We start from the raw sequence: 121,896 nt of genomic DNA, 5'->3' as shown, positions 1-121,896 counted from the left end.
TGACTGGCTCCCATGAGGGACAGGCCCCTGGCAGGCTCCCCTTTCTCCTCCTCCACTCACCACCCATCTCCAATCCCTACCTTTGCTGCTCTTCCCATTTGCCCCATTTGCGTTATTGGTTTTTCCTCTGGGAGGCCTCACAGAAATGCTCTAAGCTCCTAGGAGCCTGCTGAGGGAGCGGTGGTGAGCCTCAGTCCTGGGGCTGCTGACCAGGGCCAAGCTCGGCAGGGCAGGGATGAGGGCAGCCTGAGCAATAGGAGGAAATGAGAGGTGGATGGTGTCCCTGGATTCACTGGGCTGGGAGCTGGTGTGAAGATGGGACCCGCAGGCTCGGGGAGAGGGGAGGGCTCTGTGCAGCTGTCCCCTGGTCTAGGCCTAAGGAAAGGCCTGTGAGATGCGCTCAGTCCCCTGGCATGACAGCTCCGGCGGGTTGTCAGCACAATGGGGACTGTCTCCCTGAGCTCCTGTGGGCCCAGTTACCACCAAGCACCCCAGGTGATACCCCTGCTGATGGGAGAGGTTAGGGGGAAAGGAAGACCTGAGGTCTGCCCTGAGGCAAGTGGAAAGTGTCAGGTTACCCTCTCCCTCCTCCCCACACCTACCCTTCCCCTGCCCTGAGGCACCCCTCACTGTAGCTGTCCCTCCCCCCAGAGCTGGGGAGGGGGCTGGAGAACATCAGGCTCACCCAGCCTCAAAGAAGAGGGGTAAACACAGAACCCAGAGCCTGGGAGCTGGGGCACCTCTCTGCATCCCAGCTTGACCCTTTCTTTACCAGAGGAGAGCGGCTCTGGAGAGGGCTGAGCAGGGAAAGACCAGGCAGGGGTCCCAAGGCCCCGGGGGTCCGCAGCAGAGGCTGGGCGGGGGGCAGGGGGTTAACCCAGTGTCCTCTGGGGGAGGGCTTTGTCTGAACCATCCACATTTCTCTGCCATGCTCAGAGAAGTGTCTGCGGGTATGTGTGTGATTTTGCAGAATCAGCCATCTGGACTGGCACCTAAAGACCAGGGAGCTCTCGGGAAGTCCTTGGTTAGGACTGAGCAGGCTAGAACTTGAGCCTGTCTCCTGGCTCTCTGTTCCTCTCTCAACTGCTTAATTAGCACCTGCTTTTGAATACTGAGCCTGGGGGGCACAGGGTGGTGGTGCCCAGGGAGTTGTCAACCAACTAAGGAAAAGCAGCCAGATGCAGCCTCCCTGGCGGCAGGGCGTGGTGGTCGTGAACTCACAGGCTTGGAAGCTCAGAGGAGGAACAGGCCACATGCAAGGGGAAACCAGGCAGGTTGAAGTCAACTCCAGCTCCGAGCATCTCTTCAAGGGGTGTGTTCGGAGGCGGAGAAGGAGGGTGACTGCCACCTGATTTTCACCTGCCTCCGCAGAGCCATGCCGCCCATTCACAGGCAATTTTCAAGTTAAAGTGTTGTCACAGGGCTGTCACAGTTTTGATCTTCCTTTTCTGTTCATCCACCCACATTTTCTAGTTGGGTTGGAAAGGGGAGTGAGGGGGATAGAGCCTGGTTTGGATTCAGAGATTTTTGGAATTGTTAGACGGGATTTGTAAAAATTATCTAGTTTTCTCTTAGGAAAATTCAGGCCCAGAGCCCAGTGTCACGACCATTCTGTCAGTTGTAGAATTTTCGGAGGCCGGCCCAGCTTCTACAGTTATCCCCAGACTATCTCTTGGGGCTTCAGCTGGACTCTGTTTTGTGCCTTGGCCACAGATGCACAGTAATGTCCCCTCCCTCCTCCCAGCTACCAGCTACCTCTTCCCTGAGCTCTGGGCAGGAGTCAGCACCAGGCTCAAACCCTGGGCTCGCCACCAACTTCGACTGCGGGCCAGTGCTTCCCTGACCTGCTTTTAGATAAAGTGGAATAAGTGTGAAAGTGTTTCGGGAGGTTTTGTTACATCAATGTCCGGGAAGATTATCGGTACAATAGCAGATTCATTCTTGATTCAGAAAACACAAGAGGGCAAGCAGTATGGCTGCAGAGCCCTTCCTATCAGAGGGTGGAAAGGAGGCTGGAAGAGAAGAGGCAGAGGGGAAGGGGCTGCTTACCTGGCTGCTATATGCTGACGACGTTGCCCAGCCACTGCCAGAAAAAGAAACGCGGTGAGTGTGGATGTAAACCAGGCCCTGGGAAGCCTCTGATGTCTCTGGGGGCTGGAAGGTGGGTGTGGGAGCCAGCGGGAGACTTAGACAGGGGCACTGATATGGTCATTTGCTCCCTTCAGCCCATCTGGTCCCACATGTTTGTTAAAATCTCGAATCCAAAGGAGTGGGGACATAGCAAAGAAGTGAACAGAGAAGGATTTAGTCAATGTGTGGGCTGACAGCATCGGGATTCAAAATGAGCTCAGGGCGCTGGACGGAGAAAACGGAGCAAGGATCCGTGTCAAGTCCTGCACTGAGTGACAAGTAAACGTGCCGAGAGAGGACCCCAGTGCATGTCGTGCAGTTCACAGCAGCACAGACATTCCGTGGCCAGCTCGGCCCTGGCTAACTTGTGGAAAATGCCAGAGAAATAAGCGCATCCATGAGCTCCCCTGCTTAAACCCAAATCCCCCGTGTGGGAATCTGCTACAAGGTAGTCTTCACGACAGCTGGACAGCGTGAACAAGTGGCTGTAAGGCGATCAAGACTGGGAGGGTCTAGTCCTGGCCAGTGTGGCTCAGAGGTTAGAGCACTGGCCCATGCACCGAAGGGTCACGGGTTTGATTCCCAGTCAAGGGCATGTCCCTGGGTTGCAGGTTTGAGCCAGGGTGAGTGCAGGAGGCAGTAGTAAATCTGTCTTTTTCACATTGATGTCTCTCTCTCTCTGTCTTCCGTTCTCTCTAAAAATCAAATCAGTGGGAAAAAAATATCCTCGGGTGAGGATTAACAACAACAAAGACTGGGAGGGTCTAGTTGGTCTGGAAACTGAAAGTGGTTGGAGGAAGTGAGGTCAGGACGACGCAGGGAGTGTTGTGGCAGTGGGTGGTGAGCAGAGCAGAGAGGGAACCAGCTTGCCCTGAGCCTTGCTGCTTGAAGGGCACAGCTAAGCTTGGTCGGACAACCTACAGGCTGGCAGCTCTGCTGGGAGTTCATGTTCGAGGCCTCCAGCCTACAACAATTTAATGGCTGGTCTTCAGTGTACTCCAAGGGCACTCAGGTGCTCACTGGCCTAGAAGGGGCCTGGGCACCTTTGTGGGCCCTAAGGAGCCTCCCCTGAATTAAGAGGGCACAAGGCCAGATAAGGATGGCTCATCTTTCTTGGCCAGAATGGTCAGTTTTAGAATCCTGGAAACCCAAAGCAGGTGTGGGGGGTAAATCAGGTAACTGGGAGGAGGGAATAAGAAAGTATAAAACAAATAGTCATCACCTGAATCAAGTCTATGGGTATAGGTGGGAGGCAGTTACCTGGTGCACTGTATCAACATAATGCGCCCCAGGCGTGAAACTCCTCCGCCAGAGCCAGATGACAGCGCAGACAGCACTGCTGTCGGCGGGCAGTGGGCATAGCACGTGGTTTATCGGGTCAGCCTGTAGACCTGGTAGGCAGAAGGCTGGAATATAGGACAGAGAAGGTCAACTTTACAAAATGTTCTACCCAATGAAGTGAGTATAGTCCTCACCCACCTCCTCTTTCTACTTCCACGGCCACTCCAACTGCCCTGATCCTGTTAGTGGGGGATATTTTCCTTATCTTCCAAAATTCAATCTAGTGCATCCTGCTAACTCTTCTTTTCAAACATCTTTGGAATCTGTTCCATCCACTCTACCCCCCAAAAGCCATGGCTTATCCAGGTGGGTGAGAGGCTTATCCACCTGGATAAGCTCCAAACTGACCTCTCTGCATTGGTCTCTTTCTCTCTCTCTCTTTTTAGTATGTTTTTATTGATTTGAGAGAGAGAGAGAGAGAGAAACATTAATCAGTTGCCTCCATACTGGGGACCGAACCTGCAACCTGGGCATGTGCCCTGACCGGGAATCTAACCAGAGACCTTTTGGTGCATGGGACAGCATTCAACCAACTGAGCCACACTGGCCAGGGCTGCATGGGTCTCTTTCTACCACAATCCATTTAGTCCATGTAATCATGTGAATATTCACAATGCACACCTCTAAGTATGTCCGTCCCTGCTCCAGAACAGTTAGTGGGCCCTAAATGTGTGTCAGAGTAAGCCCCACTGATTGGTATGGCGTTCGGGGCCACAGCGTTGCTCCCCAGCCTTGTCTCTGCCCACCCACTTCCCTCCTCGATCCCCTGACTCAGCCGAACTGAAGGCTACAATCCTCTTATCCCAATGCCCGCCTTTCCCTTGCTGGGAGGCCTCAGCCTGGAATGCTGTTCCTCTGAAACCGCACCACTCGAAACACTTCCCAGTCTACACTGACCCCCTGAAGAACCACCTCCTCCAGGAGGCCTTCCTGAACCTTCTGCTGAAAGCCTCTTCTCCCTCTTCTGAGTTCCTTTAGCACTCAGTGCCTGTCTATGCACTGGAACTTGTCACCTACTTCTGGTAACATCTCTTCTGCTAAGGTAGGACTTACCTCCTGGATAATGTGCTGGTTTTCACCAGTGTGTGTTCCATCTCCCTACCTAGACCATAAGTTCCTAACCTCGACCACAGACCCAGAGAGCGGAGTGGGAATAGTACCTCCTTCATCCCAGGGCTAAGCGTAGTGAGCACGAGATAAGGCGTGCTGACTAGATATATAAGAAAGATCATGGCATGAAGTTTGGAGACCTGGGTTTTAGTTCTTTGCTGGTATGAATGGGCCATATGACTTTGGGTATGGTGCATAAGTTTCCTTTCCTGTAAAATGATGAAGCAGATGGCTGGATGCAAATGTCCCTTCCAACTCTGGTCTATATGACTAGGGACTGACCCAGCCCGAAGCCTAGCTAAGGAAGGAGTAAGGAAGGCGATGGACCAGCCCTTGGAGGAGAGAGGAAGAGGGAGATGGGGAGCTAATAGCTCTGGAGGAAGGAAGGACGTGCTGGGCTAATGGGATAATTGGATAATCCTCAGAGCTAGGGGCTGCCAGGCTGGGCCAGCTGTTAGAAGCAGACACAAATAGCACAAGCAAAACAAGGGCGCTGCTGCAGGAAGCAGCTTGCTGAGAGATATGGGGGAGGGGTGGCAGTGGCCGAGGGTGAGGAAAGGGGCTGGAAGGGAAACTGGAGCCCTCCTCCCCCATGCTGTGGGGGTGTTGAAACAGGTCCTTAGGGACCTGTAACAAAGATTCCTTTTAAGGGCCTTGGACCCATTTCTGTATTAGAGGGGACATTCTTAGAGACCCTGGCGTTGAGGTGTCCTACCAAGACGACCCTTAGGGACCATGAAGCCATCATCCCTGCCCATTGAGGGTTATCTGCAGATGGACCATCTGTATGAAATACCTGCAAAAATATTGCTGGACAGTTATAAAACAATAATTTTGGATGGAGGTTTCAGCATTCCCCTCATTTCAGGCCAATAAATGGATCTGTCAGTGGGGCTGGGCATAGAACATAAACCAATGTGGGGGTGGGGGCTCTGGTTTAGGAGTCAGAGGCCTGGCTTCCAGTCCCAGCCCTGCTGAGTCACATAATTCATGATATCATCTCTCTGGACCTGTTAGCCCATTCATAAATGGAGAGGTGATATGAAATACCCTCCCTGCAGGGCTGTTGTAGGGATAAAATGAGATCATGCAGGGGAAAGTGATTTGAAATGTGTAAGTGCTCTGCAAAGTACTTTAGTCCCAACTCTGTTTCTAACTCTCTGTGATTTTAGAAAGGCTACTTACTGTCTCTGAATTTCAGTTTTCTCCACTTTAAGGTGATAAGACCAAACTAGATGCTCTTTACTTTCCCTTCTAATTTTAATGATTCTAATTCTTATAAAAACAGTATATTTATATTTGTATACACTATAAGGAAAATATGAGAAATAAAAATTTGAGGCTAATGTTCATGAATATACATATAAAATACTCAATATTAGCAAACGATATTCAGCAATGTATAAAAATAACATAAATCAGGACCCATTAGGTTCATCCCAGGAATGCAAGGATGGCTTAACATTACATAATCAATCAATGTTATTCATATTTAGAGAATATTACAGGAACATCTCAATAGATATGGGAAATGATTTTGATTAAAAAATCCAGCCCAGCCAGTGTGGCTCAGTGGATTGAGCATCGTCCCGTGGACTGGGAGGTCCTGGTTCAATTCCTGGTCAGGGCACATGCCCAGGTCACAGGCTTGATCCCTGGTGGGGAGCATGTAGGAGGCAGCCAATTGATGTATCTCTCTCACATCGATGTTTCTATCTCTCTCTCCCTTTCTCTCTAAAACAATCAATAAAAACATATTAAACATAAATAAATTGCCCAGCCAATGTGGCTCAGTGGTTGAGCATTGACCCATGCACCAAGAGGTTACCAGTTTGATTCCCAGTCAGGGCACATGCCCAGGTTGTGGGCCCAATCCCCAGTGAGGGGCATGCAGGAGGCAGCCACTTGATGTTCTCTCTCATTGATGTTTCTATCTCTCTCTCTCTCCCTCTCCCTTCCTCTCTCTCTAAAATCAATAAAGAAAAAAAAATTTTTTTTTATCCTTACTTGAGGACATTTTTTATTTTTTTTGTTCTGATAGAGTGGGAGGGAGAGAGAGGGAGGGAGGGAGGGAGGAAGAGAGAGAGAGAGAGAGAGAGAGAGAGAGAGAGAGAGAGAGAAACATCAACACGAAAGGAACACATGAAGTGGCTGCCACCCGCACAACCCAACCAGAGCCAGGGACAAACTGCAACCGAGATATGTGCCCCTAGCAGAAACTGAACCTAGGTCTCTCTGGACTTCAGGCCAACACTCTAACCTCTGAGCAAAACTGGCCAGGGCAAAAAAAAATTTTTTTTAATAAATAAATCAACATTCACAGTGTGGTAAAGGCAAGGTGGGCAGGAGCAGGGAGGAGGGTATCAATGGAGAAAAAAGGAGGGACATCTTTAATACTTTAAACAGTAAAGATACATTTTTTTTTATTTTACCTTTGTTGTTGAATGTATTACAGATATTCCTCATTTTTCCCACATTGACTCTCTCCTCCCCACTCCCGCCCCCTTCCTGCCTTTTCCCACACTGTTGTCTGTGTCCATTGGTTATGCATATAAGTTCTTTGGTTTATTTCTTCCCACTCCCCAACCCTCTTCCCTTTGAGGTGTGTCAGTCTAGCAACCAATTTGTACTTCTTAATATCTTCAACTTTTTCACCCATTCCCCCAACCCCCTTCCCATCTGGCAACCAACAAAATGTTCCCTGTATCTATGAGAATGTTTCTGTTCATTTTGTTTGTAGATTCAATTGTTGATAGATATGTATTCATTGCCATTTGTTTGTTCATATATTTTATCTTTTTCTTCAAAAAGACCCCTCAACATTTCATATAATAACAGTTTGGTAGTGATGAACTCCTTTAACTTTTTCTTGTCTGGGAAAGTCTTTATACGGCCATCGATTCTAAATGACAGCTTTGCAGGATAGAGTAATCTTGGTGGTAGGTTCTTGCTTTTCATCACTCTGAATATTTCTTGCCACTCCCTTCTGGCCTGCAAAGTTTCTTTTGATAAATCAGCTGACAGTCTTATGGGAACTCCCTTGTAGGTAACTAACTGCTTTTATCTTGCTGCTTTTAAGATTCTCTCTTTGTCTTGAATCTTTTGCATTTTGATGATGATGTGTCTTGGTGTGGGCCTCTCGGGGTTCATCTTGTTTGGGACTCTCTGTGCTTCCTGGACTTCTATGTCTGTTTCCTTCACCAAGTCAGGGACGTTTTCGGCCATTATTGTTTCAAATAGGTTTTCGATTTCTTGTTCTCTCTCTTCTCCTTCTGGCACCCCCAAGATGCAAATGTTGGCACGCTTGAAGTAGTCCCAGAGGCTCCTTACACTCTCCTCATATTTTTGGATTCTTTTTTCTTTTTGCTGTTCTGATTGGGTGTTTTTTGCTTCCTTATATTCCAAATCGATGGTTTGCTTCTTGGGTTTACCTACTCTACTATTGAATCTGTGTAAATTATTCTTTACTTCAGTTAGTGCCTCCTTAATTTCTGACTGTGCATCCTTCATTTCTGACTGGTCCTTTTTTATGCTCTTGAGGTCCTCACTAAGTTCACTGAGGTTCTCACAAACTGCTTATGAGCATCCTTATAAGCAGTGTTTTAAATTCAGCATCTGTTAGGTTGCTTACCTCCATTTCACTTAGTTCTTTTCCTGGGGTTTTGTTCTGTTCTTTCATTTGGGACCTGTTTCTTTGTCTCCTCATTTTGGCTGCCTCCCTGTGTTTGTTTCTATGTATTACTTAACAAGAGGTATGGGGCTAGCTGAGACCAGATGCTGCTTTATTTGAAAGACTTTAGGAAAACCTGAAGCAGGATCCAAGACAGGCCGATCTTATGGTTAAGCAACTGGCAGCAGCTTGGGTGGGCCTGAAAGTTGCGTGAGGCAGGGCCTCAAGGAATCACCAGGGTGGGGCTACCAGTGTGAGCCAGGTTGCTGGAGTCCCAAACATGGTGGCTATTTGCCACCCCAGGGAAGGGCTCACCAAAGGAACAAAGGCCTCTGACAGCATATTTGTCCCAGAGAAAGCCCCCTCTCCAACCCTCGCTCCAATGCCAAACAACTCAGTTCTTCCCTGTATGTCTCTGGCACCCCTCGAGCTGCCCCCCCCCCCAAGCTTAGAGAGAGTTAGTGAGTCCAATAAGTCCGTGCGCAGGCCCTTTAAAAGGAGCTGCCTAGGGCTCCAGCCACCTCAGCCTCAGTTCCCGCTGGTTTTTCCAGCCAGAAGTTATGGGGACTTCTCTTCCAGGCACTAGAACCCTGAGTGGGGTGCCTGGTGTGGGACGAGGACCCCTCAGTCCTCAGGGAGGACCTTCCCAGCCGAGGTGTCCTCCTGATTTTTATCCGCCACACGGGGATGTGAAATCGGCCCATCTGCCTCTGCCCTCCTACCAGTCTCCATGCGGCTTCTTTAATTCCGTAGTTGTAGGACTTCCATTCAGCTTGATTTCAAGCAGTTTTGAATGATGGTGGTTCTGCAGTTTAGTTGTAACTTTGATGTGGTTGTGGGAGGACACGATACCGCGTTTACCTATGTGGCCATCTTGACCGGAAGTCTGTGTAAAGATAAATTTTTTAAAATTAATATCCATTCATAGTAAAAACTCATAGCAAACTAGAAATATAAAGGTATTTTCTTAACTCAACAAAGAGTATTTTTCTCCTTTTTTTTTTTATCCTCACCCGAGGACATTTTTCCATTTTTTGTACAGATAGAGTGGGAGGGAGAGAGAGGAAGGGAGAGAGAGAGAGAAACATCGACGTGAAGGGACACATCGAGTGGCTGCCACCCGCACGACCAACCAGGGCCGGGGACAAACTGCAACCGAAGTACGTGCCCTTAGCGGGAACCGGACCCGGGTCTCTCCGGACCGCAGGCCGACGCTCTAACCGCTGAGCCAAACTGGCCAGGGCAACAAAGAGTATTTTTCAAAAACCTGTAGCAAACACATTCAATGGTGAAATATTAGAAGCCTTCTATTTCTAGTAAAGACCAAACCCAATATTCTATTCAATATGGTCATAGATATCAAAATAAAACATGAAAAAGAAAAAATACAAGACTGTGAAAGAAATAAAGTGGCATTATTTGCAGTTGAATCGACTATATAGAAAAATAAAAAAATATTTTTTTTGAGCCCTAGCTGGGTGGCTGAGTTAGTTGGAGTATCGTCCTGTACACCAAAAGGTTATGAGTTTGATTCCCAGTCAGGGCACATACCTAGGTTGCAGGTTCAATCCCCAGCAACACATCAATCATTCCCCCTACTTCCTCACTTTAAAATCAATAAATGTAATCTCGGTGAGGATTAAAAAAAACTTTTTTTTCTCTGAAGTATTATTGGGACTAATAAGATTTCATTAAGACTGTTAAATATAAGGTCAATATAAAAAAATCAATAGCATTTTTATATACCAGCAAAAACTATTATAAGAAGTGATTTTTTAAAATATAATTTATAGTAGCAGAAAAACACACAAAAAAATAGCAGGTATCTAGGAATAAATCTAGCAAGTACATACAAAGAAGACTCAAACCGATAAAGAGATGTGCCATGTTCATGGATGGGAAAGAGTCAAAATGATAAAATCGGCAATTATCTCCAAATCAATTTGGAGATCGAGTGCAAGTCCCTTAAAAATATCAATAGGGTCCTGATTGGTTTGGCTCAGGGTTAGAGTGTTGGACTGTGGACCAAAAGGTCGTGGGTTCAATCCCCAGCCCCAGTTGGGGTTGTGTGGGAGGCAACCACTTGATGTGTCTCTCTCACATCAATGTTTCTCTCTCTCTCCCCCCTCCCTTTCTTCCACTCTATCTAAAATTTTTAAAAAATTAAAAAATAAAAATCCCAATAGGGTTTTTCATGAAATTTGACTATTTTGATCCAAAAATTCATGTAAAAAGAACAAGAGTCAAGAAGAGCCACAGTAATTTTCTTCCTTTTGAAAAAGGTGAACATTTTCCCTAACAGATATCTAAAATATAAAGTCCAAATCATTACAATAGTGTGGAACAGGCAAACCAACCAAGTAAGTGGGATATAAAGTTAGAAGCAAACTTGTTGGTGTGTGAAAATGCATTCTGTGGTAGAAGCCAAATTACAAACCTTAGGGAAAAAATGGAGTGTTCATTAAATGGTTTCAACACCATGGAGTTTCTATATAAAAAAGCAAAATTGAAAACAAATAAAGGTGGAATAACACTTTAATACTTTTAAAAGCAAATATAAAAAATACATGATCTCTGGGCAAAGATGGATTTCTTACAACACAAAAAAGCTAAAGCTATAAAAGAATTGCTGCTAAATGGACTAAAAAATTTAAAACTTTTTTTCAATAAAACAATATAAAGTACAAAGAAAAACCACAGACTAGAAGAAGGCATCTGCAATGCATATAATCAATAAAGGAATAGTGTTCATAATGTATAACTCCCATAAAAATGAACAACCTATTAGATAAATGGGTGAAGTTTTGATACATTTAGAAGAAAGCTAAATAATCAATGAACATGTGAAAATAAGTTCCATTCCGGTATACACTGTTGGTGGGAATGTAAATTGCTCCAACCACTATGGACAACAAATGGAAGTTTCTCAAAATATTAAAAATAGATCTACCATGCAACCCAGCAATTCTACTTCTGGGTATAAATTCAACGGATAAGAAAGCAGGATTTAAACTACATATATGTACTCCCATGTTTATCGCAGTATTATTCACAATAGCCAAGACATGGAAACAACCAAAATGCCCATCAGCAGATAAATGGATGAAAAAGATACAACCCTGGCTGATGGCTCCATGGTCAGAGTATCAGCTCTCACACCTAAGGGTTACAGGTTCGATCCCTGGCCCTGGGGCACGTGCAGGAGGCAACCAGTGGATGTCTTTCTCTCATATTGATGTTTTTCTCTCTCTCCTCTTTCTCTCACATTGATGTTTCTCTCTCTTCTACTTTCTCTCTCTCTCTCTCTCTCAAAAAGAAAAAACAAAACAATGGACAAGAAACTATAAATGTATAAAAATAAATAAGAAATCATTAACTTTTCATTATTCTCAGGATGCAGAAATTCCTCCTCTCTATCTAAAAGGATTATGGGAAGACCAATTTGTAAAGACATTTCAGATGGAGGAGTCAGGGTGTTGGCCTTACACCAGAAACAGGATTCAGGAAGCTCTGCTCCTGCCTCCTCTTGTGGAGTCTCTGTGCCACTGAATTCTCTGGCACAGGAGGACTAGCAAGCAGTCTGGGGGTCCTTGGAGTCAGGACTGGTCAGTTCTGACAAAATATTGAAGTTAGCCAAGTTGGTCTTCAAAATCTCTTCCTGCCCTTTCTCCTGGTCTGGCCTTCATTACATCTTTCCTAGGTTACTGAGGGAGGGGTATGACCTCCTCTTCCACCAACCACTGTTAGGTGTCCCACTATTCAGGACCTACAAGGACCCCGAAGTTGAGAACTATGCCTGGCCCATTTTGGCAGAGAGTTCATACGCAACGAATGCTGAATTAGGTCAAAGGGACTGGTCTTCCTCCTTAACCACAGCTTTGCGCTGAACTGGGCCTCCTGCTCACAAAAAAAATGTCTGCCAAGTCCCTTCCCACTGATTGCCGGGGCCCCCACCTTTGCCCTCCCCTCCCGGGCTCTGTGCATTTTCCAAAAGTCCCAAGGAGTGTGATGGTAAAGCCAGGGACGACCACACAGGGCAGTAGAGGGAGGAGCGGATGTGCCCAGCCTCCCCTCCCTGCCCTGACTCCTCTGTGACAGCCTGGCACAGGCGGGCAGGTGGCCTGGGCCCCCATGGACAGGGCTGGCACCACAAAGCCTTTAACATTGAGCAGTTATGCTACCTTTCTTTTCTCATTGTTAAAAGGGAAAAATATTTCCCATTTTCCTGCCTCACAGTGCTGTAAGAATTAAATGTGAATTAATTAACAAAGAATTAAAAGAGTAAATGTGAAAATGAGCAAGAAGAGAAGTGAGACAGGCAAGGCATAACTGGAGCCAGCTGGTGTACCAGGCTCTCCCGCCTGTGATCCTTGGGCCACTGCCAGCTTGGACTGAGGTCTGGCTGCCTGGGGCCATCTCTGGTGGCCCTCTTGCCTAGAACAGAGACATAAAGACTAACATGGGAAACCCTGCCCTCGTGAGTGACCTTTTATCTACACAGGATTGTTTCTCTGCCAAATAGACCAAAAGGAAGGAAAGCCAGCAAGATACTAGTTCTTTTCTTAGCTCCTAAATGGCTGACAGTTCAGGAAACCAAAATTCTGAATGGGACCAAAGGGGATTTCAATTCACCCTGCCTGTCTACAGGCATGCTCAGTCTTACACAATGACTGTTCCACAGGGGGTACTTTTACAGGTTCGGGGGAGTCTCTGGTCCAAAAACCTCTTCCAAACGTATTTGCTCATGCTCGGAAATGCATCACGAGAGCTTTATTATTTCTTTGGCACAAGCCAAATGTAGGCTTTTGTTTTCTGCACAATGGTACAAATCACACATATAAAATCGTATCAGTCACCACGGGGTTAAGAGCATAAACGGGTCCTTTCCTCAGAGCGGGCTGGGTGGAGAGCAGGGGACACTGGAGGCTGCAGTCCTGGGGCTAGATACTCGGAGGCCAGGAGGAAAGACGGGACACAGAGGGAGGGCAGCGCATGGAGCCTTTCCCCCGACAGTCAGGCGGGGCTCCAAAGTACCCAAAAACTATATGTAAAAAAAGCCAGACCTGCCCGTCCAGTGTGGCTCAGTGGATTGAGCGTTGTCCAGTGGACTGAGAGGTCCCGGTTCAATTCCCAGGAAGGGCACATGCCCGGGGTTTCAGGCTCGATCCCCAGTAGGGGGCGTGCAGGAGGCAGACGAGTGATGTTTCTCTCTCACACCAATATTTCTATCTCTCTCTCTCCCTTCCTCTCTCTCTAAAAAGTAAATAAAAACATTTTTTAAAAAGCCAGACCCCCCCAAAAGGTCACACGTTATGATTCCATTTCTATCTAGCAAATACAAATTAACCTATAGTGACAGAGAGCAGATCAGGGGTTGCCTGGGCAGAGTTGGGGAGGCAGGAGAGAGGAGTGACAAAGCAACATGGGAAACTCTCAGGGGTAATGAATATCTTGATTATGATGATAGTTTCAGGAGTGTATATATGGGTCAAATTGTACACTTTAAATATGTGTGGTTTATTTATAGTGTCAGTTATACCTCAATAACACTCTGTCTATCTGGTACGTCCTGGCAGGAACAAGACGTTTCCAACAGGACATGTTCCTCTCTGAGAATCAGGTCTTTTCTCAGTAAGGTGATAGAGATGAGCTAGACAACCCTAAGGTCCTGTCTAGTTATCAGTCTGCTTGTGAGGGGAAACCACTGTGAAAACTCAAAGGATTGGATACAACTATAAAGTAGAAATTATTAAATAACCGGTGTGTATAGAAATACTAGGTAAACATAGTGCATTAAACTCATGCATCTAATTTCACTATATCTAACATTCCACGGAAAGGTTTTGTCTGTTTTTCAAGGGTAAATTCTCCAATTCATAGAAGGACTAGAAGACAGATTGAGGACAGAGACAGAAGCTAGGAAAGAACAGATAAGAAATTCATCCCAACAGCTGAATATCAGGAGTTTTAGAACCACAACAAAGGATACAAAATAATTCAAGAAAACCGTCCAGTATTAAGGGAGAAAGATTTCAGATTGCAAAAGCCACTGAGTGGCCAGCACAATACATATGTCATTGTAAAATTTCCTGACAATGGGGACAAAGAAATCCTACAAGGTCACATGCAAAGAAGGCTTTTGACTCAGCAGCAGCCCTAGAACCTAGACAACAATAAAGTCACGCTATCCAAGTTCTGAGGCAAAACGACTTCTCATCAAGATTTGATACAATCAATCAGGAGTTGGACATTTTCAGACATGCAAAGATTTAAAAAATTTCCCTCTCGTGCATTCTCAAGAAGTTCTCAAAAATATGTTATCAAAAAGGGGGAAGCCCAGCAGGTGTGGCTCAGTGGTTGAGTGTCGACCCATGCACCAAAAGGTCACCAGTTTGATTCCCGGTCAGGGCACATGCCCCGGTTGTGGACCCAATCCCCAGTGGGGACATGCAAGAGGCGGCCAATCTATGTTCTCTCTCATTAATGTTTCTAGCTCTCTCTTCTTCTCCCTTCCTCTCTCTCTAAAAATCAATAAAGAAAAAAAAATTGGGCCCTGGCCGGTTTGGCTCAGCGGTTAGAGCGTCGGCCTGCGGTCCTGAGAGACCCGGGTTCGGTTCCCGCTAAGGGCATGTACCTCGGTTGCAGTTTGGCCCTGGCCCTGGTCGGTTGTGTGGGTGGCAGCCACTCGATGTGTCCCTTTCTCTCTCTGTTCCTTTCTCTCCCCCCAACTCTACCTGAACAAAAAATGGAAAAATGTCCTCGGGTGAGGATAAAAAAAAAAGAAAAAAAAGAAAGATAATCCATTTAAAAGGGGGGTGTCAAGAAAATGAGAAGACGTGGGATCCAGAAACAGGTGATCCAATACAGGAAGGAAGCAAAGGAATTCCCTGGAAGAGGTTAAAAGGGGGTGCCAGGGTGGCAGCCGTGCAGCTGGGCCCCACAGCAGGAGAGACCTTCCCAAGAACAAACTGAGAGGAGATCTGGATGGCTGGTAGTGTTGAGGGTCACTTAAGTGATAAGATCTGAGAAACCTAAGTTTATGAAAAAACAAGATAATCAAAACAAAGATGTTGGAACGGAAAAAGCAACCATAGCTGACTATATGGCTTAGTTGTAAGTGGCATATACATTGTCATGAAAACAAGTACACTCATTGATCTACCAAAAGTTACGCTCTAGCTACATGGGAAGGAGGGGCCTGGGAGGCGTGCGTGTGTTCAGAGGGGGACTGGAGAAAAGGGCGAGGGTGAGAGTCCTCATCTCCCACGGTGGGAAGTGAACAGATAATGCCTGAACTGAAAAGCCAGGAAGTAGCAATACAAACATGTTATTTATAGATAGGTAAAAGAATTAGTTAAACAAATTGAAAATGGTCCCTTTAGGGAAGGGGAAATGGGGTTGGGGAGGGGTGGGTGGAGGGAGGCTGAGGACCACGCTTTGTCTTAATAAACCTTGTAGAACTGTACAAGTTGACCTTTTAAATTATAACTTTGATAAGATTTAAAATAACAATCTAAAAAGTGAGTGTGGCCCTGGTCGGTGTGGTTCAGTTGGCTGGAGCGTCGTCCCATGTGTACACCAAAAGGTGACGGGTTCGATTCCTAGTCAGAGCACATAACTCCGGTTGAGGGTTTGATCCCCAGTTTGGTCAGGGTGCACACAGGAGGCAACTAACTGATGTTTCTCTCTCTCCCTCTCTCTCCCTTCCTTTCTTTCTCAAATCAATAAAAACATATCTCAGGTGAGGATTTAAAAAAATGAGTGTGGTGAAAGAGTGGTGAAATGAACCAACATGCAAACATGTGTTCCACATAGAGGTACCGACCTGCTGGGCCAGGTGTTATGCAAAACACACGTATGTATGAGGCACTTCCCTTTGGGAAGTAACACGGGCTAATCCCACACAGTGCTTGCTGTCTCCTCGGTAAGTGACAGCCTAAGTCTCACTGTCCCATCTCGAGAAAACAGATGTAAGGAGCAGTGAAGGTTTTGTGAGCAAATGCCTATAGAATACCGAGCGGGCAGAGCCTAGATCTCCAGCAGCTGCTCAGGTCCTGATCTGGAGAGGCAATGGGGATACAAATGCAGTGAGTAGGACAGAAAAGCATGTCATCTGCTAGTGGCAAGCAGACTCTAGCGCGGCAGCATGAGAAAAACAAAGCAGAGGTTCTGCCTGTGGGTTGGCTTGTACCCTGTGCATCAGACTTTGATTCTTTGTGCCTTATGATACAAGGTATAGTGTGGATGAAAAACACCTGGAACGAGGAACGAAAAGACTCAGCTTCCAGATCCCCTCTCTGCCACTTCTTGGTTTGTGACCTTCAGTAAGTCATCACCCTCATGACTCACTTCTCTGTAAAAGGACTAGACTAGAGGCTTCCAAGGGTCCACTCCTGGAACAGAAGAAAGCACACTCCCTGAGGGCAGGGACTAGGTCTGTCTTGCTCATTGTGGATCGCACATTACATTCTGCAAACTGCTGTGGTCCCTGCTGTGCAAACTTGTGTGGTGGGGGGATAGAGCAGAAGAACATTTTGTGGGAGCTTTTTCTTTCTTATTTTTTAATTTTTGGGGGGTTTTCTCTTATGTTGTTGTTTTCTATTGGCAGATGACCCCCAGTGAGCATATTTTTTAAAATGCAAAAAAGAAAAGAAAAAGTGCCCCACACAGTGCCTGGCACACAGCAGATATTCAATAGCTATTTGTTGAATGAATACAATGGAAGATAAAGACAAAAGCCAATCAATTTATTAGATTCTTAAAACTGAAAAATGAGCCCAGTCAATGAAATTAATCACAGATGAGGAGACAAAAGCCAAGTGAGGAGGAAAATGTGTTTGTGGTCACCCCAGCTAAGTAGGAATGGAGCACAGTAGAGGGTAGGTCAGGACAGACTAGCCGGCAGGGAAGGAGCTCCATATTTGAATATTTAGAGAAAAACATAAGCATAAAAAACATTCTGAACGAACTAGTACAATTTGACAGTGGAGCAGGATGCAGTAACAAGAGCAGCAATATTTGGTTCAAGTCCCACCTGTGCTGCTCAGCTGTGCGGCTCTGGGCTGCTACACCCTCTAAATCTGTTTCTCCAACAAGCAGGGATAGGCCCTGGCCAGGGGCTCAGCTGGTTAGAGCATCGTCCCAATGCACCAAGGTTGCAGGTTCCATCCCCGGGCAGGGCACATACAGGAAGCAACCAATGAATGCAGAAATAATGGGACAACAAATGGATGTTTCTTTCCCTTCCTCTCTCTTTGTAAAATGAATAAATACAAAAAATTTTTAAAGAAAAAGCAGGGATAATAATAGCACCTATTTTACAGGGTTTTTGTTCAAATTAAAGTAAGTTAGATACGGTATGTGAAGAAAAGATTTTGCAGGCTATAAAACATCATATAGATTGTTAATCTGTTTGGCCAGGATCCCTCCTGAGTAATTTCTTCCTCACTAACAAATCATATCAATAACATGGATTGTTAATGATAGTTTTTTCAGCCAGTCAGTTGTCACTTTGAAACACAAATGAGAAGGACCTGAAGGGGGGAGGTTTTGATGGAGTAGAGCAGAAGAAAGAAGTGGCAGTTCCAGTCTAGGTGAGGGCACCACAGGGGCTGGTCCTGAGCACACAGGGAGGTAATAGAGAGGGCTGGCCCAGGAGCCAGAAACCAGATTCTAGACCCTGTGGTTGCGAGGACCTATGAGCCCTCCTGGCTGCTCTCATCTGTTCAGGATTGATAACGCCAGCTCCGCTCACTTGGAGGCTATTGCAATGTCACGTGAAATAGTGGATGTGAAGAATTTTAAAGAATTATCAGTCACCCTTTCTTAAACAGGAGGTTATCGTTCCTTTAGAAGGGCATGGTGAGGGGTAGGAGGCACACGTACAATGAACTTTGCCCACTGTATGGATAGAACTGTGTTTGTCCCCCACTCCACCCTCCAATTCTTATGATAAAGCCCTAATCCCCCAAGTGACTGTATTTAAAGATAGAGCCTTTAAAGAGGTAATAAGGGCCCTGGCCAGTGTGGCTTATCAGTTAGAACGTTGACCCAAGGACCGAAGGGTCGAGGGTTCGATTCTGGTCAAGGGCATGTACCTGGGTTGCAGGTTTGATCCCTGGCCCAGTTGGGACCATGCAGGAGGCAAACAATCAATGTGTCTCACTCATACCCATGTTTCTTTCCCTCTCTCTCTTTCTCTCTCCTTCCCTCCCTTCTACTCTCTCTAAAAATCAATGAAAAAATATCCCAGGTAAAGATTAACAAAAAAATAAAATAAAATAAGGCAATTAAGGGTAAATGAGGTCATAAGTGTGGGGCCCTAATCCAACAGGACTGGTGTCCATTAAGAGAAGGAAGAGGATCTAGGGATGTGCTCTCACAGAGAACAGGCCATGGGAGGACGCAGAGAGAAGATGGTCGTCCGTAAGCCAAAAAAGGAGGCCTCTGGGGAAGCTAACACTGCTGACACCTTGATCTCAGACCTCCAGCCTCCAGGACTTGAGAAATGTTTCTGTTGTTTAAGCCACCAGCCTGTGGTGTTTTATTAGGCAGCCCTGGCAAATGAATACACCTACCTAACAGTTCTGCTCCTTCACTCTCCCTTCGTGATGAAGACCAATGCGCAAAGCAGCATCTAGAGACACTGGGCAGCCAGGAAAGGGGTGTGTGTGTGTGTGTGTGTGTGGCCAGGGTCAGGTGTTAGGAGCTCACCCATGATTAAAGTTCAACTTTCCTCTTTGTTATGTGCTGGGTAATTTGAATAATGATACCTTAGAAATAGGAGACACTGCTTAAATCCTGGTTGGAGCCCCAAAGGTAATTATGTGGGCTTTTAAAAAGTTGAATTCAGTCAAAAAAGACAAATCTGACCACTCTGTGTTACTCCTTACACATTAACTTTACAGGTTTGTTCAGCCAACCAACTTTCTTGAGTACCTACTACATGCCAAGTTTTATTATAAATCATGAAAACATAATAAGGCTAAAATAGACATAGTTCCTATATTTATAGAGCTTCCAGATGAGAGGGGGAATATAGACAAGAGCCTGAGGATACAAATAAAACTCGCCTGGCATTTGAAAATCCAGTGCAATCTGGGCCCAGTTAACCTCTCCAGTTACCTTGTGTAGGCCTCCTCAAATGCCTTGTTCCAATCAAATCATCCCAGTCAAACCTTTCTAATGTCTGTGCTTTCACAGTTAGTATTCTCTACCAGAATGCTTTCTATAACTTACTTATATCCTTTCCACCAGCAAGGTGTGGCAGGTAGCCTCTCAGATGGTCCCTACTGACCTCTGCCTCTTGGTATTTACACCCTTGTATGTAGGTTGAACCTACTGACTTGCTTCTAATGAAAAGAACCCATAGAAGTGCCCTAACTGGTTTGGCTCAGCGGTTAGAGTGTCAGCCGGTGGACCAGAGAGACCTGGGTTCGGTTCCTGCTAAGGGCACATATCTCGGTTGCAGTTTGTCCCTGGCCTCGGTTGGGGTCGTGTGGGTGGCAGCCAGTTGATGTGTCTCTCTCACATTGATGTTTCTCTTTCTCTCCCCCCACCCCTTCCCTCTCTATCTGAAGATAAATGCAAAAGTGTCCTCGGGTGAGGATAAAAAGAAAAAAAAAAAGAGCCAACAGAAGTGATGAGATATCACTTGTGAGATTAGGTTGCAAATGGACTTTGATTTCCATCTTGGCCACTCTTGTTCTCTCTTAAATCTCTTACCCTGGGGGAAGCCAGCGCCAAGTCTTGAAGCAGCCCTGTGGACAGGCCTGTGGCACATTGGACTGAGGCCTGCCACTGGGCCTGGAATTGGATTCCCCTTCAGTCCCCACTGAGCCTTTGGGCTGGGAGCTTGACTGCAACCTCATGAGAGACCTTGAGCCAGAGGTACTCAGCTAAGCTACACCTTGATTCTTAACACACCGAAACTGTGAGGTAATAAATGTTTATTATTATTATCATTATTTTAATTCTTCATCTGAGGATATTTTTCCATTGAATTTTAGATAGAGTGGGAAGGAGGGAAAGAAGGAGGGAGAGAGAGAGAAACATGGAAGTGAGAGAGACACACTGATTGGTTGCCTCCTGCATGACCCCGACCAGGGCCGGGGATCAAACCTGCAACCCAGGTACGTGCCCTTAACCAGGAATCGAACCGGAGACCCTTCAGTATGAGGCCAAACTGACCAGGGCTAAATGGTTATTGTTTTAAACCACTAAGTTTTGAGGCAATTTGTTACACAGCAATAAGCAACTAATACCCAAAGTGGGTTAATTTGTTGTAGCAACAGAAAACTAATACACAAGACCTGGTTCAAATTGCTCCCTTGAACGTTCTTGCACGTAGCCTGGCCCAGAGAAACTTCTGCCTCCTTTGAACTTGATGTAGACCCCCTTCTTCTCATTGGTCCTTTTACACTTTTTTTTTTTTAATCCTCACCCAAGGACATTTTTCCATTTTTTTGTTCAGATAGAGTGGGAGAGAGAGAGAGGAAGAGAGAGAGAGAGAAACATCGACGTGAAAGGGACATATAGAGTGGCTGCCACCGGCACAACCAACCAGGACTGGGGACAAACTGCAACCGAGGTACGCCCTCTTAGTGGGAACCGAACCCGGGTCTCTCTGGACCACAGGCCGACACTCTAACCGCTGAGCCAAACTGGCCAGGGCCCTTTTACACTTTTATAACATTATAGATAGTTACCACTATCCTCTGTGTTTTTGGTCCTTTCCAAGTAACTCAAGATCATAGCTGCTTCACTTTTCTGAATTGAACTCTCTTCAGAACAAGTACTTGGCAAAGTAGATAAAGAGGTCCTGAGAAGGAAGAAATTTGTGCAGAAAGGGGCTTTTCATTCGTGTTTGGTGACTGATGAAGTGTAAGTTAGAACAGGGACCTTAGCTTGGGAAGAGCTCATTTTTGGTCTTTATCAAAGTGAGTCATAAGCAGTCGATACTCAGAGCCGGTCCTCCTAGTAAATTCTTTCTGGCAATTTCCTTCTTATTGTGAGGAGCTCAGCCTTTTGTTGGTAGTTAGTTGTGAGAGGCAGCAGAGCGGGGGCGGCGCTGGGGCACAGGGTCACTCCAGAGGAGGGAAGCCGATTGTTTTCTCGGCGCCCCTCTCTCACGTTTGTTCTTTCCGGGGCCTCTGTGGCAGGACGGTGCCGAAGCCCATTTCCTACACGTAGCACCATTTATTGAAAACACACACCACATACACACAAAAACCAAATGCAAAGGAAAAAGGGGAAAGAGAGCTGCTGAAGACCAGAGTCACTAAAAGTTCAGGCTAAGAATAGACAAGGAACTCTGAGAGCCGCTTGGCTATGTGACCTCCTGCAGGGGCTTGGCAACAAGCCCAACCCAGCTTTGTTTTTTCTGTGTCTTCACAGAGAAAGAGCACTAGCTCAGGAGTCAGGGATCTGGGTTCTAGGCCTGGCACTGCCAGTGCCTTCTTTTGTGACCTTGGGTGAGTCCTGCCCGTCTCTAGGCCTCTGTTTCCCATTGGTGAAATGAAAGGGTTGGACTAGACTCCAAGACTGAGAGAATGCAAAGGAAAACAGATAGAATGCTGGCTAGCCTGGGAACCAGGAGACCTTGTCTTGTCTCAGCTTTGTCACTGAAAAGCCAAACCTCTTGGACCTCTGCTTCCTCATCTATAAAACAAAGTGATATATTCATTCATCCATTACTTCAAAAAATATTTCTTGCCCGACCAATGTGGCTCAGTGGTTGAGTGTTGACCCATGCACCAAGAAGTCGCTGGTTCAATTCCCAATCTGGGCACATGCCCAGGTTGTAGGCCCCATCCCCAGTGAGGGGCATGCAGGAGGCGGCCAATCGATGTTCTCTTTCATTGATGTTTTATCTTACTCCCTCTCCCTTACTCTCTCTCTCTAATATCAATAAAGAAAACATATTTAAAAAAAAGGAAATATATGTATTTCTTGAATACCTACTAGGTACCAGGCTTGGTGATAGAGATATGATGGTGAATCAACAGATATGGTCTATGTTCTCATGAAATTTCCAGTCTATTGGGGGTGGAGGGGCGGAGAAGATAAATTGTAATTAATCACATAGGTGAAGGTGTCATTAATGCCAAGAAAGTCTCGACAAAGGAAAGATCATACATGGTTCTTGGTGACAGAGGGATAGTCACAACCTCTATCAATTTCAATGTTCTGTGATCCAGTAGGCATATCTCTCTGGGAGGCACAGAGACACAGAGAAACTCTGAAGAACTCACTTCTCACACCACAGCCTTTTTTTCCCAGCTCAATTAACCCAATCAACCAACAGCCATCTATGGGATACCTACTACAAGAAATCAACCACCCAATTGCTGTCTTCCTGGAGCTTACACTAGTGGGCAGAATGGACTCATAAATTGACAGAGTTATAAAATGCCTCTCCCCATTCCGATTGCTAATTATGTGCTTTAAATAATAATGTCTATAAGAGTTAAGAATCCAGTGGGGATTTGGGTGTGCTTGGGCAATCAGAGACATTTCCTTACAAGTAGAAACTGAATAGGAGCTGAAGGTTTTGCTGCACAGTTTCAGATAACCAGGAGCTATATCAGGGTGCAGTGGCCCCCATTCCCTACTATAAGACAAGTACATAGGACAAGTACAAAGGATCACAGAGATCTAAAGTGGGAGACTCCTAAATCTCCTTTTGGGAAGGAGGGAGTCAAGGCTGACTTTTGTCAAGGAGCAAGAGACCTCTTCTGTGACCAACTAAATACTGTGCTTTGGATTGGGAGGCCTGCTTCTGATGGACTTCCCGACCTAAGGTGGCCACCTCACCTCTGTGAGTCTGCGGTCTCATTTGCAAAATGAATGATATCTGGCATCCCTTATAGCACCTAGGAAAATGGCTAAAATCTGAAACTTTTAAAGAAATTTTTTTTTTATCCTGACCTGAGGACAGTTTTGCATTTATCTTTCAGATAGAGCAGGAGGGAGAGAGGGAGGAAGAAAGAGAGAGAAACATCGACATAAGAGAGACATATCAAGTGGCCGCCACCCACACAACCCCAACAAGGGCCAGGGACAAACTGCAACCAAGGTACGTGCCCTTAGCAGGAACTGAAGCCAGGACTCTCTGGTCCACGGGCTGATATTCCAACCACTGAACCAAACTGGCCAGGGCAAGAATTTTTATTATTTTATGATAAAACTTGTGGTTGCTGCCATGGAGTATGAGCGCTGAGATTTCAGACAAGTTACTTAGCTTTCTAAACCTGATTTGCTTCTATTTTAGTTTTAAAATAAAAAAGTAATACATGTACATGATTTTAACTATCAACTATTACAAAAGACTATACTGTACTATAATGGTTGTAGAGTTTCTGTTTAGGGGGACAAAGAAGTTTGGAAATAGATAGTGATGATGGTTTTACAACATTGTGAATGTCATTAATGCCACTGAACCATATGCTTAAAAAATGGTTAAAATGGCAAATCTTATGTATATTTTACCACAATTTTAAAAAATGTAATATAGGAGAAACCTGAATGCTACACTGTAAATGAGAAAATGATATATTATATGAATTGTGTCTCAATAAAATTGCTGAGGGGAAAAAGAGTATACCATAAAAAGTATATTCTCTCCCAACCTAGAACCTCTGTCTCTCTTCCCAGAGGCGACTATTTGTTTCTTATCTCTCCTTCTGGGAACAGCCCAGGCATAAACTAGTATATTTAAAAAAATCTATCATGTGTTTTTCTGTGGCTACAGATGGAGAAGGTGCTGCTCTGTCTCGGATGGCTTTGCTTCACTCAATAATATGTCATAGGTTGTCGCACTCCTGTGGGGAATTCCGCCGTGGGGACCCACCACAGTTTACTGAATGAGTTCCCCGACTGGTGAACATTTCTAGCATTTCTGGTCTTTCTCTACAGCAGTGTTGCAGTTGATACCCCTGCGCTTGGCCTTGGGCACATGAACGGATGCATCCTTTGTAGAATAAACTCTTCATTCCAGTGTCACGGGATCAAAAGGTGAATTATGTAGTAAATACTAATATTGCTAAATTGACTTCTCTAGAGTTTATACCAATTTGTACTCCTACCAAAAATTCATTCATTCATTCATTCATTTTTTTTTTTTAATTCAACCAATATTTGAGTTTCTCCCATGTGCCAGGCACTCTTCTGTGCCCCGAGAACTCCATAATGAACAAGAACCAGTAAGGACAAAGAGCTGAAACCCATTCCCTCATGGAGCTGACAGTCTTGCAGGGGGAGAGAGCAAACAAAAAAGTAAGATGTGTGGTATTTCTTTAGCTACGGCTAACAGAGCAGAGGAAGGAATGTTGGTCAGAGGTGGGGGTTGGCAATTTACACAGGACAAGTAGGGCCCGAGAAGTCTAAGCTTCAGTGTCCTTATCTATCAGATAGATAACAGTACCTATCTCAGAGGACTACTGGAAGAATTCAATGTATGTCTGGTACATAAAAGTGCACACTTCAGAGAAAACTGTGGCCTAGGAAGGAACTCTGCCTAAGGTCCCCAGGAAAATGAGTGCTTGGGTAAGAACCAGAACCCAGGCCTGCTGACCCTCCATGTAGAGTACTTCCAAATATAACAAAGGACCAAAAGCACGAAGAAGCCGTCCTCCTAGGGCTGTTAATGGGCAGCATGTTTTTAAGGGGAAGAGCTCTCTGAGAAGGTGATTTTCAATATCAGCAAGAGAGGAGGGAAGCTGTGGGAGTACACAAGGTTCTTCTTGAAGGAGAAGCAGGCCAGCCCACTGCAGCCTAGGGCTGAGCCTGCTGGGGTTTACTCACAAGACGTTCAGATCCAGGATGCTGCTCTCGGCCAAAGGCAACAGGCTTTCTGGCGGCTGCTGGCCCATCTGCGCTGATGAGACTCTCCCAAACACTGAGCTCCCATTGGTTTCATTCCAAGGAATCTCCTGGAGAAAAGATAAGCAGCAGTTAAATCACAGCTGTAGAAATAATAAGTTCTAGAGGGGCACATATCTGTTTGGCTGTTTGGCTGGGTGAGGTTTTCCAGTAAGCCAAGTTTGTGGTGGTGGCCTCTCAGCTCTTCCTGTGCCTTTTCCTCACTCTGTGGCACCTTCTCTCTCTTCCCAGAACCAGGAACCCACTGCTACCTCTGCCTTCGCAGAGCCCTCTCCCTGCCTGGGTTTTAACCTTCCTTCAACTCTATCTTTCATTGAGAGTCTCATTCCCTCCTCTCACCCTGACCTTTCCTTTATTATTATTGTTGTTGTTGTTAATCCTCACCCTTTAGAGAGAGAGAGAGAGACATTGATTTTTTTTTCTATATTGATTTTAGAGAGAGAAAGGGAGGGAGAGGGAGAGAGAGATAGAAACATTAATGAGAGAGAACATCGACTGGCTGCCTCCTGCACGCCCCCCACTGGGGATTGGGCCCACAACCTGGGCATGTGCCCTAACTGGGAATCAAACTGGTGACCTTTTGGTCCATGGGTCAATGTTCAACCACTGAGCCACACTGGCCAGGCAGAAACATTGATTTTTGTTGTTCCACTTATTTCTGCATTCATTGGTTGCTTCTTGTATGTTCCCTGACCAGGGATTGAACCTGCAACCTTGGCGTATTGGGATGATGCTCTAACCAACTGAGCTACCCCAAGCTACCCTGGTCAGGGCCCTAACTTTTCTTTTTTTTTTTTATCCTCACCCGAGGACATTTTTCCATTTTTTGTTCAGGTAGAGTGGGAGGGAGAGAGAGGAACACAGAGAGAGAGAGAAACATTGATGTGAAAGGAACACATCAAGTAGCTGCCACCCGCAAGACCGACCAGGGCAGGGGACAAACTGCAACCGAGGTACGTGCCCTTAGCGGGAACCGAACCCGGGTCTCTCTGGACTGCAGGCCGTCACTCTAACCGCTGAGCCAAACCGGCCAGGGCCTAACTTTTCTTTTAGAAGAAGATGTTTACTAGTTTAACAGAGAAACTAGGGAACAAGATTCAGAGAAGTCAGCATTCTGGGCTTGACCTCTGTTAATGAGTGCTTCTATGAACTTGGATACATCAGTTACCTTTTCTGGGCCTCAATCTCTTTATCTACAAAAATGTTGCATATCATCTCACATTTCAAGTATCATGGAGTCAATTATTCTGCAAAGGGCAGGGACCCCATTGATCTACCTAATGGCAGAAGAGTACATGGAGGAGTAGTGAGGCCAAGGGAAGAAACTTAGAGTGGAGCTGCCACAAGCACTGAGCTGCTATTAGAAGGTGGGTCATGATGTGCACGGTCTGGCGAAGGGCATCCAGTCTCTAGTTCTGGGTCAGCTATGGGGGAGTGTGCCCTGGACAAGAGGCCTAGGTTTTGAAGTCTATTCTCATATTGTATGTTATATGAATTGTATCAAATTAAAGAGTCCAGTGCAGAGCAGCTTTGGACCATACTATGTCTACTCTCGAAAGGAAACGAGAACTAAAAGGAGCTTTGGCCCAGATCACCAACAGTTGAGCATCGTGGAATAGGGCCTGCTGCAAATTTCCCGGCAAGGCTGAGAAGAGGAAAAGTGAGATCAATAAAAGTGAGATCAAATTTGAACTCAAATTTGTGAGAGTAACCTATGAAGATTTCAAAGTATGTTAGAACGATAAGCAAATGTGTGGTTGTTTCCACAACTGGGGCGTGACATTAACAGATGAAGCTTCTGTCGGGGTGATATCAGAAAACTTCAAAATCTCGGTGCCTATAACTGACGTGTGCTATCCCTCAGGGTGGCGTCCATAATCTTCACTTTACCCACGGAGAAAGGCGTGGAGGATGGAGACTTGAGAGTCTGAACTCTGAAATAATCTGTGACAGTCACTACATCATTTTTCCTGCCTGGAAAAACAATCCAGACCCCCAGCTTTTCTTCTGTGATGTCCCACAGTTGGGTTGACAATAAACTGTCACAGGCTTGAGTCCTGCCACATCGTTAGTACAGGAGAAGCACTTGCAGACACTTCGGACTTGGGTTGGAAAATTTATCAAGTTGCTTAGCTCCTCTCCCTGCTGGGACCCAGATAGGCTCAGCCCTTCTGAGTCAGCGGCGCATCCCAGCAGAGAAACACGAAGGAGGGGTAGCACTGTCTCCGCGGAGCCTTCTGTGACTTTCCACTGAGCTGTGGGAAAATTTGACAGTTGACTGCGGCTGAATCATAACCCAGAGGTCCTGACCACTCAGATCTTTGAAAATTCCTTTCATTCCTTTCCCAAAAGGGGAACCTGGCAAACTCTAATTGGTTAATTCCATTTACCTCTGTTTGTTGCAATTACACGTAGTGCAGAACTGTGCGCCCTCAGCAAAAGGTATCAGAATTACAGTATCTATGATCTATAATTATTATAGCTTATATTTATCTAGTACTTACTGTTGTCAGGTACTTTTCATAAGAGGGTTGTTTTTTTTTTTCATTGAATCTTCATTAACCACCAGTGGAATATTTACTATTAGTATCCCTAGTTTACAGATGAGAAAACTGAGACCCAGACAGGCTAACACCTTGCTCACAGTCACACAGCTCAGATATGAGGCGCTCAGAGTTAACGTAAGCATTCTGACGCCAGAGTCTGTGCTCCTAACTGCTATGTTACACTGGCTCCACACGCCAGCATGGATATTCTGAGCTCAAAGGCAGTTCAGCTATCACAGATCCACCCGCAGATTTTGCAGCTGAGAAAACAGACCTATGAGCTAATGGGAACAGCCTAGTGCCTGAGCCAGAGTCTGAGGCCGGTCTCTTCACCCAGGGCTCAAGGCTCTCTCTGCTGCGTCAGAAGGCCTCGGGTCGCTGCATTATCTTAAGAATCTGTGTTCCTCGATACGTCATCCTTTATTTTTTAGAAAATGGAACTTAAATTTATATAAATTTAAAATATTTTCATAGAGCTTTTCTTTAATATACTGATCCCCCATTCCTCTTACTTTATTTTTTTCTTTTATCCTCACCTGAGGACATTTTTTTCCAGTTTTTGTTCAGATAGTGGGAGGGAGAGAGAGGAAGAGAGAGAGAGAGAGAGAGAGAGAGAGAGAGAGAAACATTGATGTGAAAGAGGCACATCGAGTGGCTGCCACCCACATGGCCAACCAGGCCGGGGACAAACTGCAACTGAGGTACGCGCCCTTAGTGGGAACGAAACCCAGGTCTCTCTGGACCACAGGTCAACGCTCTAACCGCTGAGCCAAACTGGCCAGGGCTCCTCTTACCCTTTTTTAAGGGCTTTTTTTTTTTTAACTTGGCTCTTTTATGACATCTCCTTTTTTTTAATTCTAAGAAAGTGAAAGCAGTTTCAAGTAAGATAAACAAAATATTGAAAATCTTTTAACCAGTTTCCCCATCCTTTACCAAACACTGCTATTCAGCTATGATTTCTAATGGTCAGTCATCCAATTAGTGTTTTGTTTTGTTTTTCCTTTATTGATTTTAGAGATAGAGGGAGGGAGAGAGAAACATCAATGAGAGAGAACATCAACTAGCCGCCTCCTGCATGCCCCGCCCCTGGGGATTTAGCCCACAACCTGGGCACATGCCCTGACCAGGAATTGAACCGGCGACCTCTTGATGCCTGGGTCGACGCTCAACCACTTAGCCACACCAGCCAGACCAATTAGTGTTTTTAATCTCACACTACCCTCCTCTGCTTCTCACTCACAGGCAATGACCACGGCTCAGTATGTCCCTCAGCTCCTGTATATCCATTCTCAGGCCATACTCCGCAAAGGCTGTTCCTCACATCCTGCCTTCTGTCCTGGAGACAGTGTCTGTATCCTCCCCAAGCAGTCAGTACACAGTGACCTTGGCCCCATTCCTTCCTGCCCTCCTCTGTATCGAAACCAACACATTATAAAGAGGTCAGGAAAAGCATGGAAACAGTACCATGTGGCAGAAAGAGTTTGATCTTTGCAGTTAACAAATCTTCACCCCTCTGGTCAATTTAGGTAACAATGCTGAGTCAAGGGGACAGGATTCCCCACTGCAAGTGGGTAATGAGAATGGAAGGAAGGAATGTGTAAAGCATTAGAAGATCACCTGGCACACAACAGATACTGCCTTTTCTCTTCTGACTCCTTCCCCCTGTTCACCAAAAAGTTCAAAGGAGCTTCATTCTTTCTTTAAAAATATTTTTCTTGTCCTGGCCAGTTTTGCTCAGTGGTTAGAGCATTGGCTCGTGGACCAATGAGCAGGTTCGATTCCAGTCAAGGGCACTTACCTCGGTTGCAGTTAGTCCCCAGACCTGGTCATGGTCATGCGGGAGGCAACCAGTCGATGTGGCTCTATCACATTGATGTTTCTCTCTGTCTCTCTCTGTTTCCCTTCCTCCCACTCTATCTAATGATAGATAAAATATATATATATATATATATCTCCTCAGGTGAGGAATAAAAAAATAAAATATTTTTTCTTCATTGATTTTTAGAGAGAGAGAAAGGGAAAGGGAGAGAGAGATAGAAGCATCGATGAGAGAGAACATCGATTGGCCGCCTCCTGCATGCCCCCCATTGGGGATCGGACCCACACCCTGGGCATGTGCCCTGACCAGGAATCAAACCAGCGACCTCTTGGTGCATGGGTCGATGCTCAACCACTGAACCACACCAGGAAGGCCAAAGGAGCTTCTTTTTTTAAAAAGCCCTGTCTTATCCTCAAACAATGAACTATTCTTTCTCCTTCCTGTCATTCCAAGCTTATTGAAAGTTATCCTCAATGTTGGCCCTTCCTTCTCCCAATTCAACTAACTTTGCCATTATATATTCACTCCCACTCAGACCAGCTTAGCCCATTTCAGTGCTCTCCTGAACTATGAGTTCAGTAACACTTATGAACTGACCCCAGTGCAGCATGAACTACTGTCCGCACTCTGCCTTGTGGCCCACTCACTTCTGCATCTCCAACTTCTCTGAACATCTCTGTCTTCGTTACTTCCTACCTCTCGTCTTTCTGCACCATGTCTCTGGGTGACCTTTCACTCAGGGATTCAGCCACCATTTGCTAAGATTTCAGACTCTCCCTCTCTCTAGTCTAAATGCCAGTCTTTAGACCCCAGACCTGTGTTTCCATGTGTTCACAGGGATCTCTTTGAAGGTTCCATGGACATCTAAATCTCCAGATTTGCCCCCCACCCTCGATGGCTCCTATTTCCTAAATGTCTTCGCTATTAAACTAAGGCTCAAGCAAGAAGCCTAAATCATCTTAAATGTCCCTCCTTTGTACTCCACATTCCGTATTTGAGGGGGTCACAAATCCCTTTGAGTTTTATTTCCGTAGTATCTGCTGAATTTACCCTCTGTATTTCCAGCACCTTACTCCAGACCTTTGTCGTGTCTCAGCTAATGCTGCAGACTGGGAGCTCCTGCTTCCACTCACTCGCCCTGCCTAGCCTGTACTCAGATCCCTGATTTATCTAATTAGTCGATCTGGCCATATTCATCATCCACTCTAAAATCTTAAATAGCAGTGACCACACAAAATCCTAAAAATTTTTATCTCTAGCTTCCTATCAGAATGGAGGCACCTCTTATTAATTATTGTATCACATTGCCTACTCTAGAACACCAAACATGAAAGCTTATTAAATGGCCCGGGCAGGGCACATGCCCAGTTGTGGGCTGATCCCTGCTGAGGGAGTGCAGGAGGCAGCCAAGCGATGTTCCTCCGCTCTCACGTAGCTATTTCTCTTTCTTTCTTCCTCTCCCTTTCCCTCTCTCTAAAAATCAATAAAAATATTTTTTAAGGAAAAAAAGCTTATTAAATGAACGAATACAGGCATACCGCAGAGATGTTGTGGGTTCAATTCCAGACCACGGCAGTAAAGCAGGTATTACAGTAAAGTGGGTTACAGTCTTTTGCTGGTTGGGGGGTTTTGCTTTTAATTTGTAAAAACGCACCATCTGTGAAACATAGCAGAGTGCAGCACAGTAAAATGAGGTGTGCCTGAGCAAGCCCAGTAGAGAGTATGAAAGAATATAACATGGTCCTTGTCTCCTAGGAGCTTATATTCTTTTTGGAGAGACTAAATAAATGCAAGAAACTCCTAAATACCTAAACTGAGGCACAAACTCTAAATGCCAGAGATGCTCAGAAAAGAGAGAGGCGCACCCTGACCGGTCAGGAAAAAGGGTGTTTGCCTAGAATAAGAAAGCAGTGTTCTAATAATACAAAAGCTGCCATATATAAAAGCTATAATAACATAAAAATTACTTTTCGATATACACACATGCACACTCTCTAATCCTTTGAAGTAGATACTATTCTCCCCATTTTACAGATGAGTAAACTTGAGGCACAGGGCCTTAAATAACTGTGGCTCAGGGTCACACAGCTGTGTGCAAGGCCCGATACTAAGCACTACCAGTACAAATAAAGATAAGAGTTCCTGCTTTCAAAGATCTCAAAAGGACAGGTATACAAATGACCCCCTCATAAACAACTACTTATACTCAATGCGTTAGGACTGTAACACAAATACACACAAGATGGAAGTGTTATTTTAGGGGAATTAATCTAGAAGTATTCATCTAAAAAGGCTCTATTGAAAGACAAAAACACTGAAATCAGAGAAATTTGCTTCCTGGCTAACACAGTGATCCAGGAGAGACCTGGTGAGGAAGGTGATGATGATGGTGGGTGCAGTAAGACCAGAAAAGGGGCAGAATGCAAGACATTTCTAAAGCAGAAATGATAGCAACAGGTTTTATGTAAAAAAAATAATCAGACAAGTGTTTAAGTCTGGGAAACTGAATAAAGGCTGTTAATAAGAGGAAGATAAGTTCCTGAAGATACACTGAATTAAGAACAAAGTGGGGCTGCTCTGTTCTGAGAGAATACAGTAAGATTTTGAAATGAGACTTTTAAACTTGTTAGTATCCAGGCTTGAGTTGTATATAAAAAAATTTTTTTTAAAATAGTTTAATTAACTCTATGGCAGCAGTATGGCCTATACATATTTTCTATGGTTTTATTGCTCCTCATGCTCTGCTTGTCTCTCTGAACAATTCTGTCTTGTATCCTCCTCGCCACTGAAATGAGGTGTGATTATAATGTAACAAAGCTGAAGTTGAAACGCACAAGTATGTACCTAACCAATACTGATTCAAAAAATGCCACTTTTTGCTCAACCCTCTTCTGGAACTTCTCTGTTGGAGCTGCTTTCAGGGTTGATCTATAACCCAAACTTGATAGTCTCACTTTGTTAACAGATCCAACCTGATCATCCATTAACTTAGCTCTGAGTTCACTTTTCTTGTTTTTTCCCAAATGGAATCTACCCTCAAAAAAAACACTAGATTTCTTGAGCACTGGCACTAACATGATTGCAGAGACAGGTTGTGCCACAAACTGTAAGCAACTTAGAGAGATGCTTTCCAAATACTCTGAGTGGCAACATCACTGAGGGGAAGGGGTGCCCCTACCCAGAGTGGGGCATTACACTGCTAATTATCCCACATGACTACTTTTCACTTAATCCCTGAAGCAGTCATACAAGCAAGTACTGTACTGTCTTATGCTACAGAAGAGTAAAAGGAGGTCCAGAAAAGTTAAGTAACTTGCTCAGGGTCATAAAACTAATACACAGCAAGCTGAGACCCTCAAAGCTTATGATTTCACTACTGTACCGTGCTGCTTCTGATTAAACAGAAACACTGCTTCCCATTGGATGAGAAAGTTATTAAACGGTATGATTACTGTATAATCTTATTGCCTATGTCCATAACTTTAATTTATTTATTTATTTATTTATTTATTTGTTTGTTTATTTATTTTTATTTAATTTTTTTGGTACATGCCCCTAGCAAGAAGTGAACCCAGGACTCTCTGGTCCACAGGCCAATGCTCCAACTGCTGAGCCAAACTGGCCAGGGCAACTTTAATACTTTTAATTTCATGTGTTTCCCCACCACTTTCTGTATTGATTAATTCAGGAATATACTGAGGAAAAGATGAGCAACCAGCTATGAAAATTTGTCATAGATTTTGAATTAAGTCTACCTTATAGAAATATAGAACATTAGAAGTAAAAATGTCTCTAAATCATCAGGCCTGACTCCCTCTGATTATATAATATTAAATTATTTAAGTATGTTATACTCCAGGTCAGCAAAGAAATAGTATTTCCTTCTCCTTCTGTAAGGGGTTCAACGGAAGGCTACTGTGTATTTACCATCAGGGGCTGTATTCATTACTCTCATTAAAATACAGACAGTAAGTTTTACTTATTCCTCCTTTAAATGCTTCTCATTCACCACTGAAACACCATACATATTTTTATATAGCAGACCTTTATACTGTCTTAAACTGGGTGGAAGCCTGCAGGCTTGAATTATTTAAGAGAAAAACATTTCCACTTGTCCTGCCAAACACGTTGATCAATGCTCACTTAAGTGATGTAATCATCTCCTCTCATTTCGTAAGGTCTGCTCTCTCTTCAGGTGACTAAGCAGTCTGCAATCTTCCTTCCTTTAATTGGATAATTTTCAGGCTTGGCTTATCCTTCCGGTTTTTACAACTTCACCCAATCATTTTCTCCTATGACTATGGCAAAGGGTTTCACGGCTAGTCATTCCTTAGCACACACGTCTCTCGAACTCCACATATCTTCATTGGCTGGTGCAGTGCAATCCTTTATCTATCTGGTGCTCCAGACAGACCAGCTCCTCTGCAATGACCACCCTTTTCTTTTTTTTCTTTTTGATCCTCACCTGAGGATATTTTTCCATTGGTTTTTTCAGATAGAGTGGGAAGGAGAAGGGAGAGCGAGAGAGAGAAACATCAATGTGAGAGATACATCAATTGGTTGCCTCCTGCATAAACCCAGCCAGAGCCAAGGACGAACTGCAACCAAGGTACGTAGCCTTGACTGGAACTGAACCTGAGGCCCATTGGTCCACAGGTCAACGCTCTAACCACTGAGCAAAACCGGCCAGGGCTACCACTGTTTTCTGCTTGCAGTCTTGCTTTTCCTTCTTCTTCCTGTGTCCTTCACACATCCATCTAGCTCAGAAGTTTGTTCTGGGAGCCCAGAAGCATGGCCTGGAAGTCCAGCAGGACACGTGGTACCAGGTTCAGGAAAGTCTTGTTGGCTAGTGGCTGCAGGGGCTGAGTATGGGAGACAGCCTTTTGCAGACTGCTCTGAGCAAAGGCCAACGTCAGTTTGACTCCCTGGGTGCAACGAGCATGGTCAGACCAACTCCCTTGATCAGGGAGAAACTTGGGGTTGTAAAAAAGGCTCCTGATGATAAAGGGGGACGTGATTCTTAGAGAGCTGAAGGCTATACCTGCAGTGCCCGCAAACACCCAAAGGTAAAGCTCTGGGGCCCTGGGATTCAGCAGTGTTAGTTCAGGCAGCAGTCTATGTTAGAGCCTGGGAATCGCTAGCAGGGCCCAGAAAAGAGAGTGAGATTCACTCAAAATCCAGATTCAGGTCTTCGGGAGTGCTAAATTTAAAAGGGGGCAGTGGACTGGGATGCCAGAGAGAGACTTGGGTTTAAGGAAACAAAACAGCTTCAGTTACTCAACTGGAGTGAAGGCTTAATACCCGGAACGTGGCAGGCTAGTTATTCGATTTGGGGATTAATTCAGGCAGGGCTAGCAGCAAGGTTTAGTTCTGGTTCAGCAAGGACTGAGATCAGGGACTGAGGGCGGGACTTGCCAGTCGTCAGGTTGGTGCTGGGGCAGAAAACCTGGTATGTTATTACAATACTGCAAACCATCCACAATGGATAATGAGCACACCATACAGCCTCTCCTGTACAAAATCTACTTTGCTTCAGTGTTAAGGATTTTGAGATGCCAGTTATCTAGAGATGGTGCAGTACAGAACACAGTCTGTTTGGCCTGGATTGAATATCTAATTCTTTCTATACACTTGTTTTACCCTTAGGCTGTTACAGTTATGTACCTGCTTGATCTCTTAATCCTCGTAGTTTTTTTGTTTTTCCTCCATTGAGTTCTAAGTACAACCATTTCCAAGTTGAAATTACTCTGAAACAATAAGATAGTTGTTTCATCTTTTGATTCTGGGACCAGAACTCCTGTCACCATTAGGTCCAAAATCTGAGTCCACATATACTAGCAATAAAAGTTGTCCTTTCCCCTTTCCTTTAAAACTGACTAGCCCTGGCCAGTGTGGCTCAGTTGGTTGGGTGTTATCCCATGCACCAAAAGGTCACCAGTTTGATTCCTGGTCAGGACAAATGCCAGGTTACAGGCTTGATCCCCGGTTGGGGTGTATGCACGAGGCAGCTGATCAATGTTTCACTCTCTTTTTCTCTCTCTAAAAATCTATTTAAATTAAAAAAAAATTTTTTTTAAACCTAACCAAACAAATACACCACTACCAATATTAATAATTATAAAATCTTCTTATTTTCTGATTTTTCAGTAAGATCACACTTCTTGACTTTCTTTTTTTTTCCAAATCCTCACCCGAGGATATTTTTTCATTTGTTTTCAGACAGAGTGAGAGGGAGGGAAGGAGGGAGGGAGGGAGGGAGGGAGGGAGGGAGAGAGAGAGAGACATCAATGTGAAAGAGACACATCAACTACCTGCCTCCCACATGAGCCCGACCAGGGCTGGGGACCAAACTGCAACTGAGGTACGTACCTTTGACTGGAATCGAACCTGCGACTCTTTGGTCTGTGGGCCAATGTTCTAACCATTGAACCAAACCGGCCAGGGTGACTTTAATTTTTTTCTATATCAAACTGTCTTGTATTGTTCTATGGCCTTTTCTTTGGACTTAATATCCCTGGTTTTTGGTTCATGTTAAAGCAATATACTGGTTCAACTACCCATCTGATGACTTTCTTCTACAACACTCCCACCAAGTGGCCATTTGGACAGTTCTTGAACACCCAGATGGACTGGGAACTCACTGCCTGTAGAGGCAGCCTGTGCATCTTTGGATCACTTGTTGGAAATAACTGTTTTGGGCTAAACTATGCTTGATTTCTACTCATTGACTCCAGATCCTCTCCTTGGAGCCATATGGAACAAATATAAACCTCTTATACATGGCCCCTTCCGAAATCTGAATAAAGCGACAATGTCTTTCCTGAGTTTGTATGCTTAGTTTTGCTAGATAAATATTCTCAATGCTGTCAACTATTTGTTGTTGCAATTATTAAATGTTCTTTACAACATCATCTCTTTTTTTCCTGGATGTATTAAAGATGACCTATATGCCTCATATCCAGACGAGAACTAGATAAATTTCAGGTGTTCTCTGGTCAGCACAGAACAGAGTGGAGTAGTCACCTCACTTGTCTTCTGGACACTATGCTTCTCATAATGCAACCAAAGACTATATTAGCTTTTTTGGCCGTCAGCTAACTCACTGTTGACTCACACTGAGCTTATAGACAACTAAACAACTCTAAATGCCACAGGTACTGCTGTTAATATTCATGCGATTGTTTTAGGGAAAAAAGGAGGTAGAGAAAAAGGTTTATTTACCACATTGATATTTCATGAAATTTGGGTCCCAAAAATTCCTGGGATTTTGCATTCTTAATGATACTTAACAAATATCTAATTATTTCTATACACTTGTTTCACTCTTCGGCTGTGTACAGCTGTGTACCTGCTTGATCTCTTAATCCCCCAGACAGTTATTTTTTTAGTTTGCTAGCCCAAGCGATTAGACAAACTAGTGATGGGTCATGGACTACATTTCAGCTTAGGCTAGTACCAACCAACAGTTGATGGTCATTGGCACCAATTCAATGCCAACAGGGACCTCCAATTTGGGGTACGGTAAAGAAGGAAACTTTATTTGGTGCAAACAGCTCAAGAATAACACTACATAGGCTGTGTAAACCGCAGGGCCCAGGGCTTCAGGCCCTGGTCTTAGGGCAAAAATGCACTGCCCCAGCGAGAAGGAAGCTGGCTTATATAGACTTATATAGACAGAAGTCCCTGCCCCTGGTCTCTGACTGGTCTATCCTTATGCAAATGAGGATGTCAGCCCAGCCAGCGTGCCTCAGTGGTTGAGTGTCGACCCATGCATCAAGAGGCCACCGATTCAATTCCCTTTCAGGGCACAAGCCCAGGTTGTGGGCCAAATCCCCAGTGTGGGGCATACAGGAGGCAGCCAATCGATGTGTTCTCTCATCGATGTTTCTATCTCTCTCTCCCTTCCTCTCTCTCTAAAAATCAATGAAGAAAAAAAATTTTTTTTTTAGTGAGGATGCCCAATCCTCAGAGTTTGATTGATCCAAAGGCACTGTGCACAGCTCTGACTGGATAGGGAAGCCCTCAATTCTATTGGTTGGAATAGGACTCCAGGAAACCTTTATAAGGGCTCGCTCAGTGCAGGCAGAGTTTAGCAGGCATTTAGTGGCTGGGTGGCTGGCAGTACAGCACAGAGGAGTTTCTCCAGGAAGTGTAGTTTTTGTGAAAGGCCCCTGTGCAGAAATGGCTGCTAGGCTCTGTTTTTTTGTTTGTTTTTGTTTTTTAATTAATTTGAGCCCAGTTAGCCACCAGGAGCCCTTCTTAGGAGGTGTTCCTTTTCAAAAATTTTTTTTCTCTCAGGGTTCACACTAGGCAGCTTTGCTTTATTTCATGACCTCAGACTGCAGCCTTATTTAAAATTACTTATATTTGGCCCTGGCTGGTTTGGCTCAGCAGTTAGAGCGTCGGCCTGCGGTCCAGAGAGACCTGGGTTTGGTTCCCACTAAGGGCATGTACCTGGATTGCAGTTTGTCCCTGACCCTGATTGGGTCGTGCAGGTGGCAGCCACTCGATGTGTCCCTTTCACATCGATGTTTCTCTCTCTCTCTCTTCCTCCGCTCTATCTGAACAAAAAATGAAAAAATGTCCTCGGGTGAGGATAAAAAAAAAAAAAAATTACTCATCTTTGGCCCTGGCCGGTTTGTCCCGGTTTGTCTCAGTGGTTAGAGCACTGGCCTGCAGATCAATGAGTCATAGGTTCAATTCCAGTCAAGGGCATGTACCTCAGTTGCAGTTTGGCCGTGGTCGGGTCGTGCGAGAGGCAACCAGTCGATGTGGCTCTATCATATCGATGTTTCTCTCTGTTTCTCTCTCTCCCTCCCTCCCACTCTATCTGGTAATAAGTAGAAAAATATCCTCAGGTGAGAAATTTATCCTCACCCAAGGACATTTTTTTCCATTTTTTGTTCAGATAGAGTGGGAGGGAGAGAGAGGAAGAGAGAGAGAGAGAAACATCGATGTGAAAGGGACACATCGAGTGGCTGCCACCCGCACGACCAACCAGGGCCGGGGACAAACTGCAACCGAGGTATGTGCCCTTAGCGGGAACCGAACCCGGGTCTCTCTGGACCACAGGCCGACGCTCTAACCGCTGAGCCAAACCGACCAGGGCTCAGGTGAGAAATTAAAAAAAATTTTTTTTTAATTACTCATCTTTCAAAGGTATGCTATTTATCTCCTGAAGAACTAGTGGAAAGAATATAAATGATTCAATGGAAAGCATTATTATCACTGGAGAAATACCTCAAAGATAAGTATTCAGTACATTAAGGACGGTATATATTTATGATTTCCCATGGGAATATGATATTGAAATACCCTTTCCTCACTTAAAAATATCATAGAGATAACACTGTATAGATTTTTGTAAGATATTTTAACTTAGCTTATTTGATTCTTCCAAATCAAAGAAAATGAAATGAATTTAATTATCCTCATTTATAGATGAAGAAACTGAGACTCAGAAAGTTCACGTCTTCCCTCTGGTTACATGGTTAAAATGGGGTAGAACCAGGGCTGAACCCCAAGTCCTTGGATTTCTAGTCCAGTGAGTTCCCACTGAACCTGTGGCATTCCAACACAAGTGTGGCCCATTAAGGCACTAATGCCCAAGGAGTTCTCCTTTTGGTATTAGGCAACATGTGCTCTATTTGCTCTTGCCATCCAGACTTTTATTTATTTATTTTCTTATCCTCACCCGAGGACATTTTTCCAGTTTTTGTTCAGATAGAGTGGGAGGGAGAGAGAGGAAGAGACAGAGAGAGAGAAACATCAACGTGAAAGGGACACATCAAGTGGCTGCCTCCCACACGACCCAACCAGGACCAGGGACAAACTGCAACCGAAATATGTGCCCTTAGCAGGAACCGAACCTGGGTCTCCCTGGACCGCAGGTCAACGCTCTAACCACTGAGCCAAACCGGCCAGGGTGCCATCCAGACTTTTAAGAAAGGATCTCAAATAAAATAGTTGTTACAACAGTTAAGAGATATCAAATTCTAGCATTCATAGACGTATAGAATTTATGAGAATTAGTCCAATCAATACCTTTAACTTAAGAGATTATGAAGTGGTATCAAGTATAGCTAAAGTTGCAATGACCTAATAGCAAAACCAGGATTAGAACCTATTTATATACCCGATTTAATGTTATTTTTCTGTTACACTCTATTGTTTCTCAAAATACAAGTAGGCAGCTGTTACCTATAGCTCGGACATTGCTGAAAACAGGGTCTGATATGTATTATCTTTAACACAAGAATGTTATGGCTAAGGATCCCACCAAACTCCTCGCCAATGGTAATATGGGCCAGTAAATATGTGCTATATGAAGTAACCCCTGAGGGTAGACTATCTACATCAATATATACCAATGTTGGAATCACTCAAGGAATGGGACTACCTGTGTCCTAAGTGACCGGGATACAAAGACAACTGAGAACCCTGGCTGGTTAACTCAGTTGGTTAGAGCATCATCCAACTTGGTGTATGTAGAGCATACACCAAGATTGTGGGTTTGATCCCCAGTCAGGGCACAAACAAGAATCAACCAATAGCCCTGGCTGGTTTGGCTCAGCGGTTAGATCGTCAACCCACGCACCAATGAGTTGCGGGTTCGATTCCCAGTCAAGGGCGTGTACCTTGGTTGCGGTTCACTCCCAGCCCTGGTTGTGTCTTGTGGGAGGCAACCAGTCGATGTGGCTCTATTATGTTGATGTTTCTCTGTCTCTCTTTCTCTCCCTCCCTCCCACTCTATCTGATAAAAAAAAAAAAAAAAAAAAAGAATCAACCAATAAATACATAAGTAAGTGGAACAACAAATCTCTCTCTCCTTGAGACGGTCACTGAGATGATAGGTTTGAGGCCCCTCTTGGAGTTCCCTCAGATCCAGTGGGTGCTACCCTCTCAGGAGCCAAAGAAGGTCCTCTTTTCAGTCCAACTGAGAACTGGAACAGCAAGACCAGACTAACTGGTAGGAAACATGGTGAAGGGACAAGTCAACCCAAATCCTGGTTTAGCTATTTGCAAACCTTGTGAATCCAGGAAAGTTATTTAGACATTCTGGGCTTCTGTTGCTTTGTCTGTGAGACAGGAATACAACTGTCTTGCAGGATTGTGTAAAGTAAGATAAGAACAAAGGTGTTGTAGGGCCAAATACTTTAGATGTTTTATATGGGCCACTAACTCAACTTTTGGTTATTGTTTTGATAAATGTTAACTGATAGCCTCCAGTATCCTACGGAGCTGCCTTTTCGAGAATGGAAACCTTGACTGAAGGCTTTTGTACATAATAAGGCTCTGAGATAAGGGCAATGCACAATCAATACCTAGTACATTTTCTCCATGATTTAAGCTAGGAACATACTTGTAAATACAGCAGATTTAAATAATTTGATATGAAAAATGCATACAATATACCTCTGAGTATACTAATGGAGCTCCGAGGAAGGGGTGATTTCTGGCCTAGAAAGAGAAAAATGCCTCAACTGCTCTTACCTTCTGCATGGCATTTTCTATTTTAGTTCATGGCCTCACTGCCCATTCATTTGCCAAGCCTTTGAAAGTCATCCCCAACTCTACTTAGGTTCTTTCTTTCCCCCATACAGTTACCCATACAGTCAAGCATCAAATTCTGCTAAATTTACCTCCTGAATTTTATTAAAATCCTTCCCTCTCCCACCTCATGCTGGCAATCATGTCATCTTTTGCTTTGCTTGAATTTTTTTTTATCCTCACCTGAGGACATTTTTTTTTGCATTTATCTTCAGATAGAACAGGAGGGAGGGTGGGAGGGAGAGAGAGACAGAGAAACATCGACGTGAGAGAGACATATCGACTTGTTGCCACCCACACAACCCCAACCAGGGCAAGGACGAACCACAACCAAGATACATGCCCTCAACGGGAACCGAACCAGGGTCTCTCTGGTCTGCAGGCCAACACTCTAACCGCTGAGCCAAATTGGCCAGGGCTTTTGCTTTAATTCTTACCTGTCTTTTAACTTACCTCTGATGTTTATTCTTAGTTGTCTTTCTAAAGCTAATATCTTACCATCCTTTGTACCCTCTCATTCAGTGTCTCCCTACCTAGACTGACCTTTCAGCTTCTGTTTTGTGAATTCCTACTCATCCTCAAGATGCAGTTCAAATAGCATCTCTAGAAAGTCTTCTCCAATTTCTCCATGAAAAGCTGGACTCCACTAACCCTTTATGAATACCTCTATTAGAGCATTTATCAAACTCCAGTGTGTAATTATTTCTCAGCTCTGCACAGGATCTAGATCTGATCTACTTTTCTATCTACAGGGCTTTGGCACTCAATAAATGATTGTTGAAGGAATTAATTCTGATAGAATCAGGACAGATTCATTAAGGTAGTGACATTTGAGTGGGACCTTGAAGCAGAAGTAGCAACTATTATTACTAGTTAAATTGCTTAATTCATCTTTCCCTATTGGTAGGTGACAGGTCATTCATGCTAGGCCATTATAAACCAGGTTTCACAAATATGAAACACTAACTTGAGAAGGATTTTAAAAGTTGTATTAAAATGGTTGTATCTGCCCAATTGATTTTTCACTCTAAATAATAAGATACTTCACTAGATCCTCTGTGGTAATCACTAAAAAGACTTTAAACTCTGCCCATTTCTTTTTGAAATATCCAGCCAATTTCCAAAGGTTTTAACTGCATGTAAGCATACTAGAGTAAGGACTCTTCCTCTTTGTGAAGACCAACTCTTTCTGTGGCAACATGGTATGGTTTATGGACATGCAATCATTTGGTAAGTGTATACAAACATGAACAGGAAGGATGGGATATCATAACCTCAACATGGTGGTTGCTTCTGGAAAAGGTGGTAGGGGGATGGGATAGAGAAACGGGAATTGCATGCTGATATATAATGTTTTCTTTCCTTAAAAAAGATTCTAAGAATATGATATTAACACTTAAAAATCTGGGTATTTGTTATTTTACTTTACTTTTTGTTTGAAATATCTTATTTAAAATGTTTGGTTAAGAAGAGCCTTAGACCAGGAGTCAGGAGATCTGCAGTTTAGTCTGGGTTCTACCATCATCTGTTTTCCTGTTGTAAGAAAGACAAAGGAGGGGAGGAAGCTGGGAAGACAGTCTTTAGAGATTATCCAAGGCTATGCCTTTCCCAATTGTAATAAAATATGATTCTAATAATCTAGTCCTATATACATTCCTCTATTTACATGCTTATCTTTAACAAGAATTTCATTATAGAGGCTGGTTTTATAGAAAGAGCTCATTCGTTAAAAATGTATTAGCGTCTATTTTTAGGTGTTACTTTTAAATTCACAATGTGTGTTCATTTTAATCCTCAGGGAACATATATAAGCTATTGTGGGCTCTGCTCATCAACATTTGAAAGTCTAAAATTTTAAGATCATCATTGGTGACAGTGCTTGCAGGGGTCTCAGAGATCCTACCTGTCTTCTTTTCTCCTATGAGCCAGAGGGCTGCTTATACCCTCATTTAGCATTTTACAGTACACAAAAGCTTTTGCCTCTTTTTGTCCCCTTTAATCCTCCCAGTAATACTGTGAACTATGGGGTAATGGTTCTTAGAATTCGTCATATTTCCAAGTTAAACATGACACTTACTGGAAATGAAAATACAAGAGCCAATGTAGTCAAGGGAGAAAAGGTCTGAGGTAACCCAATTTCTAAGTAACTTTCTAAAGGCCTAATTTCTGGGTTAACTTGTTTCTACATGGTGTTTCTTAGCTCAGAGGTTGCAGTTCTTGTTTTGCTAGGGTTTATTTTATTGTTGTTGTTATTATTATGTAAACTTAAATGTCTCACATGAAAAAGTTTGGGAATTATGCACCCAAGCTAACTGAAATGGATATTGTAGCAAAGTAGAGCCAGTCCAGCCAAAATGGTGACATAAGAAGTGTCTTTGTCTCTTTTAAGCAGCTTGAACTTTTTGTCCCTTGTTTTTGCTTTGGGTTCCTTGGTTTCTCCCCCCATGAATAGCCCTGCTCATCCCTGCGAGGTCTTTACTCCCAATAAACTTTCGTAATCCATCTTTTTAAAAATAGTCCATCTTAGCCCTGGCCAGTTTGGCTTAGCGGTTAGAGCATCAGCCCATAGACCAAAGAGTCCCAGGTTTGGTTCCCACTAAGGGCACGTACCTTGGTTGCAGTTTGTCTCCAGCCCCGGTTGGGGTCGTGTGGGTGGCAACATGCAAAAATGTCCTTGGGTGAGGATTAAAAAAAAATAGTCCATCTTAATATTAGCTGAGCAATACTAAAATACACTGATCAACTCCATTTTAGTAGGGAACTCCTCAAGATCCTACAGAAGGAACTTCTGATGGTGAAAGTGTCAGGCATGAGGGGGGACCCTGACAGAAACATTTAGATCAGAAGACCCCACCCTGCAGGTAACATCATTCAATAGCCTAATTTTCATTTTTTGGAATATGGCCTCTCTGATGCATCTTATACATTCCTATTGCTACTTATACGTTCCTTGTAATGGCTCTCATTATGTTCTAGATTACTTCAACCAACTCATAATCAGTCTCCTTGCCTCCCAACTTCAAATCCCCCTCGGCCAGGGTTATCTGTTCTTTAGTGGCATTCCAAGATTGTCATGGCATAAAGCCCTCTGATTTGACCTCATCTCATGCTATAACTCTTCCCTGCCTCCTACTTGGGGCCCCAGCACTGTCACATTGCTTCAAGTTGCACACACACTGCACACCGTTTACTGCTTCTGTCTTCGCTCCGCTCCTCTTCACTGACATAATTCTTACCCAAACCTTAGGATTCCATGCAAATGTCTCCTCTTCAATAAAGCCTTTCCTAGCTCCTTCAGGCTTGCTTAAGTTCCCACTTCTGTGTTGACTTGATGTTGAATCTGTTACGTTTCTTGAGGCTAGAGGTATGACATATCTTTGAATCTACAGCATTTGCCTATAACTGGTGCTCAGTAAATAATTGTTGAACCAAATCGAACACCCTATTAGTATTTATAAGTGTTTATATAGTTATGCCTGGGTCCTTTTTACATATATTATCTCCTCAGCAGATCATTTAGCCTGCCTGTGTGTGTGTGTGTCTGTGTGGTACTTGCCCCTAGCGGGAACCGAACCCAGGACTCTCTGGTCCGCAGGTCGACGCTCAACCGCTGAGCCAAGCTGGCCAAGGCCAGCCTGCTTTTTAAAAGGGCCACCCTTGGCGGTGGCAGATGCATAACCCTCTCCTTCCAATAACTCTCGTCTGTCTTTGTTAATTTTTTGCTATTTATTGTTTTTGTTTTTAGAGAGAGAGGAACGGGGAGCGAGAAAGCAGACGGCAAAACTGAAAGGGGCCCAAGGGTCCAGAGGGTGAGCCGCTGTGTGGGCCCAGCATTTTGCAGTGTAAGGAAAGCACATGGGATCACTTGACCCTTCTCTTAAGCGAGGTAGGCACGGCAGGGGGTGCCAACCCGGGGTGGGGCCCGCGGCCGGGCAGCGGCCTGGACTCCAGCCCGGCCCCCTGGGGGCTGTACCTTCTCATAAGTAAGGGGCAGCCTCCGGCCCTGGGACAACGCAGCTCGTCCGTACATTTCTCCGCAGCCCCGCGCGGTGAGCCAGCCGGCTGGATGCCCCCACTCTGCAGGCCGGAACCTTAAGTCGCGGTGGGGAGAGGCCCTGCCACGGGCTGCGGCGGGAACTGGTCCCGCCAAGGTCTGAGGGGGCGGAAGCGGCGCCGCGGCGGCGGGCCGGCCCTTTACCCCAGACCCCCGCCGCAGCCTCCCTCAGGTTCTCGGTCCCGCCTCGACACCTCGGGGCAGGTGAGAGGTGGAACCTGAAGGCGAGCGAGCGCAAGAGGGCACGAGAACGGCCCCGGAGCCCGGCACGAGGGCCTCCGAGGGCCTCCGAGCGCGAGGTAACGCAGCTGCCGCCGAGGCGCGAGGGCTCCAGCGGTCCCGCGGCGGAGGGGGCGTGGCCCGGCGCGTGCCGAAGGTGGTGCGAAGGGCAGGGGGCGGGATCACCCGCGAAGCCCTGGAGCGCCGATTGGCTGCGCGCTGCGAAGGCGTGAGGCGGGGCGCGTCCCCAGTGAGCCTGCAGGGCGGCGGGGAGAGCGTGGAGGGGAGGCACGTCTGCGGACTTGGCCCTCTCCTGTTCCTTCTCCTCCCCCCCGGGCTAAAGGGCAGGCAGTTTGGGCCTGGACGCCAGCGCTTGCGGTCCCCAGCGATGGCGGGGCCTAAATGGGAGTCGCTGGAGCAGTGCTTGGAGAAGCACCTGCCGCCCGCAGACTTGTGTGTGGTGAAACACCTTCTCTATGGCAAGGAGACCAGGTCTGGGGCTCAGAGGCGCGGGGCGGGGCGGGGTATGTGCCTTGCGGCCAGCGAGTGTGGGCCTGGGTGACCAGGGAGAGTGCTTCAGGGTCTGAAGGGCTGTGATGAGGCGGTGATGCAGTCCTGAGAGAGCGAGCAGAGACCCCATGTCTAGGAGTGACGGCCCTGGGCCTCTCAGGGGTTGCACTTCTCCCCCAGTTACCCAGAACCGGAAGGGAAAGGACGGATTTTTTATTTTTATTTTTTACAACCTGATGCTTTTGCTGTGACCACCTAACTTTTCTCCGCTTCCTGTGATCAGAACTCTCCCCAAATCCTGCACTGGGTGTCTGTTCTGCTCAGTACCTCCAGCCAGAGCCCCCAGCAGGTCAACTAATTGTCCAGCCCCAGCCCCACCTTCTTGTAGTGATTAGGCCTCTAGCGGTGCCTTGGAGGTAGAGAGGCCTGTTGAAACTGGTTAGTCAAGGAACCTTTCCCACCTGGCAAGCCATAGAAGTTAGTTACTAACTCAGTGCAAATGTTTCCCACTCGCAACCAGGCCTGTGCAACACTAGGGCTCGCTGAGGGCGCAGCACTGTGGGACACTGGGTATACAGAGCTGCAAGGCCCTTCCCCTTCCTCTCTGCTTTCTCTTCAGTCCACTTTTCTCAAAGCAACCAGAAAATGTAAATCATATCCTGTTGCTCCTTTGCTTAAAAGTCTATAAGGAATTTCCATGATTCTTAGAGTGAAGTCCAAACTCTGACCCCATGCAGCTTCTGACTAAATGTCTTTCCACTTACTTGCCAGTTGGTGGGCTTCCTGACCTTGGCCGTGACCTAAGGCAGGAACCTGATCAACTCGCCAGAAACTGGACGGTGTTGATTAGATCAGTGGTTTCCAGCTACCCATGCTGTGGAGTTACTGCAGGGAGGTTTCACAGCTAGTGGATGATAAAGGTAGAAATCTGCCTTTGAGAATGGGAGTGGTACAGAACTTTGTCAAATAGCTCTTGATACCCAAAGAGGAGTACTGGGGCTGGATGACCTCCAACCCCCACCCCCACTCCCACTCTACTCATGCTGGAATACCACTTTCCACCAAACCTGTCAAGGCTTGTCACAGGGGAGGCCCCCTAGGGTTGAGGCTCCCAAAGAAAGTGTCAAGGTGTCTTAAAGCAAAGGATGTCTCAGGCTTACTGTTCAGGGATGAGAATAGGTTTGTTTTAAAAGTAAGGTGGGCATGTTCTCCTGGGAAGAAGACAGACTTGTGAGTTCAGGGACAGGCAAAACACAAGTCTTAGGAGAAGAGAAATAAGTTTTCCACATAGGTGATTGGTTGGGGCATGGTCTAGAAATCAGAGTAAGTATTACCTTGTAAGAAGGACTTCACAGGAGCATTTGGGTTGGTTATAAGGGATGGTAAAATGGGAGCCAACATTTACCAACCAGTGACTGCCAGGCCTCATCCTGGGTCTTGGCTCACAATAACTGAGTATGTGGCTCCCCCTTTCCTCTCTTTTTCCTACTCTCTTTTCTTGGTCTGTTTCATTCAGCATTGAACCCTTCCAGGCTTTACCTCTAGGGCATAAACCTTTGTACTTGCTCAATTCTTGCAATTGGGTGGGATTTAGAAGGAACATAATCATTTTAAATGGTGGGAAATGAATCATTTAAAAACTTCTATGGCTGCCTGGCTGGTGTGCCACAGTTGCTGACCATCGATCTATGCACCAAAAGGTCACTGGTTCGATTCCCAGTCAGGGCCACATGCCTGGTTTGATCTCTGGTGGGGGCATGCAGGAGACAACCGATCCATGTTGATGCTTCTTTCTCTCATCGATGTTTCCATCTTTCTCTCTCACTTCCTCTCCCTGCCTCTCTCTCTAAAAAATCAATTAAAAAGATTAAAAAAAACACACACAAAAAAAACTTCTATCGCCAACTCTGTGAAGGTCTGGTGGAGCCTGAGTCCTCAGCCCCTCCCCTGAACTCTGTGCTCCACAGAAGACCACCTTCTCTCCTGATGATTGGCTGTGCTCTGCAAAGACAATGCTTAGTCAGTGTTTGCTAAGTGAATGAACTATATAGGCCTTTTTCTGTGCCAGACAGATGAAATCCTCAAAGAACATTGACTCTCCATTTTAAGACAACCAGAACCAAGAAACATTTATTCATTCAACAAACATTTATTGAGCATTTATTTTTGTCTTGGGCACTGAAAATACAAGAATGAGTAAGCTATGGTTCCAGCCCTTAAGGGGCTTTTAAAATGGTTGTCCTATGTTGTGAGAGAAGGATGAAGGGAAAACTGGAGAGTCTACGTGTACAAGGTTGGGCCAGGTCAAGAAGGTTTCCCAGGGGTGCCATGCTTGAGCTGCATCCTGAAGGAGTTGGTTGGAGACAGGAAGTGCTCGGGTACTCTGGGCCAAGGCCCAGACACGAGGGGACATGCCCATTCAGGAACTGTGAGTATAGAGGGCTATGGGGATCGCCCAAGAGAGCAGGGCAGGAATAGCCCTCGTGGGTCCTGGGACTCTACATGTCATGCTGAGGCAGCAGGATTTGTCCTGATGGTGGTGGCAGCCTTCCAAGACTTTAAAAAGTGAAGGTGAAAGATGAGGTGTAAAGCAAACAGAGTGCCTGGGGGTGGAGAGGAGGAAGGTCCAGAGGTCTCAGGGAGGTCAGTGGACAGTGTGGCTAACACATGTGGCAGAGGAGGCAAGATCACTTCAGCTTCTGGCTTAGAATCTCAGGTGGCTGGTGGATTCTGGTGAGAAGCAGCTTTGGGAAAAGCTGATCAGCTGAACTGAGGATGCTGTTTCATTTCCTAGGGTTGCTATAACAAATTACCACAAACTAGTGGCTTAAACCAAAAGAAATTTGTTCTCCCAGTTCTGAAGACCAGAAGTACAAAATCAAGATGTTGGCAGGTCCACACTTCTCCAGGGGCTCTGGGAAAGAATCCTTCCCTGCCTTTTCTAGTTTCTGATGGCTTCTGGCATTCCTTGGCTTGTGAGAGCAACACTCCAATCTATGCCTCTGTCTTCACATGACCTTCTTATGTCTCTCCTCTGGACATTCTTATAAGAACACTTGTCACTGGATTTAGGGCTCACCCTGATAATCCAGGCTAGTCTTATCTTGATATCCTCAATTACATTTGCAAAGATCCTTTCTCCAAATAAGGTCCCATTCATAGGTGTTGGGTATTAGGACATGGACATACCCTTTTGGGGGCAAAGCCCAACCACCTGTAGGAACCATGCAGAGATGGGCCTCAGCGGAAAGGCAGGACTTGACATTATCCTAGAGATGGTCATTCCAGGTAGAGGAAAAGAGGGTACAGAATGGGACTCTGGATAACCTGAGGTTAAAGGGGTCATAGGAAGTGTAGACTTTGTGAGAGACTCTAGAGTTGAGGATGCGGTGGTGGGGCACCCTAGGGCGGGTAGTAAGGATGCTGAGCGGGACAGGGACAGAGTGTCAGATGGTGTAAGGAGAGCTGGTGAGGACAGCAAGGAGTCTGCTGGCTTTAGCAACCAGAAGGCTGGTGACCCGAAACAGGGGTTGCTGGGAAATGGGGCTGAGGAAGGTGTAGCAGGTGAGGATTGTAGGGAAGCCTCCTGTGGAGGGGAGAGGAGTGAGCAAGTGAGGTAACAAGGGGACCTGGCTAGAGTATGCTCTCCATGCTTTCTATTTCTTTTTTTCCCCTATTTTTGAATGGGAGAGACTTGGTCATGTTTAGTGGTGGATATAGAAGGTCTGTAAGAGACGGGGAGAGATGTCATGTCTTGAATAAAAATGTCAGGCGGGAGAGCAGATATACAGACTGATACTACTGTGTAGAAAAATACTGGAGCCTGGCTGGTGTGGCTCAGTGGTTGAGCATTGACCCATACACCAAGAGATTGCTGGTTTGAGTCCTGGTCAGGGCACATGCCCAGGTTGTGGGCCCAATCCCCAGTGGGGGGCATGCAGGAGGTGGTCAATCGATGTTCTCTCTCATCAATATTTCTCTCTCTCTCTCCTTCTGACTTCCTCTCTGTCTAAAATCAATAAAGAAAGGAAAGAAAAAAAATGCTGGAAAGATACATAAAATGTTATTGAGAGGGGTCATCTCTGAAGTTCAGGACTGGGGCTAAGAGGTAGGATGGAAAAGGGCACTCACTTGTTATTTAATACCCTTTCTCACTGTTTGATTTTTTCCCTCTATGAGCATGTGTTTCTTTTGTAACAAAGCTCTCATTTAGTTATTATTATTATTATTATTATTATTATTATTATTATTTTTTTTTTTTATCCTCACCCGAGGATATTTTTCCATTTTTTCTACAGATAGAGCGGGAGGGAGAGAGAGGAAGGGAGAGAGAGAGAGAAACATCGACGTGAAGGGACACATCGAGTGGCTGCCACCCGCACGACCAACCAGGGCCGGGGACAAACTGCAACAGAAGTACGTGCCCTTAGCGGGAACCGAACCTGGGTCTCTCCGGACCACAGGCCGACGCTCTAACTGCTGAGCCAAACTGGCCAGGGCTAGTTATTATTTTTTTAATGATTTTTTAATGATTGATTTTAGAGAGAGAGGAAGGGAGAGGGGGAGAGAGATAGAAACATCGATGAGGGCCCTGGCCGGTTTGGCTCAGCGGTTAGAGCATCGGCCTGCGGTACAGAGAGACCCGGGTTCGGTTCCCGTTAAGGGCATGTACCTTGGTTGCAGTTTATCCCCGGCCCAGGTTGGTTATGCGGGTGGCAGCCACTCAATGTGTCCCTTCACATCAATGTTTCTCTCTCTCTCTCTTCCTCTCTCTCCCTCCCGCTCTATCTGAACAAAAAAAGATGGAAAAATGTCCTCGGGTGAGGATTAAAAAAAAAAAAAGTGACCTCCTGGTACGTGGGTTGATGCTCAACCACTGAGCCACACTGGCCAGGCTCATTTAATTATTTAAAACGAGAGGAAAGGTGAAGTTCCAGAAGCAAGAGATTACAGAGAAGGCAGAAGCTGGGCTCCCTCAGGTGAGGTCTGCCTTGACCCTGGGTGGAGAGGTAGGGGCCCAGGAGAAGGGCCAGGAGTGTTTGAACCAGGACAGGAAATGATAGGCTTTCCTCCTTGAAGTTGGAGGTAAGCCCATGAGGGGTAGGGGCTTTAGTAGTAGGATTGGGGGGTGGAGGGGCAGACTGCTAACTATAGGGACCAGGGGAAGGTTGTGGGCAGCACAGATTCTCCACCCCTGTGTGAGGTTGTGGCTCATTTGCTGGTCTCCACCCTTCCTGGGTTGTGGCTATGGAATGGGGCTCAAGGGTTGATTGGCTTCTCCAAGGCTTGGCGATGGACCCCCTGGATAACACCAGGTCTGGGGAATCTTGCTGTAGGGGGTGTTGAGGAGACGTAGAGCCCCGAAAGTGGAGGGGCATGGCCTGCATTACCTCAGGCCTAGGAGAAAGAGTGTCTGCAGGGAGCTGAGGGCTAAAGGGAGGGAGGCAGCACTCAGCATAGATAGTGAGGAGGCAGGAAGGTTGTGGTGGAATTATGGGGCTGATGGTGGTGGAAAGATGGAGAGCAGACAGACAGCTGTGGGCCGTGGATGGGGAGAGATGGCCAGAGGCTGGGGGACATCATCCAAGCGATGGTTACAGCCAGGCTTGCAAACCGAGATGAGACCTCATCCCCCTGATATCTTCCTGACATGAGACCACAGGCTGAGAACTGGGCGATGAGGACCTCTCCCAAAGGGTGGGCCAGCTCCCTGGCCATGGGCCTAAGGGGCAACAGAACACCCTTCTTCTTCTCTCATCCACCACGATGACTTGTCCTGGGGCTGAGGCCTGCTGGCATGGGGTGGGGGGCTCTGCCTGAGGGAAGGAGGACTGTCTTTGAGGCAATCACAGCAAAAGGAGGCGAGGTGTGGGCACTGCTGTTATTTCTAACCTGCTGAAGCTAACGGAACCCTGACGGTACTTGAAAAGCAGCTGATTGTCAGGGGCGGAACCCATCTCAGGAGCTGTCAAGGCTGTCATGCCTGGCAGGGGGCGGCGACAGGGGCTTGGGCTGACAGGGCTGTGATTTTGAAAGAAACATCTTTAAGAAAGTGACTTAAAGTAGGAGGGAAATATTATTATTAGATAATGGCTGTCAGGTTATTTTTTGATGTGTTCTCTGGGTATTTCATAACCGTCTTGTCCCTAGATGGTAAGGCCTTCCTGGCCAGGGGCCAAGCCTCATGCCCCTGTGGGTTTCACCTTAGCACCAAGCATGCAACAGGCATCAGGAGGTGTGAGCCATTTGGGCCAATGGTCACTTCAGTGGGAGGCTTTATAAATAACCTACTTGCCTTTGTTAATAAACCACAAACCGGGATGAGCGCTTGGGCCTTTGGTCTGGACACTTGGGCCCTTGCCAAGCCCACTCGGCACTGAGCATGGAACCGTCCCCTGTGCCCTGGCAGGAACAGCAGCAGGACAGAGTGGTGGGGAGCACGGAAGACTTGCAGTCCTTGGTGGTGAAGGGCCATAGGACCCCCTGTCCTGCTGTCAGTCCTGGCCTCTCCACCCAGCCATTTCCTGAGCCTGGTTTTCAACAGCCCCTGTCTTATCACAGCCTGCCCCACCTGCCAGGTTCAGCTGATTCTAGACCAGACATTTTTGGGAATTCATTCCCTCACTTCTGTGCTGGTTGCTGAAACTTTAATCCCCACCCTTATTTCAGCAACTAAAACATCAGTTCCTGACTAGTGGCCCAGCCTCCTCCATCCCCCACCCTGCTCCCTCCCTTGACTAGATCTGACCAGTGTCACCTACCTGCCGAAATTTCCCCCAAGATCATTAGGTTAAGTCCACAACAGTGTGCTGTCTGTTCCCAGCAGTCCCAGGCCCTCGCCCTCCTCCAGGCCTTACTCCACCTCCCTACTCTTGTGCCTGGCGTTAGACCACTCTGTCTGCCTTCTTGCCAGGATACATGATCTCTTCCCTACCTGACGCATGACCCTGGGATTGGGGAATGTTTAATTCAGCACGCCTCATGCAGATTGTCTCTCCTCTTCTTTCCTGCCCATTTAGGAAGCTCAGCCTGCCCAACAGGGCTTTCGAATTGGCCTCTGAAGGGGACTTTGAGCTGCAGGGATATGCCTTCGAGGCTGCAAAGGAGCAGCTGAGAGGACCTCGGACAGTGCGTGTGGGACTTGTGCAGAACAAAATCCCCCTGCCCGCGGATGCACCTGTGGCCAAACAGGTGTGACTGCTTTTGACTATAAATATGTAAACGGGCTGTGGCCTGCTCTATGTTTTGAACACATCCACAGTCCCCTGCTGGCTGCTTGGTCTGGGTCAGCAGGTACATCTACTGATCAAATGGTCGCCCAGACACTTCTGGCCTGGCCGCACTTCTTCCCTCTGACCTGTGTCTCTGGTTCTTTTTTTTTTTCTGACTCCTACCCTTTCTCTGCCTTCCTCTCACTCCTCACTTCTTTACACCTACCCCTCTGCTTCCTCTTCTGCAATTGATCTATTGTTCCATTTGCAATGAGATGGTGCCCTTTTGGCTGGCTCATACTCTCTCCATGGAACTCTGCCTCAGTCTCCTGCCAGCACACACCAGTCAGGACCCTGCGGCTCAGTGGTTGAACAACTTTCAGGACCGTCCCTTAGTCCATGTTTCCTCTGCCTTGTCCCTCAGGGCAGGACCCACTACACCCAGATGTCTGTCAGCTGATGGGGCCTGTAGGGTTGCAGGAATGTGATAGGCATTTGTTTATGACCTTCCGATTAGTGTCAATGTGACATCACCTTGTGTTTCCCTAAAGAAACTTCTTGTCACAGACCAGGCAGTTTGTTGTATACACTTCTTCACAACTTTCCTCCAGCTGCTCCAAGTTTCCAGCTTTCTCTGCCAAAGTGTCCTCTGGAAGCAGCGTGCTTGAGAATTCTTAGGGATTCTCGAAAAGAAGATCAGCTGGATTCCAGGTCTGGTTCTGCATTGTCTTTCACATCGGTCCTACCCCTGCTTTTGTTGGATTAAAAGATTTCTGATTTTTGCCCTGGCTGATTTGGCTCAGAGGTTAGGGTGTCGGCCCACAGTCCAGAGAGACCCAGGTTCGGTTCCCGCTAAGGGCACGTACCTCGGTTTGGCCAGTTTGTCCCTGGCCCCAGTTGGGGTTGTGCGGGAGGCAGCCACTCAATGTGTTGCTTTCACGTCGATGTTTCTCTCTGCCTCTCTTCCTCTCTCTCCCTCCCACTCTATCTAAAACAAAAATAGAAAAATGTCCTTGGGTGAAGAAAAAAATAAAAAGATTTCTGATTTTCAGATTAGTTGATTGTGAACATGTCTCCTGGACCGTCCCAGGTTGTCAGGTCGGCAGGGGCAGGGGGGCTGTTCCCATCCCCACAGCACCTAGAAGCACACTTTGTACACTGTCCGCCCCAGCAAACATCCATGGAGCCTTGGTGTGTGGTCTTGCATGGGAGAGAAAGAACACTGTAGAGTTTGTGCTCTCTGGGTTTTCAGCCTGGCTCCCTGGTATTTCTTTGAACAAACACTTCTGAATGTCTCCTGGGAGCCAGCCATGGAGCTGAGGACACAGAGGATGAGGACACTTTCCTCTTGCCCCTAACGAGCTCTTGGGGTCATGGGAGTGGCAGGCAGCGGAGGAATGCGACAGCACAATTCCCACTGTAGGGCCACATGTAGGCTGCGGAGCGTAGAGGTACCTCAATATTCCTGGGAAAGTCTCCTCTCTGGGTGACATGCGGCATGGATAACATATCCAAGGAGGATCGGTGGGGAAGGAAGCACATTCCTGGTCAAGGGCACAGCTGAGAAAGGCAAGTCGTCCAGTGATGAGATACACACAGAAAAATAGAGGGGGCTAGTCAAGGCATCCCTGAGGCCTCGAATACAGGACAGTGGGGAGAGGACTGTGTCCTAGGAGAGGGAATAGTTAACCCAGGGGATGGTCTTGGTGTGCGATGGGCCTCCTAGGTGTGTCCCCCCTGCTGTAACCAGCACCCTCATAGCGGTACATCCTCTCAGCAGCCCCCCGAGGCAGGCAGTGTTCTCCCCATTCCCTAGTCAAGGAAACAAGGGTGTGTGGGACTCCAGAGCTTCTGCAGTCCCCTTTTTCATGTAGATTTTGGACCCGATGACAGGATGAGATATCAGAACCTCCCCACCTTGCTCATCGTCTGGCAGCTACTGGGTAGGGTTGTTCCATGTGCGTTGGGATGAGTTCTATAATGGTCTCAACCAATAGAACTAATGCGTTCTAATCCTCAATTTTTTTTTTCATTTCTCGCCTGAGGATATTTTCCATTCATTTTCAGATAGAGTGGAAGAGAGGTAGGGAGGGAAAGAGAGAAAGAGAAACATCATCGTGAGAAGGACACGTCAATTGGTTGCCTCCCGCAGAACCCCATCCAGGGCCAGAGATCCAACTGCAACCTAGGTACATGCCCTTGACCGGAATTGAACCCGTGACTCTTTGGTCTGCGGGCGATGCTCTAACCGCTGAACCAAACCGGACAGGGCTAACCCTCAATTTTTATTTATTTATTTTGGTAGAGAATTTTTACAAGTGTTTTGAGCCAACCTGACAGCATCGTCAGGAAGCAAACTCTCAAATCTTGCTGCAGGGAATAATAGTTTTGTGGTTTATTTTACACATTGAAATTAAAGGGAATGTAAGGGAGGTGACTTAAAGGTGGGAGACAAAAGGCAGGGGTGGGATTACAGGATAGTTCACAAGGTTGCATGCTGTTTTAGGGTTGTTATGCTTCTGAGGAGTTTGAAAAAGAGTCATTACAAAGGTGTTAACCAAGAGGCACAGAAACAATGGGCAGGGCATAGGGCTTGACGGCAAAGATAACCTTTTACTGAGGAAGTTATAAGGCTGAGGCGTGACTACCCAACATGACCGGCCTGGTTAGGAATTTATGATTTGAAAATCCTGTGAAGTTACTTTCCGTAGAGCCCCCTTTTTGGCCTCAATTCCCCCTTTTGGTCATAAATCAATCTGAAGACATTGATGACCAACTAGTGTGGTCTCATAGTATTAGGGAATCTCATTCCTAGGAAGTCTCAGTATCAACATCCACTTGTTGACCTTTGGGGATGGGACAATATTGTAACCATGGGTTGTGAGTTGAGACCGAATTTTCCCAAAACAAAAAGGGTAAGTATGTGAATGGTAGTCAACACTGGATCATTTCTGTCCTGGGAACTATCACAATCCGAGTTCTGCTGTGTCTCATTTTCTGTATTTGGCATCTAATATAACATTTACATAAACCATAAAAAGTATTAACGGTTATACATGTTCAGTAATCATAAACAGTTGGACTATATAGGAAAACCCATAGAACAAATATAAATATTATTATGGCTATTATTGTTAGCAGACAGGTAAAGACAATCAAACAAAACCGTTTCTGAGTTCAACATTGATCCATAGGTATACAGGTCTTATCAGTGTCTTGGGATAGCTGTCTACCTCTGATGTCAACAGCTTCTCATCCTAGGGATCTTTGATATCCCTTGTAGGCAGAGGCAAAGGTGGGTGTCTATTCATGGTTAGGTGCCTGACAAGATACCTTCCAAAGAGGTTGGAGAGTGTCTTTATTTGATGTCCTTTCCAAGTTCACCCAATTTGAAGCAGGGAGCCAGTGGGGCATAAGGAGCCCATGCCGGTACCTAGCACCAGGTCTGGGTCTGCGGTGTTGTCCTGGGTAGGCTTCTTCAAAATCCTTCCAGCAAATGTCGAAGTAAGAAACGTCCAAATTTGTAGAGAATTTTTATGAGTTTATTTGAGCCAAACTGATGATATTGCTAGGAAGCAAGATCTCAGATGCTCCCCTAATCCTTGATTTTTAAATTGCCAGGTCTCTGCCCTTCACAGACGCATAGAGGCCATCGCAGAGGTGGCTGCATTGTGCGGAGTCAATATCATTTGTTTCCAGGAAGCATGGAGTAAGTCTCTCTCGGGTGCTTTCTCTGCTACCCTCACACAATACTGTGTTATCTCCATGTTGTTAAGTGTCTGCTACCTGACTTTTTAAAAATCTCCTTTCTCTACTCATCTATAGAAAGTTTCTTTGTCAACACCAGAAACCCAGGAACCCCAGCCCCTCTCCCTCTCATACATCCTTCTGTCATCTGGTCTTATCAGTCTTCCTCCCAAATCATTCTGAATCCTTTTCACTTCTTCCTCCCACCTCCCCACCTCCTTACCACTGCCCAGGCCCAAGGCACCAAAAACTCTCACAGTGACTTCTGTAATCACCTTCAGCTGGTCTTGTGCCCTCTACTCTGGCCCCTTCTAACTGGCTCTCCACACCTTCTGAGAAAGATCTTTTCAAAACACTGCATAGTCTTTCTTCTCCCGCTCTGCAGCCTCCTCGCTGCTGGGCCCTGCCCTGACCTTACTGATCTTTCATGTCCTCCTTCCAGGCCGGTACACCCACTGTTCCCTCCTCTTGTCTCATTAACCCTGCCCAACCTTCAGCGCTCAGCTCAGAACCCACCTCCTTATCTAAAGTTGTGTCCCTGTTATATACCCATAGTACTGTGGACCTTTTCTTTATCTCATTTATATTTTTATCAAAGTCAATCATGTTCATAGTTTAGAGTCAAATGGATCTATAAGGTCTATTACCAAAAAACAGCTGCCTTTTCATCAGAGGCATCTACTTTCAACTCTTAGCTGGTTCCTTTGGAATTTACCTTTGTTTGTGTTGCTGCTTCCTAATCTTTCAGGTTTGCATTATCTTTTGACTTCTCACTATGGAAGAAGACAGTATTAGTCTTTTCCCTCCTTCTGCCTCCTCAACACTTGACACACATGGACCCTTCCTAGTCTATGCCCCTTCCATTCTCTGCCAAGCCATTTTGTGAACCTTGAGTTCTCCCTGGAGTTTGCTTTGTTTTCTGCATACTTACCACAAATTCTACCCCAACTTTTGGCCAGTTTCCTAAATCCCCTTAAGAGGTTTAAGCACATAAAGCTGTCTGTTGGTTTCATCTTCTTGAAGGAATGTGTCCCACAGCCTTTTGACTGTTCAGGTCTGAACTGGTTGTCCCCTCTGCTAGCTGCATAGGGATTTCCCATCACCATTGTCCTGGGGAGTCCCTTTGCCTTGCTCTTATGTTTTCCCATCCCACATCTTTCTTTTTCTTGGTTTACTCCCTCCTTGAGGTTGAGTAGAGTTGACCCTTGAATAAACTGGATTTGAACTGTGCAGATTCACTTATACATACATTTTTTTCACCTTCTAAACAGCCTAAACTTACAGTGTCACTAAATACAGTACAGTACTATAAATATATTTTCACTTCCTTCTCTTTTCTTAATAACATTTTCTTTTCTCTAGCTTATTTTATTCAAAAAATACAGTATATAATACATATAGCATACAAAATATGTGTTAATTGACTGTTTATATTATTGATAAGGCTTCTGGTCAACAATAGGCTATTGGTTAAGTTTTGGGGACGTCAAAAGTTATATGCAGATTTTTAACTGCTCGAGGGGTTGGTACCCCAACCCCTGTGTTTTCAGGGTCAACTGTAGTTCTATGAAAAAGAACATATAGGAGGTAACCTTTTGAGGACCTTGCATATCTGAAAATATTTTCCTCCTACAACTTAGTTGCTAGTTTGATTGGGTATAGAATTCTAGGTTAGAAATAATTTTCCTTCAGAAGTTGAAACACCTTGCTCCATTGTCTTCTGGCTTCAAGTGTTTTTCTCTGAAAGGTTGTAGGAGCTTCTCTTTTTCTCTAATACTTTGAAATTTCATAATGATGTGCCATTGTGTGCTATTTTAATCCGTTATTCTAAGCACTCCAGGGGTTCGTTCAGTCTAGAAATTTGGGTCCTTCAGATCTAGGAAATATTCTTATATTATTTTATTGTGATTTTTCTCCCCTCTTTTTTTCTCTTCTTTCTTCCTGACAGCCTGCTATTAGGATGTTGGAACCCTGGACTAAATCCCTAATTTTTTTTAATATATATATTTTTTCCTATTTACATCTCTGTCTTTTTTCTTACTTTTCTGGTAGATTTTATCTAATCTGTCATTCTGCCTTCTATTCAGTCTTTGGTTTCTGCTGTCATATTTTGAACTTATTAGAGTTCTTTTGGTCTGAAAGTTTCTGTTTTTATCACATCCTGTTTTTATTTTATAATTGCAATATCTTCTCTTATCTCTGAAGATATTAAGTAATATATTTTTCCTTCCTACATACTCCAACTGGAGCATACTCTGACTCTCTAACCACTTGATTGATTATATTTTAAGAATTGAGGTTAAAAAGCTGATTGTAATCTCTGAGTTTGTGGGAAGGGTCTCTCCACTGAGTTTCATGATAGGGTGACCCAGTTTAGCTATTTGTTATGTAATCCCCCATGGTACTGTCTTTAGGTCATTTTTTTCAGACTGGTCAGATGCTCCAGAGAAGATTTTTCTAATCTCCTGCCAAGAAAAGAAAGAGAACAGGGATCCAGAATGCTGATGTTTACTTAATCCCTCTGTTTTGGACACTACTTGCCTTTATCTGTCCTGGTTTCCCCAAGGCCAGAGACCCTCTGTTTAACTGTCTCTGGAGAATGAGCCTGTAGCCTTCTGCTGGGGTGGGAGAGGCACACCTCAGCCTCTTATAGTAGAGAAAGGATCTGGGTGTCTAACTGCTCCTTAAACAGACTTTCATCCTGTCCTTCTTGTTTGTCACCCCTTCCTACTTCCCTGCCTTCAGAGCTACATGGCACCTCTGGCTCCTGAGCTTTCGAGGGGTCTGTGGTGAAGAGGAGGGTACTCCCATGCCTCCTCCACTGCTGGGGGAACAGGGAGCTCGGTTTTCCCAGACCTCTAAGATGTTAACATGCATCCCTGGCTCTGCAGCCTCCAATGTGCTGCTGCTGTTGTCCCAGTCAGTGCCCCATCCTTGATGCTTTTCACCTTCACATAAAACCCCTTTATTGACAGTAGCTGGTGTTTCAGGAAAGAGCAAAGATGTGAGTCCAGTCCGCCATCTGTACCCAGAAGTTTATCTCATTTTTCACACCTCTTGTTATACATCACTTTTGATTTGTCTGCCTTTTCCATTACACCGTAAGCTCCATGAGGCCAGTCTGGGGGGTGGTCGTTCATTTTCCCTATCCCAATTTTTTTTTATCCTCACCCGAGGACCTTTTTGTTTTTTTGCATTTATCTTCAGATAGAGTGGGAGGGAGAAAGGGAGGAAGAGAGAGAGAGAAACATAGATGTGAGAGAGACACATCAAGTGGCTGCCACCCACATGACCCCAACTGGAGCTGGGGACAAACTGCAACCGAGGTATGTGCCCTTAGTGGGAACCAAACCCGGCACTCTCTGATCCACGGGCTGATGCTCTAACTGCTGAGCCAAACTGGCGAGGGCCCATCCTAATTTTTTAAGATTAAAAACATTTAGTCTAGCAGGTGTGGCTCAGTGGTTGAGCATCGACCCATGCAGCAAAAGGTCACCAGTTCAATTCCTGGTCAGGGCACATGCCCCAGTTGTGGGCCAAATCCCTAGTGGGGAGCATGCAGGAGGCGGCCAATTGATGTTCTCTCTCATCAATGTTTCTGTCTGTCCCTCTCACTTTCTGTCTATCTAAAGTCAATAAAAGAAAAAAATTTTAAGAAAAAACATTTAATTGTGCCTTGGCAGTTTTGCTCAGCGGTTAGAGCATCAGCCCTCAGATTGAAGGGTCACAGATTCAATTCCAGTCAAGGGCATGTACCTGGGTTGCAGGTGCAATCCCTGGCCCCAGTTGGGGTTGTGCAGGAAGCAACCAATCGACGTGTCTCTCTCACATGGATGTTTCTCTATCTCTCTTTCCCTCCCCCCCTTTCACTCTATCTAAAAAAAATCAGTGGAAAAATATTCTTGGTGAGGATTAACAACAACAAATTTTAATGTTAAAATTATGTAACAATTTATGATAAAATCTATGTAACATAAAATTTATTACTTTAACCATTGGTAAGTAAACAATTCAGTGAAATTAAATACATTCACAGAGTTGTGTGACCATCACCACTATCTATACCCATAACTTTTTCATTGTCTACACCAAAACTCTGTACTCATTTAACAGTAACTCTCCCTCTTCCCTCGCCCCTGATAACCTCTAATCTAACGGTTCTCAACCTGTGGGTCGCAACCCCTTTGGGAGTTGAACGACCCTTTCACAGGGATCGCCTAAGACCATCGGAAAACACATATTTCCGATGGTCTTAGGAACCGAGACACCGCTCCTCTATCTGTCTCCAGGCGGGTCCGCCCACATGCAGATACGCCTACATACAACATGAAGAACTATATTATCCTCTCCCGAGGACATTTTTGATATTTTGTTCAGATAGAGTGAGAGGGAGAGAGAGAGAGAGAAACATCGACGTGAGAGCAACACATCGAGTGGTTGCCACCCACACGACCCAACCAGGGCTGGGGACAAACTGCAACCAAGGTATGTGCCCTTAGCGGAAACCGAACCCGGGTCTCTCCGGACCACAGGCCAACGCTCTAACCGCTGAGCCAAACCGGCCAGGGCTGAAGAACTATATTAAACGGTCGCGGCATTAGGAAGGTTGAGAACCACTGCTCTATTCTGTTTTCTCTCCCTATGAATTTACTACTCTAGGTACAACATATAAGTGGAATTATACAGTATTTGTCCTTTTGTGACTGGCTTAGTTCATTTAGCGTAATGTTTTCAAGGCCCATCCATGTTGTTTCATATGTCAGAATTTTTTTTAATCCTCACCCAAAGATATGTTTTTATTGATTTTTAGAGAGGGAAGGGGGGAGAGAGAGAGAGAGAAACATTGATGTGAGAGAAACATCAATCAGTTTCCTCCCATATGTGCCCCAACCAAGGATTGAACTTGAAACCTAAGTATGTGCCCTGACCAGGAATTGAACCCGCAGCCTTTTGGTTCATGGGTCGACGCTCCGACTAACTGAGATACCCAGCCAGGGCAGCTGCATATTTTATTGAATGATATACCACATTTTGTTTATTTATTTCCCCCACCCTGTTTTTTCTTTAGTAGCTTGAACAATCCCTGACATGACAGCCACTAAAAAATACTTATTGGATGGTTTAACCAACTTCTTCCCTTTGTTGGATCAGGAAAACTCCCACTCATTCATCAAGGCCTAGCAAAGACACCCACTCTGTTGAGGGGCCCTGGGGACTTCCCTGCGCAGAGCGGGGCATTGTGTGGTGGCGTGCAGCCGCCAGCTGATAGTTCAGCTCCTCTGGCTGGGCTGGCAGCTCCTGAGGGCAGAGACAGGTTTAGGGTTACAGCCTGGCTCTGGGAATGTTGATTCAATGAACGGGGAACCCCCTTCCCCTCTAATATAAAACTGTAGTTGGGACTTGGCAACCAGCCTCCCCCAACCTCCATTTCACATCCCTCTTTTGAAAGTTTGTTTACATTACAGTGGTTGTGTAAACAGGACAAGGAGCCATTAAAATGGAGAAAATGGAAATGGAGAAGTTTGGAGAGTTTATCAATCTGAAATGAAATTGGAAAGGGAGGTTTTATTCTCTTGGGGCATTTGAGTCTCTCCTAATGCTCTGAAAGCTGAGAATGAATGGTCATTAAGGATGTATTTGTTATCAACAGCTTTTTTGTTGGCTTCCTTAAGGCAGTTTATCTCTCTTCGCTGAAGAGAAGCCCGTGGAGTCTTGAGCCTGGTGCCAAGTCCCCCTGGGCTGTTGCTGGCAGAGCATGGTGCCCACTTAGGTACCTCCATGGGCCACTACCCCTGGCGGTTGAGGTGGTCGTAGTGCCATTGTGGCCTCTTCACACTGACACCATCTTCCTGGGTGGTGGGACTGGAAGGAATTGTGAGATTAATGATTCTCTTCTTTCTCTGTGAAGTGAGGAGACTAACACCTACTTTGCAGGAGTATCTGGGATGAGCTGCCTATTATTAGGCATGGCACTGTGCTGGGCACATGGCCTGTGTTTGGGAAAGGTTGACTACAGTTATTATCCCCAAACAGGTTGCAACCAATCAACGCACAGGCCAGTCACAGCATATAGCTTCCAGTAAACTTCCCCACAGGAGGCCAGCAAGCACCCCAAAACTTTTTTCATCTCCCTGAAAGAAATGAACTTGGGTTCTTAGGAGGGGGAAGATCGAAAGACTGTACGGAATTGGTCCAAACAAAGAATTTAATTCTTCAAGAAGAAAAAGATAAACAGCTTGGTAGGAAATGGGCAAAGGGTATGAACAAGGTGGCCTAGAGGACAAATCCAGAAGGCCAGTGACCACATGGATGTTCACACCATTGGACTAGAATAGACCCAGAAACCTCCTGGTGCATGGGATGATGCCCACCAACGGAGCCACAGTGGCCAGGGCTTCTAGGAGCCTTGACTGTGCTCTTACCAACCTGCAGATTGGCCAGCAGCTTGGGATCTGCTGGTTGGGAAGAGTTTGGGGACATACCTTTTACAAAAGTTTATAAATATACATATATGTGGCAAAATATACACATACACATACATAATGTAGTGGTGAAATAGACATAACATTTACTATTTTAGCTATTTTAAGTGTACAGTTCTGTGGCATTATGTATGTTTCCACTGTTGTGCAACCATCACCATCATCTGTCTTCAGAACTTCTTCATCTTCCCAAACTGACACGATGTCCCCCATTAAAGCACAATTCCCATTCACCCCTCCCTCTAATCCCTGGCATCCAGTATTCTACTTTCTGTCTCTGTGAGTTTGCCTATTCTAGGGACCTCCTATAATACGTGGAATCATATAACATTTGTCCTTTTGTGACTGTCTTCTTTCATTTAGTGTAATGTCCTCAAGGTTCATCCATGTTGTAACATGTGCTGGAATGTCCTGCCTTTTTTTTTTTTAATTTTTTTTTTACCCTCACCCGAGGACATTTTTTTCCATTTTTTGTTCAGATAGAGGGGGAGGGAGACAGAGGAAGAGAGAGAGAGAGAGAGAGAGAGAGAAACATCGACGTGAAAGGGACACATCGAGTGGCTGCCATCTGCATGACCAACCAGGGCCGGGGACAAACCGCAACCGAGGTACGCACCCTTAGCGGGAACCGAACCCGCGTGTCTCTGGACCGCAGGTCGATGCTCTAACTGCTGACCCAAACTGACCAGGGCTGTCCTGCCTTTTTAAGGTTCAATAATACTCTACTGTATGCCCCTGGCTAGGTAGCTCAGTTTATTAGAGCATCACTCTCATACACCAAGGTTTTGGACTCAATCCCCAGTCAAGGCATATACAAGAATCAACCAATGAATGCATAAATTAGTGGAACAACAAATCAATGTTTCTCTCTCTCCATTCCTCTCTTTCTAAAGTCAATAACAATTTTTTAAAATATATATCCTGTTGTACGTATGTTTATTCATCCATCAATGGACACTTGGGTTACTTCCATCTTTGAGCTCTTGTGTATAATGCTGCTATGAACATGGGTGTGCAAATATCTGTTCAAGTCTGTGCTGCAATCAATCATTTTTAAGACTCTAGGTAAGGCATTTCGCCTAGCTCCTTGTTTTGCTATGAATCCCAAAAGGTTAGGGTCTAGCCCTGGCCGATTTGGGTCAGCGGTTAGAGTGTCGGCCCGCAGACCAGAGAGTCCCGGGTTCGGTTCCCACTAAGGTCACGTACCTCGGTTGCAGTTTGTCCCCAGCCCAGGTTGGGGTCGTGTGGGTGGCAGCCACTCAATGTGTCTCTCTCACATTGATGTTTCTCTCTCTCTCTCTCTCTTTTCTCCCCTCTCTATCTGAAGATAAATGCAAAAATATCCTCGGGTGAGGATAAAAAAAAAGGTTAGGGTCTGTTCTTTTTCCACAGCCAGGGATGAGACTTGGATACCAGGCCGAGGACATCCTCTCAGAGGCCATGAGCGTTGCATATGATTCTGACCTCTCTTCTCTTCACAGCTATGCCCTTTGCTTTCTGTACAAGAGAGAAGCTTCCGTGGACAGAATTTGCTGAGTCAGCAGAGGACGGGCCCACCACCAGATTCTGTCAGAAGGTAGGAGGTTAACTGCTCCTCTGGCAGCAGCTGCCAGACATGTGCAGGTCACAGCGCGAGGCCACAGCTGCTGGGTGTGGCCCTCACCATGGCAAATGCACCTGCTTGGTGCTTGTTTTGCCAGATGAGATTAGATAAGACTATTTACTGCCCTTTTTTAGTGCACTTTCCCTTAAAATCATAGATTTTCAGAGCCAGAGGGGCCCTTAATGGCTTTTTCAGGTAAGGGAGCTTTAGCCAGGAAAGGGTGGCCTGGATGACCCCATAGTAGGTTCTGTATTGGCAAGTGGCAGAGCTGGGACTCGGGGACCAGGGATGAAGTGGATTTCTTGCCCAGAGCTCTGCTCCTCCACCTGCTGTTTGCCTGACTTATGTAAACTTCTCAGCATGGCCTGTCTTCATCAGCGTAGAAATTGGTTTTCGTTTTTCTTTATTAAAACCTCATAATACATGTTGTATGATCTCATTTTTATGAAATGTCCAGAATAAGCAAATGCATAGAGGCAGAAAGCAGATTAGTGGTTGCCAGGGGCTGGACAGGACCAGGGGGGAGTGACTGCTAATGGTTATGAGGTTTCCATTTGAGGTGATGAAAATGGTCTAAAATTAGATTGTGGTGATGGTTGCACACTCTGTGAATGTACTGGAGACCACGGAGTGGCATGTTTTAAAAGAATGAATTTTATACTATGCTTAATAAAACTGTTATCATAAAAACCCTTAACATTCAGAGAGGTTACAGATAGTAACTTATCCTTATTCTCACCTCAAACAAAAAAACTTTCATTTCTCCATTTTTCATTTCAGAGTTTATACATATTTTTAGGGGTTTTCTGAGTAGGACTGTAATCATGGTGATTCTGTCAATACTTATTTGTGACTTCCCACATCAGTGTTATCAGGCTTTTGTGGGGAAAGTCTCATCCACCAGGTTGTTGATTCTGTTCTATGAAAAGAGGGAGGGGGCTGGTTAGGAGGCAATAGTCAATGATACACCTGAACCAGGGATGGAGGAAGAGAAGAGGAAGAGTGGGAATGAGAAATGGTACCAGGGAACACCTGTCTGCATAGGGAGGGGCCTAGGGACTCATGGCCACTGTCTTAAGGCTCAGAGCCCCGTCTTCCACCCATGCCTTTCCCTCTCTCCTGTCATTAAGGCCAGAGGTAATGACAGGCTAGTTAGAGTTGAAGACAAATATCTGGCTAGGGCTGCTGTTCATCCTGCTGGTCAACAGGTCCTGATGCTCTTATTTGAGACAAATGAATTCAGTTTCAGAGAACTTTTATATATACATGAGAAGTATGATTCTTTTTCTTTTCTTTTTTTATCATATTAAAAAACACATAGCATAAAATTTGCCATCTTAATCATGTTTAAGTATACAGTTCAATATACACATTCACCATGTTGTAAAACAAATCTCCAGAACTTTTTCATTTTGTACACCTGAAACTTGATTCCCATTAAACAACTCCCCTCCACCCCAGCCGCTGGTATCAAAGGTTTCACTTTCTATTTCTGAGTTTGACGACTTTGGATACTGCACATATGTGGACTCATACAGTACATATTTGTCCTTTTGTGACTGGCTTATTTCACTTAGCATAACGTCCTCAAGGTTTATCCACATTGTAACACAGGTCAGTTTCCTTCCAATAATATTCCATCGTGGGAACATATCCATTCACCCACAGGTGGACATTTGGGTTGCTTCTACCTTTTGGCTATTATGAGTAATGCTGCTATGAACACAGTGGTGTACAGATACCTCTTCAAGACCCTACTTTTAGTTCTTTGGGTACATACCCAGAAGTGGCATTGCTGGATCATCTGATAATTCTGTTTTTAATTTTTGAGGACCTACCATACCATTTTCACAAGGGCTACACCATTTTGCATTCCTACCAGTAGTGCCCAAGGACAGTGATTATTCTTATTTCTCTGAGCTTGGCCATGAGGACAGCACTGGCATTTAGTCGTCCAAACAACAAGCGGTGGCTCTGAACCAAGACTGGTTATTTAGAATTCAATAAAAACCTATGGCAATTGATTCCAAAGCAGGACTGCGCTACATTTCTCATTTTTCCAGCTGGCAAAGAAGCATGACATGGTGGTGGTGTCCCCGATCCTGGAACGAGACGGAGAGCATGGGGACGTTTTGTGGAACACAGCTGTAGTGATCTCCAATTCGGGAAAGGTCCTGGGCAAGACCAGGAAAAACCACATCCCCAGAGTGGGTGATTTCAATGAGGTAAGCTGCCCCTCAGAGGCCAGCCCTGCTTGCTCACTTTTCCATGCACAGATTTCACTGGGTCTTTCTGTGGAGGGAGTTCTGTGTCGGGTCATGTCACATCAGGCGATGCTGGAACACAGTGGGGCTGCAGGGCTCAGGGGCCTCCCCACATAGCCCTGCATCACATGAGTGGATAGGATTTCAGGGGGGATGTTCCTCATTTTTCCCCCATTGACCCCCTCCACCCCACTCCTGCGCCCCTCCTGTCTTTCCCCACACTGTTGTCTGTGTCCATTGGTTATGCATATATGCATATAAGTTTTTTGGTTTATTTCTTCCCACCCCCAGCCCCCTTCCCTTTGAGGTTTATCAGTCTAGCAACCAATATGTACTTCATAGTCCCTTCACCTTTTTCACCCATTCCCCCAACCCCCCTCCCATCTGGCAACCAACAAAATGTTCTCTGTATCTATGAGAATGTTTCTGTTCATTTTGTTTGTAGATTCAATTGTCAGTAGATATGTATTCATTGCCATTTTGTTTGTTCGTATTTTTTATCTTTTTCTTTAAAAAGACCCCTCAACATTTCATATAATAATGGTTTGGTGGTGATGAACTCCTTTAACTTTTTCTTGTCTGGGAAAGTCTTTATATGGCCATCGATTCTAAATAACAGCTTTTCAGGATAGAGAAATCTTGGTAGTGGGTTCTTGCTTTTCATCAATCTGAATATTTCTTGCCACTCCCTTCTGGCCTGCAAAGTTTCTTTTGAGAAATCAGCTGATAGTCTTATGGGAACTCCCTTATAGGTAACTAACTGCTTTTCTCTTGCTGCTTTTAAGATTTTCTCTTTGTCTTGAACCTTTTGCATTTTGAAGATGATGTGTCTTGGTGTGGACCTCTTGGGGTTCATCTTATTTGGGACTCTCTGTGCTTTCTGGACTTGTATGTCTGTTTCCTTCACCAACTCAGGGAAGTTTTCTGCCGTTATTTTTTTTTTTTATCCTCACCTGAGGACATTTTTCCATTTTTTGTACAGATAGAGTGGGAGGGAGAGAGAGGAAGAGAGAGAGAGGGAAACATCGATGTGAAAGGAACACATTGAGTGGCTGCCACCCGCACGACCAACCAGGGCCGGGGACAAACTGCAACCGAGGTACGTGCCCTTAGCGGGAACCGAACCCAGGTCTCTCCGGACCACAGGCGGACGCTCTAACCGCTGAGCCAAACCGTCCAGGGCTCTGCCGTTATTTTTTCAAATAGGTTTTCGATTTCTTGTTCTCTTTCTTCTCCTTCTGGCACCCCCAAGATGCAAATGTTGGCATGCTTGAAATTGTCCAAGAGGCTCCTTACACTCTCCTCATTTTTTTGGATTCTTTTTTCTTTTTGCTGTTCTGATTGGGTGTTTTTTGCTTCCTTATATTCCAAATCGATGGTTTGCTTCTTGGCTTTACCTACTCTACTATTGAATCTGTGTAAATTATTTTTTATTTTAGTTAGTGCCTCCTTCATTTCTGACTGGTCCTTTTTTATGCCCTTGAGGCCCTCACTAAGTTCGCTGAGGTTCTCACTAAGTGCAATGGGCATCCTCATAAGCAGTGTTTTGAACTCAGCATCTGTTAGGTTGCTTATCTCCATTTCGCTTAGTTCTTTTCCTGGGGTTTTGTTCTGTTCTTTCATTTGGGACCTGTTTCTTTGTCTCCTCATTTTGGCTGCCTCCCTGTGTTTGTTTCTATGTATTACTTAACGAGAGGTATGGGGCTAGCTGAGACCAGATGCTGCTTGTTTGAAAGACTTTAGGAAAACCTGAAGCAGGATCCAAGACAGGCCAATCCTTTGGTTAAGCAACTGGCAACAGCTTGGGTGGGCCTGAAAGTTGGGTGGGGCAGGGCCTCAGGGAATCACCAGGGCGGGGCAACCAGTATGAGCCAGGTTGCTGGAGTCCCAGATATGGTGGCTGTCTGCTGCCTCAGGGAAGGGCTCACCAAAGGAACAAAGGCCTCTGACAGCATGTTTGTCCCAGAAAAAGCCCCCTCTCCAACCCTCGCTCCAGTGCCAAACAGCTCAGTTCTTCCCTGTATGTCTCTGGTGCCCCTCGAGGTTCCTCCCCTCTAAGCTTAGAGAGAGTGAGTCCGATAAGTCCATGTGCAGGCCCTTTAAGAGGAGCTTCCTGGGGCTGCAGCCATCTCAGCCTCCCTGAGCCTCAGTTCCCGCTGGTTTTTCCAGCCAGAAGTTATGGGGACTTTTCTTCCTGGCACTGGAACCCTGAATGGGGTGCCTGGTGTGGAGGGGGACCCCTCAGTCCTCAGGGAGGACCTTCCCAGCCGAGGTATCCTCCTGATTTTTATCCGCCACACTTGGATGTGGGACCAGCCCATCTGCCTCCACCCCTCCTACCAGTCTCGATGTGGCTGCTTCTTTAATTCCGTAGTTGTAGGACTTCCATTCAGCGTGATTTCAGGCGGTTTTGAATGATGGTTGTTCAGTAGTTTAGCTGTAACTTTGTTGTCGGTTTCTTATTTTTTAAATATTACCTGATTTGGCGTCCTGAAATTCTTCTTTGAAGTAAGTAGTATATAAATTAAACCAAAATAAATGATGCACGAATGTGAAGTAATTCCTGCGGCCCCTGTCAGGCTCTGAGCTCCTTGCCTTTCACAATCTAGTCCTGGTTTGGAGGGCAGGGTTTTGTCTGTGGCTCACATGGGATCTTAGTCAGCCATTTGCACGTGTTGGGTGACACTGGGTGAATGTGTGTGTCTGTGCACATGTGTCAGGTGGGGCTTCATGCCCATGATCAGGGTCTAAGTCAGGGGAGCTGTTTTGATTGGTTAATGCCGATTTGTGGGTTGGCAGGATAAAGTGGTGGACACTTGAGGGAAATGAACTCCACCTTGCTGCCTAAGGTAGGAAATCTGAACAGCTGTTCAGTGTGTGATGTCTCGCGTCCATCATTACCCTCCCTGATCGTAGGGGTCCAGCCACTCTCAGCTGGTGAGAGATGAGAAAGGATCCGCAGCGCTAGCCGAGGTTCCCCGGGGAGAAAGAAGAACACAGTGTTTCTCAGTAACAACTGGATGCGGGGCAGGAAGATGTGCCCCTTGCCTGTTTACCCTGGGATTAATCTTTAGCTCTCTGAAGATAGCGAAGGGCTTGTCTCAGCGCACTAGGATCTGCTTCGGTGCCCACCACATGTGCACATCCTGGTTGCTGCTTGACCCTGGTGAATTTTGAAATTCATGGGAGGAAGCAAAGTGCTCTGGGAACAGATCTTTTCTGGACCCCAACCTGCCCTCTACCCAACCCCAACAATGCCATCCACGAGAATGTCCCAGGGCCAGCAGCCCAAGGGAGCAAGGGGGAAGGGAGGGATGGCAGGACTGTTTGCCACCGGTCTGCCCTGTAGGGACCTCCTTATCCGGGCAGGATGCCAAGGGATTTTGTGGAGAAGAGCACTCTCAGGGTGCGAGTTCTTGTCACAGACTGGCCTTCATGAGGTGGCAAGTCACAGGCCCACTTGGGCTCCGGTGTTCCCCTGGCAGACGAGGGTTGCTCTCGATGAGTTTCTGGTCCCTTCAGCTCTAACATTCTTTATGGGAACATGTGACACCAAGCAGTCCTCAGCCTTTAGTTGTAGCATGACCAAAACCTAACCCAGGTTTATCCTCGAAACTGGGAAGTTGCTTTGGAGTTTTTTTGATGTGTCACAAAAGAATGTGGGTAAATGCATAAGCTGCGGTGATTTCCCCTTGGGCTGGCTTGTGGTTACTGTGTCTAAGGAGTCTCTGTGTTTTTGTCCTTTTGTTTGTTTTGGAGCATATTGGAACTTTGAACTTAAAGTAGAGTCACACCCAAGAGTGTCGCTTTTGGAGTCCTGGCGCTACTTCATTTTTCTCTGCCATGTCTAAGGAAAGGGAAATCTTATAGGTCAGAGGCGTCACTGTCCGGCCCTTTGTTTTCCAGTCCACGTACTACATGGAGGGAAATCTGGGCCACCCTGTGTTCCAGACACAGTTTGGAAGGATCGCAGTGAACATTTGCTACGGGCGGCACCACCCCCTCAACTGGCTCATGTACAGCGTCAATGGGGCAGAGATCATCTTCAACCCATCAGCCACCATCGGAACACTCAGGTTCCCGCACAGCTGGGATTTGGGAGGGTTCTTGGAGGTGGGCAGGCGCAACCATGAGGGTGTCTTAACAAATCTGAGCCCTGAGATTGTGTGTTGTATATTTAAGAGCTTTTCTGTGAAAAAAAAAAAAACTAAACACCAGAATGTCTGTTGCAATCACCCTAAAGAGCTGCTCTGCTGTGAAATACTGTTCTTTGCTGTGATTCTGACCCTGAGATGATGATAATCCCCCCACTCACCTCTATAATTGTCAGGATTCAAAAAAACTTCTGAAGAGCCAGAGCAGTAGGTCTGTGGCCAGCACAAGCTCCCCTGGCTGCCACAGCCACTGCGCTGGGGGACAAGAGCTGCGGATCCGCTCGCCTCTTGTCTGTATACAGCGGTCAGTGCACGGAGGGCAGACACTTGGACAAAAAGAGTGACTGAGGGAGTCAGAGCTGTGAGGGTCCTTAACAGTCCAGTCAAGTGGCTCTGAGACTTGTTTTTACCCAGCAGAGTGTTTTCTTCTTAACACACCTGGCACATGTTCAGGTATCAGCAGAATCCCAAAATAGGTCAAACTGTTCTGATCAAGGTAGTGGGGCTGGCTTTGGCAGCCTACAGCCCCCAGCTCCGGAGCAGGACCCCCAGGATCCTTCATTTAATAATGACAGGTGAGGCCTGGCCAGTTTGGCTCTGAGGTTAGAGTATTAGCCCACAGACCAAAGAGTTACGGGTTTGATCCCTGGCCCTGGTCGGAGTCCTGTGGGAGGCAGGCAGTCAATGTGTCTCTCTCACATCAATGTTTCTCTCTCTCTTTCTTCCTCCTTCCCTCCCTCCCACTCTATCTAAAAAAAATCAATGGAAAAATATCCTTGAGTGAGGGTTAAAAAATAAGTAAATAAACAACAACAGGTGAGCTGTGATGAGCAGTTTGACTACACTTCTGCTATCTCTCTCCCACAGCTAAGTGTTTTGGTGGTTTCCAGTTTTGCATCATTAACAAGTATCAGAGCTCTAGGGATTGTGTGGAAATATTTTTCTCTCCGGCTCACTTCCTCTAAAGCAGAATGCCTAAATCAGGAAGGCAGGCTTGCACTCTGTTGTCCTGGTTCCCAGTGCCCAGTAGAGTGAAGGCCGGTGTGTGTGTGTGTGTGTGGGGGGTGTCATTGCTTCCTCTGTGGGCACAGCCCGGGGCCTTCTGATGATTAGCTTTGCATTCCCAGCAGCCCACAATGTCACTCTTGTCCTCGTTCTACTAAATTTCAATCACATTTCTTCTAAATGCCAGAATGTGACATTTACTTTACCTTTTTTAAAAACAATTTTATTGATTTATTTGTGAGAGAGAGAGAAGCATTGATTTGTTGTTCCACTTATTTTTTTTTTTAATTTTATTTTTTTATTTTTTTTATCCTCACCCGAGGACATTTTTCCATTTTTTACTCAGATAGAGTGGGAAGGAGAGAGAGGAAGAGAGAGAAACATCAATGTGAAAGGGACACATCGAGTGGCCACCACCCACACGACCCAACCAGGGCCGGGGACAAACTGCAGCCAAGGTACATGCCCTTAGTGGGAACCAAACCCGGGTCTCTGTGGACCGCAGGCTGACGCTCTAACCGCTGAGCCAAACCGGCCAGGGCTGTTGTTCCACTTATTAATGCATTCTTTGGTTGCTTCTTATATGTGCCCTGACTGGAGATCGAACCTGCAACCTTGGGATATTGGGATGCTCTAGCCAACTGAGCTGCATGGGGCCTCCTTCTCAAGAGTGACATCCCTACAGCATTCTGATTTGCACAGCAGGTCCCTTCCAGAGGCAGAACCAAACCCTGTCTGCTACCACAGGTCTGCGCCTGGTCTGTGCACCTGAAGGTTTTGGGCACTGTTGGTCGGAGAAAGCACATCTTGGATCTCCCCTCAGAGAATCATCCCAGGACCTCATGGCAACTTAGCCACTAAGACAGCATCCATTGGCAATTGTGATGATATAGGGTGGTTACTGGTCCTCCAGCCACCTGACCTGAGAAGAACCTCCAGGCCACCCCCTCAAGCAGCTCCCTTCTGCCGGCCATGTGTAAGGCATTCAGCAAGCTCCATCTCCATGCAGGGCCCTAGAAGAACCTGAAGCGGGCACCCTGAGCATCTGGGCTGGCTCTCAGGCTAGGGAAGGCAAAGCTACGGCCTCAGACTCAGAAGGCCAACTCCTTGACCCCACTCCCTATTATTAGCCTAAATTAAGCAAACAGAAACACTTCGATGTAATATGCATGCAGCTGCTTATGTCCTCAGCAGCCTATTAGGCTTATTAAAGTGATCAATTTTCCCTCCTCAGCCAGTAGTCATCTAACTCGTACCTTTCAAGGGTGTCATGAAACTGGTAGTTAAAACACTACCAGGTCTTTTAGAAAGCAATATGTTTCATGGGCTACTAAATTGTTCACACCCTTGCCCTGGCCAGTTTGGCTCAGAGGTTGGAGTGTTGGCCAGCAGACCAAAGAGTTGCAGGTTCGATTCTGGTCAAGGGCACAAACCTTGGTTGCAGTTTGGTCCCCAGCCTGGTCGGGCTTGTATGGGGAGCAACCAGTTGATGTGTCTCTCTCTCAATGTTTCTCTCTCTCTCTCCCTCCCTTCTACCCACTCTGTCTGAAGATAAATGGAAAAGTATTCTTGGGTGAGGACTTAAAAAAAATAAAAATAAAATGTTCACACCATTTGACCAGATAATTTATACTCCTAGAACTTTACTTGAGGAAGTGTCTAAAGGAGGAGGAAAAGATTTCTGGATTTCTGGCAGCTGTTTATAATAAGAGGAAAGCTAGAAGGGAGAGAAATGTCAGGGTTAGGTAAGTTTCAGCCCATCTCGTCCACGGGTTATTGTACAGTTGCTAAAAAGAGTCCTTATGAAGATAATGCAGCATCAGGACAAAAGCACATGAGCAAAATATGATGTCTCCAGGCTGTGATCAGAACTCTGTAAATATTTGTTTGCCAAGGATGATCATGAAGTGTGGAAAAATTGCAACAGATGTTTTATTAGAATGTAGGATTCTGAGCGATTTTCTTAAAATGATAAAGGTTATTTGTAGAGTTGATGGTGAGTGTTTTTAAGTACAATGCTGGGCAAATTCCTGCCAGGTGCACACAAACATTCGCTCCCAGCTTCTGGAACCACCTATCCCCATCTCTCCCCACCCCACATGCTATGGGTTAGCAGGGTGTCCTCCTCTTTTGGGGTCACAGAGTTCTCAGCACACAGTAGAGTTGAAGTGCTTTTTGATGGACTGAGCCATCCTGACAGTTACTCGCAGCCCGTGTGGTTGAAGACACTTGCCATGCATGTGTGTTCATCAGAAAGCCCCTGCCCATCCCCTCGCTGCATTGTCTCCCCCTTCGGATTATTTTTAGGAGTTTGTGTAGCCCCACTGGGAATATGGCAGATGCCCTCTCTGTCCCCATTGGGCTCTCTGTGATTCCTGCACGTGCTGGACTCTCAAGAACCTCCAGCTTCCTGTCCCTCACTTGCTTGGAGAGCCTGAGTTTGTTGCCAGCTGTGGGTTTGAGTCCTACGCAGCACATCCTCCCTGGAGAATTGCAAGGAAGATGTTTTATGGCACTCGCCCTGCAACTGTCTATTTAATTCCTGAAAATGTCATTTAATGGTGTGTTTCTGTAAAAATCCTTTCTTAAAAGTTTTGTCAGCTTGGCTTAGCAGCTGGGGAAAAAAAGCAGCAAAATGAGTCCCCTCAATCAAGCCTGTGATTTTTTTCCCAGACTCGTGAATCCTCCTGAGAATTAGGCTTGTGACAAGCATCCACCCCCTCCACCTACTCCCTGGTTTAAACCAGGTGCATGCTGACAAGAAGGAAGATTCCAGGGCATTTTGCTCCCAGTCACTTAGTATTTCCAAGTGGGCATATGCCTGTCAATCCCAAACCTCAATGATGTTGTTCCTGAGACAAGAGATAATTAGTGACCAGAAGGCCCACTGAATTCCATGGCATGTTTTAGGTGGTGGTTTAGAGAAGGACAAGGTCTCCGGTGGGGCCATGTCCTCCCCTGTGCAGGCGCTGGAATGGGAAAGCACACAGCTCAGCTGTGCCTGGTGGTTGCCTCATTCCTGGGCCTCTGATAGAACCAGGGAGTTCCTGTTTAAACGCAGGGTTCAGAAGAGGAAACCAGAAAAGCACTGGGAAATGGGACCAGCTTAGGGGAGGTGATACCTACTACAGAATCTACCCCTTCCCCATTGCCTATCCTTCAGGTTTCTCTGTTGTCTTGGCCTGGAATCGCTCCCTGTGGACACTGCCTTGAAAGGCAATGCAGCAGGGTAGGCTTGGGGAAGGCAGGTAGAGTCTGCACAGGGCCATGCATGAGGCCCAGCTCCTTTCTGACATTTTCCAGGTGAGGTTCTGCCCAGCCTGGAAAGTGGGCTCTTCACCAACATGGGAGGAGGGAGGAGTGAGAAGTAACAGTTGTGGAATTCTTGCCACACAGCCCCTCTAGAAGCTTCACCTGCATGGTCATTCTGTCTTTACTGTCTGTCTCCCTTTGAGGGAGTTTCAGGAAAGGAAACTGAGGCCCAGGACAAGGATTTGATCTAGGAATGCTTCGGCCTGCAGCAGGCCTTCCCAAAAAGGCTCCTTGGGCTTGCTTATGGGACAAACTGAGGACAAACTGTCCTGCTTGTGAGTTAAGGTCTCCTACAGGCACAATGAGTGTCCCTGGCTGTCCCCACCAAAGGCCAGGAAGGCTGGCAGCTGGGCTTTGGCTCAGGGCCAAGCCTCTATCAAGTCACGCTGGGAAATGTGCAACCTGATTCCTCTCCCTCTTCTCTCACAGTGAGTCCATGTGGCCAATCGAGGCGAGGAACGCAGCCATTGCCAATCACTGCTTCACCTGCGCCATCAACCGCGTGGGTGAGGTAAGTCCCCAAGGCCTCAACTGGGTCATCCAGGTGTGATGAGGGGACAGAGCAATAAGCTGCTGTGAAACCTGCCTGCAAGAGGGGGCCCTGCGTCTCCAGACCAGTGAAGGCCACAGGAAAATGAGCTGCTGTCTGCTGGCCCTGGGGAGGACATGTCACACCTCTTCTCCCTGTTCCCTCTCCGTATGCCTGCCTCGAATCCTCGGGTTCCAGAAGGGGGAAACTGTCTTGGTCTGTTACTTTTACAGATATCACTATGTCTCCTCTATTTTTGTCTTAGCTGAAACCATTTTGAAAGGCTCTCACCCTATTACCACTAAGTATCTGGTTTCATATTTTGGCCCCATGCACTGACTGGTTCTGACTACCAAACACAGTGCATTTATTACATAATAGTATTCCTCATTCTTATCAGATGTCAGACTCAAATTGGAGCGTCTGATCAGTCTGAGATAACCAAGGTTTCTACACTTAATTGGTCTAATTTCTGGCGACATAAAGAAACTTGGTGTCTAAATAGCCTGTTTAATCCATCATAGCTTGAAGTGCAGTTTCCATTAGGCTTTGGGGGGAAATACTGAAAACAGTATGTGGCACCCCCTTGCCGCCTTCACAGACCCCAGGATGGGGTTTTATTACTCCAGCAGGCAAACCCGGCTGCCTTCACAGCCCTGAGAACTGCAGTGTCTCCCAGCAGATTATACTCTCCCCAAAGGCAAAATCCAGGTCTTTACCTTGCTCGTCAAATCCCCGCTGGCTGCCTGGCCTGCATTTTGTGCCCAATGCTGGAGACTCAGCAGGGATATTTAGTAAGTGCTTGTTGATTGCCCAATGAGGAGAGGCCAACCCATCTCACTTGAACTGTTTCTTAGCTAACTCTGCCTGGGCCTGACTGTGGTGAACGTAGTGATGGTGCCACCTATAGGTATCCCTCACCTCGGTTTATTTCACAGGAGTACTTCCCGAATGAGTTTACCTCTGGAGATGGGAAGAAAGGTATGTCCCCTGGATTTGCATGGTGGCTGCAGTTGAGGAGTGGGCCTATCTCCTTCTCAGCTGCCTCCTCTGGGCAGAATCAGCACATCTGGCGTGGGGTGGGGGATGGGGTGACTCCTCTCGGCTCTCGCCCACAGTGTGGGGGCCTGTCCGTGCGCCCGGTATGGGTAGGCAGTCCTGGGCTTGGGACCACTCATTCCCCAGATGGGGATGAAAGGGGGTTGGATTGGACTCCATCCTTTCCTCCGAATTGGCACGAAGATGGGCCGAGAAGATGTGGTGAAGCCCTTTGTGAGCTCCCTGAAAGGGTGCTTTGTCCTCCCTCCAGACTCACTTCCTCCTTTCCTCTGTCCTCGTCCATCCCCACCCTGAGCTGTACAGATGCCCAGATCACTGGCATGGATTGCCTTGGGATCCTAGAATCCACAGCTTGTTTTGAGCATTGCTTCTGCTAGGAATACCCTCCTCCTGGCCCCCTCTGTCTGGCCAGGAATGTGGCAGGGAGGGGCTGCTCCCCTCACTGAGGAGTCTGTGCTAGCTCAGGTTGTCCTCTGAGAAGCCAGAGGTGGCTGAGTAGGTTTGTTTCCCAGGAAAGGGTTCCAGATCACTCCACTTGAGGCCCCAGACCTCCAGAGTCTCCAATCCCAGTTACCTCCCTGCAGCTAGAGATATGGAAGAGGCAGACCCCTGCTAGGCCCTGCACTACACCTGTCTGCTCCTTCCAGGCCTGTGGGGTGGCTGTTAGCCCCACTTTACTGGGAGCGAGGGTACAGGGCACACAGCTGGCAAGGCAAGTGTAGGCAGAGCCTCCAGTTCACCGTGTGGGGCCACCATAGGAAGTGGGTCTCACAGGAAGCCCTACAGAGCCATATGACTCCTTTGGGCTGTGGGTGGCCAATGTTGGGAGCAAAAGGTCAACACCTCTACAAGGGGACCTTTAGAAATGTTCTCGGAGGCAGCGGTGAGGACTGTGGGTGACTTGCAGCAACTGGCTGGGCCTTCAGGGCTGAGGAGGGAGGCGGTCCCCCCGGCCTCAGCATTTGGCACAAGCTGGGGAGGGCGGTGTGGACCTTTGTCTTGGGTGTCCGTCGATGTGCCTGCCCCTCTGCAGTCTGCTGTGTGCCTGTAAAGCTCATGGTGTTTTCCTTTGCTCCCTTGTTCCTTCAAAGCTCACCAGGACTTCGGCTACTTTTATGGCTCCAGCTACGTGGCAGCCCCAGACAGCAGCCGCACTCCTGGGCTCTCCCGGAACCGGGATGGGTTGCTGGTTGCTGAGCTCAACCTCAACCTCTGCCGGCAGGTGAATGATGTCTGGAACTTCAAGGTGGGTCCCTGAGTCCCCTGCTGTCCCCCTGCTCCTCTGCTCAGACCCACATTCCCCTCTCAGGGCTGAGAACCGCAGCTGCTGGAGACAGCCCGCACTAGGCTCTGAACTGAGCAGAGGGCTGGGTCCTGCAGGTGTCGGCCTGCCCAGCCAGGGCTGGTGCGCAGGAGAGGACCCAGGCAGCAGGCCTCAGTAAATTCTCCTCTCATCTGATTTAGATTCTGGTGCCTCAAACAAATTAATCTCAATTTCATTTGTCCAGAGAATAGATTAGCTTCTCTGATCCTTTTTTCCTTTCCAGGCATTTGCACTTATCACAAGATGAATGTGTGAGTCTGGCTCTGCCTGGAGCCAGGCCCCGCAGTCTGGGCCTGGACAATAGAGGGAAATGGGTTACGCAGAGAAATGGACTCTGTGCCTGGCTTTGCCATTTTCTTGCTCAGTTGACTTAAGTAAGCCCCCCTCTGTTCCGGGACCTTAGTGCTTCCATCTGTAAAAGAGAGGCTTAACTTGAATGTCCCAAGCAGCTTTTTGCTGTTTTGGTTAATCCTCACCCGAGGATATTTTTCCATTGATTTTTAGATAGAGTGGAAGGAAAGGAAGGCAAGAAGGGAGAGAAAGAAAGGTAGATGTGAGAGAGACACATTGATTGGTTCCTTCCCACACGACCCCAACTGGGGCTGGGGATTGAACCCACAACCCAGGCATATGCCTTTGACCAGGAATCGAACTTGAGACCCTTCAGTCCAAGGGCCAATGCTCTAACTGCTGAGCCAAACCAGCCAGGGCCCAAGCAGCTTTTGAGACCTAATACCTGTGACACCAGGAATCATGAGAGGAGCATAGGTGCCCACCCTCCTGGAACAAGGCAGTGGCAGGCATGAACTGGGACCCCATAAAATATGGCATCTCGTGGACACACATAGAGATTGCTGTATTAGTGCCGGGCAGTATTTTCACCAACTCAGCATCCATTAATGAGCAAATCATACATGCAAATGAGTGGCACATTGTCATGACTGAATGACTTTGCCCAGCATGACTGGAATGATCCAGCCAGACAAGGGCTCCAGGCCCAGCTCCACGTTTACCTGAGCCTGGGTCCCTGGGCATTTCCCTGAGTCTCAGGTCCCCATCCAGACAAACAAGGCATTGCCCATGGGAAAGTCCCCTGGCCTGTCTCTCCTCTTCCTGGGAAGTTCAGATTGATGGAGGAATCTATGAAATTAGAAGTTGGAACCAGTAAACATAATGTTTTCTCATTAGTAACTTTTTGAAAGCAGACTTCCCAAGCTGTGGTGATGGGCATGAGCTCCTGTTGAGACTTTGGGAAGGAGGGAGGGAATGCTGGGTGTGAGTACTGTGGGTGGGCTTTCCAGTCCCACCCCAATCTCTCCAAGCTGCCACCTGTGTCCATGATGAGGTGCTTGTGGAGTGGACGGACCTCCAGCAAATCCCAGATGACTCTAGTCCTGGCTTGTGACTTGGGCTGTAGGCTGCTCCTCCGGATTCTGCAGGGCCACAGGACAGTCCTCCTTCCTGCCTCAGGGCAGGCCACACCTTCTAGATGAACAGATCAGAGTTCTTCCAGCAGGAGGGTCTGGGGTGTGTGGGTCACATTGGTATCCACGATCTTCACCACAGCCCTGGAATCAGTGCCGAGGGGTGAGAGGTCACATGGAGTTGTCTCTCTGTATTACAGTCTGAAATTGTCCTGCGGACCAGCCTTCCGGGCACATTTCTGTACCCTCACTGCCCTCTAGTGGCAGGATGTGTTGACAAGTAAATGAGGGCGTTTATAAAGCAGGAACCTCTAAAGTACACCCGTTTTGCTTTCAGATGACAGGCAGATATGAGATGTATGCACGGGAGCTCGCGGAAGCTGTCAAACCCAACTACAGCCCCAATATCGTGAAAGAGTAGCTGGCCTTCAGCCCTGCCCGCCATGGAGGGCACCTCTGCCCACAGCAGATCAGCAGGTGGACAGTTTTCCCTGATGATGTCTGATAATGTTGCTGTCCAGATTGATTTTTAAACACTCAGATGGTGAGGGCAGAATGAGGAGTGACTGCTCAGTGGGTACAAGGGTTCCTTGTGGGGTGATGAAAATGTTTGGGGACTACACAGAGGTGATGGTTACAAAATTGTAAATGTACTAAATGCCACTGAATTGTGTACTTTAAAATGGTTAATTTTATGTTACTTGACTTTCGCTTCCATTTAAGAAAACCCCAGGCACTGATTGTGAAAGTTGATTTGAAGTTAGGCTCCGGGGGTGCCCCAGTCCTGAAGTTCCATTTAGACTGTCAGCAACCGTGGGATAACCGTAGGAGTGTGTGCCAGTCGGAGAGGGTGAGGCAGACTCACTGGGTGGCCATGGGCAGGTTGAAGGATGTGTCAACTTGGTTAGGCTGCATTCTCCAGTTATTCAATCAGACATCAATCTGGGTGTTGCTGGGAAGGTATTTTGTAGATGTGATTAAAGTTAACTAAGCAAGTGAGATTATCCTGGATAATCCTGGTAGGCCTAATCCAATCAGCCAAAAGGCCCTATGAACAGAGCTGAGGCTTCCCCAAGGAGAAAATTCGGCCTGTGGACAGCAGCTTCGGCCTGTGCCTGAGAGTTCCAGAGTATGCCCTTCCTGGCAGCCTGCTCTACAGATTTCAGACTTGTCTATCCAGCCTCCATAATCATTGAAGTCACTTCCTTGCAATAAATCTCTTAATATATATTCTACTGTTTCTGCTTCTCTGGTTCTCCTGACTGATAGAGATTCCGGTATTGGAAGTGGTATCAGAACTAATAAATGAATTCTGCAAAGCAGCAGGATACAGAGTCAACACACAAAAGTCAGTTGCTTTTCTATACACTAACAATATACTATCAGCAAAGGAAGTTAAGAAAATTTAATTTACAATACCATCAGAATGAATAAGATACTTAGGAGTTAACTAAGGAAGTAAAAGATGTGTAAAATGAAAACTAGAAAATATTTCTGAAAAAAATTAAAATAGGATAAATGAAAAGACAACCTGTATTCATGGATTGGAAGATGTCAATATTGCCCTAAGCAATTTACAGATTCAGTGCAATCTCTATCAAAATACCAATGTTTTTTTCAGAAATAGAAAAATTCATCCTAAAATTTATGTGGCATCTCCAGGGACCCCAAGCAGCCAAAACAATCTTGAGCAAGAACAAAGTGGGGAGACTCATACGTCCTTATTTCAAAACTTAATGCAAAGCTATGGTAATAAAAACAGTATGGTGCTGGCATAAAGTCAGATACATATACCAATCGAGTGGAATGGAGAGCCTAGAAATAAACCCTCACTTATATTGTCGAATGATTTTCTACAAGGATGCCAAGACCATTCAGTGGGAAAGGATGGTCTTTTCAGTAGTGGTGCTGGGAACTGGATATCAGTGTGCAAAAGAATGAAGTTGGATCCTTACCTTCATATACAAATATTAGCTTAAACGGATTAATGGCCTTAACATAAGGGCTAAAACTATAAAATTCTTAGACGAAAAATATAGTGGGAAATCTTCATGACATTGGACATGACAGTGATTTCTTGGATGTAATACCACAAGCACCAGCAAGAAAAGAAAAAATAAGTAAGTTGGACTTCATCAAAATTAAAAACTTTTGTGCATCAAAGCATACTATCAACAGAGTAAAAAGAACCAACAGAATCGAAGAAAATATTTGCATATATTTAATAAAGGGTTAATATCCAGGATATATATATATATATCAATATCATAAAATCCAATAACTAAGAAACAACCTATTAAAAAATGGATAAAGGCCCTGGCTGGTTTAGATCAGTGGTTAGAGCATCGGCCCACAGACCAAAGAGTCATGGGTTTGATTCTGGTCAAGGGCATGTACCTCGGTTACAGTTTGGTCCCCAGCCCTGGTTGGGTCATGCACGAAGCAACCAGTTGATGTGGCTCTCACATCGATGTTTCTGTCTCTCCCTCTCTTCCTCCCACTCTACCTAAAGAGAAATGAAAAAATATATATCCTCAGGTGAGGATTTAAAAAAAAAAATGGATAAAGGCCCTGGCCGGTTTGGCTCAGCGGTTAGAGCATTGGCCTGCGGTCCGGAGAGACCTGGGTTCTGTTCCCGCTAAGGGCATGTACCTTGGTTGCAGTTTGTCCCCGGCCCTGGTTGGTCGTGTGGATGGCAGCCACTCGATGTGTCCCTTCATGTCGATGTTTCTCTCTCTCTCTCTCTTCCTCTCTCTCCCTCCTACTCTATCTGTGCAAAAAATGGAAAAATGTCCTCGGGTGAGGATAAAAAAAAAAAAAAAATGGATAAAGGACTTGAGTAGATATTCCTCCAAATATATATATATAACCAATAGCACATGAAAAGATGCTTAACATCACTAATCATTAGAGAAACACATATCAAAACTATAATGAGATACCATCTCACACTCATTATTATTTTTAAAAAGTTGTTTTTAGCCTGGCCAGTGTTGCTCAGTGGTTGAGCATCAGCCCATGCACTAAGAGGTCGCTAGTTCAATTTCCCAGTCAGGGCACATGCCCAGGTTGTGGGCCTGACTCCAGTGGGAGGCATGCAGGAGGCAGCCAGTTGATGTTCTCTCTCATCAATGTTTCTATCTCTCTCTCCCTTCCTCTCTCTCTTTCAAATCAATAAAGGAAAAAAATTTTTTAAATAAATAAAATAAAGTGTGTAATTCAATGATTTTTTAAAAATTGTTTTTTTATTTTAGTTTAGTTTAGTTTTAATCCTCACCCGAGAGCATTTTTCCATTTTTTGTTCAGGTAGAGTGGGAGGGAGGGAGAGGAAGAGAGAGAGAGAAACATCGACGTGAAAGGGACACATTGAGTGGCTGCCACCCGCACGACCATCCAGGGCCGGGGACAAACTGCAACTGAGGTACGCGCCCTTAGCAGAAACCGAACCTGGGTCTCTCGGGACCGCAGGCCGATGCTCTAACCGCTGAGCAAAACCGGTCAGGGCTGTTTTTAAACTCTTTTACCAGCTGCGTAGTGTTTGGCATGTAGATAGGCTCTTATTTATTTAATTATTCCCCTACATTAGACAGTAAGTCATTCATTCATTCATTCAGTCAGTCAGTCAGTCATTGGTATTACAAATGATGCTAGGATAAACTTTTTTTTTTAATCCTCACCTGAGAACATTTTTCGATATTTTGTTCAGATAGGGTGGGAGGGAGAGAGAGAGAGAGAAACATCGACATGAAAGGGACACATCGAGTGGTTGCCACCCACACAACCCAACCAGGGCAGGGGACAAACTGCAACCGAGGTACGTGCCCTAAGCGGGAACTGAACCCAGGTCTCTCTGGACCTCAGGCAGATGCTCTAACCGCTGAGCCAAACCAGCCAGGGCTAGGATAAACATTTTAATGGCTAAATTGTCTTATTTTTGTTGTTTTCTTTAGGATAGGTTTCAAGAAATGGAATTCACTTTGTTAAAAAAAACATGAACATCGCCCTGGCCGGTTTGGCTCAGCAGTTGGAGCATCGGCCTGCGGACCAGAGAGTAGTACCAGGTTCAGTTCCCGCTAGGGGCACGTACAAAAAAACAAAAACAAACATGAACATCTTGTTAAAAACTGGGGAGGTCTGAGATCCTGTGCTATTTGCAAGCTGACAAGTTAGCCAACCTTAGTTTTATGTGTGCTGACAGAAGACTACGATCCTGGGTCAGAAGCAAGGATAGTTTATTACAGCAATAGCAGCAGCCCGAGTACCAGCATCTCCTTGTAGCAGTTCCCAAGCTGAAATTCTCAAGGGCAAAGCAAAGAAGGCTAGTGACTCCTGTATATGCAGCAGATCACATGAAGAGGAAGAGATAAAGGGCTTGGATAATTTGAATCTTTTACACAGGCCAGTTAGTATGCCTGCCATTTTCTCTAAAGGCGGGCACTATCTTTAACCACCAAGGTTGCAAGAACACCTTACCTGCTCCAAAGGAAGACCTATCTCTCTTCCAAGTTGGCTCCACAAATATCTTGAAAAGATAATCCAGAACAAAGACATTTATAGTTTTAGCTCACAAGTCATCCAGAAATTTGATAAATGTAAGAGACCCACAACAATAACTTTCAACATTATCCACCCTTCATTTCTACACCATCTTGGCTTCTGGCAACTTTCCCATGAGTACATCACTCCACCAGTCACTCTGATTGATCTGACCAGCAGAGCCTGGACCAAATCAGTTCCGTTTGTCTCACAGCATTTAGCTAATTTTATCCACAGCACTTCAAAGAGTAGAATGAGCCCATCCTGCAGTATTAACTTCAATCCTGCCCCTCGGGGTCTTTGACCCAACAAGCTGGACAAATCCTATAAACCATCAAGGTCTGTCTCAAATATTGACCTTTCCACTTGGCCTAAGTCAATAACCCAGAAACAAAGGTGTGTATTAGACATTGTCCAGTCTCTGCTTTGGCCCACAGGAGGAAGTCTAGGCAAATCTATCATCTATACCAACCCTGGGCAGTGAGTTGACACTGCCCTGAATACCTTCCAGGGCCAAGGTAGTACCACTGATCACTTCAGCTGAAGTCAGGGACAAATGGTGCATCACCTTTTCTGATCAGATAACTACCATCTCAGGAATAACTACCCACAGAGTGCACATATGTAACAAGTCATGGGTCCAGAAAGCTCCCCTCAGTACTTTTAGCCTCATTTTAGTGAGCTCTCCACAGTTGTCTGTGGGCTACCCCATCTATTGGTGATGTTTATTTGAAAGTCTCTTCGACCACCATATAGATGCAAGACACCTTTTTGGGGAGGTTGGCAAGTTAATGTCTGGCTTTCACACAGGTATAGCCATCAGGGCAAAGATGGTACCCCTAGAAAGAAAGTGTTTACAAGGGTTGGGGTCCCCCAAGTGGGACCTACATCAGTTGGAGCACAGGTTGATAGTACCTACAACTGGTAGGCCTTGGGGTTCCCATTTTAGTTTGAATAATTGAGTCCAACCCTTGTATTCGGACTGAGTGAGGTCTGTAAGAATGGGAGTTGAGAAGACATCTGGTGGTATTGCAGGTGTTTTTCCTAGAAGGTGTAGGAGCCAGGATATCCCCTGAATTTCCAATAAACTTCTGGTAAGATTAATAGGAACAATCACATTGTGGTAAAAGCCATCTGGTCAGGAAGAAGGCAAACCCTGAAATCAGTTACATTTGAGGAGCTTGCAAATGTCTGGGAGAACTGCCCCAGGGCATTTCTGTGCCTAAGGAAGGCTCCAGAGGCCATTATGAAACAAGACCATTAATGATGAATGCTCCACCCTCCCTATCTCCTGGGATCAACAGTAGTTCCTATGTAGGTGCCAAAGTTGCTGCTTCCTCTCCAAAATCAGTGTAGCTAAATCCCAGTAGCTAAAACATCACCTTTTTTATTTTTCCAGTTTTCCTTTTCTCATACCCAAACCTTTGTTTGGAAGGGTCAGTTGCATGGGGAACAAGGGCATTTTTATAAAATGCACAGGGACCCATTATGTTCCCTATGTTGTCCCATAAAGGGTCTCAGCAAGCAAGGTACTCACTCAAGTGGTCTCAGCAAGCAAGGTACTCACTCAAGTGGTCTCAGCAAGCAAGGTACTCACTCAAGTGGTCTCAGCAAGCAAGGTTCTCACTCAAGTGGTCTCAGCAAGCAAGGTACTCACTCAAGTGGTCTCAGCAAGCAAAGTACTCACTCAAGTGGTCATTGCCTTTATAATCTAAGACCATGTCAGTCCCACAAGAGAATTCAGGTGGCTGAATCAGAATCAAGTTTGAATTTCTAGGCCTTCTTTCATCTGGGCTGCCATCACCTAAAAGAGATGCTAACCAGGCAGGCCCAGAGTTGCTCTTAGAGAAGAGAAAAAAAGCATCATACCCAGCAATCATCAAGTCTGGGTCCCCAAATTTCAGAATAGGTTCTTATGACCTTCTTACCACTTCACCCAGATGTACCCCGGAAATGGCCTTTCGAGAGACAGCTGCATTTAGTGACCAAACTGCTTTACAAAAGTGTATGAACCAGGAGGGGAGTAAGGGAGGTCGAGTCAGATTGAGGACTGAACGGTTCCAGCACTGAACCATTCAGATGCCCGTGGACAGCAGCCCATTGTTTTTTTTGTTTGCTTTTGTTTTTTTTTATCCTCACCCGAGGATATTTTTCCATTTTTTGTACAGATAGAGAGGGAGGGAGAGAGAGAAAGGGAGAGAGAGAGAGAAACATCGACGTGAAGGGACACATCGAGTGGCTGCCACCCGCACGACCAACCAGGGCCGGGGACAAACTGCAACCGAAGTACGTGCCCTTAGCGGGAACCGAACCCGGGTCTCTCCGGACCGCAGGCTGACGCTCTAACCGCTGAGCCAAACCGGCCAGGGCGACAGCAGCCCATTGTTAAGGAGTTTTTATGATCAAAGGTGCACCCTTGTCAGACTACAAATAGCCCAGAAAGCCAAAGACAACACACAGATTAGTCTCAAGGGCCACAGTGATGTGCCTGGAGAGAGCTGATTGGATTGCAACAGCAACTCCACAACCTGAAAAGGTGTTAACGGTGGTGAGGCGCCAATAGCCCCAAGCGGGTGGCAGAGGTATGATGGAGTCACTCTGCCATGAGCAGGCAGGGGTGTGCCCTGTGCTAGGTGACCTTCTCTGCAAGAGGCCAGCCCTTGGCAGGAATCCCTGGCATGCGGTGGTAGCCTCTGCATCAGGAGCAGTTTTTTCCTTTGTGCTCAGTCCACAATGGGGATGCGTCCCCGTGCCCAGCACAATGATCAAAGTGGCAGTCTGGGTGGGGCAGGTGGGCCAGTCAGCAGCCTGTTCTAGTTGGTCTTATCAGAGAACAGTCTCTTATGGGCATCTAGCATGAGTCAACCAGGCAGGTCAATCACAGTCACAATGTATTTCCACAGCCCATGGCCCCAAAGAGGGGTGCCTTTAATCTGCTGGTTTGAGATTTTCTAAGTGGCAGACTGAGCAACTAGGCCATTGGCAACAGCCCAAGAGTCAGTAAAAACATGCCAAGGTTTACCAAATGGAGTATTGACCCAGGGCTATGAGACACCGTGAGTTCCACCTACTGAGCAGGGAGACTCACACCCAGTCTCAGTTCTGAGCAGGGCTGCCAAGGGCAGCCCAGGGACCCCATCAGCTTTCCCCATCAGCTTGGTTGGCCCATTGGTGAACCAGGCCCAGACGTTTCGGGGAAGTTGAGGTCACTGTTGAGTCCGTGACTTTGCTTTGGTGGAGTTGGAATGTGTTTCCCCAAAAGGCTTAGCTGCCACGTTTTTCATGTGAAGCTGAAGTGTCCCTCGGGTCAGGCCAGCTGTTCTCGAACGTACAATTCTCAGAGCACAAGCAAGGCTTTCTGGGTTAGGCATTGTTTCAAAGAGAGCCCAGTGTTGAGCTTTTCAAAAGGGGTGTGGCTGGTGACTGTCAGGGGTGCCTCTGGGTGCCATCTGCTTCCCTTTGCCAGAACCTCCAATTAGTAGAGTCATCAGTCACAGAGACTTATATGGCTTGAGGGGGTCTTCGGATTGTGAGGCCCCAAAGGTAAAGAGTGGGTCACAGCTTGCTGGGCAGCTTCCAGTGCAGTCTGTTGATTTGGGTCCTGCTCAGAGGCTGCTGGGCTGCGGCTTACCCAGTGCAAAAGGACCAAGTAGGGTGCCCAAGTGAGGTAGTACTGTCTCCAATCCCAAAGGTTCCAAGAGGGTGCCAGGCCTCCTTTTTTGGGAGTGGTAGATGAATAAAGAGGAAGTAGCAGATTTCCTTGGCTGTTGGAGATACCACATTGAGAATCTGGCCACATAGTCCCCAGTCCCTGACTTTGGTCTGCGTTTATCCGCAGCCTTGCTGCAGGAGGGGTCAGGATCTCTGGGGCGGAGCCTTTGGACTTGCCACCAACACATCATCTATGTAGTGAAAGTATTGAACATGGAAGGGTAGAGGGACACATGCTAAGTCCTAATGTACCCCCAGGGGGCAAATGGCAACATAGTTGATCCCACTGGAGTTGATCCTGATTGGGAGAATCCCCTCTGGCACTTATGGGCTGGAAGGACAAGCATCAATGCCTATGACACATTCAGATGTAGCCACAACAATACATTGACTTGGACCTGAGAGCCCCAGGCATTTAGCTTTTTCTCTCCTCCACTGTCCCTGTGAAACTTGCCCAAACCCCATCAGTTGAATTTGGAACCCCACCCCCATCCCCCACCCCTACCCGCTTTGGAATGGATAGGATGGTGCTAAGGCCCTGAGGGAGGAAAGGACTTTGACAGTGGGGGGTACCAAGAGGAAACTGACTTCAATAAAAACGTTTTTAATTTTTCTTTTCTTTATTGACTTTAGAGAGAGAGGAAGGGAGAGGGAGAGAGATAGAAACATCAATGAGAGAGAACATCAATTGGCTGCCTCCCGAATGCTCCCCACTGGGGATCGGGCCCACCACCTGAACATGTGCCCTGACTGGGAATCAAACTGGCAACCTCTTGGTGCATGGGTTGACACTCAACTACTGAGCCACACCAGCCAGGCAATAAAAACATATTTTAAAAAATAAAGTAAAAGTTGCTTCATGGGAAAGACTATATCTATTTAAAAAACAAACAAGCCCTGGCCAGTTTGGCTCAGCGGTTAGAGCGTCGGCCTGCGGTCCGGAGAGACCCGGGTTCGGTTCCCGCTAAGGGCACGTACTTCAGTTGCAGTTTGTCCCCGGCCTTGGTTGGTCGTGCGGGTGGCAGCCACTCGATGTGTCCCTTCACGTCGATGTTTCTCTCTCTCTCTCCCTCCCACTCTATCTGTACAAAAAAATGGAAAAAATATCCTCGGGTGAGGATTAAAAAAAATAAAAAACAAACAAAAAAACAAATTAGCAAGACTATATCTATTTAAAAAACAAATAAACAAAAAAACAAATTAGCCCTGGCTGGTTTGGCTCAGCAGTTGGAGCGTCGGCCTGCGGTCCAGAGAGACCCAGGTTCGGTTCCCGCTAAGGGCACGTACCTCGGTTGCAGTTTGTCCCCGGCCCTGGTTGGGTTGTGCCGGGGGCAGCCGCTCGATGTGTTCCTTTCACGTCGATGTTTCTCTCTCTCTCTCTCTCTCTCTCTCTCTCTCTCTTCCTCCCACTCCATCTGAACAAAAAATGAAAGAATGTCCTCGGGTGAGGATAAAAAAAAAATACTTAAAAAAACAAAAACAAAACAAATTAAAGGCAAGATCCTCACTTTATTGCAGTACTCGCCTTATTGCAGTGATCTGGAACTGAACCCACAATATCTCCGAAGTATGCCTGTATTAAGGGTGCATGTCAGGACATGCAGCCAGGGAAAGGCAAAGAGGAAGGAGGCAGGGGGTGGGGGTGGGGAGATGATGGAGAAACCACTGGAGAGGCCACTGTGCTGAGCCTGTGGGAGTCTCGGTCTCCATTTCCTGGAACTACAGTTTTCCCATGAACATTCAAGTCCCTAATGGTCCCATCACTCAGCCCCTGGATCAGGGTTTTTTCAATTCTGTTCTGAAGCTGGAGGGTCCAGGCAAGTCCATGATGTGCGTTCCTGGACACCAGCTGGGCAGGTCAGTGGAGGCAAGTTAGCAAAAGAGTAGAAGAGTGGAAGAACCCCTGTGCTCTTCCAGGGGTTCTAGATAGTTCTGCCACAGGCATCTTTGCTGCAAGCATTTTTGCCATATAACTAATTGGCCATAAAGCAATTTCACCATATACAATAAAAGAGACATTAGAAAGCACAAAATAAAGCATGAAAAAATGAGTAACAGAATTTTAAAAACTTTATTACAAAAAATGATAATATATTCTTTGAAGTCTTTTGTTTAGTGTGATACATTCTTTTTTGCTTGTTGATTCATCTTGTTCAGCCTCACCCTTTTTTTTTTCCACTAAAATTTTTTTCTTGTGCACGCTCTGTCCCAGGAGCACACGGAGCCTTTCCCTTCCCCCTCTTCCCTACAGACACATCTCCTAAACTCCAAGGGTTCCCTTGAGACTTGCAACCAGGGAGCAGTGGACAGTGGTGGCTCATCCTGGGAAAACCCCTGACCCTGTCCCCAAGACCCCCTTGTCTCTGACTTCTTAGTGAGCCCAGCCTAGGCTAGTCCCTCTCCTGGTGCTGCTTCTGTCCAAGGCCCTTCCTTGTTTCACTGTCCCCAGTGTTTATAAATGTCCTCTAAAAATAAATGATAAATGTCTTTCCTCATTAGGAGAGGTATCAGTTTCCAACTGAAGAATCAATCCTTAATGCTCTTAAAGACTCTTGTGAATTAGCTGCAGCCCTTTCATATTTGCCATAGCTTGGTCAACTTTTTGGGTTTCGACAGCTGAGAGTGATGACTGTGATCACCGAAGGATTTGCAGACACACTGGTATGTAATCATTTTCTTGGATTGTATGCAATCTGGCTTTACATGTAGCTTTGCCGTCTGGCTTTTTTTTTTTTTTTTGGTACGTGCCCCAACAGGAATCAAACCCGGGACTCTCTGGTCTGCAGGCCAATGCTCCAACCGTTGAGCCAAACTGGCCAGGGCTGCCGTCTGGCTTTATACGTAGTTGTTATCCACTAGTTTAAGGCCACATGTAAGCCACACTGTTCAACAGTCATCTTATCTTTCACAGCACAATCGCCTTTTGGCCGATAGTTCTGCAGTAACAATGTCTGCAGGTAAATTCCTGTGACAAACATGCTTGAGGCGAAGGTGTTTGTGATGAAACTGGGGCCAGATGCTGGCTGTCTATCTGGAGGCAGGAACTCATTGGCTCACCTACCAGGGTCACCGGGGTTGCTTCTGACTGTGGCTTGGGCTGAGGGTTGGAAAAGCAGCAATGACTGGTTGTCACTGCTCTAGAGCTTCTAGCTCTGTCTATGGCTCATTGGGTAATGACCTTGGGCCAGTTGCTCCCCTCTGATGGCAGTCTCACCCTCGGACTAGACCAGTGGTTACCTAAGTGTCCATATATTTCATGGAATACCTGTGTCACACAGAAACAATCTCTGTGGCTAATTTGGGGAAACCCTAAATGAATGGGGTCCCCTTGCTGTGGGATTATACCCAGCCTTTCTGCACATCCTCACTCTCCCCAAGGGGGCTGTAGCATGCAGTGTTTGCCAAGTTGACCTGACCAGGGCACCCCATTGTACAGAACTTCTCACCATTGGCATACTGAAGGACGCAGCTTGGGATGCGCAAGACAAGATGGTCCCGGGTGTTCCTGGCTCTGTTGTGAGGTTTAACAAATGGAACCGCCAGAATTCCAGTGATCGTTGCCTGCTGGTGTTCATACCCTATGTAATCCCTGGTGGGTGATGGACTGACCAATTAGCTTCTAACAAACAGAATACCACAGAAATGATAAGATGTCACTTCTGAGATTGGTTATTAAAATGCTGGGACCTTGTTTCCCCCCTGCCTCCCTCTCCCTGTCATTACTACCTGTCATGTCATAAGGACACCCAGGCAGCCTGTGGCCAGCAGCCCTATGAGTGAGCTTGGAAGCAGGTGCTTGCCTCAGTCGAGACTTGAGGTGACTGCAGCCCCAGCCAATAGATTGGGAGGCCCTGGGCAAAGGCATCAGCTCAGCTGTGTCTAGATCTCTGCTTTGGCCTGGTCCTTTGGAACCCAGTGGGGCCCCTCCCAGCAGTCCTCAGCCTGTCCCCACCACTATCCCCACCCCGTATGCTCTGGGCAACCAACTCTACCCAGGACTCACTAGCTCACTTGCTTCCATCCCTCCTACTCCAACGCCTCCCTCATTCTTTCATTCTTCTCCCACAGTTGCGTTCAGTGGCCCCTCAGAGGCCCCAAGCCAATCACTATCCCCGTCTCACGATACACCCTTCAGAATAGGACTCCTTCCCACTGGATGGGCAGAGGTCTCAAGCTGAAGTGCAGATGGATAGGCTCACTGGTGTTCACATGCTGTTGGCTACATGTGTGCTGGGCACACTGGCTGGGAACCCTATAGGCTGGTCAACCCTCCAGCTGATGTCTACAGGGCTGCTTTCCAGTTTGGAGTTGAGTCGAAGACCCTGGTCAGAACTCCTACTAAGTTATCTCCACAGTGTGGGCTTGGGGAGGGGCGCAGCAGCAGGCAGTCAGGATGAGCACAGGCCAGAGGCTGGGACCGTACCCAGAGCTGGCTTGGGTTCCATCAGCTCCCTGTAGGACCTGGGGCAGGTCTGAAGCTGCCAGGTAAAGCAGTTTCCAAACACTTCCTTTTCCAGAATTCTTATCAAAGGAAGACTAGAAGGACCCAGCAGCTAGCAGATAAGGGGAGCTGCTGGTTGGGGTGGAGGGTGCAGGGAGGGCTGGAGTCCCCTCTATTCCCTCCTGTGGGCCCCACTGCCCCCCTCACTTGGCATTCCCCACCCCCAGCCCTCCTCCTGTCCAAGGCTTTACACCCTCCATGCCCTCAAGAACCTCAGTCAAGCTGAGATCGGAGGCCTTCCACCTCCAGCATTGCCTGCCTAGGCCTTGCACAAGCCTCAGGAGGGAAACAGGCCCAGCAAGCAAACAGGGTTCTAGTCCCAGCTAAAACCCGGCATGGCAAGTGAAGGGCTTGGGCTGTGCTGGGGAGATAAGAATTCATGAAGTGGACCAAGGGCTGCCATCATTTTGCAGTGAAGGTAACGTTTATTTAGAATGGCTCATTACAAACAAAATATATTTATATATAAAATCTCTGTGACACAAAAGATCCCTTTTGTCCCTATGTGGCTGGAGTGAACAAAGCCAGCTGTCCACTGTGGCTTTGGGGGTTGTGCTGGACCCCCAGCTTGTGTACAGGGGTCATGGGTGCCATGTGCTGTAGGCAGAAGTTCCTGATGGGGCTTTTTCTCTGGCCCCATTTTCATGATTTCTCATTGCACAAGAGAGCATAGTTTGCATCCTGCCTCCGTGACCCTCCCCAGGAAGATGGCACCATCTCAGGGATAGGTAGCTTTCTTGTCAATCTTCCAGACAGGTGACCCCTAACTTGTGGCTCGCCCTGAGAAGCCATCCTCCAAGCCTAGGAACTGGGCGGGTTTTTAAATGTCGCATGATAGGCTGAGGAGCTGTGACCACTCTCCGTGGAGGCTGCTCTCCATGGTGCCCCACCAGCGTGTGCACCGTGCTTTGTGCTCACATCCAGCCACTCTGAGAGCTTCACTTCCTGTTTCCCTTGATATTTCTGTTCTCACCAGCTTTACCCAGACCCCTCCTGAGGACGCCCGAACCCCACAGCTGCCACACATGGCGCTCCTGGGCGTGGAGCCAGAGCTCCCCGGGACCCTGGGTCACGCAGCATTAAGGCAACAGAGATGAGACCAGTCTGAAGGCAACACTAGTCTCCCACCCAGAGTGGCTGCCCAGCTACAGCACCCCTCTTGGCAAGGCTGTGTCTGGTTTCAGCTGGGTAGTCTCACAGCCACTGTAAGCAGAGCCTACCTCTGCCCCCAGAGCAGCCATGGTGGGGAGGGCACAGCTGGTGGGTGGGGGCAGATGCTGAGTGTGGTTTGCAGTCCGGGGGGAGGGGCAGCACTGCCACCGCATCATGCCCTGGGCACTGGAAGACCAAGACACACAAGGGTGCAGGAGCAGTGGGGCTGTCGGGGCACCCCTGCCCCTTTGCCAGAGGCAGCCCATGAGTGGGGGGGTGTCCCCAGCCCTTTGGGAATGATCCACTTCCCTTATTTTTTAGGTGCAGGCCTGGGTTCAAGATCCAGCTCTGCCAGTCAGTCTCCTGGGCAACTTCTCCCCAGATGGGGCTGAATTCTGTCTGCAAGGTGAGGGCCCTGGCACTCGGCCTGCCAGCTGGGCGTCCTCTTTGAGAGAGAACCTGAACTGGCTGATCTACCCGTGAAGAGGTGTCAGTGGTTCCAAAGTACCTGCGATCTCACTATTAGTATCTTGAGGGTGATTTTCACCCCCAAAAGTATAATCTTAAATCTCAAATAAACCAGTCCCCCCCCCCCCAAAAAAAAAGAAAGGCAAGAGTTCTGGCCCATGCTCCATGCCATGCTGTGTGATCCGGGGCAGGCACCACACATCTCTCTCAAGGCAGAAGAGACCCAATGTTCTGTGCAAAAGGTTCTGGCGTGAACACCAGGGTGGGTGGGAGGCCACAGCCTGCAACCCCACCATTGCTTGAGGGGCACAGGCCCTAGAGCCCACCCAGCCCTGCAAAACTTAGGGCTCCCTGTACTCAGAGGATGGGCCCCACTGCTGGAACTTAGGTTTGTGTCAGGAGGTCTCCTGGTGTGGGGGGCGGGGATCTTTGGGGCCCAGACAGCTGTCCCTGGCCCTCTGGGTTGGCTTTTCCTGAGCACACTCAGCACTGTGGGCCAGAAAGCGCCATACCCTAGAGAGTGGAGTACCTGGAGGGCTGTGGGGCCTCAGAGTCCTCTTTGCCTAAGGTCCAGCCCTCCCCAGGGAACCAACCCTGGGAACTTGGGGGCTCTGCAGCTCTTCTAGGGAGAAGGGTAAGGACAGCTCCCCACGAGGCCAGGGTCAGCTATGGTCTCCAAACACACAAGTGTCCTGACAAGCAACATCTCTCTCCAGGGCTTGGTCTCCAGGTCTGTGGGGAGACAGGCTCAGGTCTCTCTTCCAGTCCTGGGTCTGGCTTGCAGGCAGTAAGGACACCCTCGGGGCTGCATGTCCCCTGGGCACAGTGGAGTCAGGCGGGGTGTCCTGGGAAAGCTCTGCACAGCTCTGGGGATGCCTCCAGCAACCAGCAGGTGTGTGGGGTAAGTGGCGTGATGACACTCACCACTGGTGGATGAATCAGGTGTGCTGTGGTCTCCCAGAGTTCCCTGGGGTTTTGTCACATGGACTGAGGCCGAAGCTCTGCATCAGAGCCCAGGGCCTCCTGAGTGGGCCCAGCTGGGGCAGGCGGGACAGGGTGGGGTTGAGGGCCTGGGCACACCAGGCTCCCGCTGTCAGCTGTCCAAGTAGACAAAGAGGATGTCCTCATCCGTGCCGTAGCTGGTCCTGGCCTCCTCGAAGTTAGTGATGCTGGTGCTGCACATTCCTGCTGGGGGCAGGAGGCAGAGCAGGGTCGGGGGTGGGGGAGAGCACCTGCTTCACTGGCACCCAGGGAAGCTGGGGGAGGTCTGGCATGTCCCACCTACCTGGGCACTCCTTGCCACATAAGTCTTCCACCCCAGGATCCCTCCTTGCCTACTGTGGCCTTGGTTGCTGACCCTCATCATTTTAGCGGACAAAGAAAGCGAGGCCCAGAGAGAAGAAGCATGCTTGAGGCCACATGGGTGAGTTTAGGTGAGTTAGGGCAGTCCTTCCTTGTCCCCAGGGCAGTGGGGCGCCCTGGATGGGTCTGCAGAAGGGGTTGGGGCTGGAGGGAAGGAAACTGGTCTATACAGCATGGGACAGTGTGGCGGGGCTCTGGGTAGTGGTGTGGGCTAGCAGTGTGGGAAGGAGAGACGGCCAGGCCTGGTGATGACCGGGGTTTGGAGGGGGCCAGCACAGTCCCAGGTTTGTGGCTGGTTTGTTGCATGGCCAGAGGGACGGCACAGATGACAGGGGCCCAGGAGGAGCAGGGGCTTTGGGGAGAAGGCGGTGAGGGTGATGTTGACCTACCAGGCCGAATGGGAAGGAGTTGTAGGTGTCCAGGTGTATGGGACTGTGAATGCAGCTGCCCTGCCTACTGTCCCCACCCATCACACTCACGGTCGGCATAGGCTGGGTTGTTGTAGAAGATGGAGCCAGTGGCCCGGTTGTAGCCACGCAGCACGATGAAGTGGCCCTGGTAGTCGGGGGTGCGGCAGAAGCAGCGGTGGCCACGGGGGGCGAAGCAGCAGTACTTGGCGGGGCTGGAGCAGAGGTCGCAGTGCAGCACCCCCGAGTTCACCAACACAATGGCCACGTGGCCCTGTGCCAGGTGCGCCTGGATGTCCTGCACACTCACGGTGCTGTGGGTGGGAGGAGGGTCGGTCAGTGCACTGGGCACCGTTCCCCATCTCTCTAGTGGACCCCTGTTCTGCCCTGTGTCACACAGCTTGGGGACATGGCTCATCTTCCCTCCGCCTCGAGCTCCTTGCAAGTGGCAATGTCCTGCTGTGTTACTGTGGCCCAGGCTCAGCCAAGGCCAAGCACAGGGCCAGTGGAGGGGCTACAAGTGTGCCCAAGAACAAGCTGGCCCCACCAGGCCCTTCATGGACCCAGCAGGTCAGGTCCGGGCGAACCCCCATCAAGGGCTAGTGGAGCAGCACGTGGGACCCCACCTTGGGACTGCTAAGTGAATTATTTTAGTCAAGTGCCTCCAATGGGCCTTTACCCTAAATCATGTGTGGTTTATGTTTGTCCAATTTGATTCCCCAGTCTGAGCCAAGCGTGGCTTTGCCAGTGTCAAAACCAAATACTTCTCTGAAAAGCAATTTTCCTTTTTTTCCTGAGCTCTTTGTGGCAGAGTGGCCCTCCAGGAAGGGCTGGTCAGCAGCACTTCCCGGCAAACCCCCAGGCCAGCAGAGCCAGCGGCCCCTGTGGTGCCCCCCAGAAGGCAGCAAGTCCAAACAGTAACCCAGAAGGGGAGAAGGGTGGTCCCCTAGGCTGGACCTCCACCATCTTCACTGGCCCTCCCTTCTTAGCAGTCTCCTCAGGAGGGTGGCCTGGCCAGGTCCCGCGGCGTTCGGTTTGTTGCCTCGGCCCAGGAAGGCATGTCCTTTTCCTATTTGGTCTTCGGAACAGGATGCCTGGCTGATACCCAGTGGCATGTGCAAGAGTGGGAGTTAGCCACAGGAGCAAAGCAGGGCTGTGCTGGAGGGAAGGCCGGGGGCTGCACGGGACAAGTGCGTGTGAAAGGTCAGGTTCGGACCACAGGGTGGCCAGGGTGCTGGGGGACTGCGCGCTCACACCATCTTCCCGTCCTCAGTCTCCGCACCCAAGGACGTGGACAGCGCCGGCGTCCCACTCAACAGCACGGCGCCTGCCGAGTGCCACTGAGTCAGCGTGCGCTGCCTTTCCTTCCAACATGTGCGCATGTGGCCTAAGGGTGCGTGGAGACTTTTCCAGTTTCCCAAACCACCTACGTGTGGCTACATTCTGGTAACAATGAAAACAAATCTGGAAAGAACAGGGAGACCTGAGAAGAGTGGTCGAGGAGAGGCTGCTGGGACCTGAGCCATAGGCCTGAGCGCGGTGCCCAGTGAGCCCGGAAAAAAGGTCACTTGCATCTGGGCAAGTTACTCCCAGGGTCTGCCTGGTCCTGCTCCCACGTAGAGATGAGAAGGGGGGACCCATGTAAGGTCACAGAGCTCGTGGGGAGATCTGGGAGCCAGGCCTTCCTACATAGCCTACACACTGGGCTGTCCCCATCACCCGCCGTCACCATGCAGCATGGCCCTCAGGCTATCACCCCTTCCTATGAGTTACTGTGTTCTGTCCCATGCCACCATTCTGTGAGTAGCCCAAGGACTGGCTAGACACGTCCTGCTCCCCTGTACCTCCAGCCCCTGCTCAGGATCCACCCCAAGCCAGAGGTTTGTGTACAGATCATGTAGCCCCACAGATCCCCTCTTTATGGATGAAAAAAACAAGGCTCAGAAGGATGTCAGTGCCCACAGCCTCCCAGGCAGAAACCCCAGTTCTGCCCGACTCCTGAGGGCCTGGCCTTTCTCACACCCACCCGGAGGCTTCCCACTGCAAGTCTATGGGCGAGCAGGTACACAAGGTGGGGGAGGCTCACCATTTCTCCACCAGCACCTTGCAGGCCTTGGCTTGTGCAAACAACTGGTTCACTCGAGTCTCCTCTGTGTCAAAGTGCTTCCTGTAGAAGGACTGAGGAGAAAAGGACAGGCTGGAGTGGTTGCCACCCTGGAGGCCCTCACCATTTGGATAAAGAACACATTATGGAGTCAGAAATGGCAGGACTGTGGAGGAACCGGCCTGCTGGGGAGATGGCACAGGCAACACGTGGGCAGATAGCTGTGTGTCCCGAGCAGACAGGTGGCTTGCTGGCGGGCACAGGACCACAGAGGCACAGAGAGGATGCTCAGGAGATGAGTGGGTAGCCGGGCTCCCCGAGAAAGGTCAGTCACCCCTGGGCTCCTGGTGGGCATGAGCAGGAATCTGAGTAGGTGAGCACTCAGCTTGGCAGCTGGGATCCATGGCGCATACTCTGTTTGGTACAGGAATTAAGGGGGCAGAGCCCCCGTGGAGGAGGCAGAAGCGACCCTGTTCTTGGGCCCCTTTCTCTGCCTTGCAGCCATGGTGACCAAACCAGAATCAAGAGTCTTCTTCCCCTGGCCTGGCAGGCTAGGGGAGCATTAGGTTGGCTATCCTGGCAACCATGCAACAACCCTCTTGCCAAAGAGGCCAACAGCGACTCTGCTCTGCCAAGTGTTAGAGCTTGGGCTGAGACGGGTCTCCACAGCGGGTGGCTCTGGCTCTGGCTGTGCAGGGAGGAAACACCGGTACACTGGGCACCTATATAGGCATTCTTTCTCAAACAAAAAAGATGTTATTTTGGTTTTTATTCCAGAATACCAATTACCCAACTTGGAGCTGGCTGTTCCCATGAGAAGAAAGAGAATGGGAAATGATGGCTGGACAAGGTCAGCACGCTGTGCTCTGAAGCCCTGTGCCCTGCCTTGTGCTGAGGGCAGCGGGGAGGGTGCAGGAAGGCACCCTGAAACACTCCTGTGCACATCTTCATCTTCAAGTGCTGTTAGAGGCAAGTGGCAGAGGACTCTAGGAAGGAGGGGCCAGCTTACTGCTCAGAACCTCTGCATAGGTAGGACCTCAAGGTCACTTGGACTGACTGGCTCCAAGTCCTGCCCACCTGTGTGCCCACTCGAGTGTCCAGGCCTTGACTGCATGCTCTTCCAACTACTGCACCTGGTGAAGGTCTGATGGCTAGCCACTCACCTGGTTTTTGTAGCCCTTGTCAACACCCAGGGTCTGGGTACAGAAACGGTGTCTCACACCGAAGTGGCGCATCAGGTAGGCCAGGTCAATGGTCCAGATGCTCCTGGTCAGCCGCAGCTCCTGCAGGGCGTTCTCGAACTCGCCGTCATCCAGCTGGCCCAGGTACCTGTGGGCAGACAGGCCACTGAGGTCGGCTCGCCCTCGAAGGGAAGCTGGTTTGGGTCATGCTCCACCTGCGGGCCCATCAGCCATTAGCACAACTCCCACTCCCCAGAAGATTCCGTCCTTTGTGATAAAACCTGACGTCCTGCCCACAAAACCTGGGCACAACCTGAAGCCGCCTGGGCACCATGCTGTCCCTGGAGTTGAGGGCCTGGATTCTGCGTCTCACATCTCTTGTGGGTTGTGTGACTTTGGGCAGGTCACCACCCTCTCTGGCCTCACTAGCTTCATCTCTAAGATGTGCTTGGACCACATCAGTGATTTTCTAAGTTTCAGTCAGATAATTCTTTTGTTGAACCCTACTGTGCCTGGAATTCCTGGATGCAAAATGGGGAAGGGCCAAGCTGCTCCGGATTCCAGGCAGCCACCTGAAATGCCTCCTACAAAGTGATGACTATGGTCCCTCAAGGCTCTGATGGTCAAAGTTCCAGTGATGGTCACACAGACTCAGCTCTGTGGTTGGCTCCCTAGTGACCCAGTCTCCCAGGAGCCTGAGGCTGGAAAGGTGGGAGGCCCTGTGTCCCAGTCATGGAGTCACTCTGTGGGCCAGGCCTGGGCACCAAGGACATCCCTGGCTGTCCCCGAGTGGACACCTGGAAGGCCTGGTCCTGCTGCTTGTTTGCTTTTGCAGATGACACTGAGCCTCAGTGGAAGCCAGGCCTCCCACAAGCCCAACCAAGAATGGCCACAGGGATGATGAATCCCACCCAAGGCTCTCCCTGTGTCTCCCCGAGCCAGAGAATGTGGCGTGGATGGTGAGAGCCTTGACCTGCCCACTCACCGCAGCACCATCCTGGAGCAGGCCAGGCCGCAGTCCCAGTGGTAGAGCTGCTGGACGATGGGCACGGGCAGCTGCACAAAGTCCCCTGCATGGAAACACAGGGAGGTAACAGGTCCTTGGAATAGTGCCTGCCATGGCCACCCCCACTGGAGCCAGTCATTGGCTCCTGCCCAGAGCCTGCAGGGGCTATTCAGGGGCCAGCCCACAGCCTTTTAGGTCTCCCAATCCACTCTCCTTATAACAGCAGTGATCTCCCAAAACACCAGCCAGAGCAGGTCAGCCCTACACAAAATCCACCAGTGGGTTGGTCCCCACATCTCTTAGGACTGTGTCTTCATGGCTGCTGTCCCAGTACCCTCTGCCTCCTCACCTCCACTTGTCCTCACCAGACCACCCTCCAGGCAGAACCTTCACCTGCCATGTGACTTCTTGTGTCCCTAGACATTTGCACACCTGCTCCCTCTGCCTGAACTCTCCAGGCCTCGCAGGTACCTGAGATAACTCCTATCTTTGGTTTTTTTTTAATCCTCGCCTGAGGATATACATATATTTTTAATTTGAGAGAGAGAGAGAGAGATGTGAGAAACATCCTCTAGTTGCCTCCCGTACATGCCCTGACCACAACCTTTTGGTGGATGAAATGAACTCCAGCCAACTGAGCCACCCAGCCTGGGCTGACTCTTGTCCTTGAATGTCACTTCTTCATGACATTACCCATCTTCTCAGCTCCCACTATGCATACTCACAGCCCCACAGGCCTCTCTCAGAGCCCTCTTTTTGGTGGGAATTCAGAGAGGGCAGCGACAGGGCCAGCACATGGAAGGTACTGAGCAGATATTTGTGCCTGAACTCACAAGGTCCCTGGAGGTTTGTCTGACTTCAAAGCCCCCAGGGCCACCAAGGTGTGAAGACCATGATTAAAAGGAGACTGTCACGTAAAATCTATGTATGTGGAATGCTACCCTGGGCGACCTCTCAGTATGTGTTTGCCAAGCAGTGAGGTGGGGCAGAAGGGACTGGACCTAGGTGCTCCAGCCCTGGCAAGGCCCTGGCTGGCTGTGGACTGAGCAACTGATTTCCTCTTGCTGGACCGAGTCTGACCATCTCTAAAGTGGGGGGTTTTGGTCTGATTCAGTCATTCAATCAACAACTACTTCCCAAGGGCCTACCAAGTGCCTGGCATGTTTACTGGAAATACAGCAGTTAGTGACATGTCCCTGTCCCAGCAGACAACAAAAACAAACAAATAAAGAGAAAACCAGGAAGCCAGGCTAGGGAACATGGTGAAGGTATGCCCTGGAGAGCAGAGTCAAGAAGGGCCAGGCAGAGAGGGAACAGCATGTGCTGAGGTCGAGGCGGGGCACCTGGCGCCAGTCTACAGAGCCCTCTCATCTGGCATTCCGTGAGCCTGGGCAAAGTTCAGAGTCTAAAGAACCAGGAGGTACTTCCCTTCAGTAGTCACCACCACTCATTACTCATTCATGACACCCTTTCCGCACATGAAAACCCAGCCCACATTGTTTCCTCATCTCAGGGGTCTCTGGGGTCTCTCCTGAACTAAAGACCAGCCTGTGTAGAGCTGCCCAGGGAGCCTGTCTGCCATGCCAGCCCTGGCTCCCATGGCACACACCAATCAAGAGAGCTGCTCATGCCCTGGCCGGTTTGGCTCAGCGGTTAGAGTGTCAGCCCGAGGACCAGAGTTACAGGTTCAATTCCTGTCAAGGACACGTACCTTGGTTGCGGTTTGATCCCTGGCCCTGGTTGGGGTCGTGCGGGAGGCAACCAATCGTGTCTCTCTCATATCGATGTTTCTCTCTGTCTCTCCCTCCCCCAACTCTATCTGAAAATAAGTGGAAAAATATCCTCAGGTGAGGATTAAAAATAGAGAGAACCACTCATTAGCCCTGGAGTCTGTCCTGAAATTCTGACCTGCTGGTCTTGTCTGGACAGTCCCTTGCCTGGAGTGGGTCCCAAGCTCCTACTCATATCTAAATCCTCCCTAGCATAGATGCCATCACTTCTGGGGCCTTCCCTGAGCCCAGGCTGGCCACGCCCTATCCTCTATCTGCACTCCTACCAGGCCTGAGTTCACACTGCCTCACAGAAGGGACCCTTGCATGGAGCTTGTCTGTGCCCTTGTCCCTTGATGCACTGTACTGGTCTCTCTTCCCCCCACCCCTCCAAGAGTGTACAGCAGCATGGAACACAGAATGGCATGAGCATCTGATCTCTCTGTGCCTGCTTCCTCCTCTATGAAATGGACTATCACAGATGCCAGCCTACGAAGTGCTATGAGCACTTGGGGAGAGAATGTGTATAAAGCCCTTCTCAGGTGCTGATGTGAACCTGCCCTCCATCCAGCTGGGTGGGACCTGGTATACTGAGCCAGGCAGGCTGACGCTTTGCTCCCTCCTTCACTTTCCCCCAGGTACCTTTGGCCCTTCATTCAAGGCCTTCGCACATTCGCCTTGTCCTACTGCCATGGATTCAGTCCTGAGGGCTTAGTCCTGCCTGACTCCTGTCTGTCCCCTGCCCTAAATCCCCCCCCCAACACCCCCCCCATCTGTGTATACAGAAGCCAGAGGGATCCCATCCATAGCTTCCCATTGCTCTTTTTTTGTTGTTAATCCTCATCCAAGGATATTTTTTTCCATTGATTTTATTTTTAAAGAGTAGAAGGGAGGAAAAGGAAGGAAGGAGAAAGGGAAGGAAGGAGAGAGAGTGAGGGAGAGGGAGAGGGAGAAAGAAACAAACATCAATGTGAGAGAGACACATCAATTGGTTGCCTTCTGCACGCACCCTGACCAGGGCAGGGGATCGAATATACAACCTAGGTAGGTGCCCTTGACTGGGAATCAAACCTGTGACTCTGGTGCGGAATGGGAGGGGCTTAACTCATTACATGCTCTAATCACTGAACCACACCAGCTAGGGCCCATTACTCTTTTTTTTTTTTAAATCCTCACCTGAGGATATTTTTCTATTTATCTTCAGATGGAGTAGGAGGGAGGGAGGGAGAGAGAAACACTGATGTGAGAGGGACACATCCACTGGCTGCCTCCTGCACAACCACGACCAGGGCCGGAGATGGACCATAACCGAGGTATGTGCCCTTGACCGGAATTGAACCCATGACTCTTCAGTCCGCGGGCCGACGTTCTAACCGCTGAGCCAAATCTGCCAGGGCAGGGCCCATTACTCTTAAAACCATGTTCTCACCCCTTACCATGGCCTGTAGGGCCTTGTCCAACCTGAGCCCCATCAGCCTCACCTTGGCCCTTAACCTTTTCACCCTGTTCCTGTTACCCTGGAAATCCATCAGACTTCATTCCACCCCAAGGCCTTTGCACATGTAGCTCTGTCTTGTACTCTTTCCTTTGCTGTTCTCAAAACTGCCTCTTACTATCATTCCCTATCTCACAGTCTCCTCCTCTGAGAGGTTTTTTTCTGACTATGCCTTTGGGGGAAGGGAGCCCGCCTTCACAGTATTTAGCAAAAGTAACAAAATTAATAATAATAATAAAGCTACTGTTTCCACTAGATCATAAACTTCCTGAGGGCAGAGAATTTGCTAATCTTTTTTTTTTTTTTAATCCTCACCCGAGGACATTTTTCCAGTTTTTGTTCAGGTAGAGTGGGAGGGAGAGAGAGGAACAGAGAGAGAGAGAGAAACATCGATGTGAAAGGAACACATCGAGTGGCTGCCACCCGCACAACCGACCAGGGCCGGGGACAAACTGCAACCAAGGTATGCGCCCTTAGCGGGAACCGAACCCGGGTCTCTCAGGACCGCAGGCCAACGCTCTAACCGCTGAGCCAAACCGGCCAGGGCGAATTTGCTAATCTTGTTCACTGTTATTTCCAGTGCCTGGGGTCTAATGCCTAGTAGTAGTTCAATAAACATTTGTTGGAAAAAATGAACTAATTAAGCACCCAATGTGTGCGAGGCTCTGGGACACTACAGTGACTAAGACCCAAGTCCTGCCCTCTAAGGATTCATATTTTAAAATAATTCCCCACCCTAGGCTGAGTGGTAGGAGAACTCTATATAGGGTGTTGCACCCTCATGGTGGTGTGCCTCCCTTAAGAACCCCTCACTGTGACCATAAAGTCTTTTAAAAAAATTTTTAATGAAAAAAAATTTTTTAATATGCTTTCATTGATGTTTAGAAAGAGAAGAAGAGGGAGAGAGAGATAGAAACATTGATGAGATAGAAACATTGATGAGAGAGACACACTGACTGGCTGCCTCCTGCACACTCCCTATTGGGGATCAAGCCCGCAACTCAGCCATGTGCCCTGACCAGGAATCGAACTGAAGAACTCTTGGTCCATGGGTCAACACTCAACCAGTGAGCCACACCGGCTGGGCCATAAATTGCCTTTTTGTTTTACTTTACACAGGCTGTTTGTTTCCCAGACTTTACTCTTGTGTATATATCCCTTAGTCTAGAATGTTGTCTCCCATCTCTAAATGTCCAAATGCTCTGGTTCCTTTCCCTCTCTGACCCCTCAACATAGAGTATTTGAAATGGTATCTGCCTTCCCCACTGGACAGATGAAGAATTCCTCGTTGGCATGTAGGGACAAGGTGGCATTTACCTCCTCCTAACCCTCAACCCAGAGCAGGCACTCAGATATGCTTGGTGAATGAAAGGTGTTTTTCTCCAGAGGCCCTATCCCTTGAGATGCCCCAGGCCCACTTGTCACTGCAATGCCCAGCACCCCCATCCCCAGGTTTCCAGACTACAACCCTCTGTGCATGGCTCCTCCCTTACTCTTTGGCTGGGCTCTGAGTCTGTCTGTGTGCAGCCATAAATGTGGCACAGGGCAGATGCTCTGAACTCTGCTGTCCCTTCTCTTCTTTTTTAAGTTAAAATGTTTTTATTTATTTTTTTTTAAAGAGAGAGGAAGGGAGAGAGAGATAGAAACATCAATTTGAGAGAAAAACATTGATCGGCTGCCTCCTGCACACCCCCTACTAGGGACCAAGCCCACAACTGGGAATTGAACAGGGACCTCTCAGTCCATGGGATGAGGCTCAATCCACTGAGCCACACCAGTCAGGCTATCCCTTCTCTTCTTGACCTGATCCTTAGAGCTACTTGATCCTGAGGCCCCAAAGAGCTACACATCCCCACATGGCTGTCCTCAGTCTTGGCACCAGCAAGTCAACCTAGGAGCAACCCAGAGATACTCCTGTGGGGGATGATAAGGGTAGGCGAGGCCTTCCAAGCCCAAAGCTGCTGCTAGATGTTGATGCCTGGGACAGAAGAACTGTCCCACTTGAGAGCTAGGTCTGCCCAGAAGGCCCTGGCTGGCTTTAGTTGGCTGCTGTCACCAAGGAAGGCAGCTCACTGGCCCTGAATACTTAATGCCTCTCAGTCTCAGTCAGCTCATCTGTAAAAGTGAAAACAACAATGATAACCTGCGTCATGTGGTGGCTATGAGGATTAATGAGGCACTGAATGTAAACAACTTAGCACAGTGCCTGCTCAGAGAAAGCTCCCTAGGAAGGTGAGCCATTACTTTCCTGAAGTTCAGGAAAGGCAAGTGCCTGGTCCAAGATCACTGGGCTGGAGGCGTAGGATGCAAATCCCAGAACCCTACTCCATGCTGCAAATACAAAAGAGACCACTCCTTGGGTGTGGCACTAAGGTTCCACTGATGCCTTAGTGTAGGGGTTCCATGTGCTCCTGACCTCTCCCATGAGTTTTACCTCACTTCAGAGTTTTCTAGTATTAGCACTGAGCACAAATCACTACTTCTCCCATTCCCCCCTTAGAAGAGCAAATGAGAATCATGACGCTGAATGTCAGTCTTGGTTCCGGAGCCAAAGGAACTCAGGCCACCTTGGGGCAGAAGGAACCTGAGGGTAAAGAACTGTACAAGACAAAACACTGAGTCTGGGAGGCCAGAGGAAGAGCCCTGCCATTGCTCTGGGCTCTCAGCAGTTCCTTGTGCTTCTGGGCCTCAGTTTCCCCAGGGGTCAGGATCTCCCAAGGCGGCTCCAGAAGGGCCTTTAGCTTCTGGGGAAGGTGGTGTCCCTGCTTCGCAACCCGGGACCCTCCCACCACGACACTATCAGAGCTGACTGCCGTCCCAGCCCCAGAGGTATCAGGAATACCGGCTGGCCAGCCGAGGTTGGGGGCTGGAGGGCCAAGGCAGCTGGCAGTGTACACCTGGCAGGTTTCGCTCGAAGCTCTACAGCTCCTCCGGAGGCGGAGGTCGGCCCAAGGTCGCGCGGCCAGACCCTGCCCCGCGCTAAGGCAGGGTTCCCCACGTTCCCCAGGGTGAGGGCTGGGCCCTCGGGGAGGCACTAACCCGGCTCCAGTGGCGGCCCCGCTGCCTCCGCCTCCGTCCTCATGACCTGGGCGGCGCGGGGCGCCCATGGCCCCGGCCTGAAGCCGGCTGCAGCTTCAGCTTTGGCTGGGGCGCGAGCGGGACCGGTGTGTGTCGAGTCCCTCCACCGCCACCGCCACCTCCGCCGCCACCGCGGTGGGGAGAAGGGGAGGTGGCAGCTGGACCGCCCCAAGCCCCGCCCAGGCCTGCCCAGGCCTAGGATCCGGGGCCCCGCCCCTTTCCAAGCCCCGCCCTTCTCTGGGTCGCCAAATAGGCCCCTCCCCTTCCTTTCTCCAGACTCCTATTCCAAGAGGGCCCCAGCCTCCAGGTCTAAGCTCGCACGGACCATTCGCCGTCTCGGCTTCTGGTGGCCCCACCCCTTTCCCGTTCCTCCCAGGGACGCGCGAACCCTCCCCCACCTCCGTTCCCCGGAAGCCCCGCCCCTCTCTCTGAGCCCCGCCCCGAAACCCTGACGTTCCGCGAGTCTTGGCTCCCCAGAGGCTCTGTTTCAGATCCAAGCCTGATGCTACCCTGCCCAGGCACTGCCGAGTTCCAGAAGACCTAATCCTACCCGTAATCCCTTCAGGAACGACACCCCCTCTACTCTATACCTGTTTCCCTATCCTTACGGTGAAATACCTCCCCTCGCTCAGGATGCCCCTTATCTGGCGGTGCTGGGTTCCAAAGGTTAAACTGTGAGGGGAGATCCTAGCCTTTGGCCTCACCGCCTGCCGCCCCGATCCGAGGGCCCAGGCACCAGATCCCTGCCTTTCGGTCAGCCCGTCCCTGGTGTGGGGTGCTTGGATAACCCCTCTCCCGTTGCCGGCCTGAGCCTGAGGGTCGATATCTCCGGCGGCACCTGGGCCCAGGCATCTGCCCACTCTTCCGGGGCCGGAACGATCGTACCGGAGCCTATGTTTCCCAGCCGGCGGGGTGAGGAGGAAGCGAAGGCGAGACGGCGCTCAGCACTAGGAAGAGGAAGGGGCGGGCTCTGCGCGCGGCATTTTGGGGACGCGTGGTATTCTGGGAGCGCGGGACCGCCATTCGCTCGCCTCACGCTCTCTTAGTCGTCTGAGTTGCCGCCACCGCCGTCGCACCGGGAAGGAAAAGGAGGCCGGAGCCGGTGAGGAGAGGCCAGAGGGCAGGCGAGGGTCGGCCACGGCACCCGCGAGGGACCGGGGACTGGAGAAGGACGCGCTGCCGTGGAGCTCTGCGGGGCTCCGGAAGGGAAAAGAGCGGGAAGGGGCCACCCAAATATCAGTGTCGCCTCACTAGCGCCTGCAAATGAGTTACTTAGCTTTACTCCAAAGCACATGCTCTTCATTTTTTTCACGTTTCCGAGCTAGTGTTTCTGGAAGTATGCAGGCCATAGCCTTGAAGTAATTTCTGGCTGGTTGCCTCCATAACCTGAATCCTATCTGAGTAATCCTTTTAGAACTTCCTTGCATCTTTGCCTCCATCCCCCTTTCAGGCACTGGTGCCCTCATGCTTTCCACACTGTTAACAGAAGTTTTATCAACTTTCCCTGCTTCTAGACTGAGATCCGTGCTGTAAGTTCTTTTGCCTTTTCATTGGCTTGTTCTTTACCTGTAATCTTGCAGTGGTTCCGCACTGTCTTCATTGTAAAACTCAGATTCCTGAGGCTTTTTACCAAAGGAGCCTGTCTTTCCCAACCTCCTGTTTCCTTTCCCCCTCATGAACGCACACGATGAGTTTCAACTCTCGGAGGTTACTCATTTCGGGATAAAAAGCCCACAACGTGTCCCTTTTAATTAGGTCGCCAGGTGCTTTTGCCCTGTGGTTATGTTTTTCCTCCAAGATGAGTATTTCCTGCTTGTGGCACATTGTCACTTTGTGAACACTTTGACATTTTCTTTTTGGCCTTGCTGGTGAAGTGGGGGATCAAAGGGCATTGAAGGGTTTTAATAAATGCACAACCTCTTCTCCTTTTGCTTGGATCTTGGTTTATATCTGCAGTGATAAATACTATACATATATATGTGTCCAGTACAGCTACGTGTAGCTGTTGAGCACTTGAAATGTGTCTAGTGTGACTAAGGGACTGAATTTTTAATTTTATTTCGGGACTGTAATTAATTTTAAATTAAATAGCTACATGTGGACAGTGGGTGCTGTATTGGACAGCTCCAGGCTATATCATGGGTTTCCAACAGGGTGTTATCCACAACTATGGGTCGACAGTACATTGTAAGGTACTTCTATTACAACCGCCTCATTCCCAATACACACACAATTGGTTATTTGATTAAGGTAAAGGGAATGTGGTAGCAGGGAGGGAGATGGAGTGTTAGGTCTTGAGGGAGGTGTGATGTGTGCCACATGCCCTCTGAGGCTCTGAAAGATGAACTGACTCTTTTCTCTCTCACTGTAGAACTCTCTTCCTGCCAAGATGTCTATTGGTGTGCCGATTAAAGTCCTGCATGAAGCTGAGGGTCACATTGTGACATGTGAGACAAACACGGGTGAGGTGTATCGTGGGAAGCTCATTGAGGCGGAAGACAACATGAACTGCCAGGTATTCTGCTTTGCACTTAACACTGTAGGGAAAACTTGGACCTCTGTCTTGGAGGCCAGAAAGATGGTGATTGGAGGTCTTTTTGAAGTTGTTCTCATTGAACAGTTATTTGTTGAGAGCCTCGTGTGCTAGGGACTGTTACAGGTGCAAAGATGTGGGCATAAATAAGAGCCATTTGGAATTTTGGAATATTTAACTTTGTTTTGTTTTCTTCGTTCCATAATCATTTTCTCCCATATTTTGGGGGACCTATTTTAAGAGAAGTGGCACTGTGCCCTTCAGGTTAGAGCCATTATCCATTTGCCTTACATGTTTGCATAATGCTTTGCAGTTAGCAGAATCTTCTAGGCTCATACTGTGTTTATTTGCCATTTTTCTTGGGGGAATGAGTCTCATTTGATTATAGCAACTACCTTTTGAGGTAAGTGGGTTTGGTGAGAGTATTGTCATCCATAAATAGGGAGAATAAGATTAAAGGACTTATCTGCTAAATGTTACCCTACTAATAAATGTTGGAACAGCTTCCTGATAATGGTGCCTTTCTCTTGTTACTACTTTGCCTTTTGCTAAAATCACATGAATTTGTACAACATTAAAAAGTGTATCAGCACACTTTCTACTATGTTCTTTAAATTACTAGTTAAGAGCTTGGATTTTATAATCAGATGTTGGTCTGAATCTTATATGACCTTAAGTGTGTTTATCACCTCAGTTTCCTCATCTGTAAAATGAGGATGGTGGTGTTTTTGGTCTTGTGTGATATAGATGCCAAGACTAAAGAGTTCATGGGACAGAAATGGCCTGGCCCTAGTACCCTTGCCGAAGGTCGGTCATTGGCTGACAGCCTGAGGAGAGAGTGGCCCTGTCTGTGGTTGAATCCAAAGGTGACAGGTGGAGGCTGCCAGCTCCCTGCATTTCTTACAGACTGTTGTCCCTTTGAAGGATGATCTCAGCAGAGTACTCCCAAGACTGCCACAGGGATAACACCCACACCATAGGGCTGTTCTAAAGATCACATGAGTTATGTGTGTGCAGCTGCTGGCTCAGCACCTGCACATTATAAACTCAACATACAGTACCTGTTACTATTTCCCAGGTGAGAAAACTGAGGGTCACAGAGATAAAGTGACTTGCCCAAGTGGATCAGGTGTCTGAATTATTCATTGCTTCCTGGGGTTATTCATTTCTTTGTTGACTTCAACATATGAATTTGGGAGAGGGACACAGTTTAGCCCATAATACTACCGATGCCAAGATGGGAGGCTTCATTGGGTTTACCTGAATCTTCCACATTGAATAAAACCCTGTAGACTGTGGCAGAGCTGAACCTGGCAGCTGTGAACACTGAGCACAATTCACTCACTGGCTTAGGTGGCCGATTGGGTCTTGCATTGCCCACTGGCCCCGGTGAGCAGCTTTGGGGAAAAGAGCATCTTCTTAGAACTTTTTCTGCTTGTTCTGTACTAAGGGCAGCTGGAGTTAAGTGTTTGCCTCTTGCTATTGGGTTTTAATAATAATTTCTAATGTAAAGTGGGGTGGGTCACATACCACAAAGATTGGGAAAACTAATAGAATTCCACCACAACCACAACTGGCATGGACTTTTCCCCTAGGAATGTATTTTGGGTGTATTACTTAACTTTTACTCTATCCCTTTTCAAAAGAGTTAGAGGTGGCTTACAAAAAAGTATTGGCCCTGGCCGGTTTGGCTCAGCGGTTAGAGCGTCGGCCTGCGGTCCGGAGAGACCCGGGTTCGGTTCCCGCTAAGGGCATGTACCTTGGTTGCAGTTTGTCCCCAGCCCTGGTTGGGTCGTGTGGGTGGCAACCACTCGATGTGTCGCTTTCACATCGATGTTTCTCTCTCTCTCTCTCCCTCTCACTCTATCTGAACCAAATATCAAAAAAAATGTCCTCGGGTGAGGATAAAAAAAAAAAAAGTATTGGTAGGATAAAAGTCACAGGCAGTTAAAGTGCAGGTAAGCTGGGGTATACAGTAAAATGAAGCCAGGTAGTCAATACCCAGAAACATAAACTTGAATCCTTGTACATTTAATAAAGTTATATTTAGGTGTCAGCTTAGAACTTACTGGCCAAAGGAAATCATTAGTTTGTTTTTGAGAGAGAGAAAGAAACATCAATTTGTTATTTCATTTACTTATTCATTCACTGGTGGATTTTTTTATGTGCCTTGACCAGGGATCAAACCTGCAACTTTGGCTTATTGGACGATGCTCCAACCAAAGAATCATTCTTGGCCAGGGCAAGAATGATTCTTTATAAAACTCTATTATTCTTTCTATACTTATTCTTTCTATACTTACTAAGTCTACTGTATGGAAGAACCTTCCCCTTATTCTCCATTTATTCATTCATTCATTCATTATCAATATAGGCTGTGAGTTCTTGTTTTATTGAAAGGTTATATATAATCTGTTACTGTCATTATTTTGATGTTCTAGTTATTCCTGATTTGGCCAGTAGGAGTACCCTCAAGGTGACTTGTGTTCTTTTGGTGCGTCCAAGTCATTTTGCAGGGAGCACAACCTTACCATCTGGCATAAGATGTTTGTGACAGGCTCATCTTTTACTTTCCCTAAACCAGCTCTGAAATCAGCTATTTCTTCAAGGAGCCTTGGTTTCTTGTAGGTTGGGAATAGACTTTAGAAACGAAGATCTGGGCATTGTTAAGTATCTCAAGTCTTAGTTTAACTTGTTAAGATGGACCTGTCTCCAAAAATCTGTGTGTATAATAAAGTACCAGAAACTTCCATTCATTGCAAGCTTATTCTGTGCCAGACACTGTTCGTGTTTTTACATGCACTCAATCGTTGTGCCATCACAGGAACTCTCTGAGGACACGCTTCCAGATGCCCAGAGTAACCAAGTATGGAAGGAGCGGATCTAAACCCAAGTCTCTGGCTTCTAAGTCTGTGGTTTTTACCAGAGTAAATCTGTTAATTCCTATCGCCTCTGGATGTGTCAAATCTCCCAGTTCTGTTAAATTTCAGGCAGGAAAATGAGTAGAAGGGATCAGGGGAAAAGAAGGAGGCTCTCCTATCAATGGTAGAGCAGAGTATTTGCTGTGTGCCTCACAATGGGAATGCTGTAATTGATGATTCTGAATCACTCCAACATTGCTTTACAGCCCTGGAGCTAGTGCTGTCTGTCTTGGCCCCAGTATGGGGAAATTCCCTCAGTTTTGACCGTAATAGTCCTCTCTTAACCAAGGGGGATTCATTCCAAGACCCCCCCAGGAGATGCTTGAAGCTAATAGTACTAAACCCTATGTGTTCTATGTTTTTACCTACAAACACATACCCATGATAAAGTTTAATTTATAAATTAGGCATATTAAGACATTAACAATAATAACTAATAATAAAATAGAACAATTATAACAGTATACTATAATAAAAGTTATGTGAATGGCTTTGAGGCCATTATTAAATAAAATAAGGGTTACTTAGACACCAGTTGATCTGATCACCAAGATGGCTACTAAATGACTAACATATAAGTAGTGTATATGTTGTGGATGGGATGAACTAAGGGATTATTCATGTCCCTGCCAAGACAGAGCATATAGCATGAGATTTCATTATGCTACACAGAAAGGCATGTAGTTTAAAATTTATGAATTGTTTCTAAAATTTACCATATAATATTTTTGGACCATGGATAGCTGCGAAAACTACTATACTAAGATCTTCTTACCGGAGAGTTCTGGGTTCAGTTCCCGCTCAGGGCATATACCTCAATTGCAGTTTGTCCCTGGCCACGGTTGGGGTCATGTGAGTCTCTCTCTCTCCTCTCCCTCCCGCTCTATCTGTAGATAAATGCAAAAATGTCCTCGGGTGAGGATAAAAAAAAAAAAAAGATCTTTCTCCTAAGATGTCATTTAAGTTGGGAGCCTGGCTTGCTTATGCCATCTGTGTTTCATTGTGGTTATTTGGGAAAGCTGAGTAAGCTGGGTGTTTCAGCCTGACATATCAAAACTTAGTTTACTTAAGTTTTTGCCTTTGACTTATGGTGGGAATGTTGCTTAGGCTTATTAAACTATGTGGGTAGGTGAGCAGTGGGATTGTGGGAGTTTAAACAGCACAATCGGCCCTGGCCAGTTTGGCTCAGCAGACCAGTGTCATGGGTTGAATTTTGGTCAAGGGCATGTACCTCAGTTGCGGTTCTGGCCCTGGCCCTGGTTGAGGTTGTGCAGAAGGCAGCCAGTCAGTGTGTCTCTCTCACATTGATGTTTCTCTCTTCTCCCCTTTCTCTCTCTCCCACTATTTCTGAAGATAAATGGAGAAGTATCCTCGGGTGAGGATTTAAAAAACAAAAAAAAAACAGCACAATCTTTTCTGCTGTTGCAAGAGCCTAAGAGAAACAGTGGACTTGGTTGTTGGGGTTCTAATAGGAGTCAGTGATACTGGGCTCTTTCGTGCTTCAGCTAGAACACATAGTGTTTTTGAAAACACTTAGTTTACATCTTACATAACAACCTCTGTCAGGAGTTTGCAAAATGGGTGGGGATATTGTGACAGGAAGGAATGAGATATACCAATTTATGCTGAAGAAGTGACTTGGCAGCAGCATAGCCCCCAAAATAGACACTGGTGTGGTATTTTTGTTTTGTTTGTTTTTAATATATTTTCATTGATATTTCAGAGAGATAGAAACATCAATGAGAGAGAACATCAATTGGCTGTCTCCTGTATGCCCCCGACTGGGGATCAGGCCCACAAGCTAGGCCTGTGCCCTGACCAGGAATCGAACCAGTGACCTCTTGGTGCATGTGTCGACGCTCAACCACTGAGACACACTGACTGGGTCCAAAATAGACATTTTAACTGTCATTTGGATTCACCATTTATTGAGATTCTATTATGTGTTAGGCAATAGGAACAACATTGAGACTGACTTTTCTCATTTAATTTGCTCCTTAATAGTTCTGGGAAGTACGTGGTGGTCTAGTGTGTGGGTAAGAGTGTGGATTTAGTCAGATCTGCCTGGGTTTGCACCCCAGCAGGCCACACGGGCAGTGTGATCTCAGGCAGGGGAATAGAGTGGGAAGGGCTTGGCCTCTGGGGACAGATCTGCCTCTGACAGGTCGTGCCATTTTATTTCTAGTGGATGTGGTGATAGTATATATCTCATAGGATTGTGTAGTATAAAATTAGATGCTGTGTGAAATCTCCTGGGACACTACTAAGTGTCCAACAGACATTGGCTTTGTTATGATGTATTTTTTCTCACTTTGTAGGTGAGGGAACTGAGGTTTGGGAGCCAGGAGACTTAGCCAGGGTTACATCCCTGATAGGAGGTGGGGCTGGCCTCAAATGTGGGTTCCCAAGTCCGTTCTGTCTTCTGTAGAGTCACAGGTGTGTCTGGTATTGTCAGCCTGGGTCAGATCCATGTTTCTCAGGTATCTAACCATACTTAGTGTTCATTTGTGGCAACAGGTTATGATGTTCAAGTCAAGAACAGGATGGCAAAGACTTAGAAAGTGAAAATTTGCTAAGAGACTAGAGGTGTTGGGCCTTGAGCAGAAGATTTATGGGAAACGAGCCCTCACAAGATATGATGGGGGTGGCCCTAGAGTGTTGTTAGTCTCTTTGTGCTCTGGGTATTCAAACATCGGCTGGGTGGTCAGTGGGTACTTAAAAGAATGAGTGAGAGTATAAGATGGCAACAAGCAAGTCAGAAATTTGGGGAGACGGTACACCTCCCTACAATGTGAGAGCTTGACCGATTCGGAATAAATGGTCACCCTCTTTCCTCCAGAATACTCATAAAATAAGCTACTTTTTCTGGTAAATGTGGTACCCATTGAGATGGGCATTAGCAGGTTAATGTCACCTTTCCACGCCAACCCATTCCCATGGCTGGTCTACCTCTTGGCTCTCCACCTCTCCGTCCCACAGTTGATCTATGTTAGCATATTCATCTTTCCAAAGTGCTGCCCTAACCCTATCTACCCTTCGTCTGTCCATGAGCTTGAATGACACCCATAGTGTGTGAGGTCAGGACCCTGTCCTTTGTCCCAGTTCCACTGCTCTAGTCCTTGCATTTGTAGGTTCCTACCTGAGTGTCCTGTCTCCTTGTGCTAGTTCTTGCCTTAACCCTCTTCAGTATGCTGTGCCCTCCATAGAGGTACTGCACCTCCACTTCTCAGTTCCTAGTCACCCAAGCCCGACGGGCTGTTCTAGAGTGTGCACTCTGGGAGGATAGGGACCGCATCTGATGCATGCTTGTGACCTTCATGGTGTCTTTACAGTCTGTGTGCTGGGCAGATACAAGAGAAGATACAGAGTTTGGACAGGCAGACTAAAGCTGTCTTCATTAGAGTTTATCACCACCAAGAGCACTTCACATGCTGGCAGGGAGGTAGGATAGCAGAGTTAGAGCTCTGGAGCCAGGCCAGATGGACTTGAATCTGGAGTCCGTGTATTCTGACTATTTGAATTTGGACAAGTGCCTTAAATTTTTTATGTGTAAAAATGGTAAAGCTCATACCCACTCTGAAAGTGCTGTGAGGACTATATATAATGTCCTTAGCACAGTCCCTGGCACACATAGTAGTTACTTGCATTCCCCTGGCTTTGCCTCGTTCCTTTATTTCATGATTTTAGTTTATGCATTTCTGGACTTCCCCTCCTACCAGCCAAGGTTCCCTCTCTTTGTGTGCCCCTGTTCTCTGTTGGCCCTATTGGCCCTTACTGACGAGCTGGTGATTTTCTTCCAGATGTCCAACATCACAGTCACATACAGAGATGGCCGAGTGGCACAGCTGGAGCAGGTGTACATTCGTGGGAGCAAGATCCGCTTTCTGATTTTGCCTGACATGCTGAAAAATGCACCCATGTTAAAGAGCATGAAAAATAAAAACCAAGGCTCAGGAGCTGGTCGGGGGAAAGCTGCCATTCTGAAGGCCCAAGGTAGGTGTTTCTCGTGCATTGGTTTTAACACACGGGTTTGTTGTGTATCTTTTAGGAAAGGGCCCAGTTAGTGCCAGAGCTTGGAGGTAGACCTGACTTCAGCCATCTCCACACCCACTGCTACCCCTTTTACTTAAACTTTTGGGTCCCCCATTTGTGAGATGCTTGGGGCCTTGTCTTACCTCACCTGGTCACATTCATAAGGCTTATGCAAAATCCAAAGTGGCTCCTTAGAAAAAAGGTGGAGATCTCTGCCTTGAACAAGGGAGTAGATAACTGTCATCTCTAGGAAACCCTTTGTTTCCAGAACTATGAACAAGGGACCTAGGGGAAGCTTGCTGTTGTCTAGTTTGCTGAGCAGAGCATTGCAGCGTGGATTAGCTTGATTTCTGAAGCAATGGGGCAACAGTTCTCGGAGAGCCTGGGGAGTGTGTGACACAGCATAAACTGGGGGAATGCTGATGGTAGGTATCCATTTTCAGACAAGAAGTAAACAGTTTTAAGCCCTCTTTTTCCATTAAAGGGGCCAAACTTCTATTTTCAAAGCTTCTTCTATTTGAAAACAAATTCATTCTTCAGCATATTCTGAAAGTGAGATAAGCCTTTTCCCAGTGATATAGTCTGGCCTTTCTTTGGGATTAGCCCAATCAGAGGTATTATATTTGGGTCCATGGAAAGTTCTGCCATGTTGATTAGCTAAGGAAGCAAGTGTAGTTGTTAGAATCTGTCTTAACACTGGTAAAATCCAGGGCAGGAAAGTCACTGGATTCTCTATCAGTATCTTTAGCTGCTATGTGTATTTTATATGTGAGGTAGCTTCTGAGTTTAAAGATGCAATAAAGTACTCCTTTAAAATGCCTTCCCAAAAAACTGATCAGTTAATCTTTTTGCCCTTCCTAGACAAGAGGCAGTTGTGGAGAGATAGAACCAGAAGCTCTGAACCTTTTGTCCTAGAGAAGAAAAGCCTTCAGAAATGCCAGCTTTCTTGCTAGAACTGCTATTCCCTCTGCTTTCTCAGGGAAGGGCTGTCCTCACTGTCACTGTGGAACTGCACCATCTTTAGCAAAAAAAGAAATCCAGTGGCTGTGCCTGAAGGCATTTGGCAGTGCGTTTGCCCAGATCCACTGGCTTCTGCCTGAGCCATCAGTGCCTTTACCAACCCCTTGCTCTGGTCCTGTCTGCATGTGGCTGAGTTCTCAGGTGACTTCCCTCCTTCAGAGCAGCTCCAAGCTCTGTAAGAGGAGAGAGCGGTAAGGCTCCAGTTAGTGGCCATCAGAATAATTTCACCTGTCCTTTTAAGCCGCTGCTCCTCTCCTAGACCCTTTGGTTCACAGAAGACAGCAGTCTTATCGTACCCTTTGTATGAAGAGTGGTTTTGTTTTTTGTGAGTTTGTTTTATTTTTTGTTTTGCTATTATAAGCCATTTCATACATGCAGAATCCCTCAAAGAATAATAAACCCTTCACAGATGTTAACATTTAACTGTATTTTTTTCAGAATTGTAAGTGTGAATTAAGTCCATCTGTCATGTCTTATTAGCTTGTGCTAGGCAGCTCCGGGAATTCATCTTTCCTACGGTTCTCAGACTTGCTCCCCAAACCATCTTTGCTTTCAGTGTATGCTGGACTGGAAGGCAGGAGTGTGGTGCCCGCTCCAGCTCTGATGCCCCTCTCTGGGTTTCCATTTTCCCTTGTGAAATGTGATGGGGGCAGGTGTGGTATTGGACCAGGTGGCCTTTCAAGGCCCTTCCTATGCTGATGTCCCAGAGTCACAACTGTTCTGTGGTGTAAACACTCACTGACTGTATTGACCTGGACTTGTCCTTTCTCTTCCCAACCTTTTAGTGGCCGCAAGAGGAAGAGGACGTGGAATGGGACGTGGAAACATCTTCCAGAAGCGAAGATAAATTTATCTGTTGCACAGAGCTTTGCCCTTTATTCTTTTCTTTTAGGTTATCTGGAATCAGTGGCGTATGTGCTTATGTGTATAGTCCTAGGTGGGTTTTTTTGACATCTTTCTCCGTAGAGTGGGGGAAATGTTAAACTAAATAAATATTTTAGTTTGGTTGTTATTTTTCTTTCTGTGAAAATAAGGATTGTGTGTTCATTTTGGAGTTTGGTGTTCTGTTTGCTTTGGCAGCAGGTTAAACTTTGACGCTCCGGGAGATGTCCTGGGAAAATGCCAGTGCTTTGAAGTAGCACTGTTCTTATTAAAAGTATAAATTGCTGTTCCAGGCCAGTTTGGCTGGTTAAGCCCTTAGAAGAACTCTGCAAATGCACAGACTGTCTCATTTATCTTCAGATGCAGGCACTACATGGGGCTTTGTTCAGGTAACCTTTGTGGAAATGTCATTGTTCAGCTGGAAAAAACATAGCATGGGTGGTCCTGGCCTTTAACAAAGTCCAGTACTCTGACCTCTGAGCCTGGAAACTAGTAGTTTCACATTTGGCAAAAGTAATCTAATACTAAAAGGTAATTTAGAATCTTAACGACCAACATCTGTGGCTCCTATACTGGCTTTGTAAGCAGTTTTGTGGGGACAGATTCTTTTGCATTTATCAGAGCATCTCAGTGTTGATTGGCACAGCCACCGCTTTTAACGTAGCAGAGGTAGAGAGGGCAGGGTATGCAAAGTGAAAAACGGACAAAAACACAGAAATTGGAAAAACATCCTGAAGAAGTCAAATACCGAAGAGGTCTTACCAGGGTTTCAGTATAGGATGAGCTACAGCAAAAACTATTGAGGAAAAGTTGTCAGTTTTTGGCCCTTAAAACATCACTCATTGCCCTGGCCGGTTTGGCTCAGCGGTTAGAGCGTCGGCCTGCGGTACAGAGAGACCCAGGTTCGGTTCCCGCTAAGGGCACGTACCTTGGCTGCGGTTTGTCTCCGGCCCTGGTTGGTCGTGCGGGTGGCAGCCACTCGATGTGTCCCTTCACGTCGATGTTTCTCTCTCTCTCTCTCTCTTCCTCTCTCTCCCTCCCGCTCTATCTGAACAAAAAATGGAAAAATGTCCTCGAGTGAGGATAAAAAAAAAAAAAAACATTACTCATTGAACGGATTATTCACGCAATGGAAGAAGAAAATCCAGCACATCTGTTAAACTGGCATCAAATAGGGATTTTCTAAACAAGCTTTGCTTTATAATCATGACCAAGAGGTAACAGACCCTTTATTATTCCTGTAGTAAAAAACCAAATAGCTGCCCTGGCCAGGTAGCTCAGTTGGTTAGTATCTTGATATGGCAAGGTTGTGGGTTTGATTCCTCATCAGGGAACATACAATAATCAATCAGTAGCCCTGGTCGGTGTGGCTCAGTTTGTTGGGCATCGTTCTGTACACCAAAAGATTGCTGGTTCGATTCCCAGTCAGGACACGTGCCTGGGTTTCGGGCTTGATACCCAGTGGGGTGGTGGGGTGTGCAGGAGGCAGCCAACTGATGTTATGTTCTCACATAGATGTTTCTCTCTTCCTTTAAAAATTGGAGAAAAAAATTTTTTCCCCAAAATTAACCAGTGAATATATAAAGTGGAACAACAGATCATGTTTCCATCCCTCTCTCAATAAATTTTAAAAACACACACAAAACTCAAGTAGCAAGCATTGGTGGGGTTAGCCAGATAACACAGGCACATCAAGTAAGGCCTTGAAGACCAACCCCCAGAGCAGCCCCTGTGTGCCTTGCGCCAGGACCCCAGCTCCTCTGACACTTGGATGAAGTGTGACTGGTGACTCCGGAAGCAGGACCGCTCCAGGGGAGGGTTTCTGGATGTGGGGCCATATCAAATGAATTTACTCCCTAAATAAAGTTTATTTTCAGTTTGACTAAGAATTATTTCAGGTAAGAAAAACTTTCATATAGAGTAGATTTCTTTGAAGTCTTTATAAATGGAGTTCTTTCAGGTAGAAGATGTAATACCCACTAGCACCCTGTGTTAGCTGCTTTGTTTCTGTGCTTGTCACCTTGATTTACAGACATTGGTTTATTTGGCTTATAAATGAAGCCTCCTGAATGGCTAATATAGCAAATGAAAAGCTGGCTTTGGACATGGTTAACCCTGGGAACCATGCAGGAATTGTCAGCCTTCCACGATTCTACACACAGTGAAACTTAGTTGTAACCCCACCTATATCCTGGAAAGTAAAGGGTGTTCTCACATTTTTGTTTCTAACTAAATGTTCACAGTAAAAAATTGGAAGTTTCATAAAACAAAACCTAAAACAGCTTTATAAAAAGTTTTATTCTCACATTTTAGAAGAAAAATCAGCTATTCACATTGAAAAAGCAAATAATTCTGCAAGGTTTATTATGGAAAACAGCATCCCTCCCACCCTCCCTGCCTGTCTGCCCCATTTCCCTTAATCAAGTTTGTCACCTTTCAGTCTCTTGGCTGATTCATTTGTATTTGCCACCACACCACACTGAAGCATGTTTGCATGGTTCCTTGATGCTGTATGTTAGGCATCACCTTTAGGCTTATGTCTCCCTTCTGCCTGCCATGCACAGACTCCATCACCCATCCCCCTCATCCTGTGAATCTGCTGAGATCATAGTGTTTACATTATTATGGCTGGGTATTTAAATCACAGCTCAGTCATGCAGTGGACTAAGTTACTTTCCCCAAGAACTTTCTTTTCCCTAGAATTAAAAATTCTCTCTCTCTCTCTCTTTTTTTTTTTTTTTTTTGCCTAGTTTCCTGTCCCCTTGTCACCATTTTAATTCCAAACTTAACACATTGACTATTTTATCAGTTTTTGACCTGTCCCCATCTGGACTGTCTCTCCCTTGGGCCTTAAGTATTGTGTTATCGTGGGCTCTCCCCACACCTCTCTGTTGAATCTCCTGTTTTCTTTGTAACCTCCTCCTCTTGGTTTATTACCTCATCCTGGTGGAGTCCTGCTGTAGAAGAGGTGCATAGGAAGTAGTTTTTTGAGACTATGTCTGGAAATGTCTCATACTTGATTTTATTGGGTATGAAATGCTAGGTTGAGATTTTCCTTTAGAATTTTGAAGGCATTGTTACTTTTTCATCTGGCCTTTTATGCTGTTTTAGAGAAGTCTGAAGCCGTTCTGAGTCCTGATTTTTTGTGTGGGACTTTTTCTCTTTTGTTGCCAGTGTTCTGAAATTTCACAGTGCTGTGCCTTGGCAGAGTCTGTTTTCATGCAAGATCCAGGCCCTTGGTGAGCCCTGTCAGTATGGACTCATCCTTTATTTTGGGGAAACTTTCTTTTATTATTCTTTAAAAAAGTTTTTTAAATTTATTTTTTAAAGAGAGGAAGGGAGATACGAGGCTGCCTCCCACACGCCACCTACCGGGGATCAAGTCTGCAACCCGGGCATGTGCCCTGCGCGGGAATCGAACTGGGACCTCTTAGTCCATAGGATGACGCTCAGTTTACTGAACCACACCAGCTGGGCTCTTGAATTATTTTTTAATGATTTCTTTCCTTTGGTTTTCTGATTTTTCCTTCTGGATTTCCTTTTAACTCAGGTGTTAGACCTCCTGTACTTACCTGTTATTCTTACTGTTCTCTCCCTGCACTCCTCAATGTATGTCTTTTGATCTCCTTTATGGAAAATTTCACCAAGCTGAATCTCTGAATGTCCCTTTTTAAGTTTTTTTTTTTTACTAGTACCCCATGCCTGGGTTGCAATATCTTATCTCTGAGGATATTAACGGTGTTCTCCGTGTGTGTGTGTCTGCACACGTGGGGGTTTTGGGGGTTTTTTTGAGA

The 121,896-nt window shown here is 47.1% G+C and overlaps 3 protein-coding genes across 5 annotated transcripts; 2 read left to right on the top strand and 1 right to left on the bottom strand.

Moving 5' to 3' along the window:
• Positions 1-4,455: 4,455 nt before the first annotated feature.
• Positions 4,456-81,147, top strand: UPB1 (beta-ureidopropionase 1). Its single transcript, XM_036277244.1, has 10 exons — positions 4,456-4,513; positions 52,850-53,021; positions 56,663-56,750; positions 64,752-64,846; positions 66,937-67,098; positions 71,044-71,213; positions 76,038-76,119; positions 77,076-77,118; positions 78,288-78,442; positions 80,282-81,147. The coding sequence occupies exons 4-10, from the start codon at positions 64,754-64,756 to the stop codon at positions 80,363-80,365; spliced, it is 789 nt and encodes a 262-aa protein (XP_036133137.1). The 5' UTR covers positions 4,456-4,513; positions 52,850-53,021; positions 56,663-56,750; positions 64,752-64,753; the 3' UTR covers positions 80,366-81,147.
• Positions 81,148-93,870: 12,723 nt separating this feature from the next.
• On the bottom strand, positions 93,871-106,911 carry GUCD1 (guanylyl cyclase domain containing 1). 3 transcript variants are annotated; one of them, XM_036276695.1, is made up of 6 exons: positions 106,676-106,911; positions 100,352-100,436; positions 99,349-99,514; positions 98,168-98,259; positions 96,154-96,395; positions 93,871-95,497 (listed from the first exon to the last, which is right to left on the bottom strand). In XM_036276695.1, the coding sequence occupies exons 1-6, from the start codon at positions 106,716-106,718 to the stop codon at positions 95,406-95,408; spliced, it is 720 nt and encodes a 239-aa protein (XP_036132588.1). In that variant the 5' UTR covers positions 106,719-106,911; the 3' UTR covers positions 93,871-95,405. The 3 variants fall into 3 exon arrangements, with proteins under 3 accessions (XP_036132588.1, XP_036132587.1, XP_036132586.1); XM_036276694.1 differs by having other exon boundaries at positions 93,871-95,500; positions 106,676-106,803; XM_036276693.1 differs by lacking the exons at positions 93,871-95,497; positions 96,154-96,395 and adding an exon at positions 96,738-97,258 and having other exon boundaries at positions 106,676-106,813.
• A 797-nt stretch (positions 106,912-107,708) lies between these two features.
• SNRPD3 (small nuclear ribonucleoprotein D3 polypeptide) lies at positions 107,709-118,232 on the top strand. The gene is made up of 4 exons (XM_036276857.1): positions 107,709-107,816; positions 109,086-109,229; positions 115,969-116,161; positions 118,006-118,232. The coding sequence occupies exons 2-4, from the start codon at positions 109,104-109,106 to the stop codon at positions 118,065-118,067; spliced, it is 381 nt and encodes a 126-aa protein (XP_036132750.1). The 5' UTR covers positions 107,709-107,816; positions 109,086-109,103; the 3' UTR covers positions 118,068-118,232.
• Positions 118,233-121,896: the final 3,664 nt, after the last annotated feature.

The sequence above is a fragment of the Molossus molossus genome, unplaced genomic scaffold (assembly GCF_014108415.1).
Source record: "Molossus molossus isolate mMolMol1 unplaced genomic scaffold, mMolMol1.p scaffold_m16_p_22, whole genome shotgun sequence".
Lineage (NCBI taxonomy): Eukaryota > Metazoa > Chordata > Mammalia > Chiroptera > Molossidae > Molossus > Molossus molossus.
The sequence above is the reverse complement of the archived record's forward strand: the minus strand, read 5'-3'. Positions and strand labels throughout refer to the sequence as shown.

Excerpts from the sequence above, each read along its gene's own strand:
- UPB1 (XM_036277244.1), top strand. The coding sequence starts at position 64,754 with ATGCCCTTTGCTTTCTGTACAAGAGAGAAGCTTCCGTGGACAGAATTT. Across the intron at positions 64,847-66,936 it reads CCACCAGATTCTGTCAGAAG|CTGGCAAAGAAGCATGACAT; the intron begins GTAGGAGGTTAA and ends TCATTTTTCCAG. Across the intron at positions 78,443-80,281 it reads ATGATGTCTGGAACTTCAAG|ATGACAGGCAGATATGAGAT; the intron begins GTGGGTCCCTGA and ends TTTTGCTTTCAG.
- GUCD1 (XM_036276693.1), bottom strand. The coding sequence starts at position 106,718 with ATGAGGACGGAGGCGGAGGCAGCGGGGCCGCCACTGGAGCCGG. Across the intron at positions 99,515-100,351 it reads TGCTCCAGGATGGTGCTGCG|GTACCTGGGCCAGCTGGATG; the intron begins GTGAGTGGGCAG and ends GTCTGCCCACAG. Across the intron at positions 98,260-99,348 it reads ACAAGGGCTACAAAAACCAG|TCCTTCTACAGGAAGCACTT; the intron begins GTGAGTGGCTAG and ends TTTTCTCCTCAG.
- SNRPD3 (XM_036276857.1), top strand. The coding sequence starts at position 109,104 with ATGTCTATTGGTGTGCCGATTAAAGTCCTGCATGAAGCTGAGGGTCAC. Across the intron at positions 109,230-115,968 it reads AAGACAACATGAACTGCCAG|ATGTCCAACATCACAGTCAC; the intron begins GTATTCTGCTTT and ends ATTTTCTTCCAG. Across the intron at positions 116,162-118,005 it reads TGCCATTCTGAAGGCCCAAG|TGGCCGCAAGAGGAAGAGGA; the intron begins GTAGGTGTTTCT and ends CCAACCTTTTAG.